Raw genomic sequence first — 102,981 nt, 5'->3', positions numbered from 1 at the left:
ATTATTATTATTTACAGGCCCATAGCCATGCTTCATAAGACAAGCCATTCAATTTTGGAGTCGTTTTCATGGCTCGTCCAGGGGTGTGTTGACACACTCACAGTCACGTTGTGACGGCAGGGACATGGTAGTGGAATCCTCCAAATCTTGGTGGGCTGGTTTAAGGCGATCTACCGAATGACATTCAGGTTTACCCCTCTTAGCTATGATAAAAGTCTTTTGTCTCTGTTACAAAGCACAGAAGGGCCATTGTAAGAGGACCTAAGAGGATGTTGATGTGCACCATGGTGGATGAAAGCAAATGAGGTAGAATATAGGTCGACAGGAACCCAAGAGTGCTGTACACCATGATGAGAGGTAGGAATAGGTGAAAAGGAATTGAATTCACTGAGCAGGGTGGAACAATGTTGAGAGGCTGACCAGGTGGTCATGGCATCAGGAGTAAAATTACCTGGCACTCATGATGGCTGTCCATATACCAACTCAGACATGGACAACTACAGGTCCTCTTTTGGAGCTGTTCTGAGCCTCAGTTGGATCCATGGGGGACAATCATGCCAACACCCATCCATCAGGGAAGCCCTCAGAATAGCCTTCAATGAACAGTGAAACCGCTTGCATAGGCCATTGGACCGCGGGTGATACACCATGGTGTGCTGTAAGCCTGATGCCAAGGATCTGGGCCATCGCAGCCCAGAGGTCTGATATGAATAGGGGACTGTGGTCAGAGGAAATGTCAGACGCAGTGCCAAACTGAGCAACCCAGGTGCTGATGAACACTTGAAGCACGTCTGTGGCCATCGTCAATGCTAGAGGGATGACCTCTGGCCACCTGGTGATACGGTCCACCATGGTGAGGAATTATGTGAAACCTCGGGAGGGTGGAAGAGGACCAATAAGGCCCACATTGACATGGTCAAATCGTCGCTCAGGGACCTCAATATGTGCCAATGGCCTGAACACGACAGTTAATTTTTGCCCACTGGCACTCCTTACAGGTTGCAGTCTAATCACACACGTCCTTTCTAAGTCCATGCCACACAAACGTTAGTGCAACCAGTTTCTGTGAAGCCTTCCAGCCTGAATGCAAGAGGCTTCTGTATGGAGTCAAGTCTCCTGCCTCCTGCCTCCAGCCTCGCCTCGCCTCATCTCAAGCCTCCAGCCTCACCTCGTCTCAAGACTCAAGCCTCCAGCCTCGCCTCGGCTCAAGCCTCCAGCCTCGCCTCACCTCGTCTCTTGCCTAGCCTCGAGCCTGAAGACTCCAGCCTCCTGCCTAGCTCCAAGCCTGAAGACTCCAGCCTCCTGCCTAGCCTCTAGCCTGAAGACTCCAGCCTCTAGCTGCTTGCCGAGCCAAGCCAAGTCTCTAGCCTCTAGCCTCTTGCCAAGCCAAGCCAAGTCTCTAGCCTCTAGCCTCAAGCCTGAAGACTCCAGCCTCCTGCCAAGCCTTGCCTCTAGTCTCAAGCCTGAAGACTCCAGCCTCCTGCCTCCTGCCAAGTCTCACCTCTAGCCTCAAGCCTGAAGACTCCAGCCTTGTCCTGCCTGCCTGCCAAGCTTGGTCCTTGCCTAGAACTGGGGTCCGAGCCAGAGGTCCTTGTCCAGTCTCTGGTTCCGAGTCCAAGCCCCGGCTCCTAGCTCTCTTGTCCAGTCCTGTTCCAGGTTCCTGGTTTTCGTGGCCATGTCCTTGCCATCAGCCTGAATCCTAGTCCAGTCCCTAGTACTTCAGTGTCTGTGTCTTACACTTGGGTCCGTTCCCAGCCACCCCCCATTATGACAGCCAGGGGCTTTTTCCTAGGGCTGAAATGGCTAACACGAGAGGACATAGTTTTAAGGTGCTTGGAAGTAGGTACAGAGGAGATATCAGGGTTAAGTTTTTTACGCAGAGAGTGGTGAGTACGTGGAATGGGCTGCCGGCGACAGTGGTGGAGGCGGATACCATAGGGTCTTTTAAGAGATTCCTGGATGGGTACATGGAGCTCTGAAAAATAGAGGGCTATGGGTAACCCTAGGTAATTTCTCAGGTAAGGACATGTTTGGCACAGCATTGTGGGCCGAAGGGCCTGTATTGTGCTGTAAATTTTCTCTATTTCTCTGTTTATGATAGGCATAGTAGAGCACAGGATAAGGATGTTCTGGAAAAGCAATTAAACTCGTCATTAAACGTCTAACAAATGCCTTCTGCCTGCATAATGTCCATATGCAGTGGTTCAAGAAGGCAGCTCATCACCACCTCCTCAAGGGCAACTAGGGATCGGCGATAAATGCTGGCTAAACTGGCGACGCCCACATCCCGTAAATGAATAAATTAAAAAATCCCTCCATGCTCTGCATATCCATGTGCCTGTCGAGGATCCTCTTAAACATCTGTATTGTATTTGCCCCCACTACCAGCGCTAGCAGTACATTCCAGGTATGCATTCTGCATAAAAAATATCTTCGCAATTACCCCCTGGGAAAAAAGATCTTGGCTGCGTACTCTCTCCATGCCTCCCATAATCTTGTAAACTCCTATCAGTCTCCCCTCTGACTCCGGCATTCCAGAGAAAACAACCCTAGCTCGTCAGATCTCGGAGATCAAGCTGATGGGAATCCACGCAGAGAGGATGAGCTCGAAATGCAAATTTGGAATTGTTGCACAATGAGGATTATGGCCAACATGCTTCTTCTCCCTTTTTCAATCTTTTTATTAGTATCGTAGTGATAAAGATTAACATAACATAGTAATACAAAATTATTGGGATTACATTGTTGTAATTATCCTATATAAGTATAAACCCAGTTAATACATGGATATTAAACCTCCCAATCTTATAGGATACAAATATTATATGTAGACAAGTTATCATGAAAAAGGAAAAAAAATATACCCCCCCCAAAAAAAACTAATCTAACAAAATAGACCAACTAAGCTACAGAAAAAAGAGACATGGGCTGTTGTGAAACATAAAAAAAAAGAACCATTAGTGTCGTTGACTCTGATCCGATATCAATATATACTAAACAGAAATAAAGTAGGTTTGGAAAAGGTCTGGAAAGATATTTTTGATATTATTTCAACTGTTTTGAGTATTGATTTACAACCCCACCCTATTACTGCAATTTTTGGGTTATCAATGATAGAAACAAATCATTTAACATCTTCAGCCTGTCGGATGATTGCATTTCTTACATTGATGGCCGGAAGATCTATTTTGCTGAATTGGAAAGAGATTAATCCCCGCACCACATTTCATTGGTTCTCTCAAACTATGTTGTGTTTAAATTTAGAAAAAAATTAGAAGTGTTATTTATGATCTCTCTATTAAATTTGAAAAGACTTAGAGTCCTATTTATTCAATACTTTCATATGATGTAATTTGACCTTTTCCATCATGCTTCTTAATTGAGAAAATCTATTCCGGAACGACACTCTGTGCAGCTGACGGCTTTCCCTACAACCAGGCTAGGGGGACCTTTTAGTCGCAAATGGATTTGTCTCTTTGAAGATGTTTCGAAGAGTCCTTCACGTTGAGGAATTTCAGGAGGTATATCTGCTCTGAATGTCTTACAGCTTTCAGCTTGTATGCCTCTTGCTTTGCAGTCTGGGCAGGTGGCAGGTAGCAGGTAGCAGGAAGCAGAGCCGACAACTGGACGTCCCAGCTCCGCTCGTCTCGTCCCGTCCCGTCCCGTCCCGGGTAGACAGACAGCCGTACGCAAGTTCACTTGGACCAATGGCATTCGGCGCTGTCTCCGTGACGCCACCGCAGCGCTGAGCCAATCAGCGAGCTGGCGGCGATTTGAATGCCCGGCGGTTTGGGTGGCTCGGTCGGCGCGGCCATGGATGGCAGCGATCTGGAAAGCGGGCTGCTGAGGAACGGCTGGAGGTTCAGGCAAACCTTGGAGGGCATTTTCCTGAAGGTAATGAGTGGCTTGGTGCGGGGCGCGGCGCTCAGCACGAACGCAGTGTCGATTTCTCTGGCGAGGCCGAAGAGCGGGCGCCAGCCCCCGGCCTGGCGGGGAATGAACCGGGATGGCCGAGACGCAAGCCTGCTCACCGTTCAGGGGATGCTATCGATGGTTAATTACTAATGCAGCTGGCTTGAAACACCTGGAATGAAAGATTGGATGTGCTTAGCTAAGTGGGACTACTTTACAAGGAGTTTTACATTCCCTGTTACCTTGAAGGTGCAGCCAATACTGGTAAAATGGCCTTGATCTGTTGTGGTTCCTACGGGGGAGGTTCCCATATAAAAACAACAAATGGGGAAGCTGGAGTTCCAGCGATTTTATAGATATTCAGATGTCAGAATCATGTGTGTTTTGGGGAGGAACTGGGAGCTCACATGTACTTGCGTTTTGATTACCCGCTCCCCTCCCGACACTTCCCCACCTCTCAGTACTTCCCTTATCTTTTCTGGTGATCGAGGACGATGTGATCGTTGAAAAGTAATATTAAAATAACCTAGGGGTGTGGGGGATTGGCAAAGTAGCAAACAACTTCCTACTAGTTTAAAGGAGCCTCGGGTCTAATGAGAAGAGAAAAATGACGGACGTTTATTTTGCTGAGGAACTTAATGGTATTGAAGACTGATAAATCCCCAGAGTATTGAGTCGTCTGAGCAGACAAATTGTAGGACATTTTCCAATGTAAGTTTGTATTCTGGATTAGCTCCTGTAGATTAATGTTATTGTAATTTAATCAAGAAATATAGATGGTTAGCCTGCTGTTGATTGGAAAAATTGCACGGTGTACTAGTCCTGACGAAGGGTCTCGGCCTGAAAGTGGACTGTACCTCTCCTAGAGATGCTGCCTGGCCTGCTGCGTTCACCAGCAACTTTTATGTGTGTTACGGTGTACTAGTAGAGTATTTGGAAAACTATGATTGGATCAATGTTACGTCAACATGGACTTCTGAACGAAAGATCATGATTGACAAAACTATTGAATTTTTAAAAATAACTAAATTGGTTTGTTATATCGTTTCATCTCAGTAGGAGAGAAAGGTAGTAATAGAATATAGTCGTATGGTGAAGGTGCACTGCAGACAGACAACAAGGTACAGTCGCAATGAGGTAGAGTCAGATTGAGTTCATTTTATTGCACAAGAGAGCTGTTGTAACAGCGGTCCAAAAGCTTTCGTGAGCCCGGTGATGTGCTGTGTCCACAACTGTACAGTTTTGTGCAGAGTAGTTGACAGGCTAAGCTGTAATACGTTGAGATTGGATGCATTCTGTGGTGCATCTATGAAAATTAGTGGGTGTCAACGGGGATATGCTGAATTTCTTTAGCCGCCTGAGGAAGCAGAGTCATGGGTGTGCCTTCTTGTCCATGGCGTCCCTGTGGTTGGACCAGTATAGGGCATGGGTTATTACTTCTAGGAATTCGAAGCTCTCAACCATCTCTACTTCAGTATCATTAATAACCCTGCTTCCTGAAGGCAATGGCTACCTCTTTTATTTTGCTGACGTTGAGGAATAAGTTATGAAACCATGTCACTAGGTCTTCTATCCCATTCTTGTACTTGGACTGGGCTTTGAGATTTAGCCCACTATAGTGATACCATCTGCATACTGGTAGACGGAGTTGCATCATGTTGTGAAAGTGGGTGAAATATGGGATGCAGCCTTGTGTGGCAGCAGTGCTGAGGATCAATGTGCTGGAAGTGTTTCTGCGTGTCCTTGCTGATTGTGGTCTGTTGGTCAGAAAGTCAACCATCCAGCTGTAAAGGGAGGCACTGAATACCTGGTCTCGGAGTTTGGAGGTGAGCTTGCTTGGAATTATGGAGTTGAAGGTGACACTGAAGTCATAAATAGTCTGATGTAGATGTCTTTATTATCCAGCTGCTCCTTGGATCAGTGTAGGACCAGAGAGATGTTATCTACTTTGTCCTGTTTAAGCAGTAGGCAGATTGCCTGGGAGGCTGGAGCTGATGTGTGCTGCCTAAAGCTCTTCATGATGGTGGATGTCAGAGCCACCGGGCAATAGTCATTAAAGCATATTACCTTTTTTTTTCTTTGGCACCGAGTTGGTAGTGATCTTCCAAAAGCAGGTGAAACCTCAGATTGAAGTAGGGAGGGGTTGGAAAATGTCTGCAAATTTCCTTGCCAGCTGATGCATGCAGGATCTAAAGACCAGGCCAGGGACTCCTTGAGGCCAGATGCTTTCTGCAGATTCTCTGGACCAAGGGTTCTGACCTGCGGGTCCATAAACCCCTTGGTTAATGGTTTGGGTCCATGGTATAACAAAGGTTGGGAACCCCTACTCTAGACTGATTCTGAGAATGGCATAACTGACGTATGAACGATTAGGATGACTGGTCCTATTTTCCAAGAGTTGGAGTGGAAATGGGCCCTTGGGACAAGTTCAAGTTTGATTGTTATTCAAGCATGCATGAATATAACCAAATGAAACAGTTTTACTCTGGGGTCAAGATGCAAAACATAGTACTAACAGTCACAACACTAGGTTTGTATAGCAGATGTATGTGATTGCTGCCTTATCAGCAAAATACAGTCACACAAAAAAAATAGTCCAAGACCCTGAGTCTGTAAATGTTGCAGGAGTCTGCAGCTGAACACAATACAGCTCGTCTTCTGCCAAGTGAACGGGGGCGCGGGTGGTGGCCGCACAGACTCCATCATGGATGCCATGCCACGCTGCACCGATTCCAACACCTCTCCCTGAACGGCTGTAACAGGTGACACCGCAACTTGAGGCCTAGTCCTCAGTACAACCGAGGCCGTGCATCTCCCGCACATCCACCAATAAATCCGTGAATCGGGCTTACAGCCTACTGCATTAACAATGGCCAACAGAGTCTTGCGATTACAAGAAAAGTGACTAAGATGATCATTTGCTGTTAGACTGCACCCTGCATTCACGCACCAACTCTTCTGACGCCTTTCTGATGCAGGCAGCAGCACGATCCGCAGCAAGTCCAGCTTCTTCACTTGCTCGACCAGCGAACAACTTGCTGCTGGGGTAGACCTGCAGTACTTAATGTCCTGAAGGGTGTTATGATCATAAAAAATAAGTTTTTAAAAAAAAAAGCAATAACATCTTTGGTTGACCCGATAGAAGTTGCTGTGATCAAACGCTCTGCCATTTTACTAAAGAAAAATAGTCCAAATTGTCATTCCGACCAGCGTGTCACGCTGAGTTATTCCCATTTGCCTGTAATTGGTCCAGTCCCCTCTCCTATCTGTGTACCTTTCATACCCATGCACCTACCTAAATGTCTTTTAGATATTGTAATTGTACCGTCTTCTACCGGTTGTGCCATATACCCACACCACCCCTTTAGTGTGTTGTCTTATTTCAGGTAAGGTGGCAGCATGTTTCGACACAGGGGCATTTACAGAGCCAACCAAAGGTGTTCTCTGTTTTATGATTATAAGGTGCCGCTGGACATTAAGAGCTTCAAGTACTGCAGGTCAACCCCATCAGCGAGTTCCTCGTTGCCCGAGGTGTAGACCATGTTGCTGCCTGCTACAGAGGTGTCTGAATCAGTGTGCAGTCCAACAGCAAGTGATTGTCTTAGTTGTTTTCCTTGTGGTTGCAAGAGCCTGTTGGACATTGGTTATGTGGAATGCGGCAAGTCCGGTTCACTGGTTTATTGGCGGGACTTTCAAGTGGAGCTGCGTGGCCTCAGTTGTAGTGCCCGCTGGCCCTCGTGCTGTAGTGTCTTCTGTTGCAGCCGCTGAGGAGCGATGATGCTGGATGTGGTGCAGCATAGCATCCATGCTCGTGTCGATGCTGCCCCCAGTGTTCCCTCAATGGAAAACAAGCTGGGTTGTGTTCATCAGCAGACTGCTGGGAGCATCCATGGACTTGGACTATATTTTTTTGTGTCGCTGTGTATGATTGTTGGTACTGTGTTTTGCACCTTGGCCCTGAAATAATGCTGTTGTTTGGCTGTATTCATGTGTGGTTGAATGACAATTAAACTTGAACTAGTGCAAAAGCTATCCTCTCAGATACCCTTTAAATCTTTCCTTCCACCCACCTTAAGTCCTCTATTCTGGATACCCTTACCCTGGGGGAAATACCATGATAATGCATCTAACTTATGTCCTTCATAATTTTAAAAACCTCTATAATATCACCCACCGGTCTCCTTTGCTCAGGAAAACAGCCCCATCCTATCCAATCTCTCCTTATAACTCAAGTACTCCAGCACTATCTACACGAATCTTTTCTGCATTATCTTAGCTTATTCACATCCTTCCCTCTATATTTGCTCCTGTGGTGGGAATGGACAGCCTTAAAGACTGATAAATGTCTTCTATGAAGAATTTCTTCCTATGGAAGGCAGATGAGGCAGAATCATTAAAGGAATTGTATATGGTGAACAGCTAAAGAGATCAATGAAGGAAGTCAAAATAAATACAGAATGTAGATGAGTAGCCATGATCATATAAAATGGAAGAGCATGTTAAAATAGCCCAAAGGCTTACCCCTGGATTTTATTTTTTTATTTCCACATTAGAGCTTTGAGAGTTTGTGTGTTTTTTTTAATTATCAAATGTGCCAATTAACCTTTTAGATATGGAATATAATTTAAATTTGGCAAATAATTTAATCGTTCTGATCTATGCAGTACAGTCAACCATTTGAAGATGACCTGATTATTAATCTTGAGGATATGACTGTTGACACTAAAACAGGTAAGACTAAAAACATATTAAAAACCTACAAAATAGGTTTGTGCCCACTCTGCCTTTCAGAAATGGATGATCTTTTAATTGTCTTATTCTCCTGCACTAACGCTTGATTATCCTTTAATATCCTAAAGGCAATCTACCTCTGAATATGTTCATACTGGGCCTCCACAGCTCTTTTTCACAAATAAAATTGTGAAATTTTGGCATCTATTGAAATGTTCAAAACTGAAGTATTGTCATCTGATAAATTCCTCCTTCCTATATGTGTGAGGTGCTTCATGGCAATATCAGCACTCCAGCACAAGTATAAACAGAGGTCTTTGGATGTGCCATCTCATTGCAGCATTATGAGGAGAGTAGGGAATACAAGAACATTTTTGCACCTCATTGCATTGCCTTGATTTTTGTCTCTTGACTGAATTACTTAATTATTGCAAAATTTAAAATTAAGATGGGTTTAACTACTAATTTAAACTATGTGTTGTGAACAAAGCAACACACATCAAAGCTGCTGGTGAACGCAGCAGGCCAGGCAGCATCTCTAGGAAGAGGTCGACTGTACCTCTTCCTGGAGATGCTGCCTGGCCTGCTGCGTTCACCAGCAACTTTGATGTGTGTTGCTTGAATTTTCAGCATCTGCAGAATTCCTCGTTTATGTGTTGTGAAGTGTTTTTTTTTAAGGTTTCCAGCATTATAATATTGAAAACCAGTTTCTCATGTCACTGACATCCAGGAGATGCAGTATAAAAGTGGGACAAAGTGGTTCAGCATCTTCTTACAGTTTTGGATGAACTTCAATTTTGTTAGATATAATTGCTTTTCTCTGGCATTGATGAAACTTAATTTTTCACTCCATTTTAATTCAGCTTTTGCAGTAATTTAAGACATTTTGGAATGTTTAAAGGTTCATATTTGGTGTATAAAGTAGAATTGAAATTAACAAAAAATTAATTTGTACAGTAATTTGAATTCAGTGGTGACTTCCAACATTAGTGTTGAAGTATAATGTCTCGAACAAGGGGGTAGTGGAGGAACAGAGCGAAAACTTAATCAAAGATCTGCAATTTAAAGAGATAAAGAAGTTCAATGGGAGAGCATTTGGCCCAACAACTGATGGATTATCTGACAATGCAACAGCAGAGAAGAGGCGTGTTTCAGTCTGAGAATTTGGTGTAAGGGGTTAAAGAGAACATGACACTTAAATAATGTAAATGTTGAGATTTTTAAATTTAGATGTATTGGGGATGAGTAATGAGTCGAGCAAGACTTGAGCTGTGTTATTTGAGCAATAATTTTAAATGAGTTAAAGTTAACATTGACTGGAAAGGGTGATTAATACTTACTGGTGGTCTAGTCAAAGAATGCAGTGGAAGGGTGAGGGGATGGAAGAAAGAAGTCCGTGGAACCATAGATAACAAGGAATGGAAAATTAGTTATTTATTTTTACGATGTTCCTGGGTTAGTAAACAATTTAAATGGAGCAGAGTGAGATTCTATAATGCTTAATGTCAGATATGATGGATTAATGAAAGTAATTCTATTTAACTTGTGCAAGTTTATTACTGTCAAACTGCTATATGTAATTAATATAAGACATAGGAGCAGAATTAGGCCATTCCTTCATGGGTAATTTATTATCCCTGACAAACCCATTCTCCTGCTTTCTCCCCATACCTTTGACGTCATGACTAATCAAGAATCTGTTAACCTCTGCTTTGTATATACACCCAATGACTTGGCCTCCAGAGCCATTAGTGGAAATGAATTCCACAGATTCACAACCCTTTAGCTAAAGAAATGTCTCCTTATTTCTGTTCTAAAGGGATGTCCTTCTATTTGGAGGCTGTACCCTCTGGTCATAGATGCTTCCACTCTACGAAACATCCCCTCCACATCCACACTATCCAGGCCTTTCAGTACTTGATAGGTTTCAGTAAGATTTCTCCCTCATTCTTCTAAACTTCAGTGAGTGCTGGCGAGCCATCAAACACTCCTCATTTGTCAACCCTTTCATAACCAGAATTACTCTCATGAACCTCCTCTGGACCTTCTCCAATGCCAGAACATCCTTTCTTAGATAAGGGTCCCAAAACTGCTCTCATACTCTGAATGAAATCTGACCAATGATTTATAACATACTGCTGAGGCTTTTTTCCTTTTATAGTCTAGTCCTCTCAAAATGAATGCTAACATTGCTTTTGCTTTACTTGAAGCTTCTAAGTATTTTGGCACAGTTTAATGGTACGTGTATTTGATGCATGGTGATGTATCTTCTATGCTGCTGTTGAATGGCTTCAGTGGCCTGGGTTTGATATTGTCCCTGGGGGTTAGCTGTATGAATTCTCAAGATCTCCTGGTGCCCGAGGGTTTCCTCCGTGTGTATACAATTTCTTTCCACATCATTAAGCTGCATTGGTTGGTAGGTAAATTAGCAACCGTAAATTCATCCAAATGTAAGTGATTGGAATAGAATTAATGGCCATATAAGAAAATATGAATAGCAAGAAAAATGTGCTTTAAATTTGTTTAAAATGCTCTGTGATTCTGCATAGACTCATTGGCCTAATGTACGGAAACTACATTTTTATATTGACTTCAATAGTAATGAAAACTGGATGTTACCAGTTTTGGTTGGAATTGTAGTTCATGTTTGAAGTCTTTTGGGATTTGAGTAGGTTTTAAATACTCTATAGTGTGTATTATAATGTCTGTTCATGGCCCTTGTATTCTACTCAAGAATTGTGATCTAGATTTTTAAAAAACCTAAATCAATCGATTATGCAATCTTCGTTCTCCACGCTAGCCGTATAGAAAGGGGGAAATGTTTTATGGTAACAGGTTGAAACCTCATTAACTTAGTTTCAACACTCAGGTTGGCCTCCCAAATTGTAAATTTGTGCAGTTCCCTTTCTGTAGAGGGTGTTGTAGTCTGATGCTTTTAATCGTAGCTTCTCTCAGAAGTCCGAAAAGAGGCACAAACTTGTTGCTTCACGGTTGTTTTAAAGCATTGATAAACAAAGGAAACAGGAGCAGAAGCTAGTAGCAGAAGACTTGAAGACAAGAGGCTAAGATGTTAAAGAAGATTAAGATGGTGCTGCTCTGTTTTTAGCTATTTTATAACCATAGATAAGGAAAAAAATCCATTCAAATTTATAGATATGAGTTAACCAATGAAAAGTCACTATTCAAATAATGCTGTACAAAGAAGCTTCCGGAGCTTTTCAGAATTATACGTTGTATAACCACTAGAGGCATCTTAAACTTGCATGTAAAAACTACTTGTATATAAGCAGATAATTGTTGAACTGCAAAGAAAGTAACAATTAGACACTGATCCAATAGGGGCATCCATTAAAAATATAAAATTAACGGTATTTGTTTAGTTACGCTAAAAGAAATTAGAATATACTCTGAGCCTTGATAAATGCAGGTGTCAGGATAATTTTAACACTCGCAATTTTAGTAAAACTAATTTTTAATTCCCATCTTGGAAGGCATAATAGCACCAGTCTTATTTGCCAAAACCAAGCTGTAATGCGTTTACTCTTTTTTTGAAACTTCCATTCTGAGTTGGTTTTACTTGTTATGTTTTCATTATACATAAAGTGACCCTTGAGTCTTTATCTTTCAGGTCAGAAGCCATGGCGTGCTGTTGATTTAAGCTTCTGTAAACTGAGAAAACTAAATAAAAATAACTGCAAGAAAAAGGTACATATGAAATATTGAAACAATGTCTTGATTCTTGGCAATTAGATTACTAGTACTGCCATATCAATTTTATTTTCAGATCTTCTCTTGGGTGGCCCTTCAGAATCAAGAATGACCTACTCCCATTTTGGTTTTGTAGGTTCTGAGGTAGCTAACAAGGCTAGTGTATGGAACTGTAGACTCTTCTGCAGATTGGCGCTGCTTACAGGGTGGGTGAATGTGTAGTTGGTCAGGTGGTGTGTACTTCTGCCATTTATGCAGGGTGTCTGAGTGCTTCCAATGCATGGGCTTTAAGTTCTCATTACCATTCCAAATGCTCCTCCCCTTTGAACGATTGTGGGCAAGATGTATCTGTGGGATGTTGTGCTTCTCCAAAGAAAACCTTTGAATGCATCTTTGGATCTTTTTCTCTGTCCACTTGTCTTTTCTGGTAATGGAGCTTGGAATTGTGTGTATGTTTTAGGATTCTATTATTGGGCATGTGAATGGTGTGTCTTACTGGAGGTAGTGATCATTGCTGTCTGGTTGATCATGATTTTTCTTTCGAAGTCCGTGACTGTCAAAGAACTTACAGGGTATAATCTATCTGGGTACCTTCATCTCAGAATAAGGAACATGTGGAAGGAGTATTTGTACGCTAATTGTCCAGTTAGATCTGTTACACTATTCAGTGAGATCAATGCTGGTCTGATATGATTTTTCCCCTGTTGGTTAAATATTCATTCACTGCAGACTTGAATGTTCTGTTACTCAGCATCCAATTTTCTCAGTTAGAGAACACTGAAGATTCATTCTCTGAGCAAGGAAATTCCTTCTCATTTAAGTCCTAAGTGACCAATTTCTTTTCCTGTGACTTTCTACACCCTAAACTTCCTGTTCCCATTTCATGATCTCTCCTGCAAAAAAAAAGTTTCAATGTTTGCCTTGGGGAAACTCCACAAAGACTTCTGAACTTCGGCAAGTATAGGCCATTCTACACAATTGTTCTTTTAGGACAACTCATGTCACAGGAATCGACTTTATTAAACCTTATGCCCTTAAGATGACTCTCTTCATTACCCTTGTAATAAAGCCCAACATTCTATTGCTTTCATTTGCAACATCCATGTACTTTGTTCTACCAGTAAACCCAGATCTCTCCAAACATCGTATTAATATTCTGCTTTCCCATTCTTCTTACTAAAATGAGAAGTGGCATTTTCTCTGAACTTTTTGCCCACTCCCTTGATCTGTTCCATATGGTTTTGCAGACTGTAAGTGTTGTATTTATCTTGCATATGCTTGTGCTGTCAGCAAATATGGTTGTGTTTGCATATGGTTCCTTATCCAAGTTATTACTACAGATCTGTGCTGTTCAATATGCAGCTTGTGGGATGTGATCATCTGCCCTACAAGTACTTGCCATTGCTGAAGCCCACTTCTGTCATATCTGGCAGCACACTATATTACTTCCCTTGCCATATTCTTTCATGTGATTCCCTGGGAAATGCCAGGACAACTCCAATAACTTAAAAAGCAATGGACAGTGATGTCACTTGTTCAAAGCATCTGGGGCATTGTGGTTGCAGACTCCAATTGGGCTCAGTTCCCCTGCTGTTTGCCTGGGGATCATATACCAGAACAAGGAGACCTGAGGGTCAGTCATATTATACTAGTGGGTAAAAGTGCAGCTTCTGCCATTAGCTGCAATTGTTTTTTTTTAAAATAACACTTCAAAAGCACAATGGACTGTACGATTCTTTTAGTTGCCACTTGTGGCCTCCCTCCTGAATTTTATTTTTGTTTAAGGTAGTCATGTACATAAATTTAAAGAATAGTGCTATTAGTTTTGGTCTTGGAGGAAAACATCTTTACCTAAGAGTGCTAAGTATTTGCTGTCCTAAAAAAAATTAATATTTATTAAAAAAAGCTTTTTGCATATTTAATTGGATGGCTTGGACAAAAATAAGTTTGTTTCTTTGGAAGTGGTTTGGATTGCAAGTCTGTCTCATCCCCACTCCCCTTTCCTCAGCAAAATGTTGTATACAACTTCTATAGATAATAGGTGACTGAGGCATCCAGACAGATCCCTGTCACATCTCAGTAAGTTCAACTTGGCAGATGATTCAAATAGTTGCAGTCTGTTTTCTGTTCTTTAATCAATCACCTTTCCATTCTTGGCCTATGTATTAACTTTTATGAGGTACTTTACTGACCACCAATTTGAAATCCAAATATATTATGTGCACCAGTTTTTCTTCATCTGCCACACTAATTGTATTTTCAGAGAAGTCTTAATAAATCTATTTAACACCAATTTCCATTTCAACAAACCATGGTAGCTTTTGTACCATGTTGATGCTCTGTTGATTCTTTGTTACAACTTTAATGGATTCTAGTTCCTCCTTGGAAATTACAGTTGAGCAAGCCACAACTTCCTCTGACAGATTTTGGATGCTAATCGCTAACTTTTTTATTAGAAACCTTCCTCATATTGTGTTCTTTTGCAGGTTATCTTCACTCCTTTCTCCGGTTTATGTGACCTCTCTGCACCGGGAACAATTTGTCTTTTCAGGTTCCTTCATGATTTTAATTACCTGTATCAGACCCCTCGGTGCCATTGAGATCAGTTCCAGTTCTTCCGATCAAGAGTTGTGTAGCATGGAAATGAGCTATTCAGCTGCCCCCGCCCCCACCCATCTCTGTGCTGCACCATTTACCCATCTACACTAATCCCACATTGCCCTGAATGCTTCTATGCCTTACTTAAATGCCTCTTAATCATTGTATTTGTATCCAGTTCATCCACATAACTAAAGTTCATTGCCCCAAGAATCATTTTGGTACATTCTGCATGCACCTTCTCCAATGCCTTCATGCCTTTCCTGAAGTGCAGCATCAAAAATGGGACATAGTTGATGCTGAACCAGTGTGCCTCTACTTTTAAAGCCTGGGATCCCTCAAAACTTCTTTTAAACTGCTTTCACAACTTATTCTATTCTCAATGAACTTATCCAGGTTTGCTTCAGAATCCTTTAAGAATTGTATCCTCTTACTTACATTGCCTCTTCTCATTTTTCCTATCAAAATATAACACTTTACTCTTTAGCATTAACTTTCGTTTGCCACTTGCCACAAGTTGATGAATTCGATGGGTATTAGGAAAGCTGTGATCCTAGTATTGACCCTCATAGATCTCCATTCTACACTTGTCTGTAGTCTGGAAAAAAAACATTTCACTCCCATTGTTTACTGTCATTTAGCCTATTTTCTTTCCATGTCTTTTTTTAATTCCCTAGGCTTGGATCTTGATGTCCATTTCTGCACTTTATTAAATGTCCATAGTGCCAAATGATCTGTATTTTTCCTTCCCCCATTTATCAAAAGATTATATCAAGTTAGTCAGGTATAGTTTACAATTTTTCAGATCCATGGTGAAATTCTAGATCACTCCTCCAAATGGATCATCTGCTGCGTCCTATCATGTACATGACCAGATAGAAGTTAACCTGTGAGATCTACAATTTATTGTTTAAGAAAGAGCACTTGAATACATAGCATGAGCCAGTCCTTGAAACTGCCTTTGTTAATTTGACTTACCCAGTCAATGTGTAAATTAACATCCCCCATGATTCTTGCTATACCTTTGTTACAACCCTCCTTTGTCTTGTTTGATACTCTGAACAGTACAGTTGCTGTTAGCCACTGAGACTGTTCCTATCAATATTTTTGGCCTTTGCTATTATTCACATCCATATACACCACTCTGGTCTTAAAGTTCACTGCTCTTCTGATGCTACAAGACCTATCCTCCCCAGTATCAATAAGTAAAATATATAATACTCAGTATTAGTCATCTTGCAGCCATACCTTTGTAATGTGTACTAATTCCAGCCTCTATGTCTATTATAGTCATAATTAATTCAATGTTTTACAAATGTTTTGTCTATTCTTATCATAATTGCTGCTGTTATATTCACTGCCTTTTTTGGAATCATCTGTTTATGACAAAGTTGTGATTCTATGCTTTAAATAGAGCAGTAGATGTAGTGTATGTGGATTTCAGCAAGGCATTTGATAAGGTACCCCATGCAAGGCTTATTGAGAAAGTAAGGAGACATGGGACCGGAGGGGACATTGCTTTGTGGATCCAGAACTGGCTTCTTCACAGAAGGCAAAGAGTGGTTGTAGATGGGTCATATTCTGTGTCATATTCTGCACGGAGGTCGGTCACCAGTGGTGTGCCTCAGGGATCTGTTCTGGGACCCCTACTCTTCATGATTTTTATAAATAACCTGGATGAAGAAGTGGAGGGATGGGTTAGTAAATTTGTTGATGACACAAAGGTTAGATGTGTTGTGGATAGTGTGGAGGGCTGTCGGAGGTTACAGCAGGACATCTATAGGATGCAAAACTGGGCTGAGAAGTGGCAGATGGAGTTCAATCCAGATAAGTGGGTTCATTTTGGTAGGTCAAATATGATGACAGAATATAGTGTTAATGGTAAGACTCTTGGCAGCGTGGAGGATCAGAGGGATCTTGGGGTTCGAGTCCACAGGATGCTCAAAGCTGCTGTGCAGGTTGACTCTGGTTAAGAAAGCATACGGTGTATTGGCCTTCATCAATCGTGGGATTGAGTTTAGGAGCCAAGAGGTAATGTTACAGCTTTATAGGATACTGGTCAGACCCCACTTGGAGTACTGTGCTCAGTTCTGGTCGCCTCACTACAGGAAGGATGTGGAAACCATAGAAAGGGTGCAGAGGAGATTTACAACGAAGTTGCCTGGATTGGGGAGCATCCCTTATGAGAATAGGTTGAGTGAACTCGGCCTTTTTCCTTGGAGCGATGGAGGATGAGAGGTGATCTGATAGAGGTGTATAAGACGATGAGCAGCATTGATTGTGTGGATAGTCAGAGACTTTTTCCCAGGGCTGAAATGGCTAGCACAAGAGGGCACAGTTTTAAGGTGCTTGGAAGTAGGTACAGAGGAGATATCAGGAATAAGTTTTTTACTCGGAGAGTGCAATGGGCTGCTGGTGACAGTGGTGGAGGCGGAATCAATAGGGTCTTTTAAGAGACTCCTGGACAGGTATATGGAGTTCAGAAAAATAGAGGGCTATGGGTAACCCTAGGTAATTTCTCAGGCAAGGACATGTTTGGCACAGCTTTGTGGGCCAAAGGGCTTGTATTGTGCTGTAGGTTTTCTAAGTTTCTACGTTTCTATATTTCATGTTGCAACTTTTTTTTCCCTCTCCTTATACAATTAAATTATTTAATTTGGAGCACTTAAAGCAACTACAAATTCTAATACCAGTTGAGGCAATTTGGGATGATCTTCAATGCCCACATTCTGTGCATGACTTGATTTTTATTTCAAAAATTGGGATTTGTTTTGTCTTTTACTATTTTGTTTTAAACTAGCATCCATCCTATACACTCTATCAAAAAGTTATCCAATAATTTTTGTTAAAATATGTGAGAAACACTGGATCAATGAGGTGACAAAGGGATGGATTGAGTTCAGGCTGGTGAATGTTCTTTAGTGAAAGTAATTTGGTGATCCATTGTATTTATAATTTAAAGTCTTTCATTCCTCTATACATATAATACATAATAAACAAAAGTATAGGGGAAAAACTGAAGCTACGCCCTGTCCTTTAGTGCAATAACATTAAATCTAGTTGTATTTTCACAACATCTTGTCTGTGATTTTTGCAGAGAAATTGAAAATCAAGCATTTTAAAGTTTGTAGTTTGAACCAGTGAAAAGTCAATAAAGATGTGTTCATTACCTTGTTTCAGTCTGGTAAACTGTGTGAAGCTGACGTAAGCCTGGAGCTGTCTGATAAAGTGTGTGAAATTGATGTCACCCAGACACGATCTGAAAAGCTGTCTAAGATTGATGTAAGCCTGGAGCAATGCACCAGCTTAAGAAGTAAGGCACAATGTTTCTTTGCTGTATCTGAAGTTTAACTGAGAATCTTGTATTTGTAAGAACTACCATTTAAATTCCTCTATTTACAGCATTAGTTTATTTTTATCTTTTGCAGTCTTCAATTTATAAAGGTATTCTCTGTTTGAGTACTGTCGGGGGAGACTGCCTCCCTGGGGGAAGCAAAAGTGGTCGCGCCTCTGGCACAGAGTCTGGCCCTGTGGCTCAGAAGGGTAGGGAAAGGAAGAGGATGGCATCATTGATAGGGGACTCTATAGTTAGGGGGTCAGACAGGCGATTCTTTGGACGCAAGAAAGAAACGTGGATGGTAGTTTGCCTCCCAGGTGCCAGCGTGTGGGATGTTTCTGATCGCGTCCACGATATCCTGAAGTGGGAAGGAGAACAGCCAGAGGTTGTGATACATATTGGTACCAACGAAATAAGTAGGAAAAGGGAGGAGGTCCTGAAAACAGACTACAGGGAGTTAGGAGGAAAGTTGAGAAGCGGGACCTCAAAGATAGTAATCTCAGGATTACTGCCTGTGCCACGTGTGAGTATAGGAATAGAGTGAGGTGGAGGATAAATGCATGACTGAGGGATTGGAGTGGGGGTAGGGATTCAGATTTCACAAGACAAAGGAGCAGAAGTAGGCCATTCGGCCCATCGAGTCTGCTCTGCCACTCCACCATGAGCTAAACTATTCTCCCATCTAGTTCCAATTTCCAGCTTTTTTCCCATATCCCTTGATACCCTGACTAATTAGATACCTATCAATCTCCTCCTTAAACACCCTCAATGATTGGGCCTCCACAGCTGTATGTGGCAATGAATTCCATAAATCCACAACCCTCAGGCTAAAAAAATTTCTCCTCATCTCTGTTTTAAATGGGTACCCTCTAATTCTAAGACTGTGGCCTCTTGTCCTGGTCTCACCCACCAAGGGAAACAGACTTTCCACATCTACTCTGTCCAACCCTTTCAACATTCGAAATGTTACTATGAGATCCCCTCTCATTCTTCTATACTCTAATGAATACAGTCCAAGAGCTGACAAATGCTCCTCATATGTTAGCCCCTGCATTCCAGGAATCATCCTCGTAAATCTTCTCTGAACTCTCTCCAACATCAGAACATCCCTTCTAAGATAGGGGCCCAAAACTGAACACAGTATTCCAAATGAGGTCTCACCAGTACCCCATAGAGCCTCATCAACACCTCCTTACTCTTTTACACTATTCCTCTTGAAATGAATGCCAACATAGCATTCGCTTTCCTTACTGCCGATCCAACCTGGTGGTTAACCTTTAAGGTATCCTGCACGAGGACCCCCAAGTCCCTTTGCACTTCTGATTTTTGAATTTTCTCCCCATCTAAATAATAATCTGCCCGATTATTTCTTCTTCCAAAATGTACAACCGTACATTTCTCAACATTGTATCTCATCTGCCATTTCTTTGCCCACTCTCCTAAACTGACCAAGTCTCTCTGCAACCTTTCCGTTTCTGCAACACTTCCTGCTCCTCCACCTATCTTGGTGTCATCCGCAAACTTAGCCCTTATCAATCTTATTCAAGATTACCTCAAAAAATTCCAATAGGTTGGTGAGGCAGGATCTTCCCTTCATGAAACCATGCTGGCTTGGGCCTATCTTGTCATGCACCTCGAGGTATTTCATAACCTCGTCCTTGAGGATCGACTCCAATAATTTTCCAACTACGGATGTCAGACTAATAGGTCTGTAATTTTCTTTTTGCTGCCTCCCTCCTTTCTTAAACAGCGGAACTACATTTGCGACCTTCCAGTCCTCCGGAACCATGCCAGAGTCTATTGATTCCTGGTAGATCATTTCCAACGCCTCCACAATCTCCAAAGCCACCTCCTTCAGAACCCGTGGGTGCACCTCATCTGGTCTGGGAGACTTAACTATTCTTAGTCCATTTAGCTTCCCAAGCACTTTGTCTAATAATCTTGACTATACCTAATTCTATTCCTTGAGACCTCTGGCTATCTGGTATGTTGCTAATGTCTTCCACTGTGAAGACTGATGCAAAATACTTATTTAGTTCCTCTGCCATCTCTTTGTTACCCATTATAATTTCTCCAGCATCATTTTCAATCAGTCCTATATCTACCCGTGTCACTCTTTTATTCTTCATATATTAAAAAAAAACTCTTGGTATCCTTTTTAATGTTAATTTCCAACTTCCTTTCATAATTCATCTTTTCTTTTCTTTCCTAATGACTTTATTAGTTTCATTCTGTAAATTTTTAAGTCATCCAGTCCTCAGTTTTCCCACTAATCTTTGCTTCCTTGTACGCTGTCTCTTTTATTTTAACCTTAACCTCTCTCGTTACCCACATTTGTGCCATTTTTCCATTCATGATTTTCTTTTTTCTTGGAATATATTTTTCCTGCACTTTCCTTATTTCTTGCAGAATTGGATGAAGTTCCTACTCAACTGTCCCTCCATCTAGTTTACTTTTCCAATCTACTTGGGCCACTTCCTCTCTCTCATACCATTGTAATTTCTTTTGTTCCACTGAAATATCGATACACCTGATACCAGCTTCTCCTTTTCAAATTTGAAACTGAACTCAATCATATTATGATCACTACTTCCAAGGGGTTCTATTACCTCCAGCTCCCTAATCGCCTCAGGTTCATTACACATCACCCAATCCAAAACAGCTGATACCCTGGTGGGCTTATGGGCAAGCTGCTCCAAAAAGCCATCCAGCAGGCATTCTACAAACTCCCTCTCCTGAGATCCAGTTCCTTCCTGACTTTCCCAATCCACTTTCATATTAAAATCCCTCACTTTCCTTCATAAAATCTTGACATTTTCCTTCTGACATGCTTTTTCTATTTCCAGCTGTAACTTGTAGTTTGGAGGCCTGTATATAACTGCTATTAGTGTCTTTCACGGTGGGCTCTTCCCTCGCCCCGCACCTCAGCAGGCATAAACTCCAATTCGGGCTCTTGGTCTACCTGCACCTCTTGACCCAGGGGCAATAGGTGGTTCTGATGGAGTACCTTGACAGGCCCCTTCCCATCCTCCGGTCTCAACCGGTAAACAGGTAGGTTCGGCTTCTGGCTCGGTACCACATAGGGGGTGGCCGCCCAGCGATCTGCCAACTTGTGCTTACCAGGTAGTCCTAAATTCCGTGTGAGGACCCAGTCTCCCGGCATAAGTTGGGTGAACTTCACTTTCTGATCATACCTCCTCTTATTTTCTTGATCCTGCTTGGTGGCTGCTGCCTCAGCCAACTTGTATGCCCTTTTCAACTCTTTCCTCATATCGAATACATAATTCAGATATGGCTTCGAAGGTAATTCACCTGCTTCAGTCCCAAAACAAAGGTCAATGGGTATCCTCCCTTCCCGCCTGAACATCAGATAATAAGGCGAGTGCCCGGCAGTGTCGTTGCGGGTACAAATATAACAGTGAACCAAATGCCCGATGTGCTGACTCCACTTACTCTTCTGACTGTCTCCAGAGTCCCGGCATGTCCAACAGGGTCTGGTTAAACATCTCGGGCTGAGGATCACCCTGCGGGTGATAGGGCATGGTCCTGGATTTCTCGACCCCAAGCATATCCAGTAACTCATGGCCTGCTCTCGAAGTCCCCTCCCTGATCACTATCCGTTTGGGGAGGCCACAATGAACAAAGTACCTCTCCCATAACACCTTCGCCACTGTAGTCGCTTTCTGGTCCTTAGTAGGAAACGCCTGAGCATACCTAGTGTAGTGATCCTTGATGACTGAGACATTCATGGTGTTGCTGGTGTCTGGCTCAATAGACAGGAAATCCATACACACCAGGTCCGTGGGTCCCGCACTCTGCAAGTGGGACAAAGGAGCCGCCTGCGCAGACAGGGTCTTCCTCCAGATGCAGCGACTGCATGTCTTAGTATTCTTCAACCTCACCCCTCATCCGGGGCCAGTAAAACCAGTCCTTGAGTAATCCATGGGTCTTTTCCACCCCCAAATGCCTGGAATTATCATGTAGTGACTTGAGCACAGTCTTCTGATACTTCTCAGGCATGGCCAATGCCGGGGGTGACGTGACCCGGTACAAGATTTAGTTCTTTATCTTCAACCGAGGCCATTCCTTCAGTAGTAAGGGCACTGAGACGTGCTTCGCCTTCTCCGCCTGAGCCATATCCCACTTTTTAGCCGCATACCAGATAGTGCCAATGCTCGGGTCATCTTGCTGAGCCGCCCCCACTTCCTCGGGGCTCAACTCTGGCAACTGCCTGTTCTTCAGAGCAGTCAAATTAAAGTAAACAGTGGGTAGCGCATCATCATCAACCCCAATTGATCCACTGCCCAATCTGGCCCCATCAGGTCTCCTGCCTTAGCGTCACTCGCAAATTGACACATGGCCTTCACTCCCGGAGCAGGGACACTCTCCCACTCCTCGTCCGTGCCCGATCCTTCATGCGCCTGATGAGATAAAGCATCTGCATCGATGTTCCGGCTCCCTGGCCGGTACTTCAGGCTGAACTCATAGGTAGACAAGGCCGCCAACCACCGATGCCCTGCAGCGTCCAGTTTCACTGAGGTCAGAATATAAGTGAGAGGATTGTTGTCCGTCTTCACCTCAAACTTCCCCCGTATAGATAGTCACTCAACTTGTCCACCACCACCCATTTCAGTGCCAGGAACTCCAACTTGTGAGTGGCATAGTGTCTCTCAGAAGGCCTCAATCCATTGCCCTGCTCCTGGTACAGGACAGCCCCCAGCCCCTCTCGGCCGGCATCCGTGTGTAGCACATACGGCTTCCGGGGGTCAGCAAAAGCCAACACCGAGGCCTGTGTCAGCATCCTTTTCAGAGATTGGAACGCCTCCTCGCATTAAACATCTCACCTCGATCCAAAGGGCTCCGACGGGTTCAGATATCCTCCTGCCTCTTGCCCTCGGTCTCCCTTCCTTTTCTTCCCCACGGGGGGATAGCCACACAAAAGCAGGTTCAATGGGTGACTCATTTTAGCGTATCCTTTCACGAATCGCTGATAATACCCACAGAACCCCAAACACGAGCGCAGGGCGCTCACAGTCTGGGGTCTCGGCCAGGTGGTCACTGCGTCTATCTTGGCTAGATCAGTAGCCACTCCACCTCGCGAGATTATGTGTCCGACATAGCCGACAGACGTCTTGCAGAACTGGCATTTATCCAGGGAAAATTTCAACCCTTCCTCCTTCAGCCGGCTTAACACCTTCAGCAGCCGCTCCTCATGTTCTTCTGAAGTAGATCCAAACACTATCAAATCATCCAGATACACCAACACCTCGAGCAGGTTCATATTTCCCCACTATCCTCTCCATGAGCCTCTGAAAAGTGGCTGGGGCCCCTGATATGCCTTGGGGCATTCGTTCGAACTGAAAGAATCCCAGGGGACAGCTGAAGGCCATCTTCTCTTTATCGGCCCCACTCATTGGAATCTGGTAGTACCCACAGCGCAAATTCAATACACTAAACCACTGGGCACCATTCAGACAGGCCAACGCGTCTTCAACCCTCGACTGTATACTGGTCAGAGACAGTGAGCTGGTTCAGGGTCCTGTAGTCCAGGGGTCCCCAACCTTTTTTGCACTGCGGACCGGTTTAATATTGGCAACACTCTTGCAGACTGGCCGACCGGGGGTGGGGGGGTGGATAGGGTTGCCAACGGACAAGAGTAGCAGTCAAATACGTTGAGCTTACCCTGAGAAAGACTTCCATGACCATGAAGCCTTGCGTGGGCACCAGTGCGCGTGCGTGTACGTGCCGATTTTTTTTTTCTACAAATCGTTTTTGGCGATTCTGTATGGGAGGGGGGGTGTTAATCACGACCGGAATATAGGTAATAAGTGGCTAATACACTCAATTTTGTTTCTAAAAGGGTTTATCTAACGAATTTAATATTAAACACACAGTGCATATTTTCCTCACATGAATATAGTGTTAATTCAATTATAAGTCACTTATAAGTCAATAGCATTATAACATTTTAAGTAACGTTTGGATATTAAACACACAGCACATATTTTTCTCATATGAACATATAAAATCATTACACCAGACCAATATCACTGAATCAGTGGGAGCCCTGGGCTTGTTTCCCTGCAACAAGACAGTGCCATCGAAGGGTGATGGGAGACAGCAATACTCGAAGGGGGGTCCTTGTGTCCAGTCTATTCCGCAATTTAATTTTCGTTACATTCATTGCAGAAAAGCCCGCTTTGCAGCAATATGATGTTGAAAATGGAAACAACGTTTTCAGTGCTTTCGTGGCTATCTCAGGATATTCAGCCTTGACTTTGATCCAGAATGCCGGCAGAGATGTTATGTCAAACATACTTTTCAGCCCACCCTCATTTGCAAGCTGGAGTTGATCTCCTTCCCACATTACATGGATGACGCGCGGGTAATGACCTTGTGTGCGTTCAACAGTGGCCATGACAGGGAATGAGGAAAGGTGCAGCTGACTCATATCACCAAATCATATCGTTTCATCGCGACCCAGTAGCAAATGCTTTGCGGCCCAGTGGTTGGGGACCGCTGCTGTAGTCCACGCACATGCGTATCCTTCCCATTTTTCTTCCTAGCCACTACTATGGGGGACACGGGCTCCGGGACTCCGCGATAATCCCCGCATCCTTCAACTGGCGCAAGTGCTGCCGCACATCTTCCATGTCAGCCAGGGCCAGCCGCTGCAACCTTTCTCTAAGCGGGGTGCCATTTGTCACCTGGATAGTGTGACAAGTGCTCTTGGAACAACCCACATCAAACTCACCCTGAGAAAAGACATCCCCTAGCGTCAACATCTTCTCCACCAGCCTTCTCTTACACTGGCGGCTCAGGGGAGTCCTCAAAATTAAAGGCCTCCTCGGTCAGCCGCCCCCTGTTCTCCAATAGTTTTCCTCCAGTGGGCCTCACGGGGGCGCTAGACATCACCATCACTGGGAACAAGTGCACGAGGGGCATCCCGCTCTTAAAGGTGATCTCCCTCTCCGTTGTGTTCATTACAATCACCCCCATCCGGCATGAGGACCTCTGCAATTCAGGTCTGACCAGCTCCCCAGCTGGGATCCGGGACTCCCCTTCAAGGTTTTCCGGGGCATCTACTAACAGGGCCTCGCCCGCCGGTACTCTGGGGAATCTGGGGGTCCCCAACACTAGTGCCACCTCCCCTGTCCATATCACTTCAGGCCTCGCCTGAGTACAACACACTGTCCCTTTTTGAACTCAGGATCCAGCCTCCTGTGGTCACCGGCTTTTTCGAACGCCGCTCGAAACACTGGGTGTATCGAGAGGGTCTCCAGAAAGTTCTCTCCCGCCTTCTCTTTACAGGCTCCCAGGAGCTGTCGCACGAGGGGAGTTAGTCCCCACCAGAAGGGCGGTGCCACCTGTTTCCACCGGATCCGGACAAACCAACACCAACGTCTCAAGGGCTTCAGACATTCCCACATCGCCCTCCGAGAATTCCAGTCTCACTGACAGATACCCATCGTACGGGTAATCACCATCACTTATACCCCAAATCTCCAGGGCATTAAACGGGGTTACTGGCAAATGCTTTAGATATTTGTTGTAGAACAACCGGTACAATAAGGTGACCTGCGACCCGGTGTCAAGGATGGCCCTTGCAAAGATTCCCTCTATCCGTAGGGACACGCTGGAGCGGGGTTCCACTGATCCATCCGGAATAAGGGCTTGAGCTTGCGGGGGTCCCATGGCAGATTTCGGGAAACGTGTTCCTCCAGAGACTCTAATCCATTCCCTCACTGAGTCTCTCCTAAGTTTCCCGACACCTCTCCCTTCTTAGTCGCCCGGGGGTTAGCCCTCCGCGGGGCGTCTGGACTCTCACAATCCTTCCAGGTGTCCCTCTTCCCCACAGCTGTAACTCACATTCCCGCCGGAAATGCCCCTCTTTCCCACAGTTATAGCACACACTACCTGCTGCCCCTCTCCTCCCGGGACGCCTGCCACTCCCAGCCCACTACGCTGCCTGCCCCCTGAAGGGGGTGCTGTCCCTGTCAATCCACTCATGCGAGGGGTCCCTACCCATCTGGGACCCCTTGGGTCCCTTGAGTCACTTGGTTCTCAACCCGGCCACCACCTCCTGTACCGCTGAGGATCGTCCCCGGTGGCCAGAGCCCTCTTTCCGGCCCAACGCGCTCTCATCCTCCTGCACCCCTCTAATCAGCTGACCGAATGATGGAAGTGGGGGGCTCCTTTTATAGGTCTGCCGAAGACTCCAAGCCACCTTGTTCTCCCCCAGGGAACCCCTAGATATCTGATTCATTCTCAACTTCGCCACCTCATCCGCCTTCACTATCCCTCGGCACCGCAACCCATTAAGCATTATCTCCAGCCAAAAAATGTATTCTGAGAGCTTTTCCCCACTCCCATAACAACTGGGATGTGTTTTCGATCCAGGTCTCACAATCGTCCTCCCCTTCCGGGGTGGGCGCAGCTCCCGAGAAAATTCTCAGCTTCGTGCGGGGCCCCTTGGCCCTCCTCACCAGGGAGGTAATGACAGCTGCCAACTCGGAGGTTTCACCTCTAGCTGGGGAACAGGGCCTGGCCAATCCTTCCCACTCTGACCCCTCTTGCCCTGCTCCTCTTCCCTCATTACCCCAAGAACTTGTTCCCTCACACATTCCTACAACCCTCCACCACTGGCTGCTGGTGTCTCATCAAACTCCTCCTCCAGTGTCTCCTCACATTCGTCCTCCAGGAGGGTGTAGAGGCCCCATGGCCCCGCCTCCCCCTGGACGCTGACCGTCGCTGGCAGTTCCAATGTCATGACGTCAGCACTCGTATGAACCAACACCAAGGTGGATTCCGCTTCTTTACTGCAACTTCTAGCTATCAGTTCTACCTTGCCGATAGCTTTAATCGGACTGAACCCTCGCACTAGCACTTCTTCAGAAGTACAGAAATCCACCCCACTTAACACGCACGCATGATTAACTAGTATGTCCTCGAACTCACATCAGCTTACAATCTTATCTTGATCTATCGCCACACTACTTAACGTGGCGATTTATACAGCTTACACAGAATTCAACCCTGGAAGCTGCCCCCCATAAATGTAACGCTCAGGTCTATCGGCTCGTGTTTATCTAGGGGAAACCCCGTCCGCCTGCCAAGCCGTGTTTCACGTTTGTGTCGTTGCTGTGTAATGCCACCTGGTACAAACTCACACATCAAATATCAGACAGCACACAATGTACGATTTACAGATTACACTTTATAAATCTTACTGGAACTATGTAATTAATAGAGATGCAATATAAAAGGGAAAGTAAAAGGTGTCAGACTTATCAGAGTTCAACCACTTCATGCACAACAGCTGGAGCTCAACTAACGGGGTCCTCTTTCCTCCATTCAATCCCCTCCGACCTCCTCGACTCGCTGCTCGGGCACAACCACGGTGGTCGACCAGAGCGCTTCCAGCACGTCCTTCCTCCTCGGGTCTCCTCTCAAAAGCCCTGCGAGACCACACGGTTCCCAGCAACATGAGACAGAATCTCACCCACAAAAAAAATAACATGGACACTTATTGGTTCGTTCTCTCTCTCTTATCAATAATATAACCCAAACAAGCAGAGAAAGAGAGAGAACTCCTTACATCACAGTTATTATTACAGAAAAGCCTTTCTTATTATAACATAACAAAGAAGCCATTTTATGAGCCTTTGCAGTAACATAAAAGAAGAAACCCCTTACATAGACCACCCAATAGTAACAGGGACATCGAGGAGCAGATGGGGAAACAGATTCTGGAAAGGAGTAATAATAACCGGGTTGTTGTGGTGGGAGATTTTAATTTCCCAAATAATGATTGGCATCTCCCTAGAATGAGGGGTTTAGATGGAGTGGAGTTTGTTAGGTGTGTCCAGGAAGGTTTCTTGATGCAATATGTAGATAAGCCTATAAGAGGAGAGGCTGTACTTGATCTGGTATTGGGAAATGAACCTGCTCAGGTGTCAGGTGTCTCTGGGAGAGCCTTTTGGAGATAGTGATCATAATTCTATCTCCTTTACCATAGCATTGGAGAAGGATAGGAACAGACAAGTTAGGGAAATGTTTAATTGGAGTAAGGGGAAATATGAGGCTATCAGGCAAGAACTTGGAAGCATAAATTGGAAACAGATGTTCTCAGGGAAACGTATGGAAGAAATTTGGCAAACATTCAAGGGATATTTGCATGGGGTTCTGCGTAGGTACGTTCCAATGAGACGGAAAGGATGGTAGGGTACAGGAACCGTGGTGTACAAAGGCTGTCTTAAATCTAGTCAAGAAGAAAAGAAGAGCTTACGAAAGGTTCAAAATACTAGGTAATGATATGAATCTAGAAGATTATAAGGCTAGCCGGAAGGAGCTTAAGAATGAAATTAGGAGAGCCAGAAGGAGCCATGAGAAAGCCTTGGCAGACAGGATTAAGGAAAACCCCAAGGCATTCTACAAGTATGTGAAGAGCAAGAGGATGAGATGTGAGAGAATAGAACCAATCAAGTGTGACAGTGGAAAAGTGTGTATGTAACTGGGGAGATAGAGTTACTTAATGCATGCTTTGCTTCAATATTCACTACGGAAAAGGATCTTGGGGATTGTAAGGATGACCTGCGGTGGACTGTAAAGCTTGAGCATGTAGATAATAAGGAAGAGGATGTGTTGGAGCTTTTGGGAAGTATCAAGTTGGATAAGTCACCAGGACCGGACAGGATGTACCCCAGGCTACTGTGGGAAGCAAGGGAGGAGATTGCTGAGCCTCTGGCGATGATCATTGCATCATCAATGGGGACGGAAGAGGTTCTGGACGATTGCAGGGTTGAGGATGTAACTAAACACATTGATGAAGGTAGAGCAGCAGATGTGGTGTATACGGATTTCAGCAAGGCATTTGATAAGGTACCCCATGTAAGACTTAGTGAGAAAGTAAGGAGGCATGGGATCCAAGGGGACATTGTTTTGTGGATCCAGAACTGGCTTGCCCATAGAAGGCAAAGTGTGGTTGTAGACGGGTCATATTCTGCATGGACGTCAGTGACCAGTGGTGTGCCTTAAGGATCTGTTCTAGGACTCCTACTCGTCGTGATTTTTATAAATGACCTGGATGAGGAAGTGGAGAGTTGGGTTAGTAAATTTGCTGATGACACGAAGGTTGGGTGTGTTGTGGATAGTGTGGAGGGCTGTCAGAGGTTAGAACGGGACATCTGTAGGATGCAAAACTGGGCTGAGAAGTGGCAGATGGAGTTCAACCCAGATAAGTGTGAGGTGGTTCATTTTGGTAGGTCAACTATGATGGCAGAATATAGTATCAATGATAAGACTCTTGGCAGTGTGGAGGATCAGAAGGAACTTGGAGTCTGAGTCCATGGGACACTCAAAGCTGCTACGCAGGTTGACTCTGTGGTTAAGAAGGCATATGGTGCATTGGCCTTCATCAATTGTAGGATTGAGTTTAAGAGCCGAGAGGTAATGTTGCAGCTAAATAGGACCCTGGTCATACCCCACTTGGAGTACTGTGCTCAATTCTGGTCGCCTCACTACAGGAGGGACATGGAAACCATAGAAAGGGTGCATAGGAGATTTACAAAGATGTTGCCTGGATTGGGGAGCATGCCTTATGAGAACAGGTTGAGTGAACTTGACCTTTTTCCTTGGAGCGACAGTGGATGAGAGGTGACCTGATAGAGGTGTATAAGATAATGAGAAGCATTGATTGTGTGGATAGTCAGAGGCTTTTTCCCAGGACTGAAATGGCTAGCACGAGAGGGCATTGTTTTAAGGTGCTTGGAAGTAGGTACAGAGGAGATGTCAGGGGTAAGTTTTTTACACAGAGAGTGGTGAATATGTGGAGGGCTACGGGAGGTGGAAACGATGGGGTCTTTTAAGAGACTCCAGGTAGGTACATGGAGCTAAGAAAAATAGAGGACTATGGGTAATTTCTCAGGTCAGGACATGTTCAACACAGCTTTTTGGCCAAAGGGCCTGAACTGTGCTGTAGGTTTTCTATGTTTCTAGTTTCTTTCATTGGAATACATTGTACATCATCATCATCATATGTCATACTCCACCAGAGCCTTGGCGACCACTTTCTTCCACTGCGATCTGTCGGCAGTCAAACCTTTGCATCTCTGGCAGTGAGGCTGGTCCACTTCTTGATGTTGTCGATCCAGGTTGTCCTATGTCTACCTCGTGAACCGCTTGTACATTGTACACAATTCCCAAATTGCAACTCACTCAGTCTTTCATTTACAAAATCTTGCCACTCGGCTATTTCCATTAAACTATAATTTCAAACTTATTTTTACTTATCCAAGCAGCTTCTCACACACTATTAAATGAACAGTGATCTCTGTCTATTTCTCCATATTATTTGTTTATATTGAAAAGATAGAACTTTGATGACAGTGTCTGTTTGTTTGACACATTCTCATCCAGCCTCTTGATCTATAAACTCCCGTCATCTTCCCAGAATGAATGATAAACATTTGAAATGTTTGGCTAAGAATGTCTTGGCTGGCTTTAGTTTTTAGTAATTTTTCAGGAAATGCCTGATCTATATTCTTTTGCATGTTTTCACTTCTTCCAGCCCCCAGATGTTTGCATTGATAAGGCTTTGTAGGAAGTTCCCACCATGTCTTTGAGTTGAGTACCCCTTATCTGAAATGCTTGGGGCAGAAAGTGTTTTGGATTTCGGATCTTGGAATATATAATCAGATAGCTTGGGATCTCCATCATTTCCAACTCTGAATTTATGTGCTAACGGTAAATGGTCTTTGTCTTGTACTTTTTCATCACATGCAGTTTCTTAACAGTAAAAATTACTACATACCATTAATATAATGAAAGTATAATTTGTGCAGGGTAACAAAAGCTACACAACAGCATCAGGAGAATGCCATATCAGCTGTTGAGCAACAAACAATGGCCTGCTTTAAGTCTCTACCTGTGATTCTGTGTTTTGATTAAAAGGTTAGAGTAACACCATTTTACTTAGTTTGGGTTTTAATTAAGGTATAAAACTATCAGCATTGTAGACTTGTTAGATTTTCATCAGCGACAATCTCGGCAAACTCAATGAATTTTCAGCTGTCTTTGTGATCGGCAGATGCTTTAGAATTTAATGCCCTGCCATTTCTTACATTTCCTCAGCCAAATTGCAGCATATTCATGATTACTTCCAATTTTCAGTTTGTTGCGATAGATCTTTGCTGATGTCACTGAACAGTATGCTGATGGGGAAATATGTTCACTCTGACACTGACGAATTGAATCTTTCAATACACGATCAAGATGTCCAGTTTTCACTTTATGCAATGTTTTTCTAATTTTTATTAACTTCTGTTCCTTACACATGTGAAGTCACTTCCCAAAAATGCACATAGCTTGGAACCTTCCCAGCACCTTGTTGAATTTTCTATTTGTGACATCATGTCTGTGCTCCAAAAAAATTGATTCCAGACGTTTTCAGATTTTGGAATTTCATATAAGTGGGTACTCAAACTGTATTTGCAAACTTGGCATGTTGGTTAGCAATTAAATACATTTTCAATGACCATAACTTAAATAATATGAAATAATTTCTGTTTCTTGCTGATTGGCTTTCTATTTTCTTCAAGCTATCTAAATTGGAATTTTTTTTAAAAATCATAATCTCTGGATATCTGAACAATTCATGGAGGGCATGGCAGCATGGCCCATTTGTAAGGTAATATGTTATAAGCCAGTTATATTTTGCATATATTCAAAGGGAATAAAAATATCTTTCTACTTACAGGTCAAGTGGGTCAGGCTACTGAAGTTTTGAAAGATGGACAGTACACTGAAAGTATATCTAAGGTGCAGTAACTATCTCAAAATATCTTGCATAAAATACAAATTTTAGAAAAAGTTAAATAAATCAAATGCATGATGTTTGTAAAAATGATCCCTCAGTAGCAATATGTGTATGTAAAGTAGATGTCCCTATTTATTCAGTCATGTTGATACATTAATGTTAGCTCTTAACCATTGAAGCTTAACTTGAGTAGAAGTTCATTTGTTGAAATGAATTTACAGCAAGGCACATAACTAATATGTGATGTACTTTATGGGATATTCACTGTAGCATTTTTCTACATTTTCTTTGGTTTTTTGATTTCCAATCTAAGGAATAACGTAAATTTTGAGGGTGTCATCTATTAAAAGGTCATTGAATATCCAGCACATAAACAGCTTGGTTTTTCACTGATAGATTTGTACAAAATGCCAAAGACAAATTTGCTTTTAAATAAACCTCTTCAATCGCATACACAACTGGTTCCAACAAACAGTAATGTAATAATGATCAGAAAATCTGAATTACCAATATCGATTGAAGGTTTAAACAAAAATGGGTAGTACATTGGGAGAGCCTGTCTATTGTTAAATATTACCATAGTCCAAAAGCGGCAACTCTGATGCAGTGTCCCCCTGCACAAGTGCAACCATTCAGGTGAGCACAGGATGAAAGCATCATTTCTTTCTTTCAGACCAGAATTTTGTATTATTAGTGACATCCTTGATGTCTAATTCAGCAAAAGCTTCCCTCAACATTACAAGTGTTGGGGGGAGAAAGCAAGTTAGTTGTTAATTTCTTTGATGTCTCTGTGCTCAATATGGAAGTCCCAATATCGAGCAATATCATTTAAGGAGTTAACATATGAGGAGCATTTGGCAGCTTTAGGCGAGTATTCACTGGAATTTAGAAGAGTGCATGGGGATCTCATTGAAACCGACTAAATGTTGAACTGACTAGATAAAGTGGATGTGGAGAGGATGTTTCCTGTGATGGGGATATCTGAACTAGAAGGCACAGCCTCAAAATTGAGGGATGACCTTTTAGAACAGAAGTATGGAAGAATTTTTTTTTTTTAGCCAAAGTGTGAGGAATTTGTGGAATGCCCTGCCACGGACTGCGATGGAGGCCAAGTCCGTGGGTATATTCAAGTGGAAATTGATAGATTACTGATTGGTCTGGGCATCAAGAGATATGGTGAGAGGGCAGGTGTGTGGGGTTGAGTGGGATCCGGGATCAGCCATGATGAAATGACAGAGCAGACTTGGTGAGCTGAATGGCCTAATTCTGGTCCTATGTTTTATGGTCTTATGATTATACCAATCTTGCAAATTTTAAAAGGGTGCAAATTCAACTAGGTAATTTTTTGTTTAAATGTTGGCAGATATTTTTTAGTTATGTCTATATTTAATTGCCTTGTGAACATTTTAACATCACAATTGTATTTGATAGCAAGTGTTTCAAATCAAGTTGAAATTTATAAGGGTAATTTTCTTTTATATCTAGTTGCAAACCAGTGTCTCCATGGGAGCCATGAATGTGGGTGATAAATATGAGATAGATGTTGACATGCTGGCTGTTAGCAACCCAAATCTTGGGGAGCAAGTTATGGTGAGTGTATTTCTGTGTATATTGGGGAAGTAATGGCAAGTAAGCATTGTGTAAAGGGAAGCATCAAGATGTGTTTTCTAAAACAAATTGTAGGAGTAAATGACTACCTTTATTTTGTTACAGAGTTTAATTTCCTTTTATAAGCATTTTTAATTCCATGTATCCCTCTTTGTGACAGGAACCACTATTCCAAATGTTCAAATCAATCTGACTTTCCCAAGAAAACGAATGAACCGCAGCCTAAAATGATTCCACTCTGTTGGGCTGTACCACCATTTTATTAATAACTTCCTCTGTGCCTCTATTTTAAAACAATTTTCTGACAAAGGGTCTCGGCCTGAAACATCGACTGCGCCTCTTCCTAGAGATGCTGCCTGGCCTGCTGTGTTCACCAGCAACTTTTATGTGTGTTGCTTGAATTTCCAGCATCTGCAGAATTCCTGTTGTTTCTGATTTTAATTCATGTGATCTTGTAAAGCATTTTGATTTATAACGAATACAACAGTTCTGTTGCACTATTTTCATTATTAACCTTTATCCATTTTAAAATAATACCTTTTCCTGCATTTATTTGAAGAAAATAAGTAATCATTTGGTAAATCTCCATATTAGCACTGGAATACATTTAATATGTTTAAAATTTGTTCCTAATTAATAATTAAGATTTGCTTTTACAAAATTCTGGTGCTTCAGTGCAAATATATGCTTAATCTGATTGCAAATATATGCTTAATCTGATTGCGACAGCTACAGATGAGATTTACTAGATTGGTTCTGAGGATAATAATGACAATTAGAGTGCAGAAACTGGGATTCTTTTAGGAATAAAGGGACAAAGATAGGATCTAGTAGTCGTTAAAATTAAGGAATTTTAGATTTGATAATAAAAAGTTGGTAATCAGAAAGAATGAATTTGTGAATGACAGTCATGCCAGAGGTGAGGAAAATGTTTTGGTAATGCAAGGTGGAAAGAACATTCAGTGATGGCTTTTGAGTGGTAATTGGGTAAATACTTCAGGGATATTATTATATTAGATATTGTCAGGGAATGGAACTTAATAGATTGCTTTCTGAATAAGAACTAAATGGCCTCTCATTTTTGTCTATAAGATTCTTTCTACCATTCTTTTAAAGCATTGAGAAGTATGTTGATTTCTTGGGTGAAAGGCATATTTGAGGTGAAAGTTATGTGTTAATTTTGCATGTTTTTAAATAACTCAAGCCACAATACTGGCAACAAATAACGCAGGAATGATATGAAAATACCTTAAAATACACCTTGAGAGCTGCCTGCTAAAGTACTGGGTTGGGCAGGTGGAAATTTATTGATTTGCGCCCTAGAGTTAAGAAAAATGAGAAGTGAACCATTAAAACTCTGAATTCTTGTAGGGCTTGACAGATGAAGTTTCCTCTGGCCAGATCAAGAAGTATCCAGGGTTGCTGTTTCAAGATGAGGAAAATGCATTATTTATTCTTTGGATATTGGGGCAATTGAATATGGGGTGAATACTAGAAAGTCACGTTGAAGTAAAAAAAAATCTAATATGATTGTTTTAAAAGGTAATGCAGACACTTGGAATGAAATGGCTACCTGTTCTGTTTCCTATGAAGTTACACCAGCTTGCACTGTTGGGACCTATTGTCCTATGGAAAGTCATGTAATTTATTTTTCCATTAGCATAAGTACTAAATAATTTCAAGTATTACATCTCATTAAAGGTGGAATGTGTTGGGAGGACTAAAGACAATCCATTGATCACATTTACGCCCACGTCGAAGTTGAAAATTGGATCATCACCTAATTTTCATGGTATGTATGTTATTCTAAGTGTGTCACTACCACCAAAAATAGATTTTATTTAGTGTTCCAAGTAATATTCATATTTTAAGTTTTCTCTTTGGTTTAGATTACTTCTGTGTAATTAATTTTCAGAGATTTTCATGTGAATTCAATACCCTTAGCACTAATGCTTGTGCAGAAAGGAACCCCGCAGATTAAAACAAATGTGTGGTTGTGTTCTTGGATTATTTTTTGGTGCTATCCATTCCCATAAATGATTTAGGTATCATGCATTCAAATGAATTGTTAGTTGTTGTACAGCACAATATGAAACTACAAATGATTGTATGGAAGTGGGGCTCCTAGTGGATTGAAATGAAGACTACCCTCCACATTCTTTGAAAGTGTACTGAAAAATAATAATTAAAAAGAAATACGTATGAAGTAAGCAGTTTTATTTCAGAGAACATGGAAATATTCTGGGTAGCAATCATGTTGAGCTTCTGTCTTCATGAAGACAAGCAGCATGGAGAAGCATGGTGCCTAGTCAACGAGATCAGCAGACGGAAGAAGTCCCCATCGGGTCAAATAAGTGGTAAAACAGCAGAGGACCGTGTCCAGACATGGTTTACCCACTTTAAAAACCTGCTGGGAAGCCCTCCAACGATCACAGAAGAAGAAGAGGACATACCCACGATACTAACACAAGTCGACATCGATGACAACCCATTCGCCATTGTGGAACTGAAGAAGGCCAAATATGCACTCAAACAGGGCAGGAGCGCTGGACCAGATGGGATACCGCCAAATGTTCTGAAGAACTGCGACCTGGACAACATCTTGCTGTGCATATGTAAAATGGCACTGATGAAAGGCGACAAACCAGAGCAGTGGTCACTCTCAAACATTATCCTAGTCCCCAAGTCTGGATTCTTCACGAAGACAGATAACTACCACGGTATCAGCTTGACCTGCATCTTAGCAAAGCTATACAGTCGGATGATCTTGAACAGGATTTGCACTGCCATTGACTCTAAGCTAAGATTCAATCAGAATGGTTTTCGGCAGAAGCGCACAACAGTAATGCAAGTACTTGCTCTCCGTAGAATCATCGAGGAAGTCAAGAAGAACAACCTACCAGCCGTGCTTACTTACATTGATTTTCGCAAAGCTTTTGACTCCATTCAATGAGGTAAAATGCTGAAGATCCTGAAAGTTACGGAGTGCCAGACCATCTACTGAGAGCAATAGAGATCAGCTATACCAAAGCCATGGAAAAAGTTGTATCACCAGACGGAGAAACAGCAGTGTTCGAGCTCCTAGTTGGTGTGCTGCAAGGAGACACTCTGGCACCCTACATCTTTATAATCGTCCTTGATTATGCTCTACGTCAAGCTACCAAAGATCATGACAAGCTTGGTTTTACCATAAAACCAGGATGAACCAAAAGGGTCAGACCAGTTATGCTCACAGATCTCGATTTTGCAGATGACATAGTCCTGCTCTCTGACTAGATGGAGGAAGCACAGCAGCTACTGAAAAAAGTGGAATTTGAGTACAATAAAGCTGGACTTCACCCAAACGCTAAAAAGGCAGAGTACATGGTGTTTAACTGCAACGAAGGTACTCTCAAGACCGTAAAGAATGATACCATTAAGAAAGTCAGACTATAGTTCCTCGGGTCAAGAATGATGAGTTCAGAGAAGGACATAGATATGGAAGGCGCTGATGTGGAGGGCTACGAACGACATGAAGGAAATCTAGAAGTCGAACCTGACCAGAGGGCTTAAAAAGAGGATCTTCATAGCAGTCATAGAGTCCATCCTCACGTACACATGTGAGATGTGGACACTCACCAAGACTATGCGAAAGTCTTGAGTTGGTTGCTATACACAAATGCTCCGGATGGCTCTTGACGTGAGTTGGCAACAGCACATGACGAACGTTGAGCTCTATGAGGACCTACCGATGCTCACCACTAAATTCGAGGTGAGAAGACTGCAACTAGCGGGGCACTGTCTACGCCACCCATAGCTACCTGCCAGCCTTGTCATCATATGGGCGCCCAAGCATGGGAGGATGAACCCTGGGCGCGCTGCCCAGACTATGGTCAACACGCTCCTAGAAGACAGCAGCACGGCTAATGTAGATAAACTGAACACACTGATGAGGGAGGGGGAGAAGTGGAGAGTCCGTCATAGTGCCCGACGCCGGCCCCCTAGGCCTGAGTCGACGTAGTAGTAGTGAGCTTCTGTCAATTTTCACTGGTAATAAAATGAACTTCTTAAAAATACATTTGTGGAAGATAATTTTAGATACTTTTGAGGCAGCTTGTAACTGGAACTCTTCCTTTCTGTTGAAAATATATTTACACTTAGAACATTATAAAAATAAGAGTAAGGAGAGTAAGCCTTAGTTATCTAAATCTTGCTCTCCCACCCTTACTGTCCTTGCTTTTAACTGGAATATGCTTCTGTTGAGCACAGTGCAAATTTTCTTTGAAACTCTCCCACTGTTCCTCAACTATCGCACAATATGGCCTGTGTTCCCAGTCTATGCTACCTACTCCTCCTTCTCCCTTTGTAGTCTTCCTTGTTTAGGCATAGATGAATCAAACTGTCGCACCCTGCATTTGTATGAGAGATTCAATAATATTGTGATCACTCTTTCCAAGAGGATTCCTAACTAGAGGATAGTTAATTTTGCCTGTCTTATTGTACAGGACCAGATCTAAGATATCATTTCCACTTGATGTTCACTGACATGCTATTCAAGAAAGCGATCATGATTGCATTCTATAAAGTCTTCCTTAAGGATGCCTTGACCAACTTGATTCGCCCAATCTATGTGCAAGTGATAGTTCCCTCCCCACCCTCCATTCCATTCTTACTTGCATCAGATATATGATTTATTGCATGTGCCACTGTAATGTTATTTTACGGCTTATAGATAACTCCCACCAAATCAGGGTTCAATTCCCACAGCTATAAGGAGTTTGCATGTTCTCCCCATGACACCATGGATTTCCTCCAAGTGCTCCAGGTTCCTTCCTCATTCCAAAGACGTACTGTATAAGTTGGGGTTAGTAAATTGTGGGCATGCTATGTTGCACGCATGGTGACACTTGCGAGCTGTTCCCAGCATGTCCTTGGACTGTGTTGGTCGTCGATACAAGCAAGACCTTTTTTTGTGTTTTGATGTACATATGACAAATAAAGCTAATCTTGGATTTTTAATTTCCGCTCATCACAAGCCTTGTTTCTGTAGTGGCTACTAAATCATACCCTTTTTCTACCGATTTGTGCCACAAATTCACTGGCCTTGTTTTAAATACTACAGGCATTCAGATAAAGTGCTCTTCCACTCATTGTCCTTTTAGAATCTAGTAGCCTTTGTGTCTTTTGCATTTGACTTTTATATACTCCACTCTCACTGACTTTTGCTTTAACCTCTGCATTACTTCTGTCTGTTTTTCTGCCTGAATACCCACCCCTTGTCATATTAATTTAAATGCTCCCTACAGTGCTAGCAAACAATGCTCCAGGACATTAGTCCTGGTCCTGCACAGGTGTAGACTATCTGATTTTGTATTGGCCCCAGGTGTAGACCTATCCCAGAACCAGTTCCAATGCCTCAGGAATCTGAAACACTCCGTCCTTGCATCACTGCTCAAGCCAAAAATTCATGCTGATTCTGTTACAATTCCTGCTCTGACTAGCGCGTGGCATGGGCAGCAATCCAGAGGTTATTCCCTTTTGAAGTCCAAATTTTAGTGTATCTCTTAGATCCCTTAATTCAGCCTATGGGACCTCCTCCCACTTCAGTCTCCCCTTAAGAATGTCCTGCAGCATCTCCTGAGAACATCATAAGATGTTCCTACTTTTGGTTCTTGGCTCTTTAACCAGTTTATTTTAGATATTCATTCTGAATAGCTTCTGCTACGTGTTAGTCTACTTTACAAAACGTTGTGAATTCTGCTAAACCTGATTCTGTTATATTCATCATGATTTGATCTTTATCCAGCATACACAGATCTGGAAATTGTACATGCTTTGTTTCTGGCTATTCATTCTATTTCACTTTTAGTTCTCAATGCTCCCAAGTGTTTTCATGTGCTTTTTCAATAGATTGTAGAAGATTAATTTCCTACTTCTTGCATCCGCCGAGCACACTGATTATTTTATGTGCGTTCAAATCATTTGTTGAGCTTGCACTGGGTTACAGCTGAAATGTATTTATCAAATCTTTTCTATTCTCAAAACATTTTGTTTTGTCAGTGAAAATATTTATATTCATAGCATGTTAGTTACTGTTTCTATAAGATTGAGTTTGACCTAATGTTTTTAACATTAGATACAGAATTTAATAGATATTAAAGTTATTTTATGTGTGTTGATCTAAAGTCATTAATTTCTTTATCTCTAGACTGCAATGATGGCCTTCAGGATACAATCTCCAAAGAATTAAATCATTCTTCAAATTCTCATCATAATGACAAAGATAATTCAAAGATAGTAGCCTTGACCTCTAGCCAAATGCCAGCTAAGCCACTTTGCATACCTAGTAACACAGAAGTTAATTTGCACAAGTTTGAGGATAGCAGATATGATACGATGAATTTGGAAGAAACCACACCTACTCGTGTTGATCAAGCTCCAACGGAAAGTCCCAGTGATTCTTCGGGTTTAAGTAACACAACACTTATTGATATTTATCCAAGTATGGTAGCTTCAATGAGTAACTTGCTTGATCGCACCTACAAGAAAGAGGCTGCATCAAGGTTAATACAACGTTATCGATATTTCCAGTTCAATGTATGTAAATCAAAGACAAACACAACTCAAAATGGAATAAAGGTCAAAGTCAGGATCGATGGCCAGAAGTTAAAGAGGCTAAGAAGTCATTCTGCTATAAGATTAAAAACCTGTGATGGGTTCAAACAAATGCAGAACAAAGCAATTTCTCCAAAAAGTTCCAAAACCTCGCAAGATAATCTGGACGCAAAGTTTTCCCTTGCTGCTAATGTATCTCCGAGGACTGTGCTACAAACAAATTTAACATCTGAAACTGTTGGTTCGAAATTTGGAAATTTGTATGATGACTCAGCTTGTTGCCAGCCACTACCCGTAAGCCGTTGCAATCCTCAAAGTCCAGTTGAAATTGCAAGTTACTGCAACACAAGGAATACTTCAGTTTTTAATGTATCCCCTTTGAATGGGTCAGCTTGGACTAACTCCAGTAGCTTAAAATCATTGAGTTCAAAATCCAATGTAGCAATAGTGGAATCGCCAAGCTCAAGAATCAACGTTAATCATTTACAAAATGCAGCAGAATGGCCAGTGAACAACAATACAGTTACACAACCAGATGCTGTAGTGGCAAAATGCAGCCGATCACCATGTGCAAGGCTTTTGTGCTCAGTTAATACTTCCTGCTGTAGTGGAAAGTATAAACGGAGGCATTCTATTTCCTCTGCTTCTGTTCCAACCAAGTTGTGTTCTGTACAAAGCTTACTTAAAATTAAACCAAACAAAACAGATGCATTTGAATCACTGTATCAAAGTTTGGTTCAGAATCCAATCTGCCTTTCAGCCTCAGTGACGCATCCCAGTATATTAAATGTCCGTTCTGTTCTCAGAAAAGAAATAACATCAGTGAGCTCTGTTACCTGCTTACCATCCCAGTTATCAAGGAAACGGGCTGCGTGTATTGATCAAGCAAAGGAAGCTTCACGATTGCCGCTGAAGAGGTTTCGTTCCTTTCCAGAGTCTTCAAGCATGACTCAGAATAGTCAGGATTACTACTGTACACAGAATGGATTTTATTCTCCAAGAAGCAAGCAAAATAGAGAGGTACTGTAGATCAGGGGTCCCCAACCTTTTTTGCACCGCGGACCAGTTTAATATTGACAATATTCTTGTGGACTGGGGGCGGGGGGGGGGTGGTGTTCAAGTAGGGTTAAACTCACCTCAACATGTCTTTCACAGTTAGGGTTGCCAACTTTCTCACACCCAAATAAGGGATAAAAGTAGCAGTCAAATCCCGGGATACTTTACCCCAGGAAAGACTACCATGACCATGAAGCCTTGCGCGGGCACCTGTGTGCACATGCATGACATGCGCATGCGTTTTGCAGCATTTTTTCCCCACAAATCAGTTTTGCCTTCATTTTCCCGACCTCACTGTACATACATTATTTCTACTTTATATAGGCTGTGTATTTATCATATCATTCCTGCTGTTATTATATGTTAGTGTTATTTATTTTCGGTTTTATGTGTTATTTGTTAGGTTATTTTTTGGGTCTGGGAACACTCAAGAATTCTTCCCATATAAATTAATGGTAATTGCTTCTACGCGTTACGCCATTTTGGCACGAAAGGTTTCATAGGAACGCTCAACCTTAGCGGGAGAAATACAGGACAAACCAACTTAGCCCAATATACAGGATGTCCCGGCAAGTACAGGACAGTTGGCAACCCTGTGTTCAAGTTCAACAGTGCGTGACAGGGAATGAGGAAAGGTGCAGTTGACTCATATAGTTTCCTCAAGGCCTGGTAGCTTATGCTTTGCGGCCTGGTACCGGTCCACGGCCCGGTGGTTGGGGACCGCTGCTGTAGATTGTCCTGTGTTCTGTGCAGAACTATTGTATCAGTGTTGCAATTGATGGTGCACATAATAACATTATATTCAATTCTGTTTACAATGTTGCACTTCTTACATTCTCCAGAAAATCGCTGCAGATGTGTTTATTAAATGGGAAAATAATCGACCCTATTCTAATTCTGGTATGTATTAAATTTGATAATCCAGTTCTGTAGTTAAATTTTTGTTCACTTAATGGAATTACTTTGCACATATGAGATTGATTTCCTTAAAATATGCTGAAATATTAAGGGAGAAACTACTTTATAGTATTTGTAATATTGTATAATACAATCCTGTGACCACTTTAATTACAAAATTATTTTGATCACAGAATACAAATGTTTTTCTTTCCAGTTCTGTAGTTAAGCCTTGCAGTGCTGCCAGAATCTGTCACAATGCCAGAATCAGTCTTTGACGAACATTCAAACACGCCTGCATTTGCTCTGTTGCTACAACCAGCTCAGTTAAAGCTCACTGGTAGTATTAGTGCCTCTGCTATCGGTCTCAAGTATTTACCATTAGTTGGTTGTGATGTTTTTCCCTTTAATATACATCTTCAGAATGGAGCAGGAAGAGCACTTCTTCCAGGCAATTTTTTTTTTTACTTTTGGTGTGCCACCTAACCCAACATTACTGTGGGGTTGCAATCCTAGGAAATGGCCCACAACACAACTTTTGGTAACATGAAACTGTGCCATATGCACATGCATCAAGAAAAGCAAGTGGAAAAAATAAATGTATTTTCTTTTCATAAAATCCATATCACTACCAGAAAATTTTGAGATTTGTGAATTCTATAAGGGTGAATTTCCATTACCCAAGCAGCCATGACATGGATTTGAATGTCTTTAAATTGATTTTTAGATATTAAACTTAAAATTGTATGGAGAAAATGCATTTTGTGCTGGGTATTATAATTAGTTAAGCATCCTTTAAACTCTTAAAACTAATAAATGGTTTAGCAGAATTTGCCTGAGAACTCTAGGCCATGAGTTCGTTTATCACTGGGGAAATGTACTGGTGGATGGAATTACGAGGCAAAAGCAATCGCGAGTTAAACTTATTTAAATGTAGTAGCAGACAAGTTGACACATCTTAAATTAGTAATCAAGTTTATAAACTCTTTTCTGTCTAAAGTAAACATTTTAACTAACATTGTAAAGAATGCACATCCATGGTTCTACAAGAAAAGTTCCCAATTGCATTTGATTTCTTAAATTAAGTTGTTTTAGTTGGAAAATTATTATCTGTTGTTTATTTACAGCTACTGTTTTACCTGTAATAAATAGCTCTGGAAACACTGTGAGCTTAAGTTTATCACCTCGACTTCACAACAGGTATGCAATGAAGTAGTTCTTTTATTGTACATTGTAAATGGCCTGCTATCTTTGAAGAAAATAGTTTTTATAGAAAGTAGGCATATGATTTTGAAACTTTGAGAAGGATTTTATTATATTTATGATTTGTCATTTGCTTCACTGGCTTTTAATTTAATCAAGATATTATTGCTCAAGCTTATTTCTGGCATGTATTTTGACAAGATGCATAGTTTTAGCAAAACTACAGTAGTACAATTACCTCAATAGTAAACAAGTTCCCTCTCCATTTTTCTGTCCCTTTAAAGGGGGGTGAGTATTAATTGTATTTAATTGTGATCAGGATGAAAACAGGGAAGTTGTGAATATTTTTCTATGCTTCAGTAAATAACCTGCTGAATACATGATTGTAAGCAACACACATCAAAGTTGCTGGTGAACGCAGCAGGCCAGGCAGCATCTCTAGGAAGAGGTACAGTCGATGTTGACTGTACCTCTTCCTAGAGATGCTGCCTGGCCTGCTGCGTTCACCAGCAACTTTTATGTGTGTTGCTTGAAATTCCAGCGTCTGCAGAATTCCTCGTGATGTATTTGTCAGGATGATGTAAAATTGCACTTTTTGTGCTAGCTGTTTTTATTTTTTTAAAAACTCAATCAGTAGGTGCAAAAGCAATTGAGTTTATTTTGACTGGTGTAGATAGGAGCGACAGACCCCAGTCCTGCAAATGTATTTGTATTTATATTTTTGTCTGCACAGAGTATTTGATTTGCTCAATTTTAGCACAACATGCTCATGATCATAATTCAAAGTCAAGCAGAAAATACTGGAAATACTTGGTCAGATAATGTCTGTAAAGCTAGAAACACAATTAGCATTTCAGGTAGATGCTCCTTCAATAGAACTAGAAAAGGGAGAAAACAAGAGCAGGTTAAGTAGTAAAGGGGAGGGATAGTGGTGACACTGGAATTTGTGATATTATGAGACTAAGGTTGTCCATGTGATTTGTGCTGTTATGTATGGATGACATATTAATCGTAGCTGATCAAATTGGGGGAGGTGTACGAGTTAGATATAGGGGCTGGATGTTGGAACTGTACTGGGATTATGAAAGGCAGAATAGTATTCGCTGGAAGCATAATAAGAATGTTGGAAATGCCCAACAGATCAAGTAAAACCTATGGCAGCGAAAAACTGAGTTGATAGTACAGACTTCGCATCAGCTGCTGATATAACTGGTAAATATAATAAATGCCTGTGATACAGCAGTAAATTGTTGAATTCAGTATTGAGCTCAGAGTATCAACATGCCTGAATGGAAAATGAGTTGTTTTTCATCAAACTTCATAGGAATGGTGTGGGAGGTTGCAGTTTGAAGTCAGAGCAGTATTGAGAACTAAAATGGCAAACGGCTGGAAGCTCAGGTTCACTTTTGAGGACTGAATAGAAAGTTCTTACAGCGATCACCCAAGCTACCTCTGGTTTCTCCAGTGGAGACACTGCTCATGAGCACAAAGTATAACGTATGAAGTTGGAAGAATTGCAAGTCATTTGCTGCCTTACCTGAAAGACATTTGGGTTCCTAGCTAGTGAGAAGAGGTAAATTGGCAGATGTTGCATTTCTTCTTGTGGATATTCATTTTTTATTCTTTTAAATTTTATTTGGAGAAACAGCAAAGTAACAAACCCTTCCAGCCCAACAAGCCTGTGCTGCTAAATTACACCCATGTGACCAATTAATCTACTAACCTATACACCTTTGGGATATGAGAGGAAACCAGGGCACTCGTAGGAGGCCCACGTGATCACAGAAAATGTACATACTTCTTACAGACAACAGTAGTATTGAACCCGGTTACCAGCGCTCTAATCGTGTTACACTAACTGGTATGCTACCGTGCTGTCCCTCTTTTCCATATTCGTAACTTCCCATATATTTCTTTTCTTATTTTTCTGTTGAACGATCTTTGACGGAAAATATCATCTCTATTTCTTTTTCCGTTTGATATTGCCTGCCCTCTGAGTATTTTCAGCATTTTCTGTTTTAATTTCATTTTTGATTTTTCCGAATTTGGTTTTTAAATGCTGCCTATTGATTTGGTTTTCCATTAAAATATATTCTTTAATGCTTTAGAAACATAGAAAATAGGTGCAGGAGTAGGCCATTCGGCCCTTTGAGCCTGCACCGCCATTCTGTACGATCATGGCTGATCATCCAACTCAGAACCCTGTACCTGCCTTCTCTCCATACCCCCTGATCCCTTTAGCCACAAGGGCCATATCTAACTCCCTCTTAAATATAGCCAATGAACTGGCCTCAACTGTTTCCTGTGGCAGAGAATTCCACAGATTCACCACTCTCTGTGTGAAGAAGTTTTTCCTCATCTCAGTCCTGAAAGGCTTCCCCTTTATCCTCAAACTGTGACCCCTCGTTCTGGACTTCCCCAACATCGGGAACAATCTTCCTGCATCTAGCCTGTCCAATCCCTTTAGGATTTTGTACGTTTCAATCAGATCCCCCCTCAATCTTCTAAATTCCACAGAGTATAAGCCTAGTTGATCCAGTCTTTCATCATATGAAAGACCTACCATCCCAGGAATCAATCTGGTGAACCTTCTGTGTACTCACTTTATGGCAAGAATGCCTTTCCTCAGATTAGGGAACCAAAACTGCACACAATACTCCAGGTGTGGTCTCACCAAGGCATTGTACAACTGCAGTAGTACCTCCCTGCTCCTGTACTCGAATCCTCTTGCTATGAATGCCAGCATACCATTCGCCTTTTTCACTGCCTGCTGTACCTGCATGCCCACTTTCAATGACTGGTGTACGATGACACCCACGTCTCGTTGCACCTCCCCTTTTCCTAATCGTCCACGATTCAGATAATAATCTGTTTTCCTGTTGCCACCAAAGTGGATAACCTCACATTTATCCACATTAAATTGCATCTGCCATGAATTTGCCCACTCACCTAACCTATCCAAGTCACCCTGCATCCTCCTCACAGCTAACACTGCTGCCCAGCTTCATGTCATCCGCAAACTTCGAGATGCTGCATTTAATTCCCTCGTCTAAGTCATTAATGTATATTGTAAACAATTGGGGTCCCAGCACTGAGCCTTGCGGTACCTCACTCATCACTGCCTGCCATTCTGAAAAGGTCCTGTTTATTCCCACAGCTTCCTGTCTGCCAACCAATTCCCCATCCACATCAATACCATACCCCCAATACTGTGTGCTTTAAGTTTGTACACTAATTTCCTGTGTGGGACCTTGTCAAAAGCCTTTTGAAAATCCAAATATACCACATCCACTGGTTCTCCCCTATCCACTCTACTAGTTACATCCTCAAAAAATTCTGAGATTCGTCAGACATGATTTTCCTTTCACAAATCCATGCTGACTTTGTCTGATGATTTCACCGCTTTCCAAATGTGCTGTTTATCATCTTTGATAACTGACTCTAGCATTTTCCCCACCACCGATGTTAGGCTTACCAGTCTATAATTCCCTGGTTTCTCCTTCCCTCCTTTTTTAAAAAGCGGGGTTACATTAGCCACCCTCCAATCCTCAGGAACTAATCCAGAATCTAAAGAGTTTTGAAAAATTATCACTAAGGCATCCACTATTTCTTGGGCTACTTCCTTAAGCACTCTCGGATGCAGACCATCTGGCCTTGGGAATTTATCTGCCTTTAATCCCTTCAATTTACCTAACACCACTTCCCTACTAACATGTATTTGCCTCAGTTCCTCCTTCTCACTGGACCCTCTGTCCCCTACTATTTCCGGAAGATTATTTATGTCCTCCTTAGTGAAGATAGAACCAAAGTAGTTATTCAATTGGTCTGCCATGTCCTTGTTCCCCATGATCAATTCACCTGTTTCTGACTGTAAGGGACCTACATTTGTCTTAACCAATCTTTTTCTTTTCACATATCTATAAAAGCTTTTACAGTTAGTTTTTATGTTCCCTGTCAGTTTTCTCTCATAATCTTTCTCCCTTACCTAACTAAGCCCTTTGTCCTCCTCTGCTGGACTCTGAATTTCTCCCAGTCCTCAGGTGTGCCGCTTTTTCTGGATAATTTGTATGTTTCTTTTTTGGAATTGATACTATCCCTAATTTCCCTTGTCAGCCATGGGTGCACTACCTTCCTTGATTTATTCTTTTGCCACACTGCGATGAACAATTGTTGTAGTTCATCCATGCGATCTTTAAATGCTTGCCATTGCATATCCACCATCAACCCTTTAAGTATCATTTGCCAGTCTATCTTAGCTAATTCATGTCTCATACCTTCAAAGTTACCCTTCTTTAAGTTCAGAACCTTTGTTTCTGAATTATCTATGTCACTCTCCATCTTAATGAAGAATTCCACCATATTATGGTCACTCTTACCCAAGCGGCCTCTCACGACAAGATTGCTAATTAACCCTTCCTCATTGCTCAATACCCAGTCTAGAATGGCTTGCTCTCTAGTTGGTTCCTTGACATGTTGGTTCAGAAAACTATCCCACATACATTCCAAGAAATCCTCTTCCTCAGCACCCCTACCAATTTGGTTCACCCAATCTATATGTAGGTTGAAGTCGCCCATTATAACTGCTGTTCCTTTATTGCACACATTTCTAATTTCCTGCTTAATGCTATCCCCAACCTCACTACTACTGTTAGGTGGCCTGTACACAACTCCCAACAGCGTTTTCTGCCCCTTAGTGTTATGCAGCTCTATCCATATCGATTTCACATCCTCCCGGCTAATGTCCTTCCTTTCTATTGCGTTAATCTCCTCTCTAACCAGTATTGCCACCCCACCTCCTTTTCTTTTATGTCTATTCCCCCTGAATGTTGAGCTCCCATCCTTGGTCACCCTGGAGCCATGTCTCTGTGATCCCAACTATATCATATTCATTAATAACTATCTGCACATTCAATTCATCCACCTTGTTACGAATGCTCCTTGCATTGACACACAAAGCCTTCAGGCTTGCTTTTACAACACTCTTAGCCCTTATACAATTATGTTGAAAAGTGTCCCTTTTTAATTTTTGCCCTAGATTTGCTGACCTGCCACTTTTACTTTTCACCTTACTACTTTTTGCTTCTACCCTCATTTTACACCCCTCTGCCTCTCTGCACTTGTTCCCATCCCCCTGCCACATTAGTTTAAATCCTCCTGAACAACAGTAGCAAACGCTCCCCCATTGGTTCCAGTCCAGCCCAGGTGCAGACTGTCCTGTTTGTACCGGTCCCACCTCCTCCAGAACTGGTTCCAATGCCCCAGAAATTTGAATCCCTCCCCCTTGCACCATTTTTCAAGCCATGTATTCATCTGAAATATCCTCCTATTTCTACTCTGACTAGCATGTGGCACTGGTAGTAATCCAGAGGTTATTACCTTTGTGGTCCTACTTTTTGGTTTATCTCCTTACTCCCTAAATTCACCTTGTAGGACCTCATCCCGTTTTTTACCTGTATCGTTGGTACCTATGTGCACCATGACCACTAGCTGTTCACCCTCCCACTCCAGAATGTCCTGCAGCCGCCCAGAGACATCCTTGACTCTTGCACCAGGGAGGCAACATTCCCTCCTGGAGTCTCGTTTGCGGCCGCAGTAACGCCTATCTATTCCCCTTACAATTGAATCCCCTATCACTATAGCTCTCCCACTCCGTTTCCTTCCCTCCTTTGCTGCAGAGCCACCCATGGTGCCATGAACTCGGCTGCTGCTGTCTTCCCCTGATGAGACATCTCCCCCAACAATATCCAAAACAGTATATCTGTTTAGGAGGGAGATGACCTCAGGGGACTACTGCACTACCTGCCTACTGCCATGCTGTTTAGTGGCCACCCATTCCCTTTCTGCCTGTGTAGCCTTTACCTGCGGTGTGGCCAACTCACTGAACGTGCTATTCACGACTTTCTCAGCATCGCGGATGCTCCAGTATGAATCCAATCACAGCTCAAAGCGGTCTGCCAGAAGCTGCAGCCGGACACATTTCCTGCACACATAGTCATCAGGGACACTGGAAGTATCCCTGATTTCCCACGTGCTGCAAGAGGAACAAACTATGGGGCCGATCTGAGCTGTCATGACCCACCCTATACGCTACAGCCTCGCCGCTTTCCTTGCTTCAAATTCCTTGCAGACTGTTCTCCTTTTAAAGGAACTTATCTGGCCTTACCTCACTTGGAGTGAAGCTCGTCCTCAGCCTCTGCTCGCCGAAGCCTCTCGAGACAAAGCCTTCCTACTCTGTCTCCCTCTACTCCGTCGCCCGCTCCGTCAAACTGCTCTCTTTTAAATACTCCCGCTGCCTCACGGACCAGCTTACACGCGCTTGCGCAGTCCTGTCCCGATCAACCGCTGAGAAAAATGGCTGACTTCCACAAACTGCTCTCTTTAAACAGGTTATTGTCTATAACAAGAAAGTGGAACTGTGGGGCTTTTTAAGAAAAAAAAGAAACTTGAGTGGATGAGTGGATGATTGGATTCTCCTAACAAAATAGCTCGAATGCTTGTCAGATATTGTTTTGCAAATAATTCCCTTTTATTTTGTCTTTTTAACAGAGTATGTCGAAAACTGGACTACAGTATAACAAAATGAACACACCATTATGAACTACTGTAACTTCATATTGTGAAACCTCTCCAGTGTTAACCTAAGCTTATTGTTAAATGTGTCTGCCTGTGTTATCCGATAATGTTTTCCACTATTTTAAGTGAATTTAGAAGAAACTGTTTCATTCTCTCCTTCTCTGGAAGGGTGGTACAATCTCATTTATACTGGGGAGGGCAGATAACCAGCCAAACAGTAATTGTTTGTCTGTACCAGTTAGTGAATATAAATGCTGCTTGGTGATACATTTTAAACCTTTGACTTAGTACTGACAAAATGTAAACAATATTGTAAAATCTGGACAGCATATTTAGAGTCTAAAATGATTATCAACATATTTTCTCTTTAAAATATAGTCATACTAAGTTAATATTGCATTCCATCTATATTTCGCGATATTAGTAAATAATATTGCAGCTAAAATATCTCCCCATTTGTTAAGTTTTATATTGAAAACATGAATTTTATGCTTAACTGTTTGTTAGTACATAAGCTACCTTTCTACTGAATTATTAAAATATCACGTGTTTAATGATTTTGCAAAAGTCTTCTCTTTGCCCAAATATTAAACTTGTGGATAACAGTTCTGGCATCCAGGCCCAAGATGATTCTGAGCAAAATTCAGAAGATTCATTCAGAGATATTTATCCTGTTTCAGAATATGAGTAGTACTTAAACAACAAAATACACAGAACCTAGCATAGAACGGTACAGCACAAGAAAAAGCCCTTCAGCATGCATTGTCTTTTCCGAACATGATGCCAAATTAAACTGACCTCTTCTACCTGTATGTGAACCATATTGCACCATTCTCTGTATATTCTTGTGCAGAAAGCCTCTTAAATGCTACTCATATCTGCTTATACCAGTATCACTTAAACAAAAAAAAATGCCTCGCGTGTCCTTTAAACTTTACCCTCTCACTTTCAATGCTTGTTCTTCAATGTTTGATATTTCTACCTAAAATTTGCCCCCACCCCACCCCACCCCTCCCCCCCCCAATGATCTAATCCTTCATATCCCTTGTCAATCAGAATTCCCTAATCCTATCGGCCTGGACTGAATGTAGACACTTCTCTAGATGGGCAATCTATATATTGTTTCAGAAACCATAGTGCGAGTGCTTGGATTCTGCTCCATCTGCAGGAAGCCCCAATCAATATTAGGGAAGTTCAGAGCCCTGTTGGCAGGTGATGGAGTAACATCATTTTAGTTTGCTCCTACCCTATTTACTTTATTGTCTCCTACCAGTTTTTTTTTTTTTTTTTGAAACCTTATAATACTTAATACTGCTCTACTATGGCTGGGAAAAGAACAAAAGCTTCTGCAAAAGAAAGAGAAACAGAAGACGAATCCCCAGTCACTTTGGATTCAATCAGTGACTTCCTTAAACGGCAAAAATCAGAATTTTCCAAGGAGTTTCAACGACTTAATGGCAAATTGGATACAGTCCAACAAACTTTAACTGAGCATGAGAACCGAATTCAGGAAAATACTGCAAAGCTGGTAACACTTGAAGATACATTTAAACTCTGCAAAGAGTTATCTTTATCCAATGAAAAAAATGATGAAAATAGAAATAACTTGTGAATTCTGGGTCTTGAAGAATCAATTGAAGGCACTAACCCTACGAAGTTCTTTGCAAACATTCTGAAATAGCTATTCCCTGTTCTATTCACTTCTGAGCCGAGGCTTGATCGAGCATATCGCTCGCTGACTTCAAAGCCATTGTCGTCGGCAGCAAGACCCAGGTCGGTCATTCTAAGTTTTCATGAATTTCGTATTAAGGACCTTTTAATTCGCCATACCCGTCGACAAGGAATGATGGATTTCCATGATTACAAGGTCAGATTTGTGGAAGATTATTTGCCTGAAGTTATGGCTGATCGTATGAAATATAAAGAAGTTATGTCGGAACTTTATAATAAAGGATTTAAACCATCCCTTTGGTTTCCCGTCCATCTGAGTATTGTTTTGAAGAATGGATTGCGAAAAAGAACAAAGTCGGTTGAAGACGCAAAAGTTTCTGAAGGATGAAGTCTAAAACTGTTATATTTCTTAGTTGATCAATTTCTTTCCTCTGTTGATATGAATTTGAAATAAGGTTTCAATAAGCTTACATTTTGGCTGTTCATATTTTGTCTTTTGTATTTTTGGATAATTTTTTATTATATCCCTTTTTGAGGTTTTATTTTAATATAGCTTTCTTTGAATTTGTTTAAACTGATCCTTTTATATTTTCAAATACTGAGTTATTTTTCTTTTTATGTTGTGTCTTGGTAGGGACATATTTGACCTTGTAGGACCAGAGTTTCTGTCAACAGGATTTTTTGGGGAGGGAACTTAGTTGTTAGCTCGCTGACTGTCTATTGGTCAGCTTTCTGGCTTTGGGTGGGGGAGGGGCTGGGACCTATTTCTCTCTGGGGAGCTGTGTTGGGTTGATTATATGATTGCCTGTTTGACTACCTTACCTTACGGTTTGCTTTCTAGTTTTAATAACTAATGGCCAGATCTTTTAATTACATGATGATTTGTATTTAAAATGGTTTGAAATATTAACTTATTTAGTTTGAATATGAAAGGGTTGAATCACCCCATTAAACGGAACAAAGTGTTTGCTTATATTAAAAAATTAAAAGCACCCATTATTTTCTTACAAGAAACGCACATACACAGCTGTGATAGCTTACGTTTTTTTACTCGGTGGAAGGATATGCAATTCCATTCTTCGTTTAATGCAAAATCACATGGAGTTTCGATTTTTGTAGATAATAGTTTCCTTTGTTCAGCATAAAGTTGTTTTGGATCCTAATGGTGGATTTGTTATCATATCAGGGAGTTTAGGCAGTAAATTGATTGTTTTTGCTAATGTATATGCCCCCAACATAGACGATCCAGGATTTTTTGAACATCTTATTTTCGTTTTTTCCAGATTTGTGTACTTACTCCCTTGTGATGGGAGGAGATTTTAACTGCTGGTTAGATCCAGTATTAGATCACTCATCTGTCAAACCAGTCACACTTAATAAATCAGCTTTGTTTATCCAGTCCTTTCTAACTAAATGTGGTATAGTTGATGCTTGGCGTTTTCTTCATCCGACGGACAGGGAGTATTCTTTTTTCTCTCATGTCCATCATTCTTATACCAGGATTGATTTTTTTTTATTGACAGTCAAATGATTCCATTGATTCGATCGATCGAATATAAAGAGACTGCTATATCTGACCACTCTTCTGTACTTCTATCTTTAAATCTCCCTGGTCCTATCCCTATGAGTAGATTCTGGCAATTTAATTTAACTCTGTTATCCGATGAGGACTTTTTAAAATTTATGGAGAATCAAATTACTCTTTTTTTAAAAAAAATACGTTGGAAGAAACGTCTAGTCTTATCATACGGGATACTTTTAAAGCATATATCTGGGGTCAATTTATTTCTTATACTGCAAACATCATTAAAAAAAGTTAACAAAGAGAGAAACGAACTAGCTAATCAGTTAAAACAACAAGACCATAAATATGTTTCGGTACCTGATCCTGAAACATACAAGAGACGTATTGAAACCAAAACTAAATATGATCTTTTAACGTATCCATTTGAAAGCCAGCTTTTAAAAGATAGAAGTCAATTTTATATTCACGGAGATAAAACTGGTAGGCTACTGGCTAATCAATTGAAGCCATTTATAGCCAAGCGGCAAATTAAAGAAATACGTAAAATTAATGGGGACATGACAACTGACCACTTTGAAATTAATGACACTTTTAGGGAATTTTATTCTAAATTGTATAGTTCTGACTCTGTCAATGATCATATTGCAATGAATAATTTTTTAGATCAATTAAATATTCCTAATCTTTCGATAGATGATTGTAGGCAATTGGATCAACACGTTTCCCGGGAGGAAATTGCTCAGGCTATTTGAGAATTGCATTCCGGGAAATCCCCAGGACCCAATGGATTATCTGGAGAGTTTTATAAGGCTTTTTCCTCCTTGCTTATACCACACTTATGTTCTACCCTTACAGATTCCTTTAAGGTAGGAAGATTACTGCAGTCTTTTTACGAAGCTTCCATTTCGCTCATTCTCAAAAAGAATAAGAATCTTACTGAATGTTCTTCGTATAGACCTATCTCTTTACTCAATTATGATACTAAAATTTTATCTAAAAGTGTTGGCTCGCAGACTTGAAAATATTTTATCTATAGTTTCGGATGATCAGACAGGATTTATTAAAAATCGATATTCCCATTTTAATATACGGTGTTTGTAAATGTTAGGCATTCTCCATCTAAGGAAATATTGGAATGTGTGATATCTTTGGATGCGGAGAAGGCCTTTGACAAAGTTGAATGGAATTATCTATTTACATACTGAGAAAAATTTAATTTTGGACCTAACTTTATTCATTGGATTAAATTACTTTATTTATCTCCCTCCGTTCAGGTTCTTACTAATCTTCAGAATTCTAAACCCTTTAAACACCAACGTGGAACTAGACAAGGTTGTCCTTTGAGCACTCTGGTTTTTGACTTGGTATTAGAACCCTTAGCAATTGCTTTTCGAGAGTCTGAAGAGATTACTTGTATCTTAAGGAGAGGTGTTATCCATAAAGTGTTGCTCTATGCTGATGACTTACTGCTTTTTATATCTGATGTTACAATTTCTTTACCATTTGTATTCCATTTACTGACCAATTTTAGTCAGTTCTCAGGATACAAGTTAAATTTACATAAGTGAACTGTTTCCTTTAAACAATTTAATATCAACTGATATTAACCTTCCTTTTTAAATTTCAAGAAAACAATTTACGTATTTAGGAGTAACAATTACTAAGAATTATAAAGATTTAAGGAAATTTTTTTTAAACTTAATGAATTATGTTTAAAAACACTTTCTAATTGGTCACCTCTCTTTTTATCACTGATTGGCTGAATTAATTCTATTAAAGTGAATATCGTATCTAAATGTTTATATCTTTTTTTGACTCTTTAGATTCAATTCTTTCTTCCTATATATGGAAGAATGAAAAACCTTGTATAGATAAAGCTCACCTTCAAAAAACCAAACAGAATGGAGGCTTTGCCTTACCCAATTTTATGTTATATTATTGGGCAGTTAATATACAAAATATTACGTTCTGGATATGTTACATTAACCATGAGAACTGCCCTATATGTGCTTCTTTGGAAATCAACTCTGTTATGAAATTTTACATTATTTCTTTACTTGGATCCTCACTTCCTTCATCTTTAAATAAACTGACAATGCGGTGGTCAAACATACTTTGAGGATTTGTTTACAGTTTGGAGAACATTTTGGTTCATTGAGATTCTCCCTCTTGAGTCCCATCTTTTCTAATTGTTTTTTTAAACCATCTTTAATTGACTTATCTTTTAAAGAATGGGATAGATTGGGTATTAAACGATTTCAGGATTTGTTTGATGGAGGGAATCTCTCTCCTTTTGTGCAACTTTCAATGAAATTTAACCTTTCCAATACCCACTTTTTTTCGATACTTACAGGTAAGAGATTTTTAAAGATCTCAATTACATACATTTCCTACAAGTCCAGATAAGAATATAATAGATACAATTTTTAATCTGAAACCCTTTGACAACGGGTTCAATATCTTACACTTGCGGTCCACTGTTGGGAATGGAAAAGGCCTCTTTAGATAAAATTAAAGGAGACTGGAAAAAGGATTTATAGATTTTCATATCTGAAGAGAGCTGGAAGATTATTTTAAAATTGATTAATTCTTCATTATGTGCTCATTATTCTTTATTACAGTTCAAACTGGTACATAAAGTTCATATGTCTAGAGACAAGCTGTCTTGTTTCTACGCAGATATTTCCCCTTACTATGATAGATGTACTAATGGAGTGGCCACACTAATTCATATGTTTTGGACATGTCCGAGCCTTGAAAAATTTTGGAAAGATGTGTTTCAAACTTTTTCTGTACTTTTCAATGTTAGTTTTAAGCCCAATCCTTTGACTGCCTTGTTTGGTATTGCTGAGGACAGTGCTACAAAACTGAAGCCATCTAATTTGCGGGTATTGGCCTTTATGTCTCTTATGGCCAGGAGGCCGATCTTGCTCAAGTGGAAGGAGACTGCCCCGCCCACTTATGTTCAATGGCTATCTGATGTTATGTTTTGCCTTGATCTAGAGAAGATTCGTTGTTCAATTTCTGATTCTAAACCTGATTTTCTAATATTATGGGGACCCTTTCTGAGTTATTTTCATAATCTTTGAACTGTTATTAAAGTATGGATCTGAGCCATTATTATTATAATATTATATGGTAAGGTTTTTCTTTTTTTCTTTTTACCAACCAGCTCATTTTGGTAGTGGGGGTAGATATTTTTAAATAGAATACAATTATTTTATTTCATAATTCAATCTTTTTTTCTACATGATTGATTTGGAATATGGGATACTGTGATCATATTACTGTGATTTAAATGTAATGTAATTTGTATTACTTGTATCCTTATGAATTTTGTATTTGCATTTATACAATTTATATAACATTAATAAAAATATTGAAAGAGGGAAGTTAAATTGCCTATTATTACCTAATTATTCATACACCTTTCTGTGATTTTGCTCCATATTAGCTTCTCCTTTTAGGGAGTGATATATAGTACTAGTTGAGTACCCCTTATTGGAAAATCCAGCAAAATTCAAAAACTTCTGATATCTAAAATTTTTTTGGAGCACTAACATGACATCACAAATAGAAAACTCTGGAATTCACTGGGAATGTTCCTGGATAATGAACACGTCTGCACACCACATACAGTTCTGAGAGGTAACCTCACATTTGTAATGAACAGAAGTTAATTAGATATAATAAGTAAATAGAAAAAGTGCATAATTAAAATGAAGATCGCATTTGTGTATTGTAAGAATGGATTCAGCAGCATCAGAGTGAATATATGCCACTTACCAGATACTATTCGTGAATCAAGCAAGATATATCACGATGAACTGACAATTGAAGGTAATTGTTGGCAGACTAGATGCAGAAATTTAAGAAAAAGCGCCGCATTACATTTTTAAAGCATCTACTGATCATGGAGCAGCAAAGAACTTCATTGATGAATTTGCCAAAATCATCGCTGATGAACAAGCCTACAATGCTGGTTGTTTTTATACCTTGCATAAACATAATTTTAAAAACTAAAATACAAATAGTGTTCTGTAACCTTTTAATCAAAACACAGCATTGTAGGTGGAGACTGAAAGCTTCCATTGTTGTTGTTTAACAGCTGATACGGTATTTTTCCAGTGCTGCTGTACTTTTGTTATCCTGTGCACATTACATTTTCATTATATTAATGCTATGTAATATTTTTTATTAAGTATATACAGTGCCTAGAAAAAGTATTCACCTCCCTGGGAGGTTTTCATGTTTATTGTTTTACAACATTGAATCACAGTGGATTTAATTTGGCTTTTTTGACACTGATCAGCAGAAAAAGACTTTCATGTCAAAGTGCAAACAGATCTACAAAGTGATCTAAATTAATTACAAATATGCAATCAATTATTTTTTTAAGTATTCACACCCTTCAACATGATAAACCAAATCACCACTGCTGCACCCAATTTGTTTTGGAAGTCACGTAAGTAGTTAAATAGAGATCACCTGTGTGCAGTCAAGGTGTTTCAAAGGTACATTTGGTGTCAGAAATGTATACAATATACATCCCGAAATACTTTTTCTTTGCAAACATTCACGAAAACAGAGTAAACGGTTAAATGTTAGAACCCCGAAGTCCCCCCCAGCTCCCCCCACCCATTCATAAGCAGCAGCAGAGTGACAACCCCGCCCTCCCCCACCAGCAAAAATGCTTTGGCAGACCCCCCCCCCGCCCCAACTGAGCACTCAAGCATGCAGCAAAGCATCAATAAAGACAAAGACTACTTGTTCACCTGGTAATTTGACATACCACAGGTGATCTCTCACCCTAATAAGAGAAAAAGAGGTTTCAATTGATTGTAGTAAAAATACACCTGTATCTGGAAGGTCCAACTGCTGGTGAGTCAGTATCCTGGCAAAAAACTACTCCATCAAGACAAAAGAACACTCCAAGCAACTCCACAAAAAGGTTATTGAAAAGCACATCAGGAGATGGATACAAGAAAGTTTCCAAGTCTCTGAATATCCCTTGGAGTACAGTTGTCAATCATCAAGAAATGGAAAGAATATAACACAGCTGTAAATCTGCCTAGAGCAGGCCGTCCTTAAAAAACCGAGTGACTGTCCAAGAGAGGGATCAGAGAGAGAGGCCACCAAGAGACCTATGACAGTTGGGAGGAGTTATGAGTTTCAGTGGCTGAGATGGGAGAGACTGCACATACGACGACTTACCCGGTTGCAGCTTTATGGAGTGTGGTAAAGAGAAAGCTATTATTAAAAAAGCTCACATGAAATCTCAGCTAGAGTGTGCCAGAAGGCACGTGGGAGACTCTGAAGTCAGCTGGAAGAAGGTTCTATGTTCTGATGAAACCAAAATTGAGCTTTTTGGCTATCAGACTAAATGCTATGTTTGGCGTAACCCAAACACTACACATCATCAGAAACACCATCCTTACTGTGAAGCATGGTGGTGGCTGCATCATGTTGGTGTGCTTCACAGCAAAACACGGGGAAATCCTGGGGGGGGGGGGGGGGAACCTGATTCTGTCTGCAAGAGAACTGCAACTTGGGAGAAGATTTGTTCTCCAGCAAAACAATGACGCCAGGCATAAAGCCAAAGCTAACCAGGAATGGCTTAAAAACAAGAAAGTTAATGTCCTGGAGTGGCCAAGTCAGAGTCCAGACCTCAATCCCATTGAGAATTTGCAGCTGGACTTGAATAGGGCTGTTCACTCATACTCTGTCAGACCGCATGGGGATCATAAGCAGTTTTGTAAAGAAGAATGGAGGGAAATTGCTGTGTTCTGATGTGCAAGGCTGTAATTGCTGTCAAAGATGCGTCTACTAAATACTGACTTGAAGGGGGTGAGTAGGTATGCGATCAATTATTTTGTGTTTATACTTTATTGTCGCCAAACAATTGATACTAGAATGTATAATCATCACAGCGATATTTGATCCTGCGCTTTCCACTCCCTGGATTACAAATATTAAATATTAAAAAAAGTAAAAAATTATTAAGTATTAAAAATTTAAATTATAAATCATAAATAGAAAATAGAAAAATGGAAAGTAAGGTAGTGCAAAAAAACCGAGAGGCAGGTCTGGGTATCTGGAGGGTACGGCCCAGATCCGGGTCAGGATCTGTTCAGCAGTCTTATCACAGTTGGAAAGAAGCTGTTCCCAAATCTGGCCACATGAGTCTTCAAGCTCCTGAGCCTTCTCCCGGAGGGAAGAGGGACGAAAAGTGTGTTGGCTGGGTGGGTCATGTCCTTGATTATCCTGGCAGCACTGCTCCGACAGCGTGTGGTGTAAAGTGAGTCCAAGGATGGAAGATTGGTTTGTGTGATGTGCTGCGCCTTGTTCACGATCTTCTGCAGCTTCTTTCAGTTTTGGACAGGACAACTTCCATACCAGGTTGTGATGCACCCTAGAAGAATGCTTTCTATGGTGCATCTATAAAAATTAGTGAGGGTTTTAGGGGACAGGCCAAATTCCTTTAGTTTTCTCAGGAAGTAAAGGTGTTGGTGGGCCTTCTTGTCAGCGAACTCTGCTTGGTTGGACCAAGTCAGGTCATTTGTGATATTGACCCCGAGGAACTTAAAGCTTTTGACCTGTTCCACTTGCGCACCACCGATGTAAATTGGGTCATGCGGTCTGCTACTCCTTCTGAAGTCAGCACCCAATTCCTTCGTCTTGCTGACGTTAAAGGATAGATTATTGTCTTCGCACCATGCCACCAGGTTCTTAATTTCCTCTCTGTACTCAAACTCATCATTACCCAAGATACGGCCTACAATTGTTGTGTCATCAGCAAACTTATATATTGAGTTTGATGGAAACTTGGCTACACAATCATGGGTGTACAGTGAGTAATAATAGTAATTTAGACCAATTTATAGAAATTTGTTTTCACTTTGACACAAGTCTTTTCTGTTGATCAATGTCATAAAAGCCAAATTAAATCTACTGTGATTCAATGTTGTAAAACAACAAAACATGAAAACTTCCAAAGGAGGTGAAATCTTTTTATAGGCACTGTATGTGTGATGAACAAGTGTAAGACAAAAGACTACTTATTGGTAGCACATAAATTGAGAATTGGAAATGATGGTCATCCCAAGTTTATCTTGTATTCTAAAACCCAAGCCACTTTCAGCTCTAAACATATTGGCTAAGCAGCACTCAACCTGAATAATCCGTTTTAAGTGATCACTCTTATGTCCTCTCTTGATGCTCCCTCTGGAATAGCCTATTAACTGCTGCTGTGATATTTTCCCTAATCAGCAGTGTAACTCCTTTCTTCACCCATAACGTATTTAATTCTTTCAGAAGGTTAGGTTCTATTGTCTATCAGATTAAAAGCTGATATTTATTAAAACAAAACTGTTATTATTAAATTTGGTATATTCAAAAAACCAGAACTGGAAAATATTTTCCAGGTTAAGAGATTATAATCAGAATGTTTATTATCCCTAACACGATAAAGTTTGTTGTGGTATGGCTGTAGTGTAAGACACAAAAATATTATAAGTTGGAAATAAATAGTGCAAAAGTAAATAAATGTTAGTATAATATAATAGTTTTTCTTTAATTGGTTTCTTTCGGGTTTCTGGCTTTATGGCTACCTGTGAGCAAGCAGATCTCAACGTTATATAATTTATACATTCTTTGATAATAAATGTATTCGAACTTGAAGAGAGGAATAGTAAGAGGGCATATTCCGGATGGGAGTCTTACGACGCAAGGCATTCACTGCGCTTTTGAGGAAGTGGTAGAGAGGCGTTGTCCATGGAGCTGGCTGAGCCTGCAGCAACTTTCAGTCCTGCACATTGGAGCTTCCATGTAAGGCCATGATGCAGTCAGTCAGAATGCCTTCCACCGTGCATCTATCGAAATTTGCTAGTGTCTTTGATGACATCCCTATCACCTTAAGCTGCTAATGAAATGCAGCTACTGGTATGCCTTCATTGTGATTGCACCAATATGGTGGGCCCTGCAAAGATTCTCTGAGATGTTGACACCCAGGTACTTGAAACTGCTCACCCTTTTCACCATTAATCCCTCAATGATCTGTGAGCAGAATCGGGCCCATCATCTTAAAGAAAAAAGCACATGCTGTCATTGAAGAGGATTCAGAGGAGGTTCATGAGAATAATCGCAGGAATGAAAGGTTTAATGATTAACTCATTTAATGTTGAAAAGTCTAGATTGAGTGGACGTTGAGAAGATGTTTCAATAGTGGGGGGGCGGGGTTGGAATTGGTTTGGGACCAGAAGGTGATGAATTTGTAGAACTTATTGCCAAATATGGCTGTGGAGGCCAACTCGTTGAGTATATTCGAAATGGTGGTTGATAGTTCTTGATTAGCAAGGGTGTCAAAAGTTATGGGGAGAAGGCAGGGAAATGGAGTTGAGAGGGTTAATAAATCAGCCATGATGGAATGACAGAGCAGACTCGATGGGCCGAGTGGCCTAATTCTGCTCTACGTCTTATGGTCTAATTTAAAACACGTCAAATTTTACAATGGAAATTTCTTTCGGAATTTTTATCTATTTTGTAATGATTTATCATACAGATAATTTCTAGTAGATCATTGAAAATTTCACAATATTTCAAATAATTTGTAGCCCAGCAAACAATGTCAAGATCTAATGATATTTAAATTAATATTAAATATTGCCATGTCAAAAACTTAACCATAACAACAATATATACAAGAATGTAGTTATTTGTATTACCATTGTGTAAGCAAATCTGCAAAGAGTAGATTGATTTTGCACTTTGTCAATCATGCCACAGATTACAGGTAACAATCTTCAGAATCAGTTTCTGCACATAATTATTAAATGATAAAGTGATTTTTGTTAAATTAAATACAAAAAATATATAAATGCACAATAATTGACATCATTCATTGTCTCCAGGTTGTGTTAATAGCCTGCTGAACCGTTTGTTACTTCAGCAGCGAAGCAACGGTTGAGGTTTTTTCTTCAAAAATTAGGTTCAAATATTTTCTTTAGATTTCTTGTTATATTTTGGCTAATTTTAAACAATACTAGCCCATTATCAGCATTTTCATATGAACGCCAGGGAACTTACAGGATGGGAGGGGAAGAAGGTGCTGTGTCCTTTCTAAAGCCGATGGCACTTTAGCACTGAGGCTATGAAGACTACCCTGGTTGCTGTGCTCTTTGCCTGCTAATATGAACTGATAGGCGAGGCCACTCCAGGGTTCGGATTTGAGGACTCCTTTTTAGTTTGGAATATTGTTGTTTGCTTCAATTGTCTGCATGATTATTTTGTCTTGCTCTTGCACGTCAAGTGTCGGTCCTTAATTGTTATTTTAATTTTTTTTCTTTAATTGGGTCCTTTTGGTTTCTTTGTGGTTACCTGTGAGCAAGCAAATCTCAAGGTTGTATAATTTATACATTCTCTGGTAATAAATGTACTTGAATCTTGAAACATTTTGAAGGAGGATGATTAAAATATTGCTGCTTTTGATGCTTCCCTTTTAAATGCTTAACTTGGATTGACTACAGATAAGAACAAAATTGGGCATTTTGTTTCTACCAAGAATATGTATCTGGATCTTACGTGTATCTCCACCTGTCAACCTAGTCTTAAGCTTAAATGCAAATTTAAATTGATATTTATCAGTGTGCCCCACAGTTTCTGTAACCTATACCAGCAGTATTGTAAGGATGTGTTTTGGCATGTAGCAGAAGAGGTGATTTTAAATGTAAGGAGTAATGAAGTATTGTAAATGATCAATTTATAACTTAAATTAAACATGTATTCAACATATTTGGCAATGTAATATAAAAATATCTCTTAATAGAAAACTAAAACTGTAGAACCATTTTGATATTCAACATTCAAACAATTAACTGCATGCCTCATTTATCCTAGTTGGAATTCGCCATTTAAATGGGCTTTGGCAGAGAGGAAGCTCTGTCGTATAGGTGAGAAAAACTGCAGGAATTAACTTAAGTTCTAACCGGTTATTAATCTATTTGAACAGAAAATTGCATTTATGAATTTGGTAAGTTATGGAGAAATGCATTATTTATACGAACTGAGAAGCTGAAATTCCTGTTTTTCTTCTCTGCTCTCTGAACAGCTGAGTAATTCTAACATTTTCTGTTTTTATTTTGCGTTTCCAGCACTTTTTTCACTTATTAATATGTCTTTATACTTCAGTGAGGATCCCACTGTGCACAATACAAAATGGAGGTCCCAGTATGAATAAGCTGAATATATGATGAGAATTCCAACAGAAACTAGTTGTTTACCCATATTTCTACTGAAGGCAAAGACAACTTTCAAAGCAAAGACTTTGTACAATAAGCATGCCAATTTGTACATTTTCCTGAATAATGTTTAACCAATAATGATATCAGCATAATTTAAAAGTCACTTGCACTATCAAATGCTCTTGCTGTATTTATAGATAATTTACTATGAGATGTATTTATCTTGCCATAAAAGATGGAGTCATTGTGAATATCTTCTTCTTTCCTGCCTTCGTTAAAATTAATCTGGTCACTGTTCAGATATAAGCTTGGCTGTGAGGTCAGAGTACGTAAATTTCCATCTATATCTGGTTTTTCATTGTTCGTCTTTTGTTGTTCCATTTTTCGGCGCCGTTTTTTCTGTTCATCTGAGAGATCTAGAGATGCATAACACATCTGATGTTCAATCACCACCTGTCAACAAACATGGAGATTATTTAAAATTCGAAACCTATTTTAGAGAATTGAGATAGCACACTTCCAATGGATAAGCTTTCACTGCTTTCTTAAGGTCAGTGGATAAGTAGTTCTGAAGTTTCTTTTTTGTAGCTATTCTAGATATACATTGAAGAGTTAATTCAAATATATAAGTGACGATACACTGGAAAAATCTAGCGAAAATATAGCAGAATCAAAACTTGAAGATTAAATGATTATAAGGCTGACTAGTTTTAAAAATATATGAATACATTTATTTTGAGGAATAAAGGCTTAAAGATCATTGCCAATTTAGTCTGTATGCTTTTTTTTCGTGTTCACTAATTGTCACAATATCATATCTGATATGTTTTGCTCAATGACTTTGGTTTCTTCTCTTAAAATGCATTCATTTCTCTGTTTCAACTGCTGTCCATCCAAGTTACGATATTATAGATACTGTATATAGCCAATGGTTCATTTCACTTGTCTCAATACTTGATAAATTTGAAATGTTATAAGTTTACTTTGTTCAGGTCACTCACTTCTGTTGGAATGTGGAGTCATTCCTGATTATTTTTCCCTTCCTGACTAGCACTGCTTAAGTACATACAATGATTTTGCTTTCATAGGAACAAGATCAGCCTGTGTTTGAACATTGTTCGAGCTTTTCTAGATGTGATGTCAATGTACAGTAAATAGCTTTGTTTTCCTTTTGACTTTATAATGGATATCGTCAAGAAATTCCCACTATAGCCTGGGACTCAGAAGTTGACCTCCATCAACCAGAGCTATTTTTTATATAAAGTATCCTCGTCCAAAACTTCAGCTCTTTGATCCACATTTGGACCAAGAATATGATTACATCTGGAGCTGAGTGTCCTAGCAAAGCCAAAACTCAGCATCATTGATAAGTAAGTGCTATATGCTGGTATTGTCAATGACACTTTTCATCACTTTGTTGATGGCTGAGTCTGGACAAATTTGGTGTGAATAGCCAAACTGAACTAGTCTTATAAGCAGAGGTTCCCAACCTTGCTTATGCCATAGGAACCCCTGCTTACAAGTATTGAAGTCGCATTGGCTTGCCGGCCTATCTGTAGGATATTGGCTTTACTGTCCTGTTCTATACCCATCTCAAACACGAGAAAGTCTGTAGATGCTGGAAATACCAAAGCAACACGCACAAAACACTGGAGGAAATCAGCAGGTCAGGCAGCATCTATGGAAAAGAGTAAACTGTTGATGTTGCGGGCCAAGACCCTTCTTCATGACTCACCTCTGATTCCTTTTGTCCAAAAAGTACTTAGACCTCAGTATTGATCAGACTGATTTACTGAGCATTTTCCTAATTTTTCAATAAAGAATTTGTATGTTTATTGTTGCTCAACAATAAACACCTCCCCTACCTCACACACTAAACAACATTATATAATTTATCAATAGATATTGTTAACTTAGGTTTCTAACTTAATGAGTTAATTGAATACCATATACTGAGTAGTAAGGTGTTTGATATATTGTTGCATCTGCTATTACTGTTATTTAAGTGCTATTAATAAAGCGTGTACCAAAAACTCAATCCTCGTCACTTGCCATACGCAAGAACCTATGGATGCTGATGTGCAAAGCTGATAGAGGCCTAAAAATACAGGCTCAAAGCTGTAATTGCTGCCAAAGGTGCATTCTCTAAGTACTGACTTGAAGGGGTGAATACTTATGCAATCAATTGTTTTGTGTTTTAAATTTATAATTAATTTAGATCACTGTAGAGATCTGTTTTACCTTTGGCACGAAAACTTCTGGGCGTGGGTGAATACTTTTTGTAGGCACTGTATAGCTAGTGATTTGAAAAATGGTCTACTGCCACTTCTGACTGGTTTGTTCTGAGGTTTTGTTTGTATTATAATGGTTTTTTGGGGGCCTTGCAGCAAATCCTTGCTATAAATTAAGAAACCATACATTTGTTCTTTCTATTATGTAATATGGCAGCCATGTCTGTTTTTAGGTAACACTGAAATCAATACAACAGTTCTGAATGTGGCAAATAGTGCACATTTGTAAAAGAAATGATGTAGAATGAAATGGGAATCTGAATAGTGAATGATTTTTAATACCAACTGAGTAGTGAATTAAGATAAATAGCAATCAATCTTCTTGGCAGAAATACCTTTATTTCATCTGCAGATCTATTCGCTGGTGTCATGGCTTCATAACAGTCCTCGCTTTCAACTTGTAAATAAAGCAAAAAATATATATAATTTTGCAAATGGTGATTATTTTCTTCAGAAACAACTTATGTTATTATATAGTTTTTTTCAGTTTTGTGTATATATCTAACATTGAAAATCTTCACAATTTGTGAACTATTGCAATGCTTCTATTACTTAATAGAGTCAGAGTTAACTGCACAGAATTCTACCATTGGAGAATTTACTGGAGCAGATTTTTCCTGGAGATCCTGCATTTTTTTTTTACACTTACTATTGTTACCAATTAAACATCCCATATAGTTCCTGCACCTTACTGCTTTTCTTCTTGAAGAATATAGATGCCATTTATGAACCAATGTTGCAGACCCCACAATATTCTCCATTAATAATAAAATCCCAGTTAGGAGGTGAATATAAATCAATGTAACACTACCTGAGCAAATTGCCTCAGCACATAAATTAAAAGTAAAAAGCATAATTGCAAGAATTGTGCAGTCAAATTGTAAATACAGGAAGCCAAGAATATTTCAAGTAACATTTTGACCTAAAATTTAAGTTTGTAATGCCACACCCATGAAGTTTCCTCTTTATATTTTACTTGATTAACTCTTTATGAACACTTTAGCCAAGGTGCAAACCTGTTTAAAGTGCAAAAAAAACATGAATACATGATATGTACAATAATATCTCTCAAGAAAATGCTCAGACTTTAATTAACTTATGTTTGAGCGATCAAATATACTTGGAAGGGGAAGCATACTTGCATTATCCTGAGTGAGATTGCCGTAAATTGGATAGTCATCCTCTTCCTGAATCATTGAACTGTACACCAAAGCAAAACAATTAAAGAATTAGATCAACAAATCCCAGAGAGAAACAAAAACTGCTTGCTTGACTGTCCTATTACTCGATGATTTTGATTAGTTTGGATTTAAATCGACAGTATGTCTAAGCTTCTACTCAGTATATTCATTAGGCACACATTAGACCAGTTGGTACCTAAGATGATGTGGATTTAAGACAGGAAGAATATCTGTGCTCCAGCTCACCCATTGATTGAAAATAATCCTGTGCATTGTGATCAATGCTGAAATCTATTTGTTGGCAAGAATCTGGGTTAGCTGCTCCATGAAAGCTATCAAGGTTATTAGTTTTGCCTGTTATTCTCACCATATATTAGTGTACGGGGTCTTTCTTTTTGTTAAATTTTAAATGGCTTCTCTTGTTATGTTATACTGGGGAATGCTGAGAAAGTCTCTAACTAGACAGTTGCTTGGGTTATTAGAGATAGCAGGTGCTATTAACCAATGGGTGGTCATGTATTGTTTTGTTTTCGGATACCATGCTGTATCATATGACTGGGGACGGGGTTTTTGGTGGGGATTCGGAGGAGAGACGGCGGACGCATGGGGGTTTTTGGCAGGGAGTCGTAGGAGAGACGAGGAGGACAGTGGACGGGGTTTTTGGCGGGGAGTCGGAGGAGAGACGGGGAGGATGGCGGACATGCGGAAAGGCTCCAGTCAATCACTTCGGGTGGTCCCGAGCCATGAATCGACAGGATTTGGGTGGTCATCAGGGATCGATTTGAGCTCCAACGGTAGCGCGCGAAGAACTTGGACTTTAATAAGTGTTGGCGCCTTTTTTTTTCATTACTTTCCTCTCTGTATCAAATTCATATTAATGTCATAGAATTAGTAATATCTATAAAGTGTACTTGTTAAAATTTACTGGGTGTGCTGGCTGATGATTGATGTTTGGGATTGATTCGGGCTGTGACTGACTCTGTGGGGAGTGTTGAGGCAGGTGCTGGGTGGGATTTCCCCTAGACATATATGAGCCAATATAACGGAACGTTACAAGTGGGGGCTACCGTCCTGGATTTGGATTTTCGGTAAAGCTGTAATAGTCGTCGCGTTAAATGGTGTGAAGATGGAACGAGATAAGATTGTAAGTTGGTGTGAATGGGAGGAGGTACCGGTGAATCATGCGTACGTGTTAAGTGGGGTGGATTATCGCATCCCGGCAGATGTACTGGTGCGAGGGTTGAGTCTGATTAAAGGTATCGGGCAGGTAGAACCTATAGCTAGAAGGTGTGGGAAAGAACTGGAGTCCAGCTGGATGTTGGTTTGGACGAGTGCCGACGTCATGACTTTAGAACTACCAGCGACAGTCCACGTCCGGGGGAGGCAGGGCCATGGGGTCTCCACACACTCCCGGAGGACGAAAGTGAGGAGGTGCCGGAGGAGGAGCTAGATGAGGCCCCAGGGGAGGTGCTAGTAGCCAGGGGTGGAGGTGTGGAGTGGGAAGGCTTGGCCAGGCCCCGTCCCCCAGTTAGGGCTGAGACCTCCGAGTTAGCAGCTGCCATTACCTCCCTGGCGAGAAGGGTTGAGGGGCACTGCCCGAAGCTGAGAATTTTCTCGGGAGCCAGGCTCACCCCGGAAGGGGAGGATGAATATGAGACCTGGGTTGAGGATACATCCCAGTTGTTAGAGGTGTGGCCAGTTTCAGATGAGGAAAAGAGACAGCGATTGGTGGAAAGCTTAAGGAGCGGGGCGGGCCGTGTGGTCCGCGATCTGAGAGCGGCACGCCCTTTGGCTTCCCTGTCGGAATGTTTGGACGCTTTGGAGTGTTTGGACTGTCAGGAGATCCCTGGAAACATTTAGCAGAGTTTCAACGGATGGGGCAGAGAAGAGGGGAAAAGCTCTCAGAATACTTTTTCTGGCTGGAAGGGAAGCTTACGGGGCTGCGGCAACGAGGGGTAGTGAGGGCGGACGAAGTGGCAAAGTTGAGGATGAGCCAGATATGTAGAGGTTCCCGGGAGGATGACAGGGTGGCTTGGAGTATCTGGCAGTCATTTAAGTGGAGCCCCCCTCCATCATTCGGGCAGCTGATTAGAGAGGTACAGGCAGAGGAGAGTGCTTCGGGCCAACCAGGGGGCTCGGACCACCGAGGACGGTCTTCAGCGGTTCAGGAGGTGGTAGCCGGGGTGAGATCACAGAAATCCAAGGGGTCCCCGGGGGAGTCGGAGGAGGACAGCGGACAGGGTTTTGGGGGGGAGTCAGAAGAGAGACGGAGAGTCGGAGGAGAGACGGGGAGGACGGTGGATGGGGTTTTGGCAGGAAGTCGGAGGAGAGACAGAGGACGGCAGAGAGACGAGGAGTCAGAGGAGAGACGAGGAGGACGGTGGACGTGCGAAGAGGCTCCGGTCGATCACTCCAGGTGGTCCCGAGCCGTGAGTCGACAGGATCCGGGTGGTCGTCGGGAATCGATTGAGCTCCAACGGTTGCGTGCGAAGAACGTGGACTTTGATAAGTGTTGGCGCCTTTTTTTCATTACTTTCCTCTCTCAAATTTATATTAATGTCATATAATTAGTAATATCTATAAAGAGTACCTGTTAAAATTTACTGGGTGTGCTGGCTGATGATTGATGTTTGGGCTTGATTTGGGCGGCAACCAACCCTGTGGGGAGTGTTGAGGCAGGTGCTGGATGGGATTTCCCCTAGACATATATGAGCCAACATAACGGAACGTTACATTAGTTTAAAAGGTTTTGATTATTTTTAAATATTGACTACCTGCACAAGGCAGAAAAGTTTAGATCCAATTTGCCTATGTGTTTTTAGATTTCAAATTCCCCTCAACAATCAAGACAGAAAAGATGCATTACTATTGATCAAATTTATTTCATTGTGATAGGTTTAACTGTGCAGTCACACAGTTGTTCCTTTAACAAATTAATATTCTTCTCAGAAAAACAGCCCATCTTTTAACCAGTAAGTTCAAGGGATGGAGGTTGAACATCATTGAAACACAGCCATTTGTCACCTGATCTGAATAATTGCTAGCAATAGCAAGCGTTGCTCTTTTGAATTTAGTAATCACTACGCCTGAGTCAATCTTGAATGATGAACTCAGTACTTTCTCCACTACCATTCAACTGTTCAAATTTTCTTCTCTGCATCGTCACCCTCCTCAACAATCCTGGTAGATTAATGGGACAGTTATGAAAGAAAATCATGGACCTTTGTTTATAAAAGATGGAAATGAAGGCAGAGGGTGAGAACACAGACCAGGAATATAAAAGTTACAAAATGTTGGGCTGTGTGATATGTCCTGCTAATATACCATGGGCTGTAAGTTCAACACTTAAATTTATAGCTTTGACAAACAGAGAACCATGTTCTCTCTCCTTGTCTCATAGCTTGTCCTCAGAGTAACTCCTTGCCTCACTCAATCAGAGGTATTCCCTCTGTTCTGGCTGCTTGCACAGGCGTGCACATAAATATATCTACTCTGCAACTTGATGCTAACTTGTATTCTCTCCTTCCCAGTTTTGGCAAAAGATCTTCAAACCAAAATGTTAATGCTGCTTCTCTTTCCACAGATGCTACATGTTGGTACCAATGACATAGATAGGACAAGGGAGGAGGCCCTGAAGAGAGATTTCCGGGAGTTAGGAAGGAAGCTGAGAAGCAGGACCTCCAGGGTAGTAATCTTGGGATTGCTACCTGTGCCACGTGCTAGCGGGGCAAGAATAGTAGGATCAGACAGATGAATGCATGGCTGAGAGACTGGTGCAGGGGGCAGGGCTTCGGATTCTTGGGATCTCTTCTGGGGGAAGTATGACCTGTTCAAAATGGACAGATTACACCTGAACCCAAAGGGGACCAATATCCTGGCAGGAAAGTTTAATAGAGCTGTTAGGGAGGGTTTAAACTAATTTGGCAGGGGGATGGGAACCAGAATGATAGAGCGGAGGAAGTGGAAAACAGAAATAAATCTAAGATAGTGAGCAGTAAAGATGTCAGGAAAGACAGGCAGGTGATGGGGCAAATTTGTAGCCATTGGGATGAGTTGCAGTGCAATAAAGTTGTACTGAAATCAAAGCAAAAAGTACCAAGTGCTGGTCTTAAGGTGTTATACTTAAATGCATGCAGCATAAGGAATAAAGTGGATGATCTGGTTAACAACAGATGGTGCAATCCGGGTCATATTACGATCGAGGAACGTGCTTGTAGACCGGATATTGAACTTTTTACTGTTGGACTTCGGCCATATTCCACCGAGATACAACACTGGGCGGCACGGGAGGTCGTTCCTGCCTGTGGCCATTGAACTTACAGCTCCTCTCGGGGAGGGTCAGACACCCTGAGCCAATAGATGGGTCCTGGACTTATTTTCCATCTGGCATAGTTTGCATTTTGTTGTTTGATTGTTTGTGGTTTTTGTATTGCTATATTTTTGCTCTATTCTTGGTTGGTGCAGCTGTAACGAAACCCAACTTCCCTCAGGATCAATAAAGTATATCTATCTATCTTGTCGTACAGCTACAGATTGGCAGGTATGATATTGTGGCCATCACTGAGACCTGGCTAAAGGATGCATGTCTCTGGGAGCTGAACGTCCAAGGATACACGGTGTATCAGAAGAATAGGAAGGTAGGCAGAGGGGGAGGCGTGGCTTTATTGGTAAGAAATGATATTAAATCATTAGAAAGAGGTGACATAGGATCGGAAGGTGCAGAATCTTTATGGGTTGAGCTAAGAAATCGCAGGGGTAAAAGGACCCTGATGGCAGTTATTTATAGGCCTCCAAACAGCTGCAGTGATGTGGACTACAAATTACAACAGGAAACAGAAAAGGCTTGTCAGAAGGGCAGTGTTATGATAATTGTGGGGGATTTTAACATGCGAGTAGATTGGGAAAATCAGGTCGGCACTGGATCTCAAGAGAGAGAATTTGTAGAATGTCTGCGAGATGGCTTTTTAGAACAGCTTGTTGTTGAGCCCACTAGGGGATCGGCTGTACTGGATTGGGTATTGTGTAATGAACCGGAGGTGATTAGAGAGATTGAGGTGAAGGAACCCTTAGGAGACAGTGATCATAACATGATCGAGTTCACTGTGAAATTTGAAAAAGAGAAGCCGAAATCTGATGTGTCGGTATTTCAGTGGAGTAAAGGAAATTACAGTGGCATGAGAGAGGAACTGGCCAATGTTGACAGTGGTGGGAAAGACGGCAGAGCAGCAGTGGCTGGAGTTTATGCGAGAAGTGAGAAAGGTGCAAGACAGGTATATTCCAAAAAAGAAATTTTCGAATGGAAAAAGGATGCAACCGTGGTTGACAAGAGAAGTCAAAGCCAAAGTTAAAGCAAAGGAGAGGGCATACAAGGAAGCAAAAATTAGTGGGAAGACAGAGGATTGGGAAGTTTTTAAAAGCTTACAAAAGGAAACTAAGAAGGTCATTAAGAGGGAAAAGATTAACTATGAAAGGAAGCTAGCAAATAATATCAAAGAGGATACTAAAGGCTCTTTCAAGTATATAAAGAGTAAAAGACAGGTGACAGTAGATATAGGACCGATAGAAAATGATGCTGGAGAAATTGTAATGGGAGATAAGGAGATGGCGGAGGAACTGAACGAGTATTTTGCATCAGTCTTCACTGAGGAAGACATCAGCAGTATACCGGACACTCAAGGGTGGCAGGGAAGAGAAGTGTGCGCAGTCACAATTACGACAGAGAAAGTACTCAGGAAGCTGAATAGTCTAAAGGTAGATAAATCTCCCGGACCAGATGGAATGCACCCTCATGTTCTGAAGGAAGTAGCTGTGGAGATTGCAGAGGCAATAGCGATGATCTTTCAAAAGCCGATAGATTCTGGCATGGTTCCGGAGGACTGGAAGATTGCAAATGTCACTCCGCCATTTAAGAAGGGGGCAAGGAAGCAAAAAGGAAATTATAGACCTGTTAGCTTGACATCGGTGGTTGAAAAGTTGTTGGAGTCGATTGTCAAGGATGAGGTTACAGAGTACCTGGAGGCATATGACAAGATAGGCAGAACTCAGCATGGATTCCTTAAAGGAAAATCCTGCCTGACAAACCTATTACAATTTTTTGAGGAAATTACAAGTAGGCTAGACAAGGGAGATGCAGTGGATGTTGTATATTTGGATTTTCAGAAGGCCTTTGACAAGGTGCCACACATGAGGCTACTTAACAAGATAAGAGCCCATGGAATTATGGGAAAGTTACATACGTGGATAGAGCGTTGGCTGATTTGCAGGAAACAGAGAGTGGGAATAAAGGGATCCTATTCTGGTTGGCTGCCGGTTACCAGTGGTGTTCCACAGGGGTCCGTGTTGGGGCTGCTTCTTTTTACATTGTACATCAACGACTTGGATTATGGAATAGATGGCTTTGTGGCTAAGTTTGCTGATGATACGAAGATAGGTGGAGGGGCTGGTAGTGCAGAGGAAACAGAGAGACTGCAGAGAGACTTGGATAGATTGGAAGAATGGGCAAAGAAGTGGTAAATGAAATACAATGTTGGAAAGTGTATGGTTATGCACTTTGGCAGAAGAAATAAACAGGCAGACTCTTATTTAAATGGGGAAAGAATTCAAAGTTCTGAGATGCAATGGGACTTGGGAGTCCTTGTACAGGATACCCTTAAGGTTAACCTCCAGGTTGAGTCAGTGGCGAAGAAAGCGAATGCAATGTTGGCATTCATTTCTAGAGGAATAGAGTATAGGAGCAGGGATGTGATGTTGAGGATCTATAAGGCGCTGGTGAGACATCACTTGGAGTACTGTGGGCAGTTTTGGTCTCCTTATTTAAGAAAGGATGTGCTGACGTTGGAGAGGGTACAGAGAAGATTCACTAGAATGATTCCGGGAATGAGAGGGTTAACATATGAGGAACATTTGTCTGCTCATGGACTGTATTCCTTGGAGTTTAGAAGAATGAGGGGAGACCTTATAGAAACATTTCGAATGTTGAAAGGCATGGACAGAGTGGATGTGGCAAAGTTGTTTCCCATGATGGGGGAGTCTAGTACGAGAGGGCATGATTTAAGGATTGAAGGGCGCCCATTCAGAACAGAAGTGCGAAGAAATTTTTTTTAGTCAGAGGATGGTGAATCTATGGAATTTGTTGCCATGGGCAGCAGTGGAGGCTAAGTCATTGGGTGTATTTAAAGCAGAGATTGATAGGTATCTGAGTAGCCAGGGCATCAAAGGTTATGGTGAGAAGGCAGGGAGTGGGACTAAATGGGAGAATGTATCAGTTCGTGATAAAATGGTGGAGCAGACTCGATGGGCCGAATGGCCGACTTCTGCTCCTTTGTCCTTTGTCTTATGACCTGCTGAACGTTTAGAGTATTTTCTGTTGTTATATACTGTATAACTTACGTGATCAAACAATTGTCCATTGTTCTGCTGAGTGGGAATGCTCTGATCTAGTTCTTAGCAATCCTGGACATCATATCAAGCAGAACCTGATGGCCTGAACTTGGAGTTCTATCTGATTTGAGCTGAACTTCAAACCCATACACTCAACACCACTACCCTTCACCATCTCCCTCATGCAGCCCTTGCCTCAGCTAAAATTGTCACTTTTGTTTTTGCAACTTCAGTGATTAATTTATTACTATTTTTGCTGTATGATCTGTTTTTCCCATTTCATAAACATGAGCTCATCTAAAACTCTTTTTTTACTTCATCCTTTCTGGGATACCAAATTACCCCTGCAAATATAGTGATGAGCTGCCTTCTGGAACTGAAGATATACCCAGAACTGCTTGAGATATACCCAGTACTATTGGGTAGGAAGTTCTGGGATTTAGACCCAATAATGATGAAAAGTCAATGATGTACGTCCATATCCGGATGATGCAAAACTTGGAGAGGAAATTGCAAGTTCAAAGGTCAAAGTAAATGTATTATCAAAATACATATATTTCACCATATGAGATTCCATATATATCACCCAGAGAATCATTTTCCAGCAGGCATACACAGAAAATCCAAGAAACACAACAGAATCAATGAAAGACTGCACCCAACAGGACAGACAAACAACCAATGTTGAAAAGAAAAAAATCAATAAGTGAGCAATAAACATTGAGAACATGAGATGATGAGTCTTTGACAGTGTGTCCACGGGTTGTGGGAAAGTTCAGTGATGGGGTGAGTGAAGCTATCCCTCTGGTTCAAGATCCTGATGGTTGAGGGGTAATAATTGTTCTTGAACTTAATGGTGTGGGTCCTGAAGCTCCTGTACCTCCTTCCTGATGGAAACAGTGAGAAGACAGCATGGCCCGTATGATGGGGGTTCTCGAGGGCTCTTGATAAAGGATGCTACTTTCCTGTGACAGCACTCCATGTAGATATGCTCAATAGTGGGGAGGGCTTTACCTATGATGGTCTGGGTAACATCCACTACTTTTTGTAGGTTTTTCTGTTTAAGGGCTTTGGTATTTCCATACCTGGCCATGATGCAACCAGTCAATATACTCTCCACCACACATCTTTAGAAGTTTGTCAAAGTTTTAGATATTTGCCAAGTCTTTGCAAACTTCGCAAACAGGAAGTAGAGGTGCTGCTATGCTTTCTTCATAATTGCACTTACGTGCTGGGCCCAGGCAGATCCTCTGAAATGATAACGCTCAGAAATTTAAATTTGATGACCCTCTCCACCTCTGATTCCCTGATAAGAACTGGTTCATGAACCTCCAGTTTCCTCCTCCTGAAGTCAACACTTGGTCTTTCTAACTTTGGGTGAGAGGTCGTTGTTGTGGCACCACTCAGCCACAGATTTCAGTCAATTGTCATCACGTTTGATTCAGCAAATGATAGAGGGCATCATCAACTGACTTAAATATGGCATTAGAGCTGTGCTTAGCCTCACAGTCTTAAATATAAAGGGCATAGAGCAGGAGTCGAAATACGCAGCCTTGTAGTGCGCCTCTGCTGATGGAGATTGTGGAGAAGATGTTGCCAATCCTAATGGGCTGGAGTCTGCAAGTGAGGAGATTAAGGACCCAGTTGCATAAGAAGGTATTGAGGTTAAGGTCTTTGAGGGGATGATAGTATTTGCTTTGTCGTCACCGATGTTGCCTGGTTTCACTTGGTAAGAGGTAAGAGCATTCAAGCCCTACCACAACTGGATTCAACTTTGGTCCGGAATTGCCACTTTACCCATGAATTTGGCTTTCCAAAGATTGTACCTGGACCTATTGAAACAGATGTTCTCAGGGAAACGTACTGAAGAAATGTGGCAAATGTCCAGGGGATATTTGCATGGATTTCTGAGTAGGTACGTTCCAATGAGACATGGAAAGGATGGTACGGTACAAGATCCATGGTGCACAAAGGCTGTTGTAAATCTAGTCAGGAAGAAAAGAAGAGCTTACGAAAGGTTCAAAAAAACTAGGTAATGATATGAATCTTGAAGATTATGAGGCTTGCAGGAAGGAGCTTAAGAATGAAACTAAGGAGAGCCAGAAGGGGCCATGGGAAGGCCTTGGCGGACAGGATTAAGGAAAACCCCAAGGCATTCTACAAGTATGTGAAGAGAAAGAGGATAAGATATGAGAGAATAGGACCAATCAAGTGTGACAATGGAAATAGCGGAGGTACTTAATGAATACTTTGTTTCAGTATTCACTATGGAAAAGAGTATTGGCGATTGTAGGGATGACTTGCAGCGGACTGAAAAGCTTGAGAATGTAGATATTAGGAAAGAGGATGTGCTGGAGCTTTTGGAAAGCATCAAGTTGGATAAGTCAACGGGACCGGACGGGATGTACCCCAGGCTACTGTCGGAAGTGAGGAAGGAGATTGCTGAGCCTCTGGCAATGATATTTGCATCATCAATGGGGACGGGATAGGTTCTGGAGGATTGGAGGGTTGCAGATGTTGTTCCCTTATTCAAGAAAGGGAGTAGAGATAGCCCAGGAAATTATAGACCAGTGGGTCTTACTTCAGTGGTTGGCAAGTTGATGGAGGAGATCCTGAGAGGCAGGATTTATGAACATTTGGAGGGGTATAATATGATTAGGAATATTCAGCATGGCTTTGTCAAAGGCAGGTCATGCCTTACAAGCCTGATTGAATTTTTTGAGGATGTGACTAAGCACAATGATGAAGGTAGAGCTGTAGATGTAGTGTATATGGATTTCAGCAAGGCATTTGATGAGGTACCCCATGCAAAGCTTATTGAGAAAGTAAAGAGACATGGGATCCTGGGGCCATTGTTTTGTGGATCCAGAACTGGCTTGCCCACAGAAGGCCAAGAGTGGTTGGAGTCAGGTCATATTCTGCATGGAGGCTGGTGACCAGTGGTGTGCCTCAGGGATCTGTTCTGGGACCCCTACTCTTCGTGATTTTTATAAATGACCTGGATGAGGAAGTGGAGGGATGGGTTAGTAAATTTGCTGATGACACAAAAGTTGGGTGTGTTGTGGATAGTGTGGAGGGCTGTCAGAGGTTACAACAGGACATTGATAGGATGCAAAACTGGGCTGAGAAGTGGCAGATGGAGTTCAACCCAGATAAGTGTGAGGTGGTTCATTTTGGTAGGTCAAATATGATGGCAGAATATAGTATTAATGGTAAGACTCTTGGCAGTGTGGAGGATCAGAGAGATCTTGGGGTCTGAGTCCATAGGACACTCAAAGCTGCTACACAGGTTGACTCTGTGGTTAAGAAGGCATATGGTGCATTGGCTTTCATCAATCGTGGAATTGAGTTTAAGAGCCGAGAGGTAATGTTGCAGCTATATAGGACCAGGACCCTGGTCACACCCCACTTGGAGTACTGTGCTCACTTCTGGTCGTCTCACTACAGGAAGGATGTGGAAACCATAGAAAGGATGCAGAGGAGATTTACAAGGATGTTGCCTGGATTGGGGAGCATGCCTTATGAGAATAGGTTGAGTGAAATCGGCCTTTTCTCCTTGGAGCGACAGAGGATGAGAGGTGACTTGATAGAAGTGTACAAGATAATGAGTGACATTGATCATGTGGATAGTCAGAGGCTTTTCCCCAGGGATGAAATGGCTAACACGAGAGGGCATAGTTTTAAGGTGCTTGGAAGTAAGTACAGAGGAGATGTCAGGGGTAAGTTTTTTTATGCAGAGAGTGGTGAGTGCGTGGAATGGGCTGCCGGTGGAGGTGGAAACAATAGGGCCTTTTAAGAGACTCCTGGATGGCTACATGGAACTTAGAAGAATAGAGGGCTATGGGTAAAGCCTGGGTAGTTCTAAGGTAGGGACATGTTTGGCACAGCTTTGTGGACTGAAGGGCCTGTATTGTGCTGTATGTTTTCTATGTTTCTATCGTATCTCACTTGGTCACTAGATCTGAATGCCATTAATCTGGCCCTCAGCTGATTACGGATCTTATAGTTCATCCGGGGCTTCTGCTTGGGGAAGACCCTGACTGATTTTGTGGAGTCACACTCGTCAACTTGCTTTTATGAAGTCCATGACAGCTGTGATGTATTCGTTCAGATTCTCTGGTGAGTCCTTGAACACTGCCCAGTCCACCAACTCAAAGAAATCCCGTAGCACTCCTCTGCCTCCCACAACCACCTCTTTCTTATCCTTGCCTCTGGATCCTTGCTCTTCAGCCTGGCTGTATGCATTCAGGAGGAGGACAGCCACGTGATCAGACTTCCTGAAATGCATTGTAGGCATGGAACAGTAGGCATTCCTAATCATAGTATAACAGTGATCGAGTCTGTTAGGACAGCTGGTGCTGCAGGTAATATGTTGACGATAATTGGGCACTTATTTCTGCAAACAAGCCTGAGTGAAGTCCCCAACAAAGATTTGAAAGGTGAGGTTTCTTTTTTGCCAAGGTTAGCACACGATATCTTGACTGCCTGTTTAACATCACCTTATGGCAGTATGTAAACTGCAGTGAGGATTATGAAGGAGGACTCTTTTGGTAAGTAGAACCATTAGCACTTAATTGTTAGGTGTTTCCAGTCAGGGAAACAAGACCTCTGCTTCCAAGCACCACAAAGAGTTTATCATGAAACGTACCCCTACCTTTTGCCTTCCCCAAATCAGTAGTCCAGTCCATCTAGTGTATCAAGAGTCATCGGGTCTTACCGATGTAGCCAACAATTCCAGAGTGAGCCATGTCTCCATGAAACACAGAACACAGCAATTCCTCATTTCCCTCTGCTACAGCAATCTTGCTCTTAGGTCCTCTATCTTGTTCTCCAGCAACTGTACATTTGCTAACAAGATGCTGGGTAGATGGTATTTCTTTCCACAGTATTTCAGTCTAGCTTGGTGTCCTCCTTTCCTTCCTCTCTTTCAGGCATGGCGATTCACCTTCATTTACTTAAGGATGCCATACCTGTATGCTTGAGAGTTAAGTCCACCAAGTCGTTTAGAAGACCATGAAATCACTAGTTCATTCAGACAGTTCAAAAGTGCGTTGCTTAAAGAGAAATTACAGGCTGCAGATTGCAGTGAGAGTAATTCAATAGATGTATATTTAGAACAGAGGTTTACAACCTGGGGTCTACAGATCCTTACTTAATGGTATTGGTCCATGGAATAAATAAGGTTGGGAACCCCTGATATAGAAGTTTTGTAAGCAGTCCTCAACATGTAGCCGTGGTCCACTGACACTATCTTGGACCAGTCAAGTGGTGAATTTTCCATATATTTACTGCCCATGTCCTTCCGGGCTATAGAGTTTCAGGTTGAGGGAGGTGCCAACACAGTAGCCTCTAAAAGTAACTGTAAATAGTACGTGCTGCCGTTGAAGAGAGAAGATGTTTAGGGTTCCTAATGGGTGCCAATCAAGTGAGCTACTTTGTCCTGGATGGGTGCCTGAGAGTTTAAGATGCACTAATCCCTGGCAAGTGGATCATATTCCTGTCCTTTACCTTGTGAGATGGTCTAACAACTTTGAGGTGTCTGGAGGTGAGCACGCTAGCAGGCTCATAGATCCAATATTGACCCATAGAACGTTAGCAGTTGGGAACATAGTAACGACAATACTATTGAATTGAAGGTCACTGTTTAGAATCTTATTGGTGAGATCCTAAATCGTCACTTGTACCATATCTCACCCACGATCAATCCTGTATTCTTCAGCAATACAGGCTTCCCATGTCACATTTTAATGCTTTTATTCTTGTGCTTTTCTCCTTCCTTAGTCTTATTTCTCCCTATTTCCATAACTCCCACGATCCTACAAAAAATCTGTTTATCCTATCCAGCCCCTTGTGTAGCCTGGACATCTTCATCACAACTATGACTTATGTCACCTACAGCTAAAACATTGCAACTCCTTTCCCGAATCTCTCTCCTTCAAGGTACTAGTTACATTTACCACTTTGAACTTGCTTTTGGCTACCGATTTCACTGACTCTTTCTTTGGCCTGGTGTTAAATTTTGTCTTCTTGTTTCATAAAGTGCCTTGGGATGTTTGAATACTTTATAAATACAGGTTTGGGAAAAGCCAAGCAAAACTGCAGGCCTTGCTAATCTCGTTCAGCAGTGTCTCCATTCCTAAGAGGACTGAGGCAAGCAAGCCACCGCCCCCCACCAACACCACCTTACCTGTGTTATACAGGAGCACCACTGACAGCATCCTGACAAGTTGCATCTCCATCTGATATGGGAGCAGTCGAGCATCAGACCAGAAGTCCCTACAAAGGACTGTGAGAACAGCCGAGAGGATCATAGGGGTCTCCCTACCATCCTTCGGGGACATTTATCAGGAGCGCTGCATACCTAAGGTCCTTAGTATTATTAAGGATCTCACCCATCCTCTTCCACTTCCATCAGGCAGGAGAGTATGATGCATAAAAACAGAAATGGTCGGGATGGGAAACAGTTTCTTCCCCCAGGCCATTAGGCTTCCAAGCTCCATGCCGCGTCATATTTGAAATGTCACTGGGCTGCTTTTTTTACATTGGGGCCACTTCTTTTTGCATTGTACATCAACGATTTGGATTATGGAATAGATGGCTTTGTGGCTAAGTTTGCTGATGATACGAAGATAGGCGGAGGGGCCAGTAGTGCTGAGGAAACAGAGAGTCTGCAGAGAGACTTGGATAGATTGGAAGAATGGGCAAAGAAGTGGCAAATGAAATACAATGATGAAAAGTGTATGGTTCTGCACTTTGGCAGAAGAAATAAACGGGCAGACTATTATTTAAATGGGGAGAAAATTCAAAGTTCTGAGATGCAACGGGACTTGGGAGTCCTCGTACAGGATACCCTTAAGGTTAACCTCCAGGTTGAGTCGGTGGTGAAGAAGGCGAATGCAATGTTGGCATTCATTTCCAGAGGAATTGAGTATAGGAGCAGGGATGTGATGTTGAGGCTCTATAAGGCGCTGGTGAGACCTCACTTGGAGCACTGTGGGCAATTTTGGTCTCCTTATTTAAGAAAGGATGTGCCGACATTGGAGAGGGTACAGAGAAGATTCACTAGAATGATTCCGAGAATGAGAGGGTTAACATATGAGCAACGTTTGTCCGCTCTTGGACTGTGTTCCTTGGAGTTTAGAAGAATGAGGGGAGACCTCAGAAACATTTTGAATGTTGAAAGGCATGGACAGAGTGGATGTGGCAAAGTTGTTTCCCATGATGGGGGAGTCTAGTACGAGAGGGCATGACTTAAGGATTGAAGGGCGCCCGTTCAGAACAGAGATGCGAAGAGATTTTTTTAGTCAGAGGGTGGTGAATCTATAGAATTTTTTGCCACGGGCGGCAGTGGAGGCCAAGTCATTGGGTGTATTTAAGGCAGAGATTGATAGGTATCTGAGTAGCCAGGGCATCAAAAGTTATGGTGAGAAAGCGGGAGAGTGGGACTAAATGGAAGAATGGATCAGCTTATGATAAAATGGTGGAGCAGACTCGATGGGTCGAATGGCTGACTTCTGCTCCTTTGTCTTATGGTCTTTATGGTTAATGGTTCTGTACCTTACAATATTTAATTTATGCACTTTAGTATGTTATTCATGGGTGATTCATGGGTCTTCACTAAGGAGGACATAAATAATCTTTCAGAAATAGTAGGGGACAGAGGGTCCAGTGAGATGGAGGAACTGAGCGAAATACATGTTAGTAGGGAAGTGGTGTTAGGTAAATTGAAGGGATTAAAGGCAGATAAATCCCCAGGGCCAGATGGTCTGCATCCCAAAGTGCTTAAGGAAGTAGCCCAAGAAATAGTGGATGAATTAGTGATAATTTTTCAAAACTCGTTAGATTCTGGACTAGTTCCTGAGGATTGGAGGGTGGCTAACGTAACCCCACCTTTTAAAAAAGGAGGGAGAGAGAAACCGGGGAATTATAGACCGGTTAGCCTCAAAGATGTGATAACAGCACATTCGGAAAGCGGTGAAATCATTGGACAAAGTCAGCATGGATTTGTGAAAGGAAAATCATGTCTGGCGAATCTCATAGAATTTTCTGAGGATGTAATTAGTAGAGTGGATAGGGGAGAACCAGTGGATGTGGTATATTTGGATTTTCAAAAGGCTTTTGACAAGGTCCCACACAGGAGATTAGTGTGCAAACTTAAAGCACACGGTATTGGGGGTAAGGTATTGATGTGGATAGAGAATTGGTTAGCAGACAGGAAGCAAAGTGTGGGAATAAACGGGACCTTTTCAGAATGGCAGGCAGTGACTAGTGGGGTACCGCAAGGCTCAGTGCTGGGACCCCAGTTGTTTACAATATATATTAATGACTTGGATGAGGGAATTAAATGCAGCATCTCCAAGTTTGCAGATGACACGAAGCTGGGCGGCAGTGTTAGCTGTGAGGAGGATGCTAAGAGGATGCAGGGTGACTTGAATAGATTGGGTGAGTGGGCAAATTCATGGCAGATGCAATTTAATGTGGATAAATGTGAGGTTATCCACTTAGGTGGCAAGAACAGGAAAACAGATTATTATCTGAATGGTGGCTGATTAGGAAAAGGGGAGGTGCAACAAGAGCTCGGTGTCATTATACACCAGTCATTGAAAGTGGGCATGCAGGTACAGCAGGCGGTGAAAAAGGCGAATGGTATGCTGGCATTTATAGCAAGAGGATTCGAGTACAGGAGCAGGGAGGTACTACTGCAGTTGTACAAGGCCTTGGTGAGACCACACCTGGAGTATTGTGTGCAGTTTTGGTCCCCTAATCTGAGGAAAGACATCCTTGCCATAGAGGGAGTACAAAGAAGGTTCACCAGATTGATTCCTGGGATGGCAGGACTTTCATATGAAGAAAGACTGGATGAACTAGGCTTGGACTCGTTGGAATTTAGAAGATTAAGGGGGGATCTGATTGAAACGTATAAACTCCGAAAGCGATTGGACAGGCTAGATGCAGGAAGATTGTTCCCGATGTTGGGGAAGTCCAGAACGAGGGGTCACAGTTTGAAGATAAAGGGGAAGCCTTTTAGGACTGAGATTAGGAAAAACTTCTTCACACAGAGAGTGGTGAATCTGTGGAATTCTCTGCCACAGGAAGCAGTTGAGGCCGGTTCATTGGCTATATTTAAGAGGGAGTTAGATATGGCCCTTGTGGCTACGGGGATCGGGGGTATGGAGGGAAGGCTGGTGCAGGGTTCTGAGTTGGATTATCAGCCATGATCATAATAAATGGCGGTGCAGGCTCGAAGGGCCGAATGGCCTACTCCTGCACCTATTTTCTATGTTTCTATGTTTCTATCTGTAGATTTTATGGTTACCTTCATAAGCTGTCTTGTGCTTTCCACCCTGGTTTGGAGAAACGTCTAGTTTCTATATACATTATATACTTGTAAATGACAATAAGCTTGACCTGACTGGACTTGACATCATAATTCTGGCATAAAAACCAGCAACAAATGGGCCTCTACATTAGTTAGTGCTAAATTCACTAAGATTAAAGATGTTTAGTAATAATGGCAATACTCATCAAAAAGGCTGGATCCTTTTTGGCTACAATCTGGACTCTTTTGATTTAGTGGTGGAGAGGAGGTCACTAAACAAACTGCTATCCATTATGGACAATCTGGCACGTCCTCTCCATGACCTACTGAATAAGCAGCAGAGCACCTTTTAGTACTGACTCATTCAGCGCCACTGTGACAAAATCTTTCCTTTCAAATGCAATAAGCATATACAACAGTTCATTTCTGTGTGACAGGAGAGCACACATCATAATACAATAGTCTGTTTTATTATTTTGTACATTATTATTGCACATTGTTAAATCATTATTGTGTATATTATTATTCTGTACTTTATCATTAGTTAAGTCTGCACACTGCTAAGTGTGTTTTTAAATGTTGCTGCTATAATGAAAATTTCTCACTGGATCAATGAAGTGTTTATTATTATTAGTATTTTCTGAATAATTCTGTATCAATTCTCCATCATACTCCATCCATTAATATAGAGTCATGGAATCATAGAACACTAAAACACAGAAACAGGCCCTTTGCACCATCCAGTCTGTGCTGAGCTACTCATCTACTTAGTTCCATCGACCAGTTTTTACCATAATTTTACGTCTTATTTATTGATATTACATTCTCTGCAGAAGACCACTGTAGAATGATGCTAGAAATTCACTGCAGAATAGGCTACAGACCAAGTGCAGATAAATAGGATTAGTCTAGAAAGGACTTGATGTTCTGCACACTGGGCTAAAAGGCTTGTTTCTGTGTCGTGTGACTTGATCACTCTACACCAAAATAATCAGATCCTGAATATGGACAGAATAATTTCATTTAAATGAGTGACTGTAAAACCGTGTGTTTCTGGATATGGCTCAACTTTGCATTTCTTTTCCATTATATGCAATTCTATTGCATTTGAGCTACAATGGCAAAAATTAGCAAACTATTTAAATTTGCTTCTTAACTACAGTTAACGAAATCAAACGGGCATGGTGCTGGAGGATTGGCGTATTGCTCATGTTGCTCCATCGTTTAAAAAGGGTTCTAAGAGTAAACCTAGCAACTATCTGCCTGTGAGTTTGATGTCAGTGGTGGGTAAATTGATGGAAAGTATTCTTAGGGATGGTATATATAATTATCTGGATAGACAGGGTCTGATTAGGAACAGTCAACATGGATTTGTGCATGGAAGGTCAGGTTTGACAAATCTTATTGAATTTTTTGAAGAAGTTACTAGGGAAGTTGACGAGGGTAAAGCAGTGGATGTTGTCTATATGGACTTCAGTAAGGCCTTTAACAAGGTCCCACACGGAAGGTTGGTTAGGAAGGTTCAATCGTTGGGTATTAATATTGAAGTAGTAAAATGGATTCAGCAGTGGCTAGATGGGAGACGCCAGAGAGTGGTGGTGGATAACTGTTTGTCAGATTGGAGGATGGTGTGTAGTGATGTGCCTCAGAGTTCTGTACTGGGTCCAATGTTATTTGTCATATACATTAAAGATCTGGATGATGGGGTGGTAAATTGGATGAGTAAGTATGCAGATGATACTAAGATAGGTGGAGTTGTGGATAATGAAATAGGTTTTCAAAGCTTGCAGAGAGATTTGGGCCAGTTAGAAGAGTGGGCTGAAAGATGGCAGGTGGAGTTTAATGCTGATAAATGTGAGCTATTACATTTTGGTAGGACTAATCAAAATAGGACATACATGGTAAATGGTAGGGCATTGAAGAATGCAGTAGAGCAGAGGGATCTAGGAATAATGGTGCATAGTTCCCTGAAGGTGGAATCTCATGTGGATAGGGTGGTGAAGAATGCTTTTGGTATGCTGGCCTTTATAAATCAGAGCATTGAGTATAGGAGTTGGGATGTAATGTTGAAATTGTACAAGGCATTGGTGAGGCCAAACTTGGAGTATTGTGTACAGTTTTGGTCACTGAATTATAGGAAAGATGTCAACAAAACAGAGTACAGAGAAGATTTACTAGAATGTCACCTGGGTTTCATCACCTAAGTTACAGAGAAAGGTTGAACAAGTTATTTATTCTTTATTCTTTGGAATGTAGAAGGTTGAGGGGGGATTTGATAGAGGTATTTAAAATTATGAGGGGTATAGATAGAGTTGACGTGGATAGGCTTTTTCCATTGAGAGTGGGGGAGATTCAAACAAGAGTTGAGAGCTAAAGGGCAAAAGTTTAGGGGTAACACGAGGGGGAGCTTCTTTACTCAGAGAGTGGTAGCTGTGTGGAACGAGCTTCCAGCAGAAGTAGTTGAGGCAGGTTCGATGTTGTCGTTTAAAGTTAAATTGGACAACTATATGGACAGGAAAGGAATGGAGGGTTATGTGCTGAGGGCAGGTCGGTGGGACTAGGTGAGAGTAAGAGTTCGGCACGGACTAGAAGGGCTGAGATGGCCTGTTTCCGTGCTGTAATTGTTATATGGTTATATGGTTAAATAAATGAAGTAACATTTTTTATATATTTAGTATTTGAAATTTTAATTGGTGATACATTTGAGAAATAAATAGTAAAAAAAATTGTGCTGATTGGCATGGACACTTGAAGTATAAAGCAGAGCAGAGTCCAAACAGTTCCTTCACATACTGTATGCATAAATTTATCGCTTGTCCACTGGTGTTATTGGCATGCAATTCACTTGGATTTCTTTATGAAATGCATTTATGCTTCACTATTTTTATCTTCTATAAGCTTTCAATCCAAATAAACAATTTTCTAGAAAAAAAAATGCAGTGTTGTATCATGGATATTAGTGGATCATTCGACCATTTAATTTGGAATTGCATCTCTGAAACAGTTGCCTTCTTTGTGGAGAGGATTAGTCCATTTCACTTCATTGTCATTTTTTCTTTATCTGTCTCCTGATCTAGAGTGATCTTGGAGATGAATTTACCTGACATAAATAAAACTAGAGGAAAAGAATTTTAACAAAGATGAAGGTCTCCCTCTAAGTAATAACTGGAGTTCAATTGTAAACAAGGTGGGACAGCAGAAACCTGATTGGATGAGGAGTAACCAATCAGGAGGAATGAACGACGTGTGGTACAAATACCACCAGACTAGATATGCCCAGGCATTATCCCTGATGAAGATGGCGGAGTTTGTCATCAAAACATCGGTTAAAATGGAGACCTATACCAGGCTGGAAGCCCAAGAAGAGTTTATTCATATATCATATTGTTTAATACTACAACTACCTTTTCCATTTTTTAGTTTGAGAGAATATTCCAGGCAGCATAATATACAGTAATAACACTGAAAGATAAATGCTGCAGTCGGTAAGACTATAATTTATTTATTTACATATTATTATCTTCTTAACTATGATTATACGAATTTTAAAATCTAGAACATGTTATGCCAAACTACTTTTCCAGTCAATGATATGAAATATTATCAGTTGGAAAATTGATATAGTTTATACACAATATAAGGGGCATTTACATGATGGTACTAAGGTGGTTGCCTACACAATAATTGGAAAATGTGAAAGAACAAATTTTCAAGTATTGGAAAATTGAAAACAATTCTTACATGAGATAATGTGTTTATATGAAGTTTTTGCTTCTATTGTTACAGTATTTTTAAAAATTTCTGCCTGTGAATTTCTAAATAATTGTTCTTCAAATATGGAAGTGGAACAGAGTCACTTCTCAAATGTATTTTCATCATGTTGTTGAAAATGGGGACTTTGGTGTAAAAAGATGCCATCTTATTTTCAACTTGCTGCTTACAATGTGTTCATTGTCTGCTCCTAGTTCTAGGTTTTGTTGCTGATAAGAAAAATGGTCAAAATTTGCACTATCACAGTAGAACATTTCACAAGAAATTTGGGGGGATAAAAAGCCCCAGGAAAATACAGAAAAAAGTTATTTTGAGGTTCTCAGTCACATCCAAGCCTTGCATATGCTCTTTTTTTTCTCATTTTCATTTACTCTGTAGGCAAACAAATCATTATTGTGGTGCCACACCCTGTGGTGTATCTGAGAGTTTAGCATTTGGTTTATCGACAATGGAAACAGTTTGAAATGACTGATCAGAATCTTCATGGCCACATACATTTACTGATTTCATTTAACTACATTTTCATTCAAATTTAATCATTACTTTTCACTAAAGACACGCTAAGTGGTAAGCCAACATTTAACAACTCAGAATACTCCCAGATTTGGAAACTAATAACGTATCTCATCACAAGTTAATATTGTAAATCTAGCATTAAAAATCCAAGTTACAACACATAATGTCCTTTTTTTAGACAAATAGGAAAATTATTTTTCCTCTACTGGTTTATTATATCTCCATTTGTTCTGGCCTAATACAATGCTGTATTATCAAAGATATTATGCACCAATATTAATCTTGATTATATCTAAGAAACACTCAATTTTGTACTTGTAACGGCTTTGCATACAAAACAGCCACAGTGTCTAGGTGGAATTGATTTCTGACTATAAGTTTTTTATTTCAAAGAGGATATTATCTTGTCATAGTATACAATTTTATAAAGGGCAAAAAATCTAAAATAGATCATTTAAATACAGATAATAATGATTTTGGTACTCTTATAATGTAAGAGTCAGTGGTGTAATAACATCAGCACTAGATTTCGAGGCGGATGGTTTGAACTATTCAAATCCGGCCAGGTCCCAACCTGGGCAGCAGCAGTATCTGGGCAGAAGAAAGGGCTAACAATCTACTTCCATATCTTGCCACAAAAACCCAGTGGACAGCTACACTATCCATAGGGTCACCATGAGTTGACGATGACTCGAAGATACTCAACAACATAGTGTAAGAGAACCAGAATTAAACAACTGGCCAGGCAAGATTAGAAAATTAATTAATTATTAGAAACAATGATCTCTTGTGTACTCATCTCTATATCAAGTACAGTTAATCAAATAAATTAAGAGGAGAATTCAATGCCCCCCGAGCGTGAATGCACATCAGAGGACACTTAAATATTAATTTTATTGAATAATAATACATTGGTTTTAGAGCATCATTCCACAGCAGGTACAGACTGTGAACGTCATTGCAATAAACATACGGGAGCAGTATGTGGTAGTACAGAGAATATATGGTAAGGTGTTGTAGAATAAAGAGTTCTCAGGATACAGATACATAGTTCCCTGAAACTGACAACAGAGGTACACAGTGTGTGAAGGAGGTGCCTGGCAAACTTGCCTTAGTCAGTTAGGACACTGAGTACAGGAGTTCGCATGTCATGTTGCAACTGTATGAGTTGTCGGTGAGACTAGTATTGTGCCTAGTTCTGATCACCCGGCTAAAGGTAAGTATAGAGTCATAGTGCCATTGAAAAGAACAGAACAGAAACAGGCCCTTCAGCCCATCTAGTCCATGCCGAACTATTCAGCCTACTCACATCTCACATTGATCATAGCCCTCCATACCCCTACCATCCATGTACCTATCCAAACTACTATCAAACATTGAAATTGAGCTTGCACGCACCAGTTACGCTGGCAGCTTACACCACACTCTCACGACCCTCTGTGTGAGGAAGTTTCCCCTCATGTACCCTTAACCTCTAGTTGTAGTACCATCCAACCTCAGTTGAAAAAGCCTGCTTGCATTTACCCTAATTATTCCCTTCCTAATTAGTATACCTCTATCAAATCACCCCTCAATCTTCTACATGCTAAGGAATAAAGTGCAAACCTATTCAATCTTTCCTTATAACTCAGGTTCTCTAGTCTCAGCAACATCTTTGTAAATTTTCTCTGTACTCTTTCAACCTTATTTATATCTGAATATAGGTAGATGACCAAAACTGCACATAATACTCCAAATTAAGCCTCACCGTCATCTTAAACAACTTCAACAAAACATCCCATCTCCTGTACTCAATACTTTGATTTATGAAGGCCAATATGCCAAAAGCTTTCTTTTCAACCTTATCTATCTGTGACACCACTTTCATTGAATTATGGACCTGTATTCCCAGATCCCTTTGTTCCACCATTCACCGTGTAAGACCTACCTTGGTTGGTCCTACTGAAGTGCAAAACTTCGCACTTGTCTTCTTTAAATTCCATCTGCCAGCTTTCAGCCCATTTTTCCAGCCAGTCCAAATAGCACTGCAAGTTCTGATAGTCTTCCTCTCTGTCAACTACACCCCCAATCTTGGTGTCATCTGCAAACTTGCTGAGCCAGTTAACCACATTATCATCCAGACCATTGACAACAGACCCAGCATCAATCCCTGCAGCACTCCACTAGTCATAGGCCTCAGTCAGAGAGGTAACCCTCTACTACCACTCTCTGGCTTCTCCCACAAAGCCAATGTCTAATCGACTTTACTATCTCATCTTGAATACCAAGCAACTGAATCTACCCAACCAACCTCCCATGCTGGACCTTTTCAAATGCCTTGCTGAAGTCCATGTAGACAACATCCACTGCCTTGCCTTCATCAACTTTCCTGGTAACTTCCTCAAAAACTCTATAACATTGTTTCGACATGACCTGCCATCCACAAAGCCATGCTGACTATCTCTAATCAGTCCTTGTCTATCCAATACTCATATATCTGGTCCCTTAGAATCCCTTCTACTAACTTCCCCACTATTGATGTCAGGCTCACTGGCCTATAATTTCCTGGTTTATTTTTAGAACATTTCTTAAACAGCGGAACCACATTGGCTATCCTCCAATCCTCTAGTACTTCACCTGTCACTATGGATGATTTAAATGTCTTTGCAGGGGCCCCTGTAATTTCTGCACTTGCCTCCCACAGGGTCAGAGGGAACACCTTGTCATGTCCTGGGGATTTATCCACCCTAATTTGCTTCAAGACAGTGAACACCTCCTCCTCTGTAATTTGTACAGGGTCCATGAAGTCAATGCTGCTTTGCTTCACTTCCACAGAATCTATCTGTGTCCTGAGTAAATACAGATTCAAAAAATCCATTTAAAACCTCCCCCATCTGCTTTGGTTCCATGTGTAGATTACCATTCCGATCTGTCAGAGGTCTAATTTTGTCCCTCAAAATCCTTTTGCTCTGAATATATCTGTAGAATTCTTTAGGATTCTCCTTCACTAGGTCTGCTAGGGAAATCTCATGTCTTCTTTTAGCCTCCCTAATTTATTTCTGAAATGTTCTCTTGCATTTTTTATACTTAATAAGTACCTCATTTGTTCCTACCTGACTATACCTGCTATGTACCTCCATTTTTCTCTTAACCAGGCCCTCAATATCTCTTGAAGAACAAGGTACCCTACACCTGTTATCTTTACCTTTTATTCTGAGAGGCACACACAAATTCTGTACTCTCAAAATTTTACTTTTGAAGGTCTCCCACTTACCAAGTACATCTTTGCCAGAAAACAGCCTGTCACATCCACACTTGCCAGATCCTCTCTGATACTATCAAAATAGGCCTTTCTCCAGTTTAGAATCTCAACCTGCAGACCAGAGCCATCTTCTTGCAAATTTACTTTGAAGCTAATGGCATTGTGATCACTAGGTGCAAAGTGTTCCCCCACACAGACTTCTGTCACCTGCCCTGTCTCATTCTCTAATAGCAGATTAAGTATTGCACACTCTTTCATTGGGACTTCTACATACTGATGAAAGAAACTTTCCTGAACACATCTGACAACTGTATCCCATCTGGTCCTTTTACAGTATGGGAGTACCTGTCAATATGTGGAAAGATAAAATCACCTACTATAATAACCAGTATTTCTAGCAATTGTCTGCAATCTCTCTACAAATTAGTTCCTCTAAATCCAGTGGACTGTTGGGTGGTCTGTAGTCCCAATGACATCACCATACTTTCTTATTCCTCAGTTCCACCATAACGCCTCTCTAGATAAGGTCTCCAGTCTGTCCTGACAGAGCACTGCTGTGACATTTTCTCTGACTAGTAACGCCACCCCTCCTCCTTTAAACCCTCTCGCTCTGTCGTGTCTAAAACAACAGAACCCTGGAATATTGAGCTGGCAATCATGCCCCTTCTGCAAGCAAGCCTTACTAATGGCTACAATATCATAATTCCAGGTGTTAATCCACATCCAGAGCTCATCTGCCTTTCCTACGAGACTTCTTGCATCGAAAAATGCAGCTCAGGACATTAGTTGCACCATGCACAACCTTTTGATTCCTGATTATGTCTGAGGTCTTGATCTGTCTCCATAACTCTCCACTATCTATTCTAGAACTCTGGTCCGCTTCCCCTTGCTAGTCTAGTTTAAACCCCCCACCCAGTGGAGCACTAGTATGACTTTAAACTGAAAGGGATGCAGAAAAGGATGTTGCTGGGATTGGAGGGAAAGAGTTATAAGGAGGTTGGAACTTCTTTTCCATGGAGCATTGGAGGTTGAGGTGTGGCCATATGGAAGAATGAAATGAGGGGAGTAGATAGGGTGGATGATCACTCTCTTTTACCTAGGGTAGGAGAGTCTAAAACTAGAAAACGTGTAGTTAAGGTCAGAGAGGAAAGATTCTAAAGTGTACTGATGGCCAATCTTTTCACACAGTGGGTGGTGGTATAAGCAACGCGATACTGGTGGAAGCGCGGACAACTACAATGTTTAAAAGGCATTTGACAGGTACATAGATAAAAAAAGGTTTAGAGGATACGGGCCAAATGCAGGCAAATGGGGACTAGCTCACGTAAACCTCCGGGTTGGCATGGATGAGTTAGGCCGAAGTGTTTCCATGCTGTATCAGTCTACAAATATAAGAGTAATGGGAGTGAACGTCTAACATCAGTACCCAGGGATTCCATGCTTCAGACAAGCAGCTCCAAGTTATCTGTCCAGCACCTCATGCTCTGGATCATGCTGAGGTTCTGACACCAAGTATAAGCGTGCAGAGCTCCACTCTCCAGGAGGTGTATTTCAATTATGTGTCATTGCAGTTACATGTGCCACTAGAAAGACTGAAAAGTCTATTTTCCTGAAAATCCATTAAGATGCCAAACTACACCTAAGATTTCACAATAGCTTCAGATTCATACTGTAAAACTAGATTCACCTCAGAAGGTTTCCCATCTTTCAGTGAAGAAGATAGCCTGTTAATGTGTTTCCCATTTCTGAAACTTAGACTTTTAAGTAACAGTAGTCCTCTTAAAAGCGTCTTCAAATTCTGAAGTGAACACATCACATTGCCTTCTAAATATTCTTGCCAAAAAAGTCAGACCACTTCTTTTTGTCCTCATTTCCATTCCCACATAGTTGATCCTAAATGGAGTTAAGATTTGCCATCACCTGTTGCTTCTCTATTCTACCCTGTCCCTTCAAGATTTGACCCTTAATTTAAATTCCCCAATCTAAAGCAAAAAAAAAACACCTCTGGGAAAATTATTCCTCCTTTCCACGTAATCTTCTTTTCTTAACACATTTGATATAGTCAGACTAGGAGCTGCCAGTAATCTTGTACAGAAAACATCTTGCATAAAGCAAAGTACACAAAATGCTGGAGGAACTCAGCAGACAAGTCAGCATCTATGGAAAAGAGTACAGTCGATGTTTCAGGCCGAAACCCTTCATGAGTGCTGATGCAGAGTCTCAGACCGAAAATCAACTGTTTACTCTTTTCCATAGATGCTGCCTGGCCTGCTGAGTTCCTCCAGCATTTTGTGTGTGTTATTTTGGATTCCCAGCATCTGCAGATTTTTTCATGTTTGTGACATCTTATATAAATATAGATTACAGTTTTTCTGTAAAGATTATGGCTACGAGTATTCCTTTTGTTGCATTCAATACCAATACCAGTCTGAACAGGGGATTTTAGGGCAAATTAATCCTACGTTCAAATATGGTCAAGAAAACTAGTATTAATGAAAAATAGGTTTGTCATCATAAATTATTTCAAATTATTACTCAGAAACACTTGACAAGACTTAGATTACTTCAAATATAGTTTGCACATCAATATGTTGTTATGAAGAAAGCAGTAGCATTTTTAATAGAGAGAAAATACAGATTGTTCTGGCCCCTACCAGATTTATAAAATTTGACTTGTTTGTTTGAAGATAGCTAACTGTGTCTAATAATTCATTATAAAAGTGGTACCTTCACTCAAAAACTTCAGCTTCTCTATTGCCGTATCTGAACCCATCTCCAATAAATTATAATATCCTAACATACATTAAATAAGGTAATTAAATCATGTAAGTTTGAAGATATGTGTATTCCAAAATTTAGAGTAACATGCAAATATTCAGAGATAGTAGCCACCTCTATCTATCTATTTATCTGCCTATATATGTACAATATATACCTAAGTAGTCTGAATTTCAGAGAAAACATGGTGAGGATAATCTGCTTGGCAAACATTGATAAAAATATATAAATGTAATTTTTAGTTAAGCAACATCAGAGCAAAGGAAAATTCGTTTATTCAATAATTTCATAAATATATCTAAATGTTTAAAAAAAGCAGTTCTATGGCCATACCTCTGCAATTGATTGACACTTTGATTTCTTAATCTGGGTGCTGTAAATAAGGGAATGGAGTAGTTATTCTTACGTTAAACTGTTAAAAGACCAAACAAACTGCTATAACATCTGAAAGATAGCTGACAGCTGTAACGATTTAACAAAGCAAGTCCTGTTTGATTTAATTTCAAACAACATTAAAGCAAATTGCATTCAAAACTCAGATTTTTTTTTCAGCTTAGACTGCTATTTCTGTTTTTCAAATGCTTACTTAAGAGGATGGAGTCCTATGTGCTTGCAGTTTATTTTTCTTACACAACAGAAATATATCGAATTATATTTCAAAGTATGTGCATTGCAGCTGATTGGGAGTGTTGTGATATCCTGCATGCTGGTAGTTATCTGCAAAGTATTATTTCTTCCTGAACTGTTGTCTTCCAGTTGCTCTTTTAGAACTTGCAGTTTATCTGTTTTGAATGTGAAGGAGCAACCAACAGAAAAGAATATTATTTATTTCTTCCAGAAATTGAAATTCAAATCACCAAAATCAAGGCTGGTTTCCACATTCCATATTTAACATGTAAACTGTTCAATCTCCATATTACATGGGGCTAGGACTTGACATTTCTGATTAAATTTGCAGAAGTACTTTTGCCTATATAATCGTGAGTTTAACATAACTCTGGCAAAATGGCCACTCATAAAAGTAACATTACAGTGATGATTTCAAAACAATGTATTGGAGGGAAGAGCAGCGAGGTCTGCATTATCTACCACTCACTTAACACTTAACTCAATACTTTAATTTCTCTAATCATTACTTTCTGCTTCAGCACATTTGGGAAAAAATACAGTATCAAATGCACTTCTCTGAGAACTTGAAGGCTAGCTAACAATTTTGACCTTCAATATTGTTATCCCATAACCCAATTTAAATTTATTAAAGGAATAGTTAATGTGATAGTCATTGGATGTAAGATAGTCAAATTTTGAATATCTGCAACATCTCAAAGTAAGTGATAAATAGGCCTTGTTTACATTTAGAATGTTTTAGACACAGAAGTAGGAATAGCCCATTCAGTATCCTCATGCATGCTCTTCCATTCCATAAGATCATAGCTTATCTTTTACCTCAGTATTATTTTCTTCAATATTTGCATATCCATTCTTTTCCTCAAAATCTAACATATCAGTCAAACTCTTAAATTAACTTCCTCAGTTCACTTGGTACAGAATTCCAAAGATCACTGAAATCTGCATGAAGATGTCATCCAGATTTCTTTTGAGATCAATATTCCAATTTCCAGCAACACACGTCAAAGTTGCTGGTGAACGCAGCAGGCCAGGCAGCATCTATAGGAAGAGGCGCAGTCGACGTTTCAGGCCGAGACCCTTCGTCAGGACGGACTCCTTCAGTTAGTCCTGACGAAGGGTCTCGACCCGAAACGTCGACTGTATCTCTTCCTAGAGATGCTGCCTGGCCTGCTGCATTCACCAGTAACTTTGATGTGTGTTGCTTGAATTTCCAGCATCTGCAGAATTCCTGTTGTTTGAGTTCCAATTTCCAGTATAGCCAGCCAAAGGATATATCAACCTGCATCTATTCTCTCAACCCTCATAAGATCTTATGGATTTCAATAAGTTCGCCTCTCATTTTCTGTCCCCTAAACAACAGATACCTGGTCTATTCCGTCTTTATGGTACAAAGTGGATGTCAAGTCCGTCTCCTATAAATGTCCATTCAATCAGCAAACCCAGGAAGTGAAAAGAAGCTTTCAAAAGCAGTCAGCCTGTAATCGTTTCTGTCCTGGTTTTATTCCCCCTTTTTTGACACATCTCTGTTTCAGTAATTCAGTACTTGTCCTTTGTGATTGTTACTCCATTGTTTTTCTCCTTCAGCCACACTGAGTTCATGCACGAAGATCAGTGCCTTCACAATGCAAGGTCCTGCTTAACAGGACACACGTCTTAAAGGATTCAGTGAACAAAGAAATTGCTGCAGGATTTGCATGCTTATTGAGTGTCCATCAGACATAAGAGCAGAATTAGGCCATTCAAAATAGCACACACCAAAGTGCGTGACCTTGCACTTCAAGGCATTATATTCCACCTGCCTCTTCTTTGCCCATTCCCCCAGTCTGTCTAAGTCCTCCTGCAGATGCCTTGCTTCCTCAACACTATCTGCCCTTCCACCCATCTACAGAGTCATGGGAAAGTACAGCACGGTAGCGCAGTGGTTAGCACAATACTATACAGTGCAGGCGACCTGGGTTCGATTCCAGCTGCTGGTCGGAAGGAGTTTGTACGTTTTCCCCGTGACCGTGTGGGTTTCCTCCGGGTGCTCTGGTTTCCTCCCCCTGTCCGGTTGGTAGGTTAATTGGTCGTTATAAACTGTCCCAGGATTAGGCCAGGAGTAAATCAGAGGATTGCTGAGCAGCTCAGCTCAAAGGGCTTGGAAGGGCCTACTCTGTAACTGTACCCTGATAAATAGATAAAACAGGCCCTTCGGCCCATCTAGTCTGTGCAGAACCATTTAACTGCCTACTCCCATGACCTGCACCCGGACCATCGGCCTACACCTTCTAATGCCCATTAATGTCTGTGGAAGATCAGACTCGGAGTAACAGGTCTAATGCAGCAAATCACTTCTTACAAATTTGAGTGCACGAAGGAGTTTGGTACAAATGAAAAATTAAGGCTAGACATTGAAAAAGATCCTCACCTTTTTGATTGGTTGAAATACAGTAGAAAACGTTCATTATAAGAGAAGTTACTAGAGCCAGGGCAGTAACGCCCAAAAGTCCCCAAAATCCAAAGGGACAGCTGTGCGTTTGATCTGTACAAATAAAGTAAGTCGTTGTTAGTATAGATTTACAGTCAAGTGGGAAGAGTCTCCTACACCACATGAACCGCCATCCAAGCGTTTTCAGCACAGTGTGTTCTGTAATTAATTGCAGTTATTACAGACCCAGCCGCTCTTGGTACCGTGAAGTTCGGCAAAATACTATTAACTCAAAACACCAGTAAATGAGAAATGTACCTCTTCATGTTGAACTCCCAATACATACGGAATGCACTGCCTGCACTATCAGTCACCCTGTGTTCGCCACTTGTGTTATGATATACAGTAATACAATTTTCCTCTCCGATATCTAACAAGTAAAGCTCGCGGGGTAAGAGCAGGACGAAGAGCTCTCTTCACACAGCGGTCTAACTTTTCATGAGGTGATCGTAACCTCAAGTATACGAGCTCAAGACAAAGACGATGGTCCCGATGCTTAAGCAATTTCGGCTAAATACTTTGACAAAGTCACTAGCTCACTCCCTGTCACGAAGGATGCTTCTTAAAAGTGGGGCATTTGTTGAGGGTTCTCAGTGGCCCCACTCCGTTCTTTCATTATAGTACTAACAACACCGTAATCTTTACACGCAATTAGACGAAGTCTGGACGGCTTCATATTCCGCGAGGCAACCATATTTCAAGAAAGCCCTTTGACAGTTTCTATGAACTGCACCGCTCCAGACTCGAGCTTTTGCACGTACCCATTGCACCCCGACTCTGCGTGCGCGGTTCCGTACTGCGAATGCAGCCTCGGCCAGCCGCTCCTCTGATCTGTTCGGTACTCTACCACTCCAAGGACAAACAGGAAATAGTTGACGTTTCTCGCAACATTGCACATAGCATTGGGCTAGAAGGTTGCACCAAATTTCTAACATGTTGTGTACTTCATAGTTTGAACAGCATTCGCGGAGAGTCACGGGCGTAGAAGTGATGGGTAGACAGTAATTCGCGATACCTGCTGCGAGACATCAATGAGCGTATTTGGGTAAATAATTGAACGAGCTTGGAGCAGCCAGGCTCGCGGTGAACAAGGCGAGCTGTTTTCTCCGGCTGTGAACAGCTAGTTCCATAAAGTATGGCAAGTGTTCCCTCAGTTCAAGAGCAGGCCAAGTCAGAGGCGCCCCAATATAATAAGGGGGAATTACATGAAGAGGTGTCTATCTCGCATCAGGAGAACTCAGCAGTTTTCTAGCAGAACCACTCTTGACTATTCTGTTGAACAAAATGTTGTGTTGCTGCTGCACCGGCGATCTGAAACCTAAATTCCTTTGTTCTGGAGTTTATCAGCGGGGACACTAAAATACAATGAACTAAACACATGCGTTGGAAGCTATGATTCTCAATAACACTCACCCAGCTCTCCAGTGTTGTGAAACCTGTTAATCGATACCTAATACCCGAAGAACCCAGACCAACAAGAACCAGTGTGGAGCCCTTTCATTGCCCGTTCTCAATAATAAAATCGCCAGCGCCCTTCTACAACAATGCACGTTCTCTCATTTCCGAACGAAAGAGGGCCCAGGTCTAACATTTAACAGACATTTTCCTTTTGGCCAATGACCCCCGAGAAGGACTTGTTGAGATGGGGTGTGTGGAAAGTTGGTGCAAGTTTGACACGGACTTTGAGTACTCAAAGCTCAAAGGAGTGGTAAAATGGTGGAACTACTGGGTCCAGATCTGTGATGCTCTCTATGTGGAAGTTGAAGTTAATTATCCGCCACGAATTGCCCCTGGTATAAAGTGAGGTAATTAGAATCTGGGGAATAGGTGGGAATGGGAAGAGATTATTTTAATGGGATTAGTGTTGTTGGCGTGGATGTGGTGGGCCAGCTGGACTGTTAGTGTTCTGTACAACTTTACACTGTTTCTGTGGAGAAACATAACTAAGTGGTTCATGTTCATCAGTTAAATGCCATGCAGCATGAGAAGAGCTGATAAAGTAACATCAAACAATTCTGCCAACAGCTGGGCTGCTCATTCCTATGTTGCTGATCCACAATGCCAGTCCAATTTATTAGTTAAGAGTAGAGGAGATGAGGTTAAGAGCAGCGTGGGACTCAGAGGACAGCAGAGATCAGGGGGATTGGAATGAAATACTGCCACTCCCAGGAATGCATTCACCTCCATTTACTGAGGAACCATGTACCAGGAGCCAACAGTACACCCACAGAGCACCTGGCAATACAATCTGCTGGCATTAGGCAACGTCAGGAAGGCGGCAGAAGATTCTTCTGAGATCTTCCAGGAGGGGGCCAGGCCACGGGCTTTGTGTGATGCGTCTGCTGGGACTGCAGTGTGACTGGGATTGTGATCAGCATCAGGAGAGCAACCCTGAGTGGGACAAGTAGAGTGACCGAGGGAGAGAGTGAGCATCGGGGAAGTGGAGGGGTGAGCCAGGAAAGAGAGTGAATCAAGAGAGAGGAAGAACTAAGGAGGAAGGAGCTAAAAGGGAAGGAGTTGAGTGAAGAGAGAGAAGGAGCTGAGACAGCAGGAAAAGATGTGGAAAGGGTCTAAGAAATGTGCTCTCATGATCTGTGGGGTCTGAATTAGTGCAATTAAGTCTGGTCTCCGGTAGCCTTAGACTTTGTTGCCATTGGATTAAGACCAAGTGAGAGTGTTAGCTGGTGTGCAGGCTATGATACTGGCTGTGCTAACTGGCCATCTTCAATCCAAAGACTTCCAATTAAGAAAGTAATTCTGACAAGCATTATGAACTGATTCACTTCATGTTAGGGTTTCACCACAGCTGATTTCTTTTTACCGATAAAAATTGGGAGATTTTGAGAGTGATGTAACATGATGGGCATACAAGCAAGGTGGCTGGGGGGTATTCCTAGATAATTCACATGCCACTGTCCTTCAGGAACTTTCAAATCCATTTGCAACTCATTAATTCATTAATGGAAGAAATTAAAAAATTAAAAATAACAAGGATAAAACATTAGAAAACAATTAAGTAAACCATTTAGTTCAAAACTGGCCATTGATAACACTAACATGTGTCTGACAGCAGTTGCTCTTCATTTAAGGGACAAATGCACTTTTCCTGTGCCAGTCTAACTTGGCAGAAGTTTAATGGGGTTCGAGGGCTCTGCAGGTGCATGGGTGGGTGGAAGGGAGGAACGGGATTTGCTTTGTTGCATGTATTCTACTTTTGTCACAATGGTAGCTCCTTCTCTCTCTTCACTCAACTTCTTCCCTCCTAGCTCCTTCCTCCTTAGTTCTTCCTCTCTCTTGATTCACTCTCTTTCCCGGCTCACCCTACCACTTCCCCGATGCTCATTCTCCCCCTCAGTCACTCTACTTGTCCCTGTTAGGATTGCTCTCCTGATGCTGATCACAATCCCAGCTGGTAGCGGGGATGGACCCAAATGCAAGACACAAAAACACTATGCTCGTTGCAAGGAGAGCAAAGCAGAAGCAGGAATAGAGTGCTGGACAAAGACAGACCCTGGACTAGGCTGGGACTAAGAGTCTGGGCTAGGACTTGAGACTTGGAGCTGCCAGGGCCAGGACTTGATACTTGGAGCCTCCGGAGCCAGGAACTCTTCTTATTCATGGGACAGACTCAAACACAGGACATAAAACATAGAGCCAGGAATCCTCCCTATACACAGGATGGAGTCGGGACTCTTCTTGACACAGGGTCAGGACCCTTCCAGGGTACAGGGCTGGGACCCCTTTTAGATGCACGACATGGATACGGAGACCACACAACGATGGACAGTACTATAACTGGGCTCAGGTATGCTCCAAGCCGCGGCGAGCTCTTGACTCACCACCAGCAGGTTAACTTTGACTGACCCGTACTGACAAGGGAAGGCGACTTGCTGGCACTTGCTTCAGGAGGAGACTAGGCTTGCTCTGGCCACATGACATTGGCTCGCAGTACCTACGATGACTTTGTTAATGCTCTCATGCCTAACAGCTGAAAGCTAGAGACTTATAAACCGCTGGTTCAGCCAAGAGTAAATTGCCTCCAATCACCAAGCCCGAAGGACACGGGAAAACAGGGAACCAAAGGGAAACAGGGAGTCAACGGTCTGGATCGTAACACAAACAAAGTAAATTTAAAGGGAACCCGATCCAGACCATGACAACTTCATTGTGCTCTGTGTTGTTCTGCCGAGTACTGCAGGCATGCTGTGTTGTCACGGGAGTGTGTGGCATCACTTGCGGACTGTCCCCAGCACACCCTTGGGCGTGTTGGCTGATAATGCAAACAACACATTCCACTGTATATTTTGATTACGTGTGATAAAATTCAAAATAAAATTTATTTTCAGAGTACCTACATGTCACCACATACAACCCTGAGATTCTTTTTCTGCAGGCATACTTAGCAAATCTATAGAGCAGTAACTGTAAACAGGATCTGTAAACTGTAAACATCAGGAATGTAAACTGCAAATAGGCTGCACAAATACAGGTAATAAATAAATAGCAATAAATAACAAGCATGAAATAACAATAAATGAGCGTAGCTATCCCGTTTTGTTCAAGAGCTTGATGGTTGAAGGGTAGTAACCTATGTTCCCTCTAAGCTGTGCGCATATGTGCACGCACATGTTTTTCAAACAGCGCACAAACGAAATTAATGTGTGCACAAAAGGTTAGTTAATAGTGTAGCAATTAATAATTGTACTTATTGAAAATAATCTTTTAGTTAAATGTTTCTGTTAACTAGTTAGTCGGTTTTTCAAATACCACAATGCACGTCATTAATTTATGTCACCTCACTTTTCCTGTTCCAGTTTGTACAGCTGCATCACGGCGGCAGCCATCTTTGGCGGACAGTGTTCATATCGTAAAGTTTATAAAGATCTGTTTCAAATCCTGTAGATAACTTACTAAGTTTTTATTGAAAATGATCAGTCAGATTACCCTGTCGCTAAATAGTGTCGCAAGAAATTGATAAACATCACATACAAAGTAACTTTACAGGTTTTAAGTGATGTCTTTGATGAACTGACTGCACTGTGCAAGATTCTGCAAAAGAGTGGCCTGACCCCGATTGATTCACTTGATTTTGCGCGAGGCAAAATTGACAAGATAAGAAAGCAGTATCTGGGAGACAATGTTTCGTGGAGTGACAAAGTTAAAGTTTTGCTAATCCAACAACGTGAAGAAAACGTCACAGTAGATACAAGTTCACTGTTGACTTTTATAAATAGTCTTTGTGTTCATTTAGAAGAAAGGTTTCCTGAAGATGAGGTACAAGAATGGTCAGCTTTTACAGATTGTGACTTCACATTTGGCGATGAACAAGTTAATGCCTTATGTCTAAAACATCATGATTTTCTAGCTGAAAATACTGTAATAGTTAGACAGTTTAATGATTTCAAATTTTCTGTGCAAGAAAAAATTAAACCCAAACTGATTTCAAACTTTGCTCAAATGGTGGCATTTGTACTTCAAAATGAACAGTTTTGCGACCTTGCACAGTTGATGGACATTGGGAGAGCCTTTCTTGCGTCTAGTGCGGACCGTGAGCGAAGTTTTAGCCTAATAAATCAACTCAAAAACAAGCTGAGAAACCGCTTAGGTGAATGTCATTTGGATATGTTAATGAGAATCAAAAGCTATCAATTGGATGAAACTTCTATTAGCCTAGATAGAGTTTACAAAGAATGGGTAAATGCCAAAGACAGGAGAGAGAAAAAATAACTGAGTGTCTTAAATATGTATGTTATTTTGTTGCTATTCTGTGCAGTTTTATGTCAAATATTTTGTAAACCTACATAAACTCTGCCATGTGTGCATTCAGTGCGCACATACTTTTGTCACAGGAAAAAAATTTGCACAACATAAGATTTTTGCGCACACTGACTACTAAAAATTAGAGGGAAATTAGTACCTATTCTTGAACTTGGTGGTGCA

At 41.2% G+C, this 102,981-nt stretch overlaps 2 protein-coding genes across 5 annotated transcripts; one reads left to right on the top strand and one right to left on the bottom strand.

Annotated features, from left to right (window-relative positions):
• Nucleotides 1-3,767: 3,767 nt before the first annotated feature.
• On the top strand, nt 3,768-52,332 carry LOC134347942 (uncharacterized). 2 transcript variants are annotated; one of them, XM_063050607.1, is made up of 11 exons: nt 3,768-3,894; nt 8,577-8,643; nt 12,272-12,348; nt 18,130-18,262; nt 32,043-32,104; nt 33,588-33,692; nt 35,412-35,502; nt 39,898-41,324; nt 42,203-42,260; nt 43,385-43,457; nt 50,007-52,332. In XM_063050607.1, exons 1-11 carry the CDS (start codon nt 3,778-3,780, stop codon nt 50,041-50,043), a joined length of 2,247 nt encoding a protein of 748 aa, XP_062906677.1. In that variant the 5' UTR covers nt 3,768-3,777; the 3' UTR covers nt 50,044-52,332. The 2 variants fall into 2 exon arrangements, with proteins under 2 accessions (XP_062906677.1, XP_062906678.1); XM_063050608.1 differs by having other exon boundaries at nt 3,813-3,894; nt 8,582-8,643.
• Nucleotides 52,333-60,828: 8,496 nt separating this feature from the next.
• On the bottom strand, nt 60,829-97,872 carry LOC134347508 (T-cell receptor-associated transmembrane adapter 1-like). Of its 3 annotated transcripts, none has more exons than XM_063049842.1 (7): nt 97,803-97,872; nt 96,982-97,095; nt 94,278-94,317; nt 69,530-69,637; nt 66,897-66,958; nt 66,094-66,155; nt 60,829-63,920 (listed from the first exon to the last, which is right to left on the bottom strand). In XM_063049842.1, the coding sequence occupies exons 1-7, from the start codon at nt 97,804-97,806 to the stop codon at nt 63,621-63,623; spliced, it is 690 nt and encodes a 229-aa protein (XP_062905912.1). In that variant the 5' UTR covers nt 97,807-97,872; the 3' UTR covers nt 60,829-63,620. The 3 variants fall into 3 exon arrangements, with proteins under 3 accessions (XP_062905912.1, XP_062905913.1, XP_062905914.1); XM_063049843.1 differs by lacking the exon at nt 97,803-97,872 and adding an exon at nt 97,300-97,401; XM_063049844.1 differs by lacking the exon at nt 69,530-69,637.
• Between the last annotated feature and the right edge of the window lie 5,109 nt (nt 97,873-102,981).

This window comes from Mobula hypostoma, chromosome 6 (genome assembly GCF_963921235.1).
Source record: "Mobula hypostoma chromosome 6, sMobHyp1.1, whole genome shotgun sequence".
Taxonomy (NCBI): Eukaryota; Metazoa; Chordata; class Chondrichthyes; order Myliobatiformes; family Myliobatidae; genus Mobula; species Mobula hypostoma.
Note: the sequence above shows the minus strand (reverse complement) of the source record. Positions and strands in the feature narration are given on the sequence as shown.

Excerpts from the sequence above, each read along its gene's own strand:
- LOC134347942 (XM_063050607.1), top strand. The coding sequence starts at position 3,778 with ATGCCCGGCGGTTTGGGTGGCTCGGTCGGCGCGGCCATGGATGGCAGC. Across the intron at positions 18,263-32,042 it reads GCAATGCACCAGCTTAAGAA|GTCAAGTGGGTCAGGCTACT; the intron begins GTAAGGCACAAT and ends TTCTACTTACAG. Across the intron at positions 41,325-42,202 it reads GAAGCAAGCAAAATAGAGAG|AAAATCGCTGCAGATGTGTT; the intron begins GTACTGTAGATC and ends TACATTCTCCAG.
- LOC134347508 (XM_063049842.1), bottom strand. Across the intron at positions 66,959-69,529 it reads CACCCAGTAAATTTTAACAG|TTCAATGATTCAGGAAGAGG; the intron begins GTACTCTTTATA and ends TTTGGTGTACAG. Across the intron at positions 66,156-66,896 it reads TCTCACTCAGGATAATGCAA|TTGAAAGCGAGGACTGTTAT; the intron begins GTATGCTTCCCC and ends TTTATTTACAAG.